This window comes from Ursus americanus, chromosome 30, assembly GCF_024610735.1.
Source record: "Ursus americanus isolate L20-20 chromosome 30, mUrsAme1.1.p, whole genome shotgun sequence".
NCBI lineage: Eukaryota > Metazoa > Chordata > Mammalia > Carnivora > Ursidae > Ursus > Ursus americanus.
The window spans coordinates 25,449,699-25,591,594 of NC_142156.1; the positions used below are offsets into that span (position 1 = coordinate 25,449,699).

At 46.2% G+C, this 141,896-nt stretch overlaps 3 protein-coding genes and 1 pseudogene across 18 annotated transcripts; 3 read left to right on the forward strand and 1 right to left on the reverse strand.

The window, feature by feature from the left end:
- Positions 1-11,295: 11,295 nt before the first annotated feature.
- Positions 11,296-19,231, reverse strand: ZNF891 (zinc finger protein 891; annotated as a pseudogene). Its single transcript, XR_015722363.1, has 3 exons — positions 19,021-19,231; positions 12,046-13,235; positions 11,296-11,848 (listed from the first exon to the last, which is right to left on the reverse strand). The product of XR_015722363.1 is annotated as a zinc finger protein 891 (transcript).
- A 279-nt stretch (positions 19,232-19,510) lies between these two features.
- ZNF10 (zinc finger protein 10) lies at positions 19,511-41,612 on the forward strand. 12 transcript variants are annotated; one of them, XM_087857469.1, is made up of 7 exons: positions 19,511-19,745; positions 20,546-20,644; positions 27,412-29,135; positions 29,907-29,995; positions 31,930-32,056; positions 32,420-32,515; positions 37,197-41,612. In XM_087857469.1, the coding sequence occupies exons 3-7, from the start codon at positions 29,069-29,071 to the stop codon at positions 38,657-38,659; spliced, it is 1,842 nt and encodes a 613-aa protein (XP_087713595.1). In that variant the 5' UTR covers positions 19,511-19,745; positions 20,546-20,644; positions 27,412-29,068; the 3' UTR covers positions 38,660-41,612. The 12 variants fall into 12 exon arrangements, with proteins under 12 accessions (XP_087713595.1, XP_087713592.1, XP_045671685.1 ...); XM_087857470.1 differs by lacking the exon at positions 19,511-19,745 and adding an exon at positions 19,747-19,839; XM_087857466.1 differs by having other exon boundaries at positions 20,546-29,135.
- A 5,591-nt stretch (positions 41,613-47,203) lies between these two features.
- Positions 47,204-90,085, forward strand: ZNF268 (zinc finger protein 268). Its single transcript, XM_045815660.2, has 5 exons — positions 47,204-47,830; positions 64,998-65,198; positions 77,330-77,456; positions 77,723-77,818; positions 82,223-90,085. Exons 1-5 carry the CDS (start codon positions 47,798-47,800, stop codon positions 84,658-84,660), a joined length of 2,895 nt encoding a protein of 964 aa, XP_045671616.2. The 5' UTR covers positions 47,204-47,797; the 3' UTR covers positions 84,661-90,085.
- A 5,914-nt stretch (positions 90,086-95,999) lies between these two features.
- On the forward strand, positions 96,000-113,104 carry ANHX (anomalous homeobox). Of its 4 annotated transcripts, XM_045815675.2 has the most exons (8): positions 96,000-96,248; positions 98,553-98,680; positions 100,480-100,603; positions 101,605-101,791; positions 102,266-102,386; positions 106,890-107,006; positions 108,647-108,728; positions 109,002-113,104. In XM_045815675.2, the coding sequence occupies exons 1-8, from the start codon at positions 96,000-96,002 to the stop codon at positions 109,086-109,088; spliced, it is 1,095 nt and encodes a 364-aa protein (XP_045671631.1). In that variant the 3' UTR covers positions 109,089-113,104. The 4 variants fall into 4 exon arrangements, with proteins under 4 accessions (XP_045671631.1, XP_087713603.1, XP_087713602.1 ...); XM_087857476.1 differs by lacking the exons at positions 96,000-96,248; positions 98,553-98,680; positions 100,480-100,603 and adding an exon at positions 103,801-104,093 and having other exon boundaries at positions 101,269-101,791; positions 102,269-102,386; positions 106,871-107,006; positions 108,647-108,746; XM_087857475.1 differs by lacking the exons at positions 96,000-96,248; positions 98,553-98,680; positions 100,480-100,603 and adding an exon at positions 103,801-104,093 and having other exon boundaries at positions 101,270-101,791; positions 106,871-107,006; positions 108,647-108,746.
- The last annotated feature ends 28,792 nt before the right edge of the window (positions 113,105-141,896 follow it).

The following is a 141,896-nucleotide window of genomic DNA, read 5'->3' on the forward strand; positions in this document are numbered from 1 at the left end:
TTTCTCATGCGTGGATTAGGCCTGTTCTTCTGTTGCTGTTCCAGCTTCTTGAGGTGAGAATATATAAACTGCATTTTAGATTTTTCTATTCTTTTGAGTGAGGCTTGGATGGCTATGTATTTTCCCCTTAGGACTGCCTTTGCAGTGTCCCATAGGTTTTGGACTGTTGTGTTTTCATTCTTGTTGGTCTCCATAAATTGTTTAAATTGATTTTTGATTTCCTGATTTATCGAGTCATTCCTGAGCAGGATGGTTCTTCGTCTCCATGTGTTTAAGTTTCTTCCAAATTTTTCCTTGTGGTTGAGTTCCAATTTCAAAGCATTGTGGTCTGAGAATATGCAGGGAATAATCTGTCTTTTGGTATTGGTTGAGACCTGTTTTGTGTCCCAGAACATGGTCTATTCTTGAGAATGTTCCATAGGCATTAGAATAGAATGAGTATTCTTTTGTTCTGGGGTGTAGTGTTCTATATATATTTATGAAGTCCAACTCGTCTAGTATGGCATCCAAAGCTCTTGTTTCTTTGTTGATTTTCTGCTTAGGTGATCTATCTATTGCTGATAGTGGAGTGTTGAGATCCCCTACTATTAACGTATTATTATCTATATGTCTTTTTATTCTGGTTAAGAGTTGGCTTGTGTATCTTGCTGCTCCCCTGTTGGGGGCATATATATTTATCATTGTCATATCCACTTGTTGGATACATCCTTTAAGAATAATATAGTGCCCTTCTGTATCTCTAACTATAGTCTTTAGTTTAAAATCCAATCTGTCTGATATGAGAATTGCTACCCCAGCTTTCTTTTGAGGTCCATTGGCATGAAAGATGGTATTCCATCCCTTTACTTTCATTCTGGATGTATCTTTAGGTTCAAAATGAGTCTCTTGTAGACAGCAAATGGATGGGTCATGTCTTTTTATCCAATCTGCAACCCTGTGGTATTTTATGGGAGCATTTAGGCCATTTACATTGAGACTGAGTATTGAGAGATATGATTTTAATGATGCCATGTTGCCTGTAAAGTCTTTGTTTCTCTAGACTGTGACTTTCTGTTCTGTATCACTCTTGGGGCCTTTTTACTTTTATAGAACCCCCCTTAATATCTCCTGTAGGGCTGGTTTCGTGGTTATGAAATTGGTCAGTGACTGGCGATTCTGGAAGGTCTTTATCTCGCCATCAATTCTGAATGACAACCTTGCTGGATAAAGGATCATTGGCTGCATGTTTTTCTCTGAAAGAGCTTAAAAATGCCCCCCCCAACCCTTTCTCTCATTCCAGGTCTGTGTAGACAGGTCTGACATAATTCTGATAACTTTGCCTTGGTACGTGAGAAATTTCTTTGCCCTGGCCACTTTCAATACTGTATCCTTGGATCTAATATTTGCGAATTGCACTATGACGTGACGTGGCGTAGGTTTGTCGTGGTTGAGCTTGGGAGGGGTCCTCTCTGCCTCTTGGACACGAATGTTTGTTTCCCTTGCTAGATTAGGGAAGTTTTCAGCTACAATTTGTTCAAATATCTCTTCTAGACTTCTGTTTTTCTCCACCCCTTCGGGGATGCTGATGATTCTGACATTGGAACATTTCATTGAGTCAGTAATCTCCCATAACCTACATCTTGAGATTGGATTTCTTTGAAAGAAGTTTCTGTTTTAGCTTTCTCTTCTACTAACCCATCCTCCAATTTGCCGATACGTTCTTCTGCCTCATTCACCCTGGCCGTCAGACCATCTAGTTTTGAGTGCATTTGATTCATAGTATTTTTAATTTCTGCAGATTCGCTCTCATTTCTGCCCTTAGAGATTCTATATTCTCCTTAATATTTTTGTTAATATTTTTTTCAAGTCTACACATCATCTTGACCATTGTTACTCTGAACTCCATTTCTGACAATTTGGTTATATCCATATCCATTGTCTTTTCTTTGCCGGGGGGCCACAGAGTCATTGTCTTTTCTTTGCCGGGGGGGATTTCTCCTTCTCGTCATTCTGATGAGGAGAGGTTGAGGGGTTGTCCAGAGCCCAAATTATTGACCAGGACCCAGGCAGTGTGCACTTGTTTTATACGGACCTTAGGGATGTGGGCTTCTTGATTTTTCAGCCTGCTTTCGGGGGAGGGGCCTGCTGCGCTGATACTCAGGTAACCCTGTTTGGGTAGAGTCTCCCTGTCTCCTGCGAGGGTGTATGGGGATGGGCACACTGTGAGCCAGTATTTCCAGGCTTTTGTTCTCTGGCGGCTTTCCCTAGTGGTTTGCTGTGGCTCTTCTGAGAGTCAGAGCAGCAGTAGCCGAATCCCAGCCTCTGTCTCAGAACAGAGGGATCACAGTCCTCTCTCCACTGGGCTCTTCTGGCCACTTTAACTCTGTTTCTGTTGGTGCCACTAAACCTTGCAGCGTCCTGGGATGTGCGCCCCTCAGCTGGCATCCCAGCCCTCACTTCCAGGGCCGGCACGTCTCTATCCTTTGTGTTTCTAACACCGCCAGCCGCCCCTGCGCGCTCCCGAGCTCCGTTTCAGTGTGGTTCGTGCACTCCGGAGCTCTGGTTTTCAGTCTCGTCTCGCGCATTCCCGGGCTCACGGTCTCAGTCTGCTCTCTCGCGGGTGCCGGTCCGCAAGTCCGCCTGCTCCTCAGTGCAGGTGGCTACTGCTTCCCGGCACCTGAACACGGTGGTTCCCTCCCCCTTCCGTTTATCTTCCAATATCTGTGTGTGGATTCATGGCTCCCCACTTCGTACCTCAATACTCGGTGATGGAGATGTTCATTTGTAGAGATCCAGATGTATCTTCTTGCATCTCAGGCTGATTCCATGGGTGTTCAGGATGGTCTGGTACCTATCCAGCTCGATTCAGGGGACCAGCTGAAAAAGGAGACCCCTACTCCTCCGCCATCTTAACTCCTCTCCCAGAATTCTCACGCTTTTAGATACACACAGTACGTTGCTTGTTTTTCACTTAAGGGGCGCCTGGGTGGCTCAGTTGCCAAGCGTCTGCCTTCGGCTCCGGGTGTGATCCCGGCATTCTGGGATCGAGCCCCACATCAGGCCATTCCACTGGAAGCCTGCCTCTTCCTCTCCCTAGGTTCTCATTTTTTTTTAAAAAAAAAAGGATTTATCCATTCATTTGAGAGAGAGAGAAAGAGTTTGCAAGCAGGGGGGAGGGGCAGAGGGAGAAGGAGAGTCCCAAGCAGACTCTGCACAAAGTGCTGAGCCTAACCCAGGGTTCGATCTCATGACCCAAGCTCACGACTTGAGCTGAAATGCAGGGTTGGTCACTCAACCAGCTGAACCACCCGGGTGCCCCTAGTTTCTCATTGTTTTGAAAATCTTTTGCCTTGACCAAGTCTCTCTTGCTACTACACTTTTTCTCATATTCAAACTTGTCTATATTCAGTCTTTACTTACTGGTCCTTTATTGATTACTAAACTCATGCCAACCTACCATCCATCCTCAACATTATTATTTCCAACTAAGGTCAACAATACTCCTCATGTTGCTCTATGATACATTCACTTTTTAAGACTCCATCGAATTTGACCTCTAAGTAGTATTTAAAAGAACCAACTTTATCTCCCTTCTTGAGACACTAGATGTCTTGGTTTATGTTTCTCCTCTTATCTATGAAGATGCCTTTTTAAAGCCTACCTTTAAATACAGCAGGTCTTCATGGTCAGTGGTAGACATTGTCTTTTTCCACCATCCATTTTCCCTATGCAATCTCAGTCACCTTCATAAGACCTACTCTGGTCTATCTACTGATGTTGCTAAAGTTGCATCTCCATCCTAGACAGCTCCTCAGGTCCAGAACTGCAACGTCCCAGCCAGTTCGTATGGATGCTTCACAACTCTATAAAGGTAGCACGACTAAAACTGCACTTACTGCCTCTGTCTTCTGTCATAGGTTCCTCTTTCTATGTTTTGTTTCTTAATAAATTAGAGCTAAGCTGCTCAGTATCTGTAAGACCAAGTAGCAAAATCTCCAGGGCTGTTTTCAGCAACTGAAACTGCTAACTTCCCCTCTCTGAAAACTCTCTGGATTTCTAATACTCAAATACTGGGATTTCCCTGCTTCTCTGATCACTTGGCTTTGGTGACCTTGGATCCATCGTTATTTCTAGCCTAAGGACAAAAGTTCTGCCAACATTCATCTTTCATTCCTCCCTTTTCTGTATTCCTATCCAAATACATGCATCTAACCCCAAAATATTTAACTCTACATACCTCTTTGGTTTTTTTCTTTTTAAAAAAACAAGGTTACTGTGTAGACTATAAGCATGTGCTTTTCAACGTCAATAAGCTTACTTTTCTCACATAAAAATATCCAGATACAAGCAGTACAGTTCTGGTACAGCTATTTAAAGAGGTCCCTGAGGAGCCAGGATCTCCTTCTATACCACCCTTAGGCCATGGGTGTCATTCTCATGGCCACCGATGGCTCCTTCAGCTCTAGGAGTGAAAACCTCAAAGAGAAAAGAATGGGAAGGCAGAAAGGTAAAGTGCAAAAAGGCAAAGAGAAAAAACCAGATAGGTCTGTTTCCAAGTGAGACTATTTTTGATTAATCAGGAATGAGGATTGTGGCTACACTTGGCTGCAAGGAGACTGAGAGGAGTTTTGTAACTGGACATATTGCTATTGTGAGCTAAAATAGGATTGTCAGTAGGGAAGGATGAGCTGGATGTCTGACTGCCTACTAACAATACTGGCCACAACAGGCCAGAAAGCAACTCCCAAGAAAATACCAGTAAAGTAATATCATATACCCCAGATACTCTAAACATAATGCAATTAATTTAGAAATCAATAATAGCAAGGGTGTCTGGGGGGCTCAGCCAGTCGGGCATCTGACTCTTGATTTCGGCTTGGGCTGTGATCTTGGGGTTGAGGGTCGAGACCTGCACTGGGCTCCACACTCAGCAGGGAGTCTGCTTGGGATTCTTTCTCTCCCTCTCCCCCTGCCCCCCCCCACTTAAAATGAATGTCTACTTAATTTTAATTTTTATTTATTTTTCTTTTTTTATTATATGTTAGTCACCATACTAACCATCATTAGCTTTTGATGTAGTGTTCCATGATTCATTATTTGCATATAACACCCAGTGCTCCATGCAATACGTGCCCTCCTTAATACCCATCACTGGGCTAGCCCATCCCCCTCCCCCCTCCCCTCTGAAGCCCTCAGTTTGTTTCCCAGAGTCTATAGTCTCTCATGGTTCATTCCCCCCTCTGTTTCCCCCCCTTCATTTTCCGTTCCTTCTCCTAACGATCTCCCTGCTATTTCTTAATGTTCCACAAATGAGTGAAATCATAATTGTCTTTCTCTGCTTGACTTATTTCACTTAGCATAATCTCCTCCAGTTGCATCCATGTTGATGCAAATGTTGGGTAGTTATTCTTTCTGATGGCTGAGTAATATTCCATTGTATATATGGACCACACCTTCTTTATCCATTCATCTGTTGAAGGGCATCTTGGCTCCTTCCACGTTTGGCTATTGTGGACAATTCTGCTATGAACATTGGGGTGCATATGGCCCTTCTTTTCACTACATCTGTACCTTTGGGGTAAATACCCAGTAGTGCAATTGCTGGGTCATAGGGTAGCTCTATTTTTAACTTTTTGAGGAACCTCCATACTGTTTTCCAAAGTGGCTGTACCAACTTGCATTCCCACCAACAGTGTAAGAGGGTTCCCCTTTCTCCACATCCTTTCCAACATTTGTTGTTTCTTGCTTTGTCCATTTTTGCCATTCTAACTGGCAGAAGGTATCTCAATATGGTTTTGATTTGAATTTCCCAGATGACTAATGATTTTGAACATTTTTTCATGTGTCTGTTAGCCATTTGTATGTCTTCATTGGAAAAGTGTCTGTTCATATCTTCTGCCCATTTTTTCATTTGATTATTTGTTTCTTGTGTATTGAGTTTGAGAAGTTCTTTATAGATCTTGAATACCAGCCTTTTATCTGTAGTTTCATTTTCAAATATCTTCTCCCATTTTGTGGGTTGCCTCTTTGTTTTGATGACTGTTTCCTTTGCTGTACAGAAACTTTTTATCTTGATGAAGTCCCACAAGTTCATTTTTTTCTTTTGTTTCTCTTGCCTGTGGAGATGTGTCATGAAAGAAGATGCTGTGGCCGATGTAGAAGAGGTTACAGCCTATGTTCTCCTCTATGATTTGGATGGATTCCTGTCTCACATCGAGGTCTTTCATCCATTTGGAGTTTATCTTTGTGTATGGTGAGAGAATAGTTGAGTTTCATTCTTCTGTATATAGCTGTCCAATTTTCCCAGCACCATTTATTGAAGAGACTGTCTTTTCCATTGGATGTTTTTTCCTGCTTTGTCAAAGATTCGTTGCCCAAAGAGCCGACGGTCCATTTCTGGAGTCTCTATTCTGTTCCATTGGTCTAAGTGTCTGCTTTTGTGCCAGTTCCATGCTGTCTTTGTGATCACAGCTTTGTAGTATAGCTTGAAATCAGGCAATGTGATGCCCCCAGATTTTTCTTTTTCAACATTTCCTTGGCGACTTGGGGTCTTTTCTGCTTCCACACAAATTTTAGGTTTGTTTGTGCCACCACTTTAAAAATGGCATTGGTGGGGCGCCTGGGTGGCACAGCGGTTAAGCGCCTGCCTTCAGCTCAGGGCGTGATCCCGGCGTTATGGGATCGAGCCCCACATCAGGCTCCTCAGCTGGGAGCCTGCTTCTTCCTCTCCCACTCCCCCTGCTTGTGTTCCCTCTCTCGCTGGCTGTCTCTGTCTCTGTCAAATAAATAAATAAAATCTTTAAAAAAAAAATAAAAATGGCATTGGTATTTTGATTGGGATGGCGCTGAAGGTGTAGATTGCTCTGGGTAGCATAGACATTTTAACTATGTTCATTCTTCCAATCCATGAGCATGGAATGTTTTTCCATCTTTTTGTGTCTTCTTCAATGTCTTTCATCAGTGTTCTGTACTTTCTAGAATATAGATCCTTTATCTCTTTGGTTAGGTTTATTCTGAGATATCTTATGGTTTTTGGTGCTATTATAAATGGAATTGATTCCCTGATTTCTCTTTCTTCAGTCTCATTGTTCGTGTATAGAAGTGCAACTGATTTCTGCGCATTGATTTTGTATCCCGCCACATTACTGAATTGCTGTATGAGTTCTAGTAATTTGGGGGTGGAGTCTTTTGGGTTTTCCACATAAAGTATCATGTCATCTCTGAAGAGAGAGAGAGTTTGACTTCTTTGCCAACTTGAATACCTTTTATTCTTTTTTGTTGTCGGATTGCTGTTGCTAGGACTTCTAGTACTATGTTGAACAATAATGGCGAGAGTGGGCATCCTTGTCATGTTCCTGATCTTAAGGGAAAGGCTCTCAGCTTTTCCCCATTGAGAATGATATTCGCTGTGGGCTTTTCATAGATGGTTTTTATGAAATTGAGGAATGTACCCTCTATCCCTACACTCTGAAGGGTTTTAATGAGGAAAGGATGCTATATTTTGTCAAATGCTTTTTCAGCATCAAGTGACAGGATCATATGATTCTTGTCTCTTCTCTTATTAATGTATTCTATCACACTGATTGATTTGTGAATGTTGAGCCATCTTGCATCCCAGGGATGAGTCCCACCTGGTCATAATGGATAATCCTTTTAATGCACTGTTGGATCCTATTAGCTAGGATCTTGTTGAGAATTTTGACATCCATATTCATCAGGGATATCGGTCTATAATTCTCCTTTTTGATGGGGTCTTTGCCTGGTTTGGGGATCAAGGTAATGCTGGCCTCATAGAATGAGTTTGGTTGTTTTCTTTCTGTTACTATTTTTGAAACAGCTTCAGGAGAATAGGTATTATTTCTTCTTTGAATGTTTGGTAGAATTCTCCAGGGAATCCATCAGGCTCTGGAGTCTTGCTTTTTGGGAGGTTTTTGATCACTGCTTCAATCTCGTTACTGCATATTGGCCTATTTAAGTTGTCAATCTCTTCCTGTTTCAGTCTTCGTAGTTTATAGGTTTCCAGGAAGGCATCCATTTCTTCCAGGTTGCTTAATTTATTGGCATATAGTTGTTGATAACAGTTTCTAATGATTGTTTCTATTTCCTTGGTGTTAGTCAAGATCTCTCCGCTTTCATTCATCATTTTATTAATTTGGGTCCTTTCCCTTTTCTTTCGGATAAGTCTGGCCATTGGTTTATCGATCTTATGAATTCTTTCAAAGAACCAGCTTGTAGTTTTGTTGATCTGCTCTACTGTATTTTTGGTTTCCAATTCATTGATCTCTGCTCTAATCTTAATCAGTTGTTTTTTCGTGTGTGGCTTAGGCCTGTTCTTTTATTCCATCTCCAGCTGTTTAAGGTGTGAGTATAGGGACTGTATTTTAGATTTTTTATTGTTTTGATTGAGGCTTCGATGGCTATGTATTTCCCCCTTAGGATCGACTTTGCAGTATCCCATAGGCTTTGGACTGATGTGTTTTCATTCTCATTGGTTTCCATAAATTGCTTAAGTTCTTCTTTAATTTCCTGGTTTACCCAAACATTCTTAAGCAGGACGGTCCTTAGCTTCCAAGTGTTTGAGTTTCTTTCAAGTTTTTTCTTGTGATTGAGTTCCAGTTTCAAAGCACTGTGGTCTGAGAATATGCAGGGAATCATCTCAATCTTTTGGTATCAGTTGAGACCTGTTTTGTGACCCAGGATAGGGTCTATTCTGTAGAAAGTTCCATGTGCGTTTGAAAAGAACGAGTATTCTGTTGTTTTAGGGTGGAGTGTTCTGTATATATCTATGACGTCCATCTGGTCCAGTGTGTCATTCAAAGCTCTTGTTTCTTTGTTGATTTTCTGCTTAGATGATCTGTCTATTGCTGAGAGTGGAGTATTGAGGTCCCCTACTATTAACGTATTATTATCTATATGTCTTTATTTTGGTTAACAGTTGGCTTATGTAGTTGGCTGCTCCCCTGTTGGGGGTATAGATATTTATAATTGTTAGATCCTCTTGTTGGATACATCCTTTAAGAATAATATAGTGTTCTTCTGTATCTCTAACTACAGTCTTTAGCTTAAAATGTAATCTGTCTGATATGAGAATTGCTACTCCAGCTTTCTTTTGAGGTCCGTTGGCATGAAAAAGTGATCTCCATCCCTTCACAGTCAGTCTGGATTCACTTTAGGTTCAAAGTGAGTCTCCTGTAGACAACATATGGGTGGGTTATATCTTTTTATCCAATCTGCAACCCTGTGTCATTTTATGGGAGCATTTAGGCCATTCACATTGAGAGTGATTATCGAGAGATATGATTTTAATGTCATCATGCTGCCTGTGAAGTCCTTGTTTCTATAAATTGTCTCTGTAAATTTGTTCTGTATCACTCTTGGGGTCTTTCTACTTTTACAGAACCCCCCTTAATATTTCTTGTAGGGGTGGCTTGGTGGTCACATATTCTTTCAGTTTCTGCCGGTCTTGGAAGCTCCTTGTTTCTCCAATCCATCTGAATGACAGCCTTGCTGGATACAGTATCCTTGGGTGCATGTTCCTTTCATTTAGTACCCTGAAGATGTCTTTCCAGCCCTTTCTGGCTTGCCATGTCTCTGTGGACAGGTCTGACATTATTCTGATGTTCCTCCCTCTGTGGTGAGGATTCTCTTCCCCCTCACCACTTTCAAGATTGTTTCTTTGGATCTAAGATTTGTGAATTGTACTATTATATGTCGTGGTGTTAGTCTGTTCTCATTGATCTTGGGATGAGTCCTCTCTGCCTCTTGGACACGAATGCTTGTTTTCTTCCCTAGATTATGGAAGTTCTCAGCTACAATTTGCTCAAATATCTCTTCTAGACCTCTCTCTTTCTCCACCCCCTGAGGGATCCCGGTAATTCTGACATTGGAATGTTTCATTGAGTCAGTAATCTCCTGCAGTTCATTTTCTTGAAACTGGATTCTTTTTTCCCATGCTACCTCTTTTTCCTTCTTTTCTATCATCTCATCCTCTAACTCACTAATTAACTCTTCTGCCTCATTTACCCTGGCCGACAGAGCATCTAGTTTAGACTGCATTTCATTCATAGCATTTTTAAGTTTCACCAGATTTGTTCTCATTTTAGCCCTTAGAGTTTCTATATTTTTGTTATTTTTCTCAAGCCTACACATCATCTTGATAATTGTTACTCTGAAACCCATTTCTGACATCTTGGTTATATCCGTATCCATTAGTTCTGTGTCAGAGGCCACAGCCTCTGTTTCTTTCCTTTGTTGGGGGTTCCTCCTCGTCATCCTGATGAGGTGTGGTTGCGGCGATGTACAGAGCCCAAATTATTGACCAGGGCCCAAGCAAGATGCACTTCTTTTATAGGGACCTTAGGGATGTGGGCTTCTTGTTCTTTCAGCCTGCCTTCTGGGGGAGGGGCCTGCCGTGCTGATATGCAGGCAACCCTGTTTGGGGAGAATTGATTGTCCCCTGTGGAGGGGGGGATGGGTTCAGTGAGAACCGATTTTGGGGGGCTTTTGTTCTCTGGTGGATTTCCCTGGCAGCTTTCTGTGTCTCTTCTCAGAGTCAGAGCAGCAGTGACTGTATCCAAACCTCTGTCTCAGAACAGAGAGATCACAGTCTGCTTTTCACTGAACTCTCCAGGCCACACTGACTCCGTTTCTGTCAGTGCTGCTAAAAACCCACACTGTCCTAGGTTGTGCGCCCCACAGCTGCTCTCCCAGTCCTTGCTCCCAGGGCTGGGCATGTCTCTGCCCTTTGTGCTTCTAAAACCACCAGCCACCCCTGGTTCACAAGCATGCTCCTGAGTTCCAGGTTTCAGTCTGGGGCATGGTGTCCTAAACATCTTTCCCCGCTGCTGCTGCTGGTCTACAAGTCCAGCCCACTCCCCAGCATGGGAGGCTTCTGCCTTCCCAGCGCATGAGCACAGAGGCTCCCTCCCCGTTCCATTTATCTTCCGATATCTGCCCGCAGACTCTTGGCTCCCACTTCATACCTCAAGACCAAGCACCAGAGATGTTCTGTTTGTAGAGATCCAGATGTATCTTCTTACATCTCAGGCTGATTTCGTGGGTGTTCAGGATGGTCTGGTAGATATCCAGCTGGATTCAGGGGAATGAGTGAAACAGGGTCCCCTACTCCTCTGCCATCTTTCCCTGCCCCTCAGCTGAATGTCTTTTTTAAAAAAGAAAATCAGTAAGAAAATAACTGCAAACTTTTAACTATTTTGAAAACATAGAATTCTAAACAGCTATAGACTCGTTAAGTCATAAATTTTATACAACATTTAGAATGAAAATAAACAGACCAAAATGTGTTACATTGTTAAAGAGGTATTTAGAGGACTATAGTATTAAATGCTTATTTTGGACAATAAAGCCAGAAATAATGATTTGGAGTCCACCTTAAGACAATGAATATAGCAATTCCACATTCATAACATTTATAGAGTTTCTCTCCCAGTATGAGCTCTTTTGTGAATAATAAGTGAAGAACTCCAACTGAAGGATTTTTCACATTGAATACATTCATACAGTTTTTCTCCAGTGTGAGTTCTCACATATCTCCTAAGGGAAGAGGAAACACTGAAGGTTTTCCTACATTCCTTACATGGATAGGGTTTCTCTCCAGTATGAGTTCTCACATGCATTCTAAGGGATGAGAGACCACTAAAAACTTTCCCACAGTCATTACATTTGTAGACATTCTCTCGAGCGTGTATTTTCTTGTGAACTTTAAGGTGTGAGCTTGTAGTAAAGGTTTTTCCACAATCACTGCAGTCATAGAGTTTCTTCCTAGTGTGTATTCTCTTGTGCACTATTAGGTAAGAACCAAAGGATTACACTCATAAGGTTTTTCTCCAGTGTGAGTTCTCACATGAATCTTCAGAGATTTTTTTTTTTTAAGATTTTATTTATTTATTTGACAGAGACAGCCAGTGAGAGAGGGAACACAAGGAGGGGAGTGGGAGAGGAAGAAGCAGGCTCCCAGCAGAGGAGCCTGATGTGGGGCTCGATCCCATAACGCCGGGATCACGCCGAGCCGAAGGCAGACGCTTAACGACTGCGCCACCCAGGCGCCCCCAGAGATGTTTTTTGACTGAAAGCTTTTCCACATTGATTACATTTGTAGTGTTTCTCACCAGTGTAAGTTCTTACATGTCTCCTTCGGGTTGAGGAATTGTTGGATACTTTCCCACATTCTTTGTATTCATATTGTTTTTCGCCCATGTGACTTTTCTTGTGCCAAATAAGATTACAAAGTCTTTTGAAGGCTTTCCCACATTGATTACATTTATGATATCCTCTCCATTAGGAGTTTGCTCCTGTTGCCTATGGGATGGATGAATGATGACAAAGTCTTGGTTTTATTACCTTCATAATTCTCCACCATATGAAAATTGTTATATAAAGGAAACATATTATGTTTGAAGTGTATAACATGTTTGAAGCATGCATATTTTTCTGCTGAATTTTTTCAAGATGCCACAGATCTCTATCATATTTATGACTTTCACAGAGCTTCCTACTTACAGTTTCTCTTTAATTGTTTACGACTGAATAATGTTTCAAACTCTCAATATTTAAGTAACATTTATGGCAACGTTTACTGGTTGAAACTCTCTTTGAAAAAACGCGTTTTGATCCAAGTTCAGAGTTTTCCTCTAATTCATGATGGTCATAGAATCTCTCCTGAGAGGTTGTTTTCTTTTGGGCCACTTTCCTCAAATTTCTCTCTGGGATCTTGTGCTGTTTTCTGATCTTATGGCATTCCTGGTCTTCACTTAATGTGGAGGACTAATTGCCCATTATGAATCTTATCATTTTCACTCCATTGGATGATTTTTTCCTACAAATATTCTGTTTAGGAGTTGATTCCTTGGTTTTAAGTTGTATCTCCCAGTCTGGATAGGTGCCTTGGAGAATTCTCCTTTTCATAGTTCTTATCTCTTCTTAAGCCAATGGGGAGATCACAGTAGGCTTCCATAATTGATATTCCACTGAGGTAAGACTCATATAGTTTTCCAATATCACATCTCTGCAAATTCTTCTCTGACCAGAATCAAGCATCATCCACTCCTCCTGGGTAAACTCCACAGCCACATCTTTAAAGGTCACTGGTACCTGTCACCAGGTTTGTGGAAATCCAGCCACCACCCTTTCTTCCTCATTATTTCTCATGTATAAACAGGCAGAATCCTGTGTTGGCAGAGCCCATATGAGGGATAGGTCAATGGCTGCCATCTTGAGAGTCTGAAAGTGATATCTACCTGTACAATAAGGCACAGAGATCAGGATATTTCTTTTCTTGTCCCTCTGATCCTATCAGGGCATGCATGCATTTCACTGGGTGTCCTCCCTGTAGCCAAAGAGGAAAGTTCAGGTAAATGAAGAAAGGTGGAAATAGGGCCCCACTGTTGACAAGGAAAAAGAAAAATTGTAGACTCTCCCCACTTCTCCCACCAAGGATTGGCCTGCTTAAAATCTTTACAGGGATTTGTAGTCACATACAATAGTGTCATCCTTGGCCCCCTTTTAGAACTGTCATCTTGGTTATTTATACTAGCTTCTCCTGGAGACTAGTGTTTAGCACTGTGTGAAAGAAGCATGCATTATTAAAAGAAAAACAATTAAAGCTAAAGAGAACCAGTTCAAAGAGGCATGGTTGATTAAATTTTGTGTGTACTCTGCAACTTTTTAAGTTATCTTTTGGAATGGGATAATAATTTCCCTGTGAAACATAATTATTCTACATATGCTTACTTTCCTATACATAACTTGGTGTTTACCTGAATAACCTCACACATAATTAAGAGCACTGAGGATTCAGCTGGTACTCAGGAATTTTATTGGAGTTGTTAAAGGTAGAATGTGACTTTGAAACAAACATTCATTTGATTACCTCCAATTCAATCTCTCTCCCCAGAGTCCATGTTTCCTCATGATAATTTATTCTGTCTAGAACTTGAATGGGATCAACAAAGATGCATGATCCAAACTTTGAGAGTGAGGCCTTAACGTTAATAAGATGACATAGTACTTTCCTATACATTTTTAACAAAGGCTTTAAAATAAATATTAAAAAGATACAGCATGACTACAAAAATATGAATGCTTAGAGACTTTGGATCACAACAAATCATGCAATAATTTGTTATGCTAATTTTTTTACAGGTGTTACTTCTTTAAGATGAGAGGATAACCTTCAAATGTGAGCCCTCTATCTCAATGCTACAATGGAGTTCAGTTTTAATGGACAAAATCACAGAATTGGCAATTTTATTTAGACAAATATCTTTTGACAGGTAAGAGTCTATGTTCTTTTTTTTTTTTTTTTTAAGTTTTTATTTATTTATTAACAGAGAGAGAGACAGCCAGCAAGAGAGGGAACACAGGCAGGTGGAGTGGGAGAGGAAGAAGCAGGCTCCCAGCGGAGGAGCCTGATGTGGGGTTCGAAACCAGGACTCTGGGATCATGCCCTGAGCCGAAGTCAGACGCTTAATGACTGAGCCACCCAGGCGTCCCAGATTCTATGTTCTTAAACCACAAGTGTATATAAGTCTGTAACTTTGGTGTAAACCTTACAGAAGTAGATTTCCATCTGATTTGTTCATTGCTGTATTCCAAGTACCTAGAACATTCCTAGCACATGGCAGACACTCAACAAATATTTATCAAATAAGCTGAGTGAGTCCATGGCAATTAAGGTTTTGTGAAGGAGCCCCGCCCCCATCCATACCCTTCTTTCAGAAGGAAAAAAAAAAATTAGAAAGTTATGCTTCCTCTTCAAAAAGGAACTTACTTTATCTTCTGGTTAAAGCTTTCTAAGCTAAGAATTGTATCCTGAACTTGTTCCTCAACTCCCCACGTTTTCTTTCTTTCCTAGTTACAGAACTAATTAGAAAAACGAAACACTTTAGGGACAAACAGGAAAAAGTATCTGAATAAATGGAGGGATTCATCATGATTATGAATGGAAAGATTCAATATTATAAAGATTTCAATTTTTCTCTAACTAGAATTGCATTGGATTTTCATTAATCTATTCAATAGGGATCTTGAAAGGACAATTTGATTTTAAGGTTTTATAGGAAAATGAAAGTACATGAATAACAAGGCAATTATTAAAATAGTGCTTTACTCTACTATATTTAAAAATGCATTATAAATCTCTAGTAACTTGGGGTGCCTGGGTGGCTTAGTTGGTTAAGCATCTGCCTTTGGCTTATGTTGTGATCCCAGGGTCCTGGGATCGAGCCCCACATCAGGCTCCCTGCTCAGTGGAGAGCCTGCTTCTCCCTCTACCTGCCACTCCTCCTGCTTGTGCTGTCAAATGAATAAAACTCTTTAAAAAAATCTCTAGTAACTCAAACAGATGATAATGGGGCAATAATAAAAAGTAAAACAACTTCAGGAGCAGATTGACGTGTAGCTAGACATTTAATATATGATAAAGGCAGCACTATGAATCACTGGGGGGAAAGGATGGAGTAGTTATTAAATGGTGTCAAGACAGCTGATGACTATCTGTTTGGGGCCAGAAGACCACAGAATATCTTCAAAGTGCTAAAGGAAAACAGTTTCAACCTAGAATTCCAATGGTGTCCTAAAAAGTGAGAAAAACACTGGTATATTTCAAAGTGACAGCAGCATCCTCAAAGATGCTCATAAGAGAAATGCAAGTTGAAACAAGATTGGGATATAATTTCTCTAAGGCACACCTTAAATTAAAAGAAACCTAAAACTTCATGAAACTTATTTAGACCATGAGTCAAATAAAATTAAAAGAAAAACCACACACTTATGAAATAACAGAAAAAAATTTTTTTTAAAGATTTTATTTATTTGACAGAGAGAGACAGCCAGCGAGAGAGGGAACACAGGCAAGGGAAGTGGGAGAGGGAGAAGCAGGCTCCCAGCAGAGGAGCCTGATGTGGGGCTCGATCCCAGAACGCTGGGATCACGCCCCGAGCCAAAGGCAGACGCTTAACGACTGAGCCACCCAGGCACCCCTGAAATAACAGAAAATTTTGAACACTGCCTATACATTTGATATTGGAGAAGTACTGCTAATTCTGTAGATGTGATAATAATATACTTTTGATGATTTTTAAAGGAGTTATAATTGGATACAGATTTTGAAATATTTACAATATATCATGTAAAAGATCTGCTTCAAACAATGATATATAAGGGGTGACTGTTATACTTTTTTGTGTTTTGGAATTTTCATAATATAAGTCTAAAAATCATCAGAGAGATATTTCATTCATAAAACATTAATAGGAATGTATGGTTGATTTTTTTTTACATATAAAATCACAAAATAAATAGTCTTAGGAAATTTAAAAGTATAATAACAAAAAAATTAAAAAGGTAAAAAGATTTAAAGATAAAGCTGAAGAACTCTTCCAGAAAGCAGAACTCCCAAAAGAGATAAGCAAAGAGAGGGAAAAGGTAAGAAAATTATATGATCAATTTCAAAGGTTCAACACCAGATTATTCAGAGTTCCAGAAAGAAAAAACAGAAGAGAGAATCAAACAAATACAGGAGAAATTCCTTAAAATAGTGAAATATGTAAGCACTGACCCATCAAAATGGGCAATTGTTTTTTTTTTAATTTTATTTATTTATTTGAGAGAGCGAGAGAGAGCATGGGGGGGGGCATCGTGAGATGAGAAGCAGGCAGCCCAGTGCAGGGCTCCATCCCAGGACCCTGAGATCATGACCTGAGTGGAAGGCAGACGCTTAACTGACTGAGCCACCCAGGCATCCCAAAACGGGCAATTTCTTAAAAGACTGGAACTAAGCATATCAACATGAAAGTTTTGGATACCAAAAATAAACTGATGAATCTAAACATGCCAAGAGATGATAAACAGGTTACATACAAAAGAACAGGAACAGGTGTGGAACAGGACTTCTCAATGGTAACACTGCTTCATTTCTATCTAGCTTTGCCCACTTTTAAAATTCCGAGGGAAGGTAAGTTCTTCCAGGGACCGCCTAAGAGCGGCGCTGTAAGAAGCAACCACCTCTTCTCTTCCTCTCTGCCATCTGCTCAGCAGCCACAAGGCAGCAACCATGTGCAAATTCATTTCCATCCAGGCTGGTGTTCAGATTGGCAATGCCTGCTGGGAGCTCTACTGCCTGGAACAGGGCATCCAGCCCAATGGTCAGATGCCAATTAACAAGACTACTGGGGGAGGAGATAACTCCTTCAACACCTTCTGCAGTGAGACAGCTGCTGGCACACATGGGCGCACGACAGTGTTTGTAGACCTGGAATCCACAGTCACTGATGAAGTTCACACTGGTACCTAACACCAGCTTTTCCACCCTGAGCAGCTCGTCACTGGGAGGGAAGATGCTGCCAATAACTGTGCTGGAGGGTACCACACCATCACAGGGAGATCAATGACCTTGTCTTGGACTTAAGCTCAAAAAAGAAAAAATGGCTACAATTATAGCAATGATTTTAAAATATCACTAAAAAGCCGTGATTTTTTAAATCTCCAAAAAATCACCATAGAAGATTAGTATGAACAACTTTGTGCCACGATACTTGAAAATTCACAGATGAACAATTCTCTATAAACTTTAAGTGTCCAAATTGACTAAGAACTATAAAACTTAAACCCATCAACAACCATTAAAAAAAAAAGAAGAAGAAAAAAAATCAGAAGTCAAATATCTACGCCTAGAGATTTTGAGCCCAAAACTTAGAATGGAAAAACTACTTTACAGAATAGGAGGGGAAAAAATCCGATGCTTCCCAAATTATTCATGAGACTTGTGAAATCTTCTTATGGTACAACAGACAGTACTGCAAAGATAGCACAGAGGCCGCTTTTAGGCGAAGAGGCTGGAATGATGGAATGTGGACAGGCCCTACAGCGATCCCCCTGGCTGAACACACACCTCAAAATACTTACAACCCGGTAGTTACCAAAAAAGCAAAATGCCATACATCTCCATACGTTCTCACCTTCTCTCTTAAAAAAACAGCCCCATCCACTGCCTTGCTGCAGACGGCCTCTCCTCTGCTGTCCAGCCGCCTCCCCTCCCACCCCTGCGGTGGGTTCAGAAAACGTCTATCGCCTTTGATCCGCCTGGGGAAATTCTTTTCACCGCCAGGGCCACCGGCTTCCACCCCATCGTGGCCCCACATAGGCGGGCCCCCCAGACAGTACAAGGGAAGAAGATTAAAATGCAATTTTATTTCTGAACACTGAAAAAGCCCTAAGTAAAATATTAACAACTTGAATAGGACTGTGTACTAAAGTAATAAAATAGCATCACATTCAGAACATTTGCAAGAATTACTGACAAGCAGAAAAACTGCTGTTCCTATAATGTAACAGCTAATGAACACTCTTGTACCCACTGTATTTTGAAGCAGATATGGGGATGCTCTATTATTTGTAAACATTTCATAATTTATCTCTGTACTAAGTGTTTTTACCCTTTTTTTAAAGTAAGCTCTACGCCCAACGTGGGGCTTGAACTACCCCCCCCGCCGCCCCCGCATCAAGAGTTGCGTGCTGTGTGTACTGAGCCAGCCAGGCGCCCCAGAATTTATCTCTGAAAAAAACCTCTTAAAAAATCAAAACCAGGATTTAGTCACAGCCACAAATTAGCAGGAATTGCTTAATATCAGATATTTGGCAGTGTTCAAACTTTTTTGTATCTCATTAGACTTTTCAAGCAATTTCTTTGACTTACGGTCGAAATAAGGTTCACATAATTTCAAGTCCCTATTAATTCCGGGCTTGCCTTAGAGAACGGAGATCTCGTTACTGTGGGGCAGCGCAGGCACGATCGAAGGGATTAACACGGATCCCGGAAAAGCCCCGCACGAAGGACCGGCCGCTGCGGGAAGCCCACCACCGACTGCCAGCAGCGCTCACCGAGGCCATCCCTCCCCGGTCGGCCTCCGCCCCCTCCCGGCCGGTCGCGGGGCCCGGGTGGGCACTGAGCACCGGAGCGACCGCTCCCCACGCCCCCGCTCACGGGCCCAGTCTCCGCAACTCTACACGCTCCCGCGCGCTCACCTGTCCCCGGGGTACCTGCCCCTCGGCGTCGGAACCACCGGGCCGCTGCGGGCTGGGAGAGGAGAGCGCGCGCTGGGCAGGCGGCGGTCGGCGGCCTCCGGAGCCCCCCAAGCGGAAGGAGGAAAGCAGCAACCACAATTCCCGCGCTCAGCCGCCCCAAAATCCGAGGGGCGGGGACTACATTTCCCAGGAGGCCCCGCGCCGCCCAGGCCCGCCCCGCGGAGGGATTCTGGGCTCGCGTCCCGGCGGCTCTCCTAGGTGGAGAGGCCACGGCGCGTGCGTGCGTAGACGGGGGTGGGGCGGGAGAAGCATGTGTGGGGCGGCCCCGGGCCGCGGCGCATGCGTGAAGGGACGGGGGGGCGGGGCATGGGGGGGCGGGCCGGGGCTCGGGCCGCGGCGCGTGCGTGGAGGGACGTGAGGGGGGGGCGTGTGGGGCGGGCCGGGGCCGCGGCGCGAGCGTGAGGGGACGCGGGGTTGAGGGGACGCTGGGTGGGCGTGTGTGGGACGGGTCGGGGCCGCGGCGCGTGCGTGAGGGGCCGCGGGCGGGCCGGCCGGGGGTGAGGAGGCCCGGGCCGAGAGCAGGCCGCCGCCGGGACGGACCCTACGCACGCCGGTGGCCGCGGCGCGCCTGCTCGCGGAGGCCCGGCTCGTCCTTGATTTGCCGTTGCCGCTGCCATTGTGACGGATCCCCTCCCCCTGCGCGCCTGCTGGGTGCGCGCTTGCAGGTACACACGCGCGCCGGGGGGTGTGTTCGCTGGGTCGTCGGTGTCGCGTCCCTGGGCTGGTAGCCTGGTCGTGCAGGCGGGCGCGAGTCCCTCGGTGAGAAGCGCTTCCTCCTGCTGTGGTGTCCAGCCCGTGCGTGAACGACGGTCTCGCCGTGGCCTTCACGCACGCGGTCCTGTTGGGCCGGAGCAGCGGCGACACCGAGGGTGTGCGTGTGCTCCGTGGGGATGCGGTGCGGGCAGGTCTGAGCCAGACGCTCGGTGGTTCAGGAGGAGGGTGCCCTCCCGCTGTCCCTCCCCCGCGGCGAGCGCTCGCTGCCCGTGGCTCTTGGAGCCTCTGCGGAGCGGGGTCGTGCTCCTTTCGTTGGAGTAGGACGTTTCCTGGCCGCGGCAGCCCTGCGTTCCCCGGCGGAGCCGGCGCGGCGCCCTGGACTCCGGCGCGCGCCGCGGGCTGTGGGTGGGGAGCGCGGGAGCCGCGTGCTGCCGCTTCCTGCAGGAGCGGGTCTGTCCGCCGGCGGCGGCGGGAGAAGGGGCCGAGCGGCTTCGCCTTCTGCTCTAGTCTAGAACTACCAAGTAAAGAACCCTCTTTACTTGTTGTTGACGTTGGATGGGCACTTACTTTCCTCAGCATCTCTGGTCCCATCGGTATTTTCGGTGTCTAAGGCCGGCCAGTTGGTGTGTGGTCTTTGCCAAAAACATTCTACCGCCCGTGTGTCCAGCTCCCACCTCCGTGATCTCAGCGTGCGTGTTTAAATCAGATGAGCGGGAGGTGGGAATGTGTCTAACCTAGTTTTATTTTTCAGAGACAGCTCAAGTGTAATGTGTTGTTGTTTTCCCTTGACACGAGCGTTGTCAAGCTATCCCATGATCCGTATCGTCTGGTACCTGGTTCGGTGCCACAGGTAAGGCCACCAGCGACTCACGTAGAGCCCGCCCAAAGTCTGGAGAAGGTGAAGCGTTTCGGTTTTGTCCCGCAGGGGCAGAGTATATTGTTGTTTACGAAGCAGGAAAGGGAGGACGGGATGTCCTCCAGAAGGCTCGCTGAGAAACGTGTCGGGGTGGCGATGTGGGCTGGACTTCACTGTCTAGACAGCGAAACAGCACAACTCCTCCTCCGCCCTTTTTAAACCACCTCAGCACTACACTAACTTTCTCTCTGACCCAAGTCCTGTGTGTCATCAGAACTGTCTCCTTCTTGCAAAGCCTCCTGCACAGTGACTTTCACACATTCCTGCCTGTTCTGGAAGATTGTTCCCTTGTTCTCTCATTTCTTCTCTCAACACACGTTTGCTGAGCTGTTAGCATGTGCCCGCCACAGGGCAGGGATTTGAGATTCAGATAAATCACAGAAGGAAGTCTGTTTTTCAGTATTTCATATTAACATTGTCTCCACATTCCCCTTAGGACAATACAGTATTGACATAGATACAAAGCAAACCTCTGGAAAAGAGACTGCGAAATTACTCTTATTAATTCATTAACTGTACCCCCCCCCCACGTGGAAGAGATTCAGTTAACATCAATGAGTTTTTAGTGAAGTGACTGGAAAGAAAATATGTAAGTGAACAGATTGCGTTACTGTCCTCAGTAACAAGCTAACGCATCTCTTTGTAGAAGAAACTCTACTGACCACAGTAATAGAATACCTAATATTAATTTTAACTAGAAATATGCCTGAACTATATGAGAAAACTTTAAAACCTTACTAGGGGATAGAAGAAGAAAGGATGAATTGGAATGAGAACACTTCTGTTTTTGATTAAATTCAGTTGTCAAGGAAATATAAATGGATTTTTTTCAAGAACCCCCATGCACTGTGTTCTTTATGTCTTCATCTTCTTAATGTTATGGAAGTGGTTTGTTGCTTTTCATAATTTGGTGAGAAAATGTTTCTGTTAAAGAGAAATACTAGAAATGATGGGTTTCCTTGCTTTACAGGACATAAATTCAAACATTGAAGGCTTAGTAACATAGTTTAAAAAACCTTTTACGTTTTAAGAATTTTTATTTTAAGGAGAAGGAAGTTCATATTATAATACCTCTGTTTTGCTTATAATACTCTTTGACCAGCAGTACTCCTTCTCGCATATCTCCTATCAGAGTTGTTGTCTCCTGTCACATCAGCATGTCTTCATCTTCTGGCTACAAAGCAGGGTCAGGACTGGATGTGGCATAGGCTGTATATGTATCTCTGATACAGTACAAACACCCAAAGCATCATTTTTGCCTCTTTCACACATTCTTACCTTTTCATTGCTATCTCATTTTTATCTTTTCTCATATTTCATTATGAAAACTTGAGCATACAGCTCCATTAAAAGAATACTTGTAAACCCCTCGCCTAGACTCTGCCATTAACATTTTACTCTACTTATTTTAACATAGATCTATTTCTCCATCAGACCATCTTTTTTGTGTGTGTATCGAGTAAATTGCATACATCAATATACTTCTCCTAAATACTTGAAAGTGTATTTGTGTTATTAACTAGAATTCAGTATTTGTTCAGCTTTTTCTTTTGATGTAAAATTTACATAAAATGAAATGCACAAAGTGAAAGTATACATTTGCTGAGTTTTTGCAGATGCATGGTCTTTGCCTTTTGTATCATCAGTTATGTCTTTGGCATCTCTCCTGACCCCAGAGTTCTAACTCTGTGGCTGCTGGGCCCTTTTGCTAATCATTCCTTGCCCTCTGCACATGCTAAATACTAATGAACTTACTAAAAATCTAAAGAGATCCTGTTCTCTTTTATTAAGAAACATATACTCCAGGGGCGTCTGGATGGCTCAGTCGGTTGAGCATCCAACTCTCGATTTTGGCTCAGGTCATGACCTCAGGGTCCTGGAATATAGCCCCAAGTCAGGCTCTACACTCAGAGAGGAGTCTGCTTGAGACTCTCTCTCCCTCTTCCTGTGCCCCTCTCCTTGCTTCCTCGTTCTTTCTAAAATAAATAAACAAATCTTAAAAAGAAAAGAAAAGAAAAGAAAAGAAGCATATTCTTCATACGCCTGAATGAAATGTTGTCCCTGACAAGGTCTTGCCTGTCTCCGGGCACTGGTGCCTCAGTACTGGGTCTTTAAATGGAGACTGGAGGGCAGACACCTTAGGAAACAGATACGTTATCTTTTTGGGTGTTCATTAAGTATTGGACAAATGCCAGTGGAACAAATACAAAGTTCAAAGCACTATGCTAGTCTTTTTCTGAAATTTAGAATGAGATTATCCCAGTTCTCAAGTGGTTCCTTATCTTACAAGGGAGGTGGACGATAAGTAGTGTGATGAAGTGCTAGAAGCATGTACAAAGTGCTCCATGATTACTGCCCAGGGAACAGTTATTCTCCCTGGGACAACAGGAAGGCTTGTTAGAAAAGGTGGCATTTAAATGAGGCCCAGAGAGCATGGGGCGAGTACAGCAGGAATTAAGGTTGAAATGTTGTCAAGGCTATGAAAGTCGATGGTTCTGAAGCCTGTATACTCAGTGACTTGGTCAGAGCCGTGCTGCAGAACCTCTTATGCCCTGGATAGTCTCTTTCATAACCTCGTGGTTCATACTGGAAGCTTCTTGCAGCCCATCTCTGCCCTGGTGTTAGGCAGAATAATCACTCCCCCAAGAACCAGAACCTGTGGATATATTACAATATTATATGGCAAAAGGGACATTGCAGATGTGAGTCAACCAAAGACCTTAAGATGGGAGATTACCCTGGATTGTTTAGCTGGGCCCAGTATAATCACAGAGGTCCATCAGAGTGGAATAGGGAGGCAGAAGGTGAGCATGGGGGGAGAGGTGACTATAGAAGAAAGGCTTAGAGAAAGGTGGTGTTCCTAGCTTCCTGCCTTACAGGCCTCCAACTGATGCCTCCATCTGAGCTTCTGACTCTATCCCTTGCCCTCTTCTCTCCTCTGGCTCCCACCTGCTTGTCTGTTACTTCCTTCCTCTCAGTCTCCAGACACTCTCCAGTCCCCAGCACCTCTTGCAGCTGTGCCCTTTCTCTTCTTATTTCACGTCCAAACTTTTCATTCCTTTTGTGGAATTTGTCTGCTGTTCCCAGTGGTATATTGAGACCAGTCTCCCCTAATCACTAGTGAACCCTTGTCTAACCAATCCTGTACCTTATGCTCCTTAACTTACCTGAACTCTTAAGTCTCCCTTGAAGTTCTCTCTTCTGGCTTTCAATACACCTCTCTTCCAGATCTTCTCATTCTCTAGTGGGTCTTTCTTTGCCTCCTTCATGGGCTTTTCTTTCTCTTCTGTTTCCTTCTTAAATGTTGATTTTCTCCATAATCTAATCCTGGTCTTACAGTTCATTGTACTCTTCACATTATCTTTGGTTGACTTTACAGTCATGGTGTCATCTGATAATACCCTTAGCTAGCTTTATCAAATCTTACTGTTTCTTAGTGGGCTTTCTAGGAATTAAGTCATAGGGTTGTTGATAGGAATGTATGATCTCACTTAGATTCTTGTCCATCTGCCCACTTCACCTTTATCTCATATTGGAAGAACGTAGTCACTCTCAAATCTGTGACAAAAGACCATCCCCTACCCTCCAAGTCTTGGAGAATATAGCTGACTAGTTTGGATAGATAAAGATAGAACAGAAATGTGCAAGGCAGATGATACAGCTGGATAATCCTCACATATACATATGTCTCCTAAATGTCATTTCTCTGGCCTACTTTCTGAGTTTAAAACCAACCCCATCAGGATGTGAGGACGATCTGGCTGCGACATCTGTCACCCCATTGATCACCAGGGTTGGTTCAGCTGATCTGGCCGGCTAGGTGGGTGTCCCCTTCCTCCTTCACGGCTCCATGTGTATCCCTCCAGAAGCTGCAGGTTCAGTCAAAGAGGACCGCCTTCCCCAACAGAGGAGGGCCATTCTTTGCTCAAGGGCATAGGAGAAGCTGTGCTCCCTGCTAGAACCTCCAGGCAAGCTCTCAAGGCCCATTTGTAGGAGAACGTAGGGCAGTCAGGTTTCCAAGACTCCAGACACATGAGGCGCTGCATGCGGCAGTCTGCTTTTCTTTAAAAACAAAACAAAACAGCCCAGTCCCATCAGTCCTCTAGTGCCTACTCCTGATACATTGTTGTCTTATCAGTCACCCAGGAAACTGGAAGTCATCTTTAACCCCTAAGCCATCTTCACATTCATAGCTATTTGATTTCCAGGATATACCAATCTTTTCAAAGTCTGCCTGCTCTGCATTTCCACCATTAACAGTCCTAATTTGTGTTCCTGTCCTCTGGATTATGGTATTAGCCTCCTTCCTTGTTCCTTTCCTGCTGTTATATCTTCCTCCAGTCCATCAAACCACTGCCCCAAATGCAGAGGAAGCGTTTTTAAGGAGCAAATCTAGTATAATTTCTGGGCTTATAACATGTAGGAGAGAGTCTGAAAATGGCATTTTTCTGAAAATGGCTCTTTTGTCCTTTTGTGACCTAGGTCTGGTCATGTGTGTCCTTGGGCTCCCTTCTGGCTGTCCCTGCCCTTCACAGTATGCACCAGCTGCAGCGAGCTCCCTGCCCTATACATCATTGATTTAGGCTCTGCCTTTGTTTACACACGTCCCTACCCTCCTCTGTCTGCCTGATTAGCTCTAGGACCCAACCTTGAAACCACCAAATGGTGCTGTGTGCTGTTGTCTGTGCTCCATGCTGTTATCAGAGCAGTAGTCATCGTGGACTCTAGGTGTCCATTTTCAGTGTCTTCAGCTAGACTCAGCTGCTTGATGTCAGAAATAAGTACTTTATTCATGTTTTTATCTCCTGGGCCTTGTACAGAGCCAGGTACATAGTAAGTGTCCACTAATTATTTATTAAAATGACAGAAGAAGATCTAAATCTATAACATCAAGATAATAATCAACTTACCAGCTGTTTCCCTAAACACAAGTAAAACTCATCCCAGTATCCCCACCATGGCAGTGGCAATTGTTACTTTAGAGAAATCCGTTTGACCAGTTGCACAGAAAGATTCTTTGTGAATCTGGTGACTGATAAAAGAATCTGATTAAAACAGGGCGCCAGGGTGGCTCAGTCAGTTAAGCATCCGACGGTTGGTTTCAGCTTAGGTCATGATCTCAGGGTCTCGGGATTGAACTCCACATCGGGCTCTGCACTCCGTGTGGAGTCTGCTGGAGATTATCTCCCTCCTCCTCTCTCTCTGCTCCTCTCCTGCTTGTGCATGCATGCGTGCTTTCTCTCTAAAATAAATAAATAAAACCTTAAAAAAAAAGAATTTGATTATCCCTAAGAAGTGGTAGGATTTAATTAACTGATTAGTTCAAATAGATTTGAATAGTTGCGTAGATTAGATAACGGCTTAGATCAGTGATTCTCAAACTTGGCTGCACATTTGAGTCACCCAGGGAACTATTTAAAAGAAACAAAAGCCTGGTGCATCCCCATAAAATTAAGTCAGAAACTCTCAAAGAAGGATGGTATGGGACCCAAGTGTCCTAATTTATAAATATACCTGGCATTTCCAGTGTTCAGTTAGGGCTGAAAACCACTGGTTTAGATAAAGGTTTGAGTGAGTTATCACAAGTGGAGGTTAAGGGAAATTAGCATGACATGAAACTAATTGCAGGCTTTTTTTGTATTTTATATAATCCTAAAATGGAAGAGTTATTGGACTGGACCTTAGACACCTATGTAAAGCAGAGGCTGTACTGTAGTTGTTTTTTTAATAAGACCTGATTGAAAATTTATTGGTGGCCAGAATTTCCTGCTTTCTTAGGCAACCTGATGTATTTCCAGGTGTCATGTGATTGTAATATTGATTTGTAATTGGTTTCTTTGTGACTGCATACATTACTCCTAATTCTGCCCTCTAGAGCAAATCAAAATAAATATTCCTGTTCCACAGGACCTGTAAACATGTGAAAACCATTCTCTTTCTTCCATAAAGTAATTTCTTTTATAGTTTATCATCCCTTATTTCAACCTTTATTCATGTGACATTGAAAAGTAAGTTCCAGGAAAGGTTAAGAAACCTCCTAAGTATTGGAGCGGGGCCTTGAACCTGGGCGGTCTGGCTGCAGAACCCGTGCTGTTAGCTGCAGTTGGAAATGTGCCCTTGAGGTTGATGAACAAGGTTGGAATAGAAGACAGAGTGGTCTATTCACCCTAGCTGAAACACAGTTCTGTTGTTTGCCTGGCAGGGGGATAGACATTGGGGATAAAACAAGTAGGTACACTGTGTGTCCTGAAAGTGCCCAGGGGGGCATTGAAAGTGGAGACCGAGAGACGCAGCAAGGGGAAACCTACTTTAAAGTTTATCATTGTGTAAATTATTAGAGAAGACTGAGAACCAGGATATACAGAGGGAAGCTAGGTGAGGAAGGAAACTTAAAGAGTTTAAAGAACAAATCAAAAGGCCACCAAGTGTCCTCTGTAATAGATGTGAATGGTGAGAACCGTTTTAGTGGTGTGGCAGGGCAGAAGCCATACTGCTTTTATTTGTGTAAATTTGCATAGAACTGAGATGGAAATCCGTAAGATCTCCAGAAGACAAAGATTCGAAAGAACTGTAAATACAAACATGGGAAATATTCAAGCCCAGTATTCAAAAGGTGGAAATTAAAAATACAATCTAAATTTGAAACAACTTAAAAATGAAATGTTTATAGACTTCTGTTTCTGGCCAACATGGAATAACAGGGACAACGGCAACAACAACAAGAGCAAACAGACAGACAAAATACATGAGACAAAGCACATGAAACAGTCGTTCTAAGACCCCATATCACATGACAAAGGACAGTCATCCCTGGGAGATGGAAAATCAATGAGGTAAGCCCCAGTTTATTGCCTTGAGAGGGTTTCCAGTTTACAGCAGAGGAAGGAAAAACTGAGGTGGAGCCCAGCAGACTTCCTAAGTCAAGGATGGAGCTGAGAATCTAGGGAGAGCAAAGCAGCTGGAGTTCATAGGACAGATCACCAGAGAGGAGAGGTCTGCAGAGGGTTTCCCACGAGTACTCAAGAGCACAGAGCAGCGCATGTGTGTGAAGAAACTCCACAGGGCCAGGGAAGGAATCCGCTATAGGGTTGGAGGGAATAGTCCTGATATTTGCATGGGGAATACGGCCTGTTACTGCTAGCCAGACTGGAAAACTCTTGTAATTCCTGGAGCACTGGGAGTGGAACTATTTAAACCACTGAAAGGAAAAATAACTCTACTTAGAATTCCTGAATTTAGCAAAAATATATTTCAACAACAAAGACAAGACAGTCAACAGAATGGGAGAAGATATTAGGAAATTATTTATCTGATAAGGGTTTAATGTATATAGGATATATATATGCTCGTATGTAGAGTATGTAAAGAACTACAACTCAGTAACACAAACTATCCAATTTAAAAATGGGCAAAGGACTTGAACAGACATTTCTCCAAGGAGGATATGCAAATGGCCACTAAGTACATGAAAATAATGCAAATGAAAACTACAATGAGATATCACTTCACACCAACTAGAGTGGCTATAATAATTCGAAAAAATGGAGTAACAAGTTTTGGCAAGCATGTGGGGAAATTGGAACTCAGCATCACAACTCACAGTAACACTGCCACTGTGGAAAACAGTTTTGTGGGTCCTCAAAAAGCTAAACATGCAATTACCACGTGACCCAGCACTTCCACTTGTAGGTATAGACTGGAAGGGATTGAAAGCAGAGACTCGAGCAGATACCTGTATGCCCGTGTTCTACAGCAGCACTGTGCACAAGAGCCAATAGATGGAAGCAACCCAGGGCTCTGTCGACAGATGAAGGGACAAACACAATATGGTCTCTCCATACCATGGAATTTTATTTGGCCATTAGAAGGAGTGAAGTTCTGATCCATGCTACAGCATGGGTGAGCCTTGAAGACATGATGTGGAGTCACATCAGCTAGACATTGGCAAAGTAGATGAGAGACTGGAGTCTGAGGGGATGCAGGAATAGGGAGTTGGGTTAGGGTTTCACAGTTTCTGTTGGGGTGTTGAGAAAGTTTTGAAATTCCTAGTGATGGTTGTACAATATTGTGAATGTGATTAATGCCGCTGAATTGTACACTTAATGATAATTAAGATAGCAAATTTTGTTCATTTTTTTTACTACAATTTTAAAGATTGATAATGTAATTGCCAAAAACCATTGGATTGTATACTTTGAGTGGATGAATTGTATGGTATGTGAATTATATCTTAGTAAAGCTGTTTAAAAAAAAAAGGCAAAATGAAGACATTGTCAGACTTAAAAAGCTGAAAGAATTCATTACCAGCAGACCCACATTGCAGGAAATTTTAAGAGATGGCCTTCAGGGAGAAAGGAAATGAAACCAAGTGGAAATCTGGATCTACAGGAAAGAATGAAAAGCAGTGGCAATGGTAACTACGTAGGTAAATATATGATATTTTTCCTTATTATTAAAGTATCTTGAACAGATAATTGGTCATGTATTGGTTTCCTATTGCTGTGTAACAAACCATCACAAACTTAGTAGCTTCAGACAGCACCCACTTCCTAGCTCACTGTTCTGTAGGTGGAAGTCTGACCCACTCTGGCTGGGTTTTCTGCTCAGATATCCAACAGCTTCTTTCAAGGTATTGGCTAGCCTGGGTTCTCATTTGGAGGCTCCGATTGTTGGCAGAATTCAGTTACTTGTGGCTATAGGACTGTGATAGGACTGGCTGTCAGTTGGGTGTTGCTCTTAGCTCCCAGAGACTGCCCCCATTCCTTGCCGTGTGACACCGTCCACATCCGGTAATGGCATATCCAATGTTTCTTGTGCTTCCAATCTCTGACTTCCCTTCTCTGATCAGCTGGAGAAAATACTTGTTTTCTTGTCTGTAAAGTAAGGGTGTTAGATCAAGGCAGGTTTTGTGTCTTGTTTTCCTCAAAAAAGAGGATTTGTAGCAGCAGAACCATTAAATTGCAAATGAAATTTTGCATGGAACTGTGGAGACTAAGGGGAAAATGGCCACCTGCGTAGTTCTTCCTACTTCTGGGAATTTCAGACATTGTAGATGTATTTTTGGACGATCTCTGATGTTCCTCTTTGTGTGGTGGGTGTTGGCATTACACCCATCCAGGTGTGAGGGAGTCTAGTAGCTGATTTATGAAACGTCCCTCTCACAGAGACTTTCCTCATGTTTCTTTCTTTTCTCCAGCTTCATCTTCTCAGGATCTCCATTACTCAAAAAAGTATCGTCAAGAACAGGAGGGCATGGAAGCCAAGTCGCTAACTGCCGGGTCGCATGTAAGTTGGGCTGCCTTCTTTGTTTTCCAACTGAGAATCCCTTTTTGCTTAAGTTCTGGGTTTCCTTTGCCTAGGACCTTCGGAAATTACATCTTGGACACTCTCCTCCGGGAGACTAGCGCCATTTTGTTTGCTTTATTTGTGGCTGTAGTTTTATTCATATACTCTACACTGTTCATATGCCTTTTATATAAAAGAAATGCAGGGGTAACGGTGACGTGGGCAGGAGTCAAGTGGGGTAATATTGAGCACTCTGATAAAATGCTTTGATCCACACTAGGGAATAAAGTCTACAACACACTTCTCCCTCAAAACTGATGCGGGAACTGGGAATGTTGTGCCTTGAGGGTGTCTCTGGTGCCTGGTTGTCCTAGATGTGGAGCTGGCTGTGTGCTGCCTCCATGGGGAGCTCCGGCACACGTGATGTCTTGTTTAGGGGTTGCTGCCGCCCAGGCATGAGGAGCTTGGAGGAGGGTGGAACCTCTGGGAGCATCCAGGGTGGGAGACTGGGTCCCTTGTGGGCCCAGCTTCCCCTGGAGCATCCTGCATGTATTACCTCTGGTATATTGAAAATCCCACCAGAGTGTTGTGGTTTTTGCTTTCAGCTGTGCTACATATGTTGAAGGACTTAGGAAAACTCGTCTATTATATTTACCCAGATATTTACTGTTTTTGTTGCTCATCTTTGATTACTGAGATTTAAAGTTTCTCTTTGGTAACATTTCCCTTTTGCTTGAATAACTACTTTTAGTATGTGTTTTAGAGCAGGTTTGCTGGTAACAAAGTCTTCTACTTTCTTCGAGAGTATGTTTTGCATTGTTCCTGAAATAGTTTTCACTGGATATAGAAATGGCTTGACAGTTCTTTTTTTCAGTATTAAAAAACCATTATTCCATTGTTATTTGACCTTCATGGTCTCTGAAGAAAAATCCTCCTTCAAGTAAGTGTTTCTGTGTGTAATCAGCATTTCTTTTTGATGTAGCTAACGAAGGCCTTACGGCTGTATCTGTTGTTTCTTTGTCAAATTACTTTGTTACTATTAAAATATAATCTCCATTTTAAAAAAAATGCCACTCTAGGAAAAATGTCTTGGATAATCATTTTAGATCAGAAAACATGGTGAGGTTGGTCTCTCTCTTTTTTTAAAAGGATTTATTTATTTTAGAGAGTGTGAGTGCGAGTGGGGGGAGGGCAGAGGGAGGAGAGAAGCAGATGCCCCACTGAGTGTGGAGCCTGACATGGGGCTCGATCTCACGACCCTGAGATCATGACCTGAGCCAAAACCAAGAGTTGGATGCTTGATCTACTGAGCCACCGAGGCGCCCTGAGGTTAGTCTCTTAAGCATTAAGTTGTACTTGAACTGAAGACTGTTTTGTCTCTCTTTTTTCCTGCCTTGAATTGGGTTCTTTATTTCACAGAATGTAAGTGTAGATTAACTTTGGTGTCTGATACTCCTTGCTATAGCTTTTTATAACAAACTTCATTTAAATAAAAGTTCTTTTGGGGCGCCTGGGTGGCTCAGTCAGTTGGGTGTCCGACTCTCGGTTTCAGCTCAGGTCATGATCTCAGGGTCCTGGGATTGAGCCCCACATTGGGCTCTGCGCTCAGTGGGGAGTCTGCTTGAGGATTCTTTCTCCCTCTCCCTCTGCCTCTCCCCCCTAATAAATAAATAAGCAAACAAATAAATGTTCTTCTAACAGTTTCTAAACCCAGAGCGTAACGTGGAACTGGTTTTTGGACAGGTATCTAGTAGCCATTCCTTTTAGGACCTGACCAGAACCCAAATAGGAACTACTCACTTTTGGAATAAATACTGGTCCATTCTCTTTCCCTACCCCAATGCTGTCTGCCTAATCTGTCTTTCGGTCAGTACTCAAGAAGGGGAGGGCAGAGTTATACATCTGGCTTATTACAGATTTGTTCCACGTTGTAGACACTGGTGACCTTCGAGGATGTACTTGTGGACTTCACCAGGGAGGAGTGGGAGCTGCTGGACGCTGCTCAGCAGGTCACGTACAAGGATGTGATGCTGGAGAATTACAAGAACCTGGTTTCCTTGGGTAAGACTAGCTTGTGTTCTCAGAGATATCTCCCCGTGATGATTTTGGTTCTTCCTTGATCACAGGGTATGGGGACTGAAGCACCTGTATCAGAGTGTGAGCTGGGTTAGGGACCTGATTTCTTTGGGGCATAGAAGAGGGTTTGGTACTCACTTCTGATTTTGTGGAAAAAAATTTGTTTTGATTTGTTGAATTTTAAAAAATACATATTTTGCTGCCTCTGTAGCCTCCTCTTGTCTACTCTTCAGAGTCCCCCCAGGACTAAGAAGGGGTTGGGGGTTGGGGCTGAATCTGGGATGCTCTTCGTGTCCAGCCCAGAGCTCCCCAACCCCTGCCCATTTCTTTACCTTTTGCTGTGCACAGGGCATCAGCTTCCCAAGCCAGATGTGATCCTCCAGTTGGAGAAAGGGGAAGAGCCATGGCTGGTGGAGAGAGGGATTCACCGGGAGACCCATCCAGGTGAGCACCAGGCAAGAGACGCTGTAGGCTGTAGCCCAGAAGAGCTGTTTGGGGCTGGAGTCCTTGGACATAGTGGTCACTAGTTCTCATTTCTGCAGAGAAGACTGGGTTTATTTACCTTCTATTTTCCTATGACCAGTCTTTCTACAGTCTTGTCACACATCATTTACATTCGGAGACAAAGGTGTGTTCCTCATGAAAATTATCTTTCTGTTGATGCGCTTGGTTTCAGCTCTGTTGGTCTTGCTTTCCTGATTCTTACACTGGTTCCAGCGTCCCCATCCTCTCTTTCCTTCTTGCCTGCCTTTTCCCTTTCCTGTGGCCCCTTCCCATGGCCTCGTGCCGCTTCTCCACGTAAGCCATGCAGTGGGGTTCAGTCACCGGCCGCTCTTCTGAGTTTGCAGAAGGCTTGCCAGTTCCTGCTGGCTGAACTCCTTTCTCTCCGGAACTGCTGCTCCCAAAACACCTCTTTCTTACTGTATTCTAGCTCTTTATTTCATGTTCTCTCAGTTTACTCATATTTTATTTTCGTGTTAATATCTAAAATGCAAATCATTATGTGGATTCCGAACATCACTCCTTTCCCCAGCTTCCCTGTGCATTGAAAATCTGCTTTCTAGGTTAAGAAATAGAAGGTTGAAGGGGCACCTGGGTGGCTCAGTTGGTAGAGCATCTGAGTTCAGCTCAGGTCATGATCTTGGTGTTCTGGGATCAAGCCCAGTATCGGGCTCCCTGCTCATCGGGGAGTCTGCTCTTCCCTCTCCCTCTGCCCTTCCCCCCGCCCCCGGTCTGTCTCTTTCTCAAATAAATAAATAAAATCTCGTAAAAAACAAAAGAAATAGAAAGTTGTTGTTGTTGTTCTTCCATTATTCTCTAGAAGCAGTCTTTTCCCTGACCTGTGCTTGTAAGTGCAATCCTCTGGGATCTTCCTCCTCAGCCATCTTGGGTGCTGCTGAGTCATACCGCAGATAGCATCCTTGGCATGTGATGAGGCATGTGACTCCAGTGTGGCCTAGTCACGCTGTGAGGACCTGTGTTGCCTCCGTCTGATCCCCAGTGTCACACGTATCAGGTGCTTCCCTGCATCTTGAGCTTTGAGTGTGATGTGAATAAAGTCTGTCAGCCTTAGTTGTCCTCTCTGAAACCTCTTACGACCCTCGTCAAGTACAGGTCCCTTCCTTTTCTGAGCTTCCACTTTGAGTGTATTGTAAATACCGTAAACTGTTTTTTACTTGTTTTACATTTGGTCTTGTAGGTGATTGAGCTTGATCAGCCAGCTGCTGTGGGGCCTTGGGAGGAAAGATTGTTCTCTGTTTTCTTTCATTTCTGCATAACTTCCTTTATTTTTTTCATTCCTGTGTTCATTCATTTAGGACGCTTTCCTGGATGTCTCTTGACAACTATCTAAAACCAACTAGATGAGCAGTTTAGATTTCTATTGGGAATTTGCTGTCAAAAGAAATAGAGAAGCTCCCTGTGCTGAAACACACGGCTATGTGAGCTTCATGGTCAAAGTGGAAAGTATGGTGGGTGCTGGCTCTAAAAATGCAAATGGGGGTCACCTGCCTGGCTTGGTTGGTGGAATGTGTGACTCTTAATCTTGGGGTTGTAGGTTCAAGCCTCACATTGGGTGTAGAGGTTACTTAAATAAAATCTCTAAATAAATGCAGGTAATGAGTTGACAAATGGATGTTATATGTTTTAAGTATAACTCACTTAAGTGTTGTGTTACATAATACGTGGACAAATTTTAGGATTTTGATGAAGACGGCACCCTATTCATATGTTGAAACACACCACTCAGGGTTGTTCTCCTTGGTACCCAGCCCTCACTCTTCCTCACACATGTTCATTTTAGAATTTTCCATTTGGCATTTGTGGTTTGAAACACTTTTCATGAGATTTTGATGCCTCGGGCAGAGGAGAGGGAAAGGATGGTGATTTCCTATCAGAGATCATGATGGCAGTACACACACACACACACACACACACTCTGGGCTGGTGTTCAGCCTTAAAAAGGAAGGAAGTTCTGCCATCTGCTACAACATGGATCAACATTGAGGATACTGTTTAGTGAAATAAGCCAGACACAAAAGACAAGTACTGTATGATTCCTGTACATGAAGGTACTTAAAGTTGTCAAAACCATAAAGACAAAGCATAATGGTGCTTGGGAGGTGCTGGCGGGAGGGGAGGATGGGACCTTACTTTCTAAGAGGTACAAGGTTCAGTTCTACAGATGAGAAGAGGTTCACAGACGGCTGCACAGCCATGTGAATGTTCAGAGTGCCTGAGGTGTGCCCTCAAAAGTGGTTAAGATGGTGAATGTTATGGTATGCCTACTCTACCACAATTTAAAACAGAGAAAAGGGTCGCCTGGGTGGCTCCGTTGGTTGAGTGTCCAACTCTCGATTTCGGCTCAAGTGATGATCTCAGGATTGTGGGATTGACCCGTGTCCATCTCTGTGCTCAGCAGGGAGTCTGCTTGGGATTCTCTCTCTGCCTCTCCATCTGCCCACCTCCCCCAAATTAATAAATCTTTGAAAAACACATTTAAAATTAAAACAGAATAAGAGATCAGTAGTGAAAGAAGATAGGGAACGGTGGGGTTCCCACAATGAAGGTAGTAGTCAGGAGCCTGGCACGGGGATCACTGTCAGATGAATCACTTTCCTGGTGCTGCTGAGATAAGGTTCCACAACCTGAGTGACATCAGTGTGTCCTCTTAAAACTCCAGAGGTCACAAGTCTTAGATCAGGTGTCAGCAGGGCCACATGCCCTCTGCAGCCCCTAGGAGAGGATCCTTCCTTGCCTCTCATGGCTCTGGTAGTCCCATGTGTTCTGTGGCTTGTGAGCACATCATTCCAGTCAGCCCCACCTTCACATGATGTCTTCCTGGTGTGTCTTTGTGTCTCTTCTGCTCTTGTAAGGACAGCAGTCATATTGGATTGGGGGCCCAGTCTGCACCAGTACTACTTCATTTAACTAACGACATCTACAATGATCCTGTTTCCAAGGAAGCTTGCATTTTGAGGTTAGGACCTCAATGTATCTTATTTGGGGCACGCAATTCAACCAATACACCAGGTAAGAATAGGATATCACCCCACTTGGGTAGGGAGAGGTGGTACTTTGTAAATAGTGTTTTTTGGGGGTCCCTGGCTGGCTTAGTTGATAGAGCATGGAGCTCTTGATGTCAGGGTTATGAATTCAAGCCCCCACACTAGGCATAGAGATCACTTTTAAAAAAATAGTGTGGGGTTTTGTTTTGTTTTGTTTTGTTTTGTTTTGTTTTTCTAGGCTAAGAACCTAACATTTTGAGCACCTGGGTGACTCAGTTAAGTGTCTGCTGTCAGTCAGGTCATGATCCCAGGGTCCTGGGATTGAGTCCTGCATCAGGCCCCCTGCTCAGTGGAGATCCTACTTCTCCCTCTCCCTCTGCCTGCCACTCCCCCTGCTTGTGGCTTGTGTGCATGCGCTCTGTCTGTGAAATAAATAAAATGTTAACAAAACAAAACAAAACACCTAACATTTTACCTAAAAGGCATTGAGAGACAAACAGGCTTTTAACCAGGGGAAATAATGTGCAGTAATACACACAGATATAAGCAAAGGGGCAAAAAAAGTCCAGGAGAATAAGAGTTAGGGGCTAGGGTGCGAGTTAGTGTCCTGTGGTATGAATCCTATCAGTGGTTAAGTCCTTTTTTTTTTTTTTTTTTAAGATTTTATTTATTTGGGACAGAGAAAGAGAGAACATGAGTAGAGGGGAGGGGCAGAGGGAGAAACAGGCCCCCCGCTGAGCAGGGATTCCCAATGCAGCACTTGGTCTCAGGACTCTGAGTTCATGATCTGAGCTGAAGGCAGACGCTTAACTGACTGAGCCACCCAGGCGTCCCAGTTGTTAAGTCTTGATGTCTCAGAACAAAGGGATCAAAATACAAGACCAGGAGAATGTTAATAATGATTACTGTGCATTGCTTTGACTGTACATGTGTCAGAGTCTGTGACGAGCTCACACCTTACAATACTTAACAATAATTTTACACCACAAATACTGTTGTCTTTTGGATTACAGATACACAAAGTGATATTTGAAAAGTTTAACAACTTGTCTAAATTCACCACTAGTAGCATTAAAGCTTCGATTTAGAACTTGTGTCCAGTTGGCTTTTCCAGCCTGTCAATGGCCTTTCTGAGAGGTTGCTGTACCACTTATCTGGGCATTACTCTGTAGTGCTTTGGTTGTGTCAGGAACAGGCCCTGCCTCGGCATATGGTTGGACTCATGGTTTAGGAATGTGAAATTGGCTGTAGTGGGAAGAACGTATGTCAGGAGAAGGGCCTGACAACAAGTAGACATGTCAGGTTCTTGTGTCATTAGTAGATTAGATCATGGGAGTGCAGACCTTTCTGTGGGATTTCCCTTACTGCCCCCCAGGACTGAATATCCGATCCCATGTGTCCTACCGAGTCCTGTGTCTCCTTGCCCTCATTGCTTCTCTCACCTACTGCACAGCCCAGTGCCTTTCCCGTTTGCTGCTCTTCTCTGCCCTTTCTCACTGTCCGTGAAGGCAGCCATACGAGCGGCTCTATACAGCCTACATACTTGTTTCTGCATCCCACCACTCAGACCTTAGTATGTTTTTTTGACTTACACAAAGGTTTCTTTTTTTTTTTTCCAGATTTGGAGACTACAGTTGAAATTAAATCATCAATTTCCAGTAAGAGCATTTCTAAAAATAAACAATCCTATGGCATTAAAATGGAAGGAATTGCAAAGAATGATCTCTGGTATTTGTCATTAGAAGAAGTCTGGAAATGTGAAGACCAGTTGGACAAGTATCAGGAAAACCAGGAGAGACATTTGAGGCAAGTGGCATTCACCCAAAAGAAAGTACTTACTCAGGAGAGAGTCTGTGAAAATGGTAAATATGGGGGAAACTGTCTTCTTCCTACTCAGCTGGTACTGAGAGAGTATTTCCATAAACATGACTCACATACTAAAAGTTTAAAACATAACTTAGTGTTTAGTGGTCATCAGCAAAGTTATGCAAGTAGCAGTGAATGTGGTCCAACCTTCTGTCAAAACATTCATCTTATTCAGTTTGCAAGAACCCAGCCAGGAGATAAGTCCTACAAATGCCCTGATCCTGTTAACTCTCTCACCAGTGGTGCATCCCTTGGTATGTCTAAGGGTTTACATAGGGAGAAACCCTATGAATGTAAGGAGTGTGGGAAATTCTTCAGCTGGCGCTCTAATCTTACCAGGCACCGGCTTATTCATACTGGAGAAAAACCCTATGAGTGTAAAGAATGTGGAAAATCTTTCAGCCGGAGTTCTCACCTCATTGGACATCAGAAGACTCATACTGGTGAAGAACCCTATGAATGTAAAGAGTGTGGAAAGTCCTTCAGCTGGTTCTCTCACCTTGTCACCCATCAGAGAACTCACACAGGAGACAAACTGTATACATGTAGCCAGTGTGGGAAATCTTTTGTTCACAGCTCCAGGCTTATTAGGCACCAGAGAACTCATACTGGAGAGAAACCCTATGAATGTCCTGAGTGTGGGAAGTCTTTCAGACAGAGCACACATCTCATTCTGCATCAGAGAACTCACGTGAGAGTGAGGCCCTACGAATGTAATGAGTGTGGGAAGTCTTATAGCCAGAGATCTCACCTTGTGGTGCACCACAGAACTCACACCGGACTGAAGCCCTTTGAGTGTAAAGACTGTGGAAAATGCTTCAGTCGAAGCTCTCACCTGTTCTCCCATCAGAGAACCCACACTGGAGAGAAACCTTACGAATGCCACGATTGCGGGAAATCCTTCAGCCAGAGTTCTGCCCTCATTGTGCATCAGAGAATTCATACTGGAGAGAAGCCATATGAATGTTGCCAGTGTGGAAAAGCCTTCATCCGGAAGAATGACCTTATTAAGCATCAGAGGGTTCATGTTGGGGAAGAGACCTATAAGTGTAGTCGGTGTGGGATTATCTTCAGCCAGAACTCTCCACTGATTGTACATCAAATAGCCCACACTGGAGAGCAGTTCTCAACATGTAACCAGTGTGGGACCGCACTTGTCAGTAGCCCTAACTTTATTCGATACCAGACTAATCATATTAGAGGAAATACTTATTAATATACTGAATGTGGAGAGTTCTGTACAAAGAGCAATAACTTCATTTTGCATTGGAAACTCCTCCTGGAGAGAAGCTCTGTAGATGTTATTTGTGCAGAAATGCTTTCAGTCTTGCTACTACCCTTTTGTGCAGTAGGGAACTGGTCCTAGAAGGGGAAATAACCCACAGACTTCATTGTAGGATACAAATACATCAGCTTTTCTTTCCACAAATTTCTACAAAAGTAGTCGTCCTTGGAGCATTCTTGACTAACCCTTAAAATGCTAAAATCTGAGAAGGAAACATTAAGTAGGGGAGTTGTTGAGAGATTATCCAACTTTGTTACCTTCTTCAAAAAGACAAATCAATGAGAGTTGCTACTGCAAAGAATAAAGAATTGATACAGTTATTGTAAGAAAAGTGGAAAATAGTATTCTAGTGAATTAATATGCCTTTTTTTTTAAGTTAATTGTTCTCTTCTGGGACATTTAGTAGTTTTTACTCTGTTTTGTGTGTCTGATTTAAACCACATTTTGGTTAGCAGCAGGGAAAATGCTTATAATGTAAAGCAGAAAAAGAACAAATTTACTAATAATGGTACTTATTTTAAATATATTTGCATGTGGGCAAGAATTGGAAAAGTATCTATGGATAAATGACCAGAAATGATTTGTTAGGTAATGGGATTGAGTGAGTTTTATAGTTTATTCCCTGTTACTCGGATATCCAGCCTCTCTGTTTTATCATCAGTGTTGCTCACGAACCGTCTAGTAGCAGACTTTCCCATTCTGTGTTGTTTTGGGTCGTAGTTAGAATTGCACTGTTTGAGACAGGGTGCTGGAGGCTCCTGGGAATTTAGAAACAGTGATTCTTGGACATTGGGATCCAGAGGAAGATTAGGTGTCTGAGCACACCAGGGAGGGTCCCCATTTGAGTGGGTGCAGGTACTTGGGCCATACTTAGAGCAACTATGCTCATGAAATGAACAGCACTGCCCAAAGCCACCCTCCTTCCAAGGTAGTCCTTTATCTTTATATGTAGTGGTTAAATGCATAAGCTTGAGCTAGTGGTTAAATGCATAAGCTTGAGCTAGACTACCCGAGTTGAAATTCCACCTCTGTCCTTAACTTGCTGAGCGAACCTGGGCACACTGCCTAACCTCTCAGTGCCTAACTTGCAGACATCCGCTTCTGTTAATTAGGGGTATTACTTACCTTGTAGGACTGTGGTGGGTATTAAGTGAGTAAACACATAAACAGCTTAGAATAGTGCCTGATGTATATTAAGTGCTTTATCATTGCTAGCTGTGGTGATTGGTGTTACTGTTGTTGCCCACCTTGGTGTGTGTCATTGAATTTAAACCTGCCTGAGTGTGAGGAAGAGCTCGTGGGGCTCTTGCTTCCCTCCCAGCCACATTTCCCTCTTACCTCCTTCAGCACTTAGCCTGAGGAAATCACTGCCCGTAGTGGGTGTATAGACTCATTTCTGAGGATCACTAAACAACTTGTAGTATTGTATGTGAAATCATCTTGTTTGTACAGAGGTTCTCTTCTAGGGAGAGGAGCCTAATCTTCAGATTCTGTGGTGAGTTCATGCCCCCAAAAAGATTTAGCAGGAGAACCTGTTTTAATTCTCTCTCTCTCATTCTGTAAACTGATCTCCTGTGTGTAGGGATATGTCCTGTGTGCTAGCCGTTATCTGCCATTTGCTAGCAAACAAGATACATGTTAGACACTTAACGATTGATGGTTGAATGATAAACATTTTGGAGACCAAGAGGACAAAGATCTTGATGTGTGTCTCACAGGACAAATCTAGAAATGATTGCTTGTGTCATGAGACTTGGGAGCCGCAGGGAACATAAGACCATCTAACTCGTACTCTTCATCATACAGTTGAGATTGGCTCAGGTCTCACATTGCCAGTGAAGTCAGACCCAGAACTAGATCTCCTGTCCCTCGTTACTGCTGCTCTCCTCGGTGCATATATACCAGTGACACGTATAACATACTCCTGTCAGAGGTAGTTTTCATGGTAAGCAGCAGTTCTCTGTGGAGTGGAAGAGTAGCCCCTTACCTTGGCCTCTTAGAGTTTCTGATAACCTACGGCTCAAATTTTCCTCAACTGTATAATGGAGATACTTCTAGGATCTACCTCAGGGGGTTGTGGTGTGGATAAGGGAGATAATGTGTATAAAGTATTTAAAACAGTGCCTGGCACACTATGTGTGTTAGCTACTACTAATATGGCTAATACTAACACACTAAGGAATGTAGGAAGAGAGAAATGTCTATAGATGATCACTAAACATTACTTATAATGGTGCAGAATTTTCAGTGTAAAATGTATAATAGCAAAGTGGTTATAGCATATCCATGTCATGGAATATTATGCAGACATTAAAATGATGCAAACAGAGTTTGTTAACAAGAAAAATGTTGATGCTGTCATGTGTTGAAGAAAGCATGATAAATAATTGTTAATATGGAGTAAACTCAGATATATAAAAATAAATTAATTGTAAATGAATGAAATGGATCTTCCTCAAAACTCTTAAGGAAATTTGTCAAAAGATTAATAACAGGTAACCTGCTTTCTTTTCTCTTTCTTCTTTCTTTTTTGTCCTTTTCTACGTTTTCCAAGCTCTCCTCAACAAATATATATTACTTTTAGGACCCGTCTCTTCAGTAAGGGAATATTTTCTCTCCCAGAGATTTCATATACAAGGAAACTACTAGAATCTCAATAAGGGAACTTGACAGCAGGTAACTCAGCAGTTGCCGGTGGTTCGCGATGGGAGAGCAACTGACAGCAAAAGGGGCCACAAGGGAACCGTTGAGGGTGGTCTGTGTCTAGATTGTTGGTGGTTCCATGACTGTGCTTGTCTGTTAAACTCATTAGACTATACATGTGAAGTGGATCCATTTTGTTGTGTGTAAGTTTTACCTCAATAAAATTGATTTTTTAAAAATATTCAGAAAATCAAGAATTCCTGGGAAATCTGAGAAAATCTGCAGCTTCACATGAAAGCTAATAACAGTAGTATTTGCTGATTTTATAATTCATCTTCATTTATAGACAGCTTAATACAAGGTAGCCAATCTGCTAAGCCCTTTAATACAATAGATTATTTCTACCTATAGCCCTGTGGGGAACATATTCTCGCCCCTATGTTTAAGGGAACTAGAGTTTGGAAATTTTAGGTAATTTGCCCCAATTTACATAGCTAGTGAAGCTTCATATGAAAAGTAACTAGCAAGTGTGTGGTACATCTCAAGCAAGGTGATATCTGGGATTTTGTAGAGGGTCTTATGGACCCTTTATATAAAAAATACACACTACCGTTGTTACTTATTTTCTCCAGAGACAAATTCACTCAGATCTCCCTTGAGTAATGTCGTCTGTCTCCCTCTATATTATCATGTGTCCTATCTTAAAATGATGTAGGTACTAAGTAGAAATTATGATCTGAAGGTAAGGAAGTAAATTACTGTGAAAAAGAGTAGTGGCATGTAAGTTATATGCACTGTCTTATTCCGTTTTCACATTAATGCTGTTCATGCGTATTCCTTACTTCTGAGTTCACAGTGACGTCCCTCCAGGTTGCACAGTAAGAAGTGGAAGAGCCAGGGTTCAAACCCACATCACTTTGGCTCCAGCACATGCAGTGTTTCCACTACTACTTGCTGGCTCCACATCTGGCTAAGGATCTTGGTGCTATCCTGAGGGTCATGGGAAACCACAGGGATTTTAAAGGCCCCAGTATCCTCAGTCACCACTGTTAGAGGGTCAAAGGGGATTCGGAAAACATGTTCTTTCTCTTTCCTTCCTTCCTTCCTTCCTTCCTTCCTTCCTTCCTTCCTTCCTTCCTTCCTTCCTTCCTTCCCTCTTTTCTTTTTTCTTTTCTTTTCTTTCCTATTCTTTCTTAAGATTTTATTTATTGAGAGAGAGCACGTGGGGGGTGGTGGCAGAGGGGGAGGAAGAGAGAAAGGGAGAGAATCTCAAGCAGACTCCCTGACACAGGGTTTGATCCCATGACCCCAAGACTGTGATCTGAGCTGAAACCAAGAGTCAGACGCTTAACCAACTGAGCCATCCAGGTGCCCCAGAAAGTATTTTCTTAACATTCATCCCTGAATTAAGCATACACTGATTAGTCTCTGAATTACCTTTCCTGTTAGATGGTAAGAAAGTGAGAATTTTTTATTTCATTAAGTTTGCCATTAAATAAATTGCAAGCTGACCATGTGCACAGCATCGTAGCAGCTGTACCGGGACTGGTTGAAATAAAGGGTGTGTGTATAGGTATTGGTTGGGGATGGTAAGATGTCCCAGCAATGAGATAAATTTAGGAGGTTGATGGCAAGCGTCCATAGATTTGCGGCTTCAGGGAATTGGAAAGGCCAACTGCTTTTTACTCTACACATTAGAAATTCAGCTATCTATCTATCTATCTATCTATCTATCTATTAATGACAAAGTTCTCATGTCACACAGCCCTATGGAAAAAGATTAGATTTAGGGTGTATTACCTTACAAACAAGTTCTACCCTACCTGTTAAGGATAGAATTTTGTGCTCCCAAATTTCATGTGTTGAAGCCATCCCCCATTATGAGGGTGTGATCTTACTCGGAGAGTCTTCATAGAGGTAATTAAGTTATTAGTGCAAGTTATAATCCAATATCAGTGGTGTACTTATATTTTAAAAAAGGGGGAACATGCGGATACAGAGATGCACATAGAGGGAAGATGGTGTGGGGAGACACAGGTAGAAGATGGGTCTACAAGTTAACGACGGAAGCCTGTAACGGATCCTTCCCTCACAGCCCTCAGAAGGAACCAGTCCTACCAACAACTTGATTTTGGACCTCTAGCCTCCAGAACCGTAAAGACAAATTTCTGTTGCTGAAGCCCACACTCTGTGGTACTTTGTTACAGGTGGCCTAGGAAACTGAGACATTGCTTTATTTAAAACTGCAGCCACCCCACTGGTACTGCTAATCCCCTTTATCCTATTCTTTTCATTTTTTCAACAGTACTCATTACCGATCTATCAACCAATCAATCATCTGTCTTCCTTTGCCAAAATAAATGCTTCACAAAGGATCCTGGTGGGTTTTGTTTTTTTTTTTGAAAGATTTATTTATTTTAGAGTGAGCAGGGGAGAGGGGTGGGGGGGGAGAGTCTTTTTTTTTTTAATTTTTATTTTTTGATGTAAAGTTTGATGATTCATTAGTTGTGTATAACACCCAGTGCACCATGCAATACGTGCCCTCCTTACAACCCATCGCCAGCCTATCCCATTCCCCCACGGGTGGGGGGACAGTCTTAAGCAGTCTCCTTGCAGAGTGTGGAGCCTGACGCAGGGCTAGAGCTCACCACCCTGAGATGACCTGAGCTGAATTCAAGGGTTGGATACTTAGCCGATTGAGCCACCCACGTGCCTCAAGGATCCTAGTTTGTTTGTTGTAAAGATTTATTTATTCATCTATTTTAGAGCATTAGCAGGAGAGGGAGAGAGAATCTCAAGCAGACTCCATGCTGGGCATGGAGCCTGACCCAGGGCTCAATCTCACGACACTGAAATCATGACCTGAGCTGAAATCGTAAGTCGGACGCTCAGCCGACTGCCACCAAGGCTCCCCCCGAGGATTTTAGTTTTAATGACTGATGTATCCTCTGTGCCTAATACAGTGGCCAGCTCATAGGCATTCAACAAATATTAGTTGAATGAATTGAAGAACTCAACATTCATTCACTGACTCTAGAAAGGGGAATGCCATAAACTTATGGCCAACTAACACCTAAACATACATAGTAGTTCTAGCAAAAAGGAAGGGGCGGGGATAGTTATTGGATAGTGGAGCAACCGTGTGTGCCACATGGAGACAACACCCTAATAGACACATCATAATTTATTATAAAGGGTTTTACATGAAACTTGGTAATTGAAGCCTAAAATGTGCATGCAAGACCAAAGGAATGAAAATAGCTGAGACCGTTTTAAAGAAAAACAATTTAAAAAGGCTTTGTCCTACTACTTATCAAGGCTTACTATAATACCAAGACTGGTACACTGGCATAGTGTGGACCAGGAGTCAGCAAACAACGGACACAGGCCAAGTCTGGCCGCCTGTCTACTTTTGTAATTAAAGTTTTACTGGAACGCAGCCATGCTCATTCAGGTATGTATTATCTGTGGCTGCTTTTGTGCTGCAGTGGCAAGGGTCAGTAACTGGTGTACAATACCTAAAATATTTACTAATTTATTGTTATAGGATGAATTATCTCCTTCCCCCAAATTCCTATGTTGTATGTTGAAGTCCTAATCCCCAGTAACTCAGAATGTTGACTGTTTGGGGTCTTTCAAATTTAAGCATTTTAAGTTAATGATATCAGAGTGGGTCCTAATCCAATCTGACTGGTGTCCTCATAAGGGTTAGGACACAGACACACAGAGGGACAACCGTGTGGGGACACAGGGAGATGAAGAAAGAGCCATTGGAAGAAACCAACTCTGTCGATACCTTGATCTCTGACTTCCAGCATCCAGAACTGTGAGAAAATAAATGTGTTCTTTAAGCCCCAGTCTGTGGTCCTTTATCATGGCAGCCCTAGCACACGAATACCCTGGACTTCTACAGAAAGATTTGCAGACCTCAGTGTAGGCACATATCAGTGGAACGAAATAAAAAGACTAGAGACAGACTCACATATACATGGTAAGCAAGATCATGCCTCCTGAAAGATGTCCGCATCCTAATCCTGGAATCTCTGAATATGTTACATGCAAAGGAGAATGAAGTTTGCTAATCCTGCATTATCCAAGTGTGCCCACTGTAATCCATACACCCTTAAAAGTGGAAGAGGGAGATAGAGGAGGTGGCCAGAGGGATGTGAACAGAACTCTTTGCTGGTTTTGAATGCGGAGGAAATGGGCCATGATCCAAGACCCCTAAAATCTGGAAAAGGCAAGGGGAAGGATCATTTCCCAGGAGCCTCCAGAAATGAATGGATCCCTGCCAACACTTTGATTTAGCCCAGTAAGACTTGTGAGGAACATTTGACCTATGGAACTATAAGATACATTTGTACTGTTTTAAGACACCAAGTTTGTGGTAACTTGTTACACGAGCATAGAAAATTAATGGAATATGAGGAACTTAGTATATGATTGAAATGATTTAACAAATCCGTGCGCAAAGAATGCTAAGTCTACATTTCAGTGTAAAACTGTGAGCCTTCCTTTCTACATTAATATTTATCTAGGATTTATTTCACTTTATGATGTCCTTGAGAGAGCAGTAAAAGTATTTATTAAATCAAGTCGAGTACATATCTTTTTAGTATCTGTGCAATAAATACCCTGTACTGCATACTGAAATTCCATAGTTACCTCTAGAAAAAGCAGCTGTGTGATGATTTGATTTGAGAGCTTAACCTTGCTAAAAAAGGACTGAAGACAAGGCACTCGTGAATGTGGCATTTTTTCAGAAATCAACCAAGTGAGCTTGTCACTTCAAGGGAAACAAATGACAGTATTTATTTATTTATTGCCAACATAAAATTCGAGTTTTCTAGGTGGGGAGTCCAGGGCAGGGCTTGAAATCACGACCCTGAGATGAAAACCTGAGTTGAGATCAAGAGCCTACTGGAGTGAGCCACCCAGGCGCCCCCCAAAATTGGAATTTTCAAATGAATAGTACAATTTTGGAAAACTTGTATCTGCCACTGTGAATTTCACAGCTTCCCAATACTTAAGACCGATGATGATATTATTAAATACGATTTTTCATATCGTAAAGTGAAATGTGTCAACAAGTCAGGGAACCAATATTACACATGACTAATCCATGATGTTACAGAAGCACGCATAATAAAACTATCCACTCAAAGTGCAAGACAGACAGATTCTAATGTCATGGAGAAGTTCGCCTAGCCGGTGTCAGATTGTGCACTGCAACTAAAGTGTCCCTTGCTCAGCCTGTGCTACCCAAGGATAGCCACAATTATCTGACAAGCGTATTAAAATACCCGGTGCCTTCCCAGCGCACACCTGCGTGAGGCCGGATTTGCTCTAAAAACTTCCGCGGAGACATACGCGGTAGATTGAATGCAGAAGCAAACGTGAGAATCCAGCTGTTTTCTGTTAAGCCAGACATTGAAAAGATGTTTCGCCCAAGGAAAATGTCAAATGCCACTGTTCACTAATTTTTTAATTAATATTCATTAAAGTGTCATTTATGTTAACGTTATTACGAATTTCTGAGTCTTTAAAGCGTAAATCTGGACAGTCCCCATTTCGGAAAAGCAGAGAACCTGCAACATTTCCACCTCAGTTGATACCACTCCCGCCTCTGCGCTATTGCTGGTGGCGTCCGTGACTCCGCGGTACTGAGACCCCCCGCGCGGGCGCGCACGGTCCGGACGCCAGAACCCGAGCTTCCCGCCGCAGCACGCCCCCCGCCGGTGGCCCTCGGAGGGCGCCCGCCCTGCCCCGCGCCGGAGGAACTCCCGCAGGGGCTTCTGGGACTTGTAGTTCTCTCCGCCCTGAGGTCGCACCGACGCGTTTCCTATGCGTCCCTGACAGGCGCCATTGGCTGGGCCCGGCCTAGAGAACCTTGGTTCGTGGTGTGTATCAGTTTCCCGTCGCAGTGACTTGAGCTGAAGACTGCGACCACGTCTGCGTCGAGACCGTGGCCGAAGCACCCGCGGCGGGCGCCGCAAACTCAAAAGGGAGGTCAGAGCCGATGTGACGGCAGATCCGGGAGGTAGAGGCAGCCCGTCTCCCCCGAGCCCCCGGCTGCCGGCTGAGGGGTTAGTGGAGCCTCACGCGCCCAGTCCCTTCAGCTTCAAGGCGGCGGGACGGTCGAGGCTCTTGTAACCTCGCTCCTTCCGGCCCAGACTTGGAGCAGCGTCCTGACCGGATCGCGCGTGTTGGGAAGGCGGGGCGTGGGAGACGCGAGCCCGGGGCTCCGTGAGGGAAGGAGTCTCGGCGGGTGCTGCGGCCCCGGACCCTCCCTCCGTGGGGGGCGGGAGGTTCTCCCCCGCGTGGCGGTGGGAGCGGCGGGAAGACCGCTTCCTTCACGTTCCTTTCCCGTCCGGCAGCCCTCGGGTCCTGCCTCCACCCGCGGGACGCACAGAACCGACCGTGGGGATGGCCACCAGGGTCCGGACGGCGGCCATCTGGGTGAGTAGCGGTTTTTCTCTCCTTTCCGAAAAGCTCTCCCTGAGCCCCGAGATGTCCACATTCCATCTTTGCAGGGTGGGAGTCGGTCGTGACTCCCGCTCCCCCCTCCACCTCCGAGACACTCCTTTAGAGGGTGTTAGACCGTCCAGAAATACTTGTTGTCGTCAGACTTTCAATTTACAACTTTCAGTCTCTTTTCTGCCAATTTCGTACCCTAAACTTTGAGCTCAGCAAAGGTTTACCATTTCTCACCGTCTGTTTCTAAGCTCTTTGGACCTCATTTGGGAAATTAGGGCCTCGTTTATTCCCTTATTCAACAGTTTTTACTGTCTTTGTTTGCTGGACCCTGCGGTAGGTGCTAAGAGTGCAAAGAAAAGTTGTTCCTATCCCTGTTTTGTGAGAGCAGAGACAAGAAACCCTATAGGGACAGTGACAACTTAATAGGTACTCAGAATAGGCTGCAGAAGTGATGAGGTTGTGGAATACAGGTGAGGTTCGGTGGGGTGGAGTCCGGGGCGAGGATCACGAAGGAATTTTTGAGGCGTTTTTGGTGCAAAATGGTGGTTTATTAAAGCAGGGGATCAGGACTCGTGGGCAGAAAGAGCTGCTGCCCCAGGTTGTGAGGGGTGGCTGATTATATACCATGGGATTGGGGGAGGTAAGGAAAAGGGAGGTTTCAAAGGGATTTTCATGTTAAAGAAGATTCACAAGACACTGTAAGCCTTGGAGGCCTTGCCGTTGTCGAGTTGTTTTTTCCTTTTAGGTAGGCATTACCATGAAGATAGCTGGAAACTTCCTGGATTCCTAGAAGTATCTGTCTATGGGCTGCAGGTTAGAAAGACATTTAGTTGTATTTACATTCCCTTCTGGAAGCTAGGTTACTGATGGAAATGCTTCGTTCTGGTAGACTGCTAAGACATCTGTAAACTGAGGAAGACTCAAGTCTTGCAGGACTGTGGTGTCTATAGGTTAACTGTTCCTTTGTCCTTTAGGGCAGCCAGGTGTGCCTGAGGAATGTCGGCGTACATCCCATTGGGGGGGGTTGCGGGGTGTCAGCGTCTGCTTTGTCCTCAGCTTGCCTTCTGTTCCCTCATCAGAAGTACATGGGGACACACAGAACAGGGTCAGTTTTGGAGGTAAGGGTCCTCCAAGAAATGCTTGGGTGATTAATAAGACATTCTTCACTGAGGTTTGGAAAGTGAGTGTGAATACGGGACTGAAGGTCAGCCTGGGGAAAGGAAGCAACACGCAAATTTGAGAGGCTTGAAATGACCTAGTCTGTTGGTGAACTTTGATCACTTTAGGGTTGCTGAAATGTAGAGTTTGAAGGTTTGCAGGTGGTGGTGGAATGTATATTAGGAAGTAAGACCAGAGCCACGGGCAGAGACCAGATCATAGAGGGGTTTGAGGATTACCTTAAAAACTTGAATTTTATCCTCTAGGGAAGAGAGATTTATTGGAGTGATTTCCCAAAGGACTTTGGTTGGAATAGTCCACAGTAGGCCAGAAAAGACAAGGGTTTAAAGAAACTGTAGTAGCTTTGAGAAAAGAGAGATGGTAAAAGAGGCAGAAGCAAGTCACTGGGATGAAAGGTACAGCATAGGGAATGTCTCAGTGGTATTGTAAGAATGTGGTGTGGTGACAGGTGGTAGCTAGGCTTGTGGTGAGCATAGCATAACATATAGACCACTATGTTGTACTCCTAAAACTAATGTAACATTGTGTATCAACTATACCTTAATAAGATAAATAAGTTGGTTCAATATGTAGAAAACATTAATTTAAAAAAGGGTGGGGGGCAGAAGCAACTGGATTTGGTGACTAGTTGGGTGCTGGTTGTGAGGGAGACGAAAGAGCCAGGGATGACTGCTGGAATTCTGCTCTGTGGGCCTGGGTTGGGAGCGGTAGCATTCCCTGAGTCCGGGAAGACTGTCAGAGTTGTTTTTGAGGGGTGGGTGGAGATTTCTGTTTTCTATGAATTGGACCCACAGCTTGTTGGTGGGCAGATGAGTAAGCATGTGTCCCAAGAGAAAGATCTGGACAGGTCACACTGATGAGGTGCGGCCAGATTAGCTCAAGGAGAGTGTGCAGAATGAGAAGAGGACTGCGGATAGTGCTGAGGGAATTGGCAAGGGAGCAGAAAAGGGGCTGGAGACTGAGCCCAGTAGAGATGAGAGAAAAGAAGAGACTTGTGTTTCAGAGTTCAAGAAAAAGAAGCCTCAAAACTGGTTGGCATGTGAGATGTCCCCCAGAGCTCAAGTAACATTAGGTCATAAAAGTTTAAATTGGATTTGTGATGACAGTAGTGGTGGGTGTTGCTGGTAATATTTCCAGAACAGAATGTGAGTGTGTATGTGTGTTAGCAGGGAAAGAAGATGAAGGAGTGGAGTGATGGAAACAGCAGTTGGCTGCAGAAATGGGAATGAGGCAGGACAGTGATGGAGAATTAACGAAGTTGTTCTGTTGCAATGGGAAGAGTTTGAGGAGAATCCAGTAAGGTACCAAATCAGTCTAAAAATCAATAGCTTTCCTACTTATAAATAGTTATGTTTAGGAAATTCAGGGAAATAAATTATTCTATTTACAATGGCAATAAGATAGATAAAATTGCTATAAACCTAAAAAAATGCAGAGGACTTATATAAAGAGAGCTTTCCAGGGGCGCCTGGGCGGCTCAGTCTGGTAAGCATCTGCCTTTGGCTCAGGTCATGATCTTGGGGTCCTGGGATCTAGCCCCACGTTGGGCTCCGTGCTCAGCGGCCAGTCTGCTTTTCCCTGTCCCTCCATAATGTCTCTCACTCTCACTGTCTCTCAAATAAATAAATAAAAAATCTTAAAAAAAATATATAAAGAGAGCTTTCCAGCATCAGTAGTGCTGGTTGACATTTACAGAGTATTTACTATGCTCTAGCCATGGGTGATTGTGAGGGAGAACCAAAGTTCCAGCCACTTTACAAACCGGAATCCTCACAGCAGCCTCATGAGGAAGGCACTAATGTTAGCCCCTTTTGAAAGAAGAGGAAAGTGTGACAAAGGGGGGGTACGGTGTTCTACCAAAGTCACACAGCACATAAATAGAAGACAGAATTCAAACCCCTGCGAGTCGGGCTCCTGGCTCTGAGTTCTTAACATGACAGTATTCACCCTCCCAAGATTAAGAACATCCTAATAGATAGAAACAATACACTTCGGCTTTTGAAATGATTGCTCATTTTTTCATTCTCCAGATATTTATTGAGCACCCACTATGTACCAGGTCCCCTTCCAGGTCCTGGGCGTGTACTGTTGAACAAGACTGACAAACTCTGGGAGAGTTTGCATTCTGGTGAAGGGAGGCAGATGACAAATAATGATGAAGAAACTACTCAGGTAAAAATGAAATGTCAGAGTTGAGTTACACTTAGAATTAAAACTGGCAGGGGCGCCTGGGTGGCTCAGTCGTTAAGTGTCTGCCTTCGGCTCAGGGTGTGATCCTGGCATTCTGGGATCGAGCCCCGCATCAGGCTCCTCCGCTGGGAGTCTGCTTCTTCCTCTCCCACTCCCCCCGCTTGTGTTCCCGCTCTCGCTGGCTGTCTCTCTCTTTCAAATAAATAAATAAAACCTTAAAAAAAAAAAGGAATTAAAACTGGTAATGTTGAAGGTTGGGTGATTAGAGAAGGCCCCACTAAAGAGGTGACATTAAGCCAAGGTCTGACTTACAGGAGCAGGCCAGCCTTAGGAAGAGCAGGTGGAAGAATAGCAGGGTGGGAACAGCCAGTGCCAAGGTCATGAGGTGGAAGAGGGTTGGTGCTTTTGTGACAGTGGAGGGAAGGCCAGTGTGGCTGGGGTTGTGGGGTGGGGGGAGGGGAGCAGACACAAGGTGGCCAGAGGCCAGATCAGGCTGAGAAGCTGTAAAGAAGGGACAGCATGAAGTATGTACGTTTTCCAAAGACCCTTCTGGCTGCTGAGTAAAGAATGGGTTGTGACGGACAGTAGCAGACACAGGGAGTGGCAGAAAAGGGCTGGTCGATCAGGTCACCACAGTGGTGCAGACGGGGGGTGGTGGAGGTTTTTTTTCTAGGGCAGTAGAAATGGAGAAACTGGGCAGAACCAGGGCTGTTTGAAAGTAGAGTCTTATTTTCTGAGAACCACGGATCCTTTTCATTTAGCCAGTCGACGTTTTTCAGGGTGACTGAGGTTCTTTAAGTAGTCCTGTGTTTGTTACCATGCCAAGCAAATGTTAATAAGCATCGGCGACGTGTGAGGTTTTGTGCTAAGTCTGATATAGATATTAGTTAATGCCTTTAGTTAGGAGCCAGGTTACGCCACTGGTCAGGGAAGAGTCAGGATTGGAACCTGGGTGCCGTGGCCCTACACCCATTTCCCTGGTTTGAGTACCCTGCTGCCTCAGGATATAGTTTGGGAATTTCTCAGGACACAGATTCTAGCATCCTGGGCCCTAATGGTAGTTACTGGTGACCTGTGAAGGGTCGCTTTTCAGCTCTTTGGGCCCAGAAAATGAGAAAAGCAGGACCAGTTAAATATGTCGCGGTGCCATGGGCAGAGTAAGTGGGTGGGTGTGGCCCACTCTCTGGGGTATGATAGAGAAGCTGGGCTTCTGTCTGAACACAGATGACCCCACTCAGGGACGGGCTGTGAGCTGAAAGGATATAATGTACAATGTACACCAGAGGGGCCCCTGTCCCCTGACATACATACTGGGCCCGTATTCTGGCTGTCTCCTTACAGGTACCAAGGTGATACTTAGTAACTAGAAGACTGTTGGATGAGTATGAATTCGGAGTAAAAGGAGGTGAGCATCAGAAGGGACATTTCACTGAGGCCTTGTGTGCCCCTAGTTCCCTGTTTCCTCTGCTTATCAGCAGGTTTTGTTTTCTCACTTTCTTTTGTTGTTTGGCTACTTTCTGCCTTTGACACTCCTCCCCCACCCCACTTGTATATGTTACTATAAATTCACTTCCTGTGAATCTCCATTCCGAAGGGCTTGGAAAGACTTTCTATCTTCTCTCCTCCAATAGGAGTTGACCTGTTTGTATCAGCGGACTTCGTCTCCATTGTTCTCCAGTACATGGCAGGGCCTCTGCTCCCATGGACCACTGTCAAACACTGTCACCATCAAGACCTGCTAATACTCATAGTTTGTAGTGCGGGGAGCTGGGGATTCAAAACTGATGTGAGCTGGAGCGTGGGGGAGGGAAGGGAATTCTGCTAGAAAGAGGCCTTTCTGAGAAAGCTTGGCTGGTGTCCTGTGCATACCATATTGTATGTCTGTAGCTTTCCGCAAACTGATCCTCTTGGAGAATTAAAGGTTAAAATGTGGCAGTGTTCGTTCATTAATTACTTGTTCAAAACTAACATCCCGGGGCACCTGGGGGGCTCAGTCATTAAGCATCTGCCTTCGGCTCAGGTCATGGTCCTAGCGTTCTGGGATCGAGCCCTGCATCAGGCTCCCTGCTCAGCGGGAGGCCTGCTTCTCCCTCTCCCACTCCCCTTCCTGTGTTTCCTCTCTTGCTGCCTCTCTCTCTCTCTCTGTCAAATAAATAAATAAAATCTTTAAAAAAAAATTAACATCCTCACTAAACACTTGTTTATATATTCCAGGTACTGATTCGCACTGAGGGTACACAGGTCAGAGACAGCCCTGGCCCCAGCCTCTCATGTCTTCCAGGAGGTTCAGAGAAGGGAATAGAGTAGCAGTGCAGACAGCCATGGGATTGGAGCTGAGGCAGAAGGAAGCCCAGGGAATGATGTTTAACACCTTGTATTTTCAAAGGATCCGTAGACCTAGCTGTATGAAGGGAAGGGACAGTGAGGCTCTAGCCAGAAGGGGCTCCTTGTGCATGCAGGTGCTGCCAGCAGTGGGGAGAAAGGCAGTGTCGGGGAGGGCGTGGAATCCAGGAAGAGGGGACCCCAGCGGCTCTGCCCTTAGCTGTCAGCAGCTTGGAGAGGAGAGGAAATGTCATTTGGTGGCTAGTTTGCATTTCAGCCACCCCTCTGTGGCTGACTCTGAGCAGGCTACTTGTTCTCTCCAAACAAGTTTAAAATTTCATTTTCCTGATGAGTTGGGCCTTTAATGATTGTGGATTTTAATTATAGGGATTTTTTAAATTATAGGGATTCTTTTTTGCCCTAAAGTCTATTTTATGTTCATGTAGCTGTTGGAGCTTGCTTTTGGTTAATTGCTTGTTTTACCATTGTCTTTAGCTTTTGTATCTTTTCTGTCTTTATATTTTAACCTTTTTTTTTTTTAATTTGAGAGAGGTGAGAGAGAGCATGAGAGGGGGAAGGGTCAGAGGGAGAAGCAGACTCCCCACTGAGCAGGGAGCCCGATGTGGGACCTGATCCTGGGACTCCGGGATCATGACCTGAGCCGAAGGCAGTCTCTTAACCAACTGAGCCACCCAGCCGCCCCGTCTGTCTCTATATTTTAGATGTATCTTTTTTTTTTTTTTTTTAGAGATTTTATTTATTCATTTGACAGAGAGAGAGAGAGAGAGACAGCCAGCGAGAGAGGGAACACAAGCAGGGGGAGTGGGAGAGGAAGAAGCAGGCTCCCAGTGGAGGAGCCCGATGTGGAGCTTGATCCCAGAACGCCGGGATCACGCCCTGAGCCGAAGGCAGACGCTTAATGACTGCGCTACCCAGGCGCCCCTAGATGTATCTTTTTTAAACAGCTTAAGTTTGTTTTTAATCAGTCTGTCAATCCTTTTATTTTAAGTGGAACACTTTGTTTATGATTGATGTAATAATTACTGATACGTCTGGGTTTAAATCTGTCATCTTACTGTGTGCTTTCTGCTTACTTGATCTGGGGTTTTGTTTGTTTGTTTTTGTTTTTTCTTCTTTATTCTTTTTTCTCTCTACAGAGGTTTGGGAATTATACACACTGTTTATTATGTTAACATTTTTTTTTTAAGATTTTATTTATTTATTTGACAGAGAGACAGCCAGTGAGAGAGGGAACACAAGCAGGGGGAGTGGGAGAGGAAGAAGCAGGCTCCCAGCAGAGCAGGGAGCCCGATGTGGGGCTCGATCCCAGGACCCCGGGATCACGCCCTGAGCCAAAGGCAGACGCTTAATGACTGAGCCACCCAGGCGCCCCTTCCTTAACATTTTTTTTTAAAATTTAATGGCTGCTTTCTGGAAAATTTCCTATAATTTGTCTTTTAATTAACTAAATCTTTCTAATCTGCTATTAAAAATATTTTGGGTAAAAGTTTTTTCCATTTCTTTTTTTTTTTCCCCAGGATTTATTTATTTGAGAGAGAGAGCGAGTGCGCATGCACATGGGGGGGGAGGGACAGAGGGAGAGAGAGAGAATCTCCAGCACACTCCCCACTGAGCATGGAGCCCTGTGCACGGCTCGATCTCACCATCCTGAGATCATGACCTGAGCTGAAATCAGGGGACGTTTAAGTGCCTGAGCCACCCAGGCGCCCCATCCATTTCTATTAATTCTTTTCCTTTTTCAAATATGCTTTCTAAGTCATTTGTCTAATTCCTGGCCAAATTATAAAGTTTGCCTTATCTCCTTGAATTTAATAAGATGTTTGCTTTGTAATCAGTGGCCATTGATCCCAGTGTCTCTTGTCTTTGCAGGTTTCTTTCTGTTGTTGACTTTCATTAGTTTTATTTATGTGATCTTGTTTTCTGAAAGTTTCGTTATTTTGTGCGCTGATCACTCTACTTGGAAATTCTTTGAAGCGGGTTCCTGAGTGGCTCAGTCGGTTAAGCGACTGACTCTTGATTTCAGGTCAGGTCATGATCTCAGGGTCTTGAGATTGAGCCCCACGTGGGACCCTGTGCTGGGCGTGGAGTCTGCTTGGAATTCTCTCTGTCCCTCTCCTTCTGCCCCTCCCCCTGCTCATGCATGCATACATGCTCTCTCTTTCTCTTAAAAAAAAAAAAAGAAGAAGAAACAAATTCTTTGAAGGAAAAAGATAAGGCATAGGATGAAGGTATCTTACTCCAGATGCCTATAGTTTTGCTCTTTTCCCATCTGCTTTTGAGCATTGCCAAGGACAGATTTATTCCCATTTTATGGGCTGGAAGTAAGCCCCAGGCTGCAGGAGTACAAGAGGCTGGCTTACAGTTGTTTCACTCTTGTCCTGAATTTATATAGGAGTGGCAGGGTACATGCTTAATTCTTTCCCATTAAGTGCCAGGGTTCACTAAAGAGTTGATGCCATAGTTACCTCCATTGGTGACAGCAATGAGTTTTTTGTTTGATTTTTTTCTTTTTGTTAATTTGAATATGATTAAGAAATTCATAAATCTTAATGTGTGCAGTGAGTTTCTATCAGTTGCAGCCCTTATTTTAGAGGGTTGCATTGTCCCAGCTTTGGTCCGAGGGAGACTCTTTAGCTTGGTCCTGAGCTTTTTTTTTTAAAGATTTTATTTATTTATTTGACAGAGAGAGACAGGCAGTGAGAGAGGGAACACAAGCAGGGGGAGTGGGAGAGGAAGAAGCAGGCTCCCAGCGGAGGAGCCCGATGCGGGGCTCGATCCCAGAACGCCGGGATCACGCCCTGAGCCGAAGGCAGACGCTTAACGACTGAGCCACCCAGGCGCCCTGGTCCTGAGCTCTTTTGAAATGACTCTGTTAGTCTTCGCTGGCTTCCTGGCTTCCTTGCTTTTGGGCCCAACAAGATATTCTAGGTTCATCTGAGTATTTCCCATCCCAAACCTGAAATCAACCTTTCCTCCTGGAAACCTGATACCTTTTAGTAGGTTAATGTGCTCAGAGACCACAATTGAGACTGGAATGTCATTGCTTCTAGGCTGGTTCACTAGGCAGACCTAGGAATCTTTGGAAAGGAAGAAAAATATAGTTCATATTGGTATTTCCAATTCAAATTACAGAGTTTTTACTTTTCTAAAATTCCTAATTACTCTCTTTTTGGTGGAAGTAACCCAAGTGTTCACTGAAAGATGAATGGATAAACAAAATGTCTGTGTGTCTGTGCGCTCAGAGATGCACGAAATGTGATTCAGCCTTAAAAAGAAGTTCCGACACGTGACGCAGATGGATGAACCTTGAGGACATTATCTGTAGTGCAATGAGCTAGTCACAAAACTACTAATACGAGTTTCTCAGAGTTGTCAGAGTCCTAGACCGTAGAGTGACGGTTGTCAGAGATGGGGAGGGGAGGGGAGCGGAGGGGAGAGTGGGGGTTGCTGTTCAGAGGGTGCAGTTTCCATTTTACAGATGAAAAGGCTTCCGGAGATAGACGGTGGTTATGATGCTGTAATGCTGTGAATGTACTTAATTCCACTGAACTGTATATTTAAAAATGCTTAAGATAAGTTTTGTGTTATGTGTATTTTACCAAAATTAAAAATTTTTTAAAAAGATGAACTTTGACTCTTACCTCACACAGTATAAAAAATGAACTCAAAATGAAACATAGACTTAAACGTAAGAGCTAAAGCTATAACACTTCTGGAAGAAAACACACAGGAAGATATTTGTGACCTTGGCTTAGGCCAAAGGTCTTAGATACACCTCCAATACCACAGTCTCCAAAAAAGGAGAAAGCTTATATGTAGATTCTGCTTTTGAAGTTATAAATTGGACTATTACATCAAAATAAAACCTTTTTCACTTTGAAGTCATTTCATTCAGAAAATGAAAAGACAAGTCATAGACTTTGAGTAATATTTTCATTTTTTTTAAGTTTGTTTATTTTTTTAAATAATTTTTTTTATTATATTATGTTAGTCACCATACAGTACATCCCTGGTTTTTGATGTAAAGTTCCATGATTCATTATTTGCGTATAACACCCAGTGCACCATGCAATACGTGCCCTCCTTACTACCCATCACCAGCCTATCCCATTCCCCCACCCCCTCCCCTCTGAAGCCCTCGGTTTGTTTCCCAGAGTCCATGTTTTCAAATCCTGTATCTAATACAGGAATGTAGTCAGAACATGTAAAGAACACTTATAACTCGGTATGAAGACAACTCAGTTTAAAAATGGGCAAAGGACTGAGACAGACACTTCACCAGAGAAGACCTATAGGTGGCAAATAAGCACATGAAAGATGCTTACCATCGTTAGTCATTAGGGAAATACAGATTTCATCATAATGAGGTACCACTCTATACCCAATGGAATGGCTTTAAGCAGAAAGGCAGACAGTGAAAGTAGAGAAATGGGGCCCTTTAGAGACTGATGGTGGGACTATAAAGTGGTATAGTCATTTGAAAAGATTTTGGTAATTTCTTTTAAAAATGATATATAAATCTACCATACAGTGCAGCCATTTGACCTCTAGAAATTTATCCAAGATAGAGGAAAAGATGTTTACATAAAGGCTTGTATGTGTGTGTCCATGGCAGGATTATTCTTAGTAGCTCAAAGCTGTAAGTGCTGATTAACTGGTGAATATATAGCCCAAACGCAGTACTGCTCAGCAGCACGGGGACTCGAGTGGTCTGTGCTGTAACAAGAGTGACCCTCAAAGGCATTCTGCTAAGCGAAACAAGCCAGACACAGTACATGGTATGATCCCTTGCATAGGAGCCGTGCAGGAAGGGCAGTGGGTGGCCGGGAGTTGGAGGTGGCCTCCAAGGAGCACACGGAATATCTGAAGCAACAGAAATGTCAGCCCGGACGAAGGTGATTCCCGCAAGCAAGCTTCCACTCTGCGTCTCTGGGAGGTCACGAAACGTGTAGAAGCTGAAAGCAGGTGGAGGCCATAGCTTGTTGTTTGTGTAGGGCACTCAGTTTTGGCTTAGTGCAATTACTGAGTGAATGCCCCTTCCTTTTAGTCCTGTCAGTTCCCTTAGTGGTATGAATAACCATAAAATGTATATGAAGAAAGCCACCTAAGTATTTGGGGTGTGAAAGGTATCTGCCGGTACTTATTTTTAGTTCAAGTCTGTTGTGGTGATGGAATGTACTTTGTATTACTTCAGTTGTTTTAATTCATTTAGACTTTTTAAGGTTCAGGAAAAAAAATGATTCCCACAAAGCCATCAATTTAATAAAAGTCATTGAAGTTAAATACTCTTCTTTTATAAAAGTTTCATTGTGGCATAATTGATGTACCATAAAATTCACTCTTAAAATGTACGACTCAGTGGTCTTTAGTATTTAGAGTTGTACACATATCATCACTGATTCTAGAGCATTATCACTCCACTGAGAAACTGTCCCTATCTGCAGTCCCTGCTATTCCCTTTCCCCTTTTTCTTGGCAACCATTAATCTACTTTGTGTTTTTATGGATTTAGGTTATACCTAAATAGAGTTCTACCGTATGTGGTCTTTTATCTCTGGCGTCTTTTGGCGTGATATTTTGAAGGGTTGCTCTGCGTCGGTTTCTGCCTGTCAGTAGTGATGCTAGCGACTAGGAAGGCCTGGGGCACTCACCGGGGCCCGCGTGGTGAGCATCCAGACACTTCCCTGACGGCGGTCAGAGTTGTGGCTGGACTGGTGTTTGAGGTTCTTCCTAGGGCTGCAAGACACACTTAGGCAACAACCATCAGGGAACGTTGGAAAAACAAGGTCCATAACTCACAAGTCCCGGAGGCTACGTAGTCAGCCACACAGCAGGGTCATGGGGACGGAAAGTGTGCACTCAGCCCTGGGGTTCTGCCTGTATTGGGGTTGAGGGTGGAGTGCCTTGTGTTTTGCAGGTTCGCTGTTTATTGGTGAATTTAAAATATAAGGGCGGGAATTAGAGCACAGAAAGGCAGAACCAGCGTCACTCAAGCGGGCAGTTATCTCGGTCACCCAGGGCTTTCCAAAAGGGGGGCTTCATTGGCAGGGGCAGCCTGGTTCTTTGCCTGTTCCTGGAGCTGGCAATGTGTTGGTCCAAGGTCAATGTCTTCAAAATGGATGCTTTGACAATGAAAAGCTTGCTGTCAGGCACTTAAATTACAGTCAAAAGAAGCTAATTGTTGGGCACTTCTACTACGAAAGTTCATCCACATGGCAGCATTTATCAGGACTTAGTTCCTTTATACGGTTGAAGAGCCTTTCATGGATAGACCACATTTTGTTTATCCGTTCATCCACTGATGGACGTTTAGGTTGTTTCCAGTGATGAAATACCCTTACGCACGGTTGTGTACAAGTGCTTAACTTACCCTTGCATCTTTTTTGTCATGCGCTAGGTATTGTGTTTCTATCTTATGAAGTTGTTTATTTTAATTCCAGTGTAGTTAACATGCAGTGCTGTGTTAGTTTCGGGTGTGCAGTGTAATGAGTCAACACTTGCACACATCACTCCGTGCTCCTCGTGATAAGTGTAGGCCTGATCCCCTGCCCCAAGTTCACTCCTCCCCTCTGCTAACCATGAGTTTGTTCTCTGTAGTTAAGAGTCGCTTTCTTGGCTTGTCTCTTTTTTTTCTTCCTTTGTTTGTTTTGTTTCTCAAATTCCACATATGTGAGAAATCATATGGTATTTGTCTTTCTCTGACTGGCTTATTTCACTTAGTGTAATACTCTCGACCTCTGTCCGTGTTTTTGCAAATGGCAAGATTTCATTCTTTTTAATGGCTCAGTAATATTCCTCTGTGTGTGTGTGTGTGTACGTACGTGTACATACAACACATCTTTTTTTTTAAGATTTTATTTATTTGAGAGAGAGAGAGTGAGAGAAAGCATGAGCAGAGGAGAGAGGCAGATGGAGAGGGAGAGGCAGACTTCCTCAGTGAGCATGGAGCCTGATGCGGGCTTGATCCCAGGACTCTGGGATCATGACCTGAGCTGAAGGCAGACGCTCAACCGACTGAGCCACCCAGGTGCCCATACACCACATCTTTATCCATTCATCAATCGATGGACACTTGGGCTGTTTCCATACTTTGACCATTGTAGATAATGCTGCTATAAACTTAGCGATGCATGTGTCCTTTCAAATTAGTGTTTTTGTATTCTTTGGGTAGATACCTAGTAGTGTAATTACTGGATCATAGGGTAATTCTATTTTTCAGTTTTTGAGACCCTCCACACTGTTTTCCAGAGCGGCTGCACCCGTTTGCACTCCCACCAACAGTGCACGAGGGCTCCCCTTTCTGCACATCCTCACCAACACCTGCTGTTTCTTGTCTTGATGATGTGAGCTGTTCTGACTGGTGAGAGGTGCTATGTCATTGTGGTTTTCATCTGCGTTTCCCTGATGCTGAGTGACGTTGAGCATCTTTTCATGGTCTGTTCGCCATCCGGATGTCGTCTTTGGAGAAATGTCTGTTCATGTCTTCTGCCGCCCCCCCCCCCACCCCCTGTTTTGGTTTTTGGATTATTTGGTTTTTGGGTGTCGAGTTTTATCAGTTCTTTATATATTTTGGGTACTGACCCTTTACTGGCTATGTCATTTGCAAATATCTTGTCCCATTCCATAGGTTGTCTTTTAGTTTTGGTGATTGTTTCCTTCACTGTGCAGAAGCTTTTTATTTTGATAAAGTCCCAGTATTTTATTTTTGCTTTTGTTTTCCTTGCTTCGAGAGACATATTAGAAAAAAGTTGCTATGGCTGATGTTAGAGAAATTACTGCCTGTGTTCTCTTCTAGGATTTTTATGGTTTCAGGTCTCACATTTAGGTCTTTCATCCATTTTGAGTTTATTTTTGGTATGGTGTAAGGAAGTGGTCTAGTTTCATTCTTTTGCATGTTGCTGTCCAGTTTTCCCAACACCATTTATTGAAGAGTGCCTTTTTCCCCATTGCATATTCTTGCCTCTTTTGTTGGAGATTAATTGACCGTATAATCTTGGGTTTGCTTTTGGGCTTTCTATCCTTTTCTGTTGATCTCTGTGTCTGTTTTTTGTGCCAGTGCCACACATGGTGATTACTACAGCTTTGGAGTAGAACTCGAAATCTGGAATTGTGATACTTGCAGCTTTGTTTTTCTTTTTTAAGACTGTTTGGCTATTTGGAGTCTTTTGTGGTTCCGTACAAATTGTAGGATTATTTGTTCTAGGTCTGTGAAAAATGCTGTTGGTATGTTGATTGAGATTGCATTAGGTCTGTAGAGGGTTTTGGGTGGTACGGACATGTCAGCAGTATTTGCTTTTCCAGTCCATGAGCGTGGGATACGTTTTCAATTGTGTCATCTTCATTTCATCAGTGTTGTATGGTTTACAGAGCACAAGTTTTTCACCTCCTTTGTTAAGTTTATTCCTAGGTACTTTTTTATTATTTTTGGTGCAATTGTAAATGGTTCGTTTTCTTAATTTCTCTTTCTGCTGCTTTATTATTAGTGTGTAGAAATGCAACGGATTTCTGTACATTGATTTTGTCTGCTGCAACCTTGCTGAATTCATTTATCTGTTCTAGCAGTTTCTTGGTAGCTTCTTTAGAGTTTTCTGTATATTGTATCATGTCATCTGCAAATAGTGAAAGTTTTACTTTTTCCTTACCAATCTGGATGCCTTTTATCCCTTTTTCTTGCCTGTCTGCTGTGGGTAGGACTTTGGTGCTGTGTTGAATAAAAGAGGTGAGGGCGGGCACCCTTGTTCCTGATCTTAGGGGAAAGCTCTCAGTTTTTCCCCATTGAGGATGATGTTAGCTGTGGGTTTTTCAGGTATGGCTTTATTATGTTGAGGTATGTTCCCTCTAAGCCTACTTTGTGGATGGTTTTTTTATCATGAATGTATGTTTTACTCTATGGAATACTTTGTCTGCATCTGTGGAAATGATCATATGGTTTTTATTCTTTCTGTTGTTAGTGTGATCTATCATGCTGATTGAGGATTGATTTGTGAATATTGAACCACCCTTGCAACCCTGGAATAAATCCCACTTAATCATAGTGAATGATTTTTTTAAGGTATTGTTGGATTTGGTTTGCTGATATTTTGGTGAGGATTTTTGCATCTGTGTTCATCGGAGATACTGGCCTGTAGTTCCTGTTATTTGTAGTGTCTTTATTTGGTTTTGGGATCAGGGTAATGCAGGCCTCATAGAATGAATTTGGAAGTTTTCCTTCTTCATTTTTTGGAATAGTTTGAGAAGAGTAGATATTAACTCTTCTTTAAATGTTGGTTGAACTGACCTGTGAAGCTGTCTGGTCCTGGACTTTTGTTTGTTGGGAGTCTTTTGATACTGATTCACTGTCATCACTGGTAATCAGTCTGTTCAAATTCTCTGTTTCTTCCTGATTCAGTTTTGGGAGGTTATATGTCTCTAGGAATTTATCCATTTCTTCTAGGTTGTCCAATTTGTTGACGTATAATCTTTCATAATATTCTCTTATAATCCTTTGTATTTCTGTGGTATTGGTTATTTCTCCTTTCTTCTCTAATTTTGTTTATTTGAGTCCTCTCTCTCTGTCTCTCTTGATGAGTCTAGCTCAAAGTTTATCAATTTTGTTGATCTTTTCAAAGGACCAGCTCCTGGACTCATTGATCTGTTCTACTGTTTGTTTGTTTTAGTCTCTAGTTCATTTGTTTCAGTTCTAATCTTTATTAATTCTTTCCTTCTACTGGTTTTGGGTTTTGCTTGTTGTTTTTCTAGTTCTTTTAGGTGTATGGTTGGTTGTTTGAGACTTTTCTTGTTTCTTGAAGTGGCCTGTATTGCTATGATCGTCCCAGAGATTTTGGACTGTTGTGTTTTCATTTTCATTTTTCTCCATGTATTTTCTTGATTTTCTCTCTTGTTTCTTGGGTGACATATTCATTGTTTGGTAGTATGTTATTTAACCTCCATGTTTTTGTGTTTTTTCCAGATCTTTTTCTTGTGGTTGATTTTTCATAGCATTGTGGTCAGAAAAGATGCATGGAACGACTTCAGTCTTTTTGAATTGGTTGAAATTTGTTTTGTGGCCTAATATGTGTTCTATTCTGGAGAATGTTCCATGTGTATTTGAAAAGAATGTGTATTCTGCTGTTTTATGATGGAATGCTCTGATATATCTGTTAAATCCAGATATCTTGGTTCTTAATAGTAGTAATATAACTGTCCTCTCCTATGGTGTACATAAAATGGTTTTAAAATTGTAATTTGTTTTCACTAACGAGGATACTGAATGAAGTTCAGTATGTCTTTGTAGCTCATTTTATCCAAAGATCGGTTAGAAAAATTATTCTCTTGTAGTTTTGTTTCCACTTTGTTAAATGTATATATTTGCTGACATTTATTTGCAACTTTAGGGATTGCCCTTCCTCTTTTTGATCATGTAAGATATTTATACATGATTCAAACGTAGAAACTGACTTGCTTCCATCCCTTCTGCCCTGTTCTTTCCCTCCTGCAGAAGTCACCATTTATACTGTTCCTAGTTCATCATCTCAGTGATTCTTTTGGAGATGGAAGCAAACTCACAGCTAAGTGCTAAGCCTTGTCAGGAAGCCCTTGTTTCTGCCTCTAGCCCTGTGCTTCCTAGAGTTCAACATGCCTTGTCTCCTAATGTATTTCTCTCACTGGAATAAGATCTGAATGATTCCCTCTTACTGTCTAGTAGCCTTTCTCCCTTCTCTGTCCTTTCCCTCTAGTTGTCTGGATCTCTCCTCTCTTCTCCCCTCCTCTTCCCTTTTCTCTTTTTCTCTCCCCTCCCCTCCCCTCTCCTGTCTCTTTCTCTCTATCTCTCTCTCATTCCTCTCACTACCTTAATCTTCTGTGCTGAGCGATTTGGGCATTATTTTTAGCACTTTTCCGTCAGAGCAAAGATCTTTGTGTCTGGAAAGGACTGTTTGCGAGTTATTTTCTGATTCCCTGTTCTTAGGTGGCCACAGTGCTGTCAGGTCACTTAGTGACTTTGGGATTGTTCTCCCGTTGGGGGCACACATTATTGGTGACTTTGGGGATCTGCAGTGTGTGACCCATCAGAATCTTCCCTCATTGCTCACTCTTCTCTCCTGTGATCTGTCCCCTGCTCTGGGGTCACCTCTGCATATATCTTGATGTTTGTAAGGAGACCGTGTCACCTAGACTGTGTTGGTTTGGTGTAGATATCTGTGGGCTTTTTCTTGTACCATTGTGATTGGTGTGGTTTGCATTCATTGCGAGTTCTTGGAAGATTAAAAACTGCACTGCTACCTGATGCCACCCTACTCCCAATGTTCTCACCGCAGCAAAAAGTAAGACTCCGTGAAACTGAGTAAGTGAATTGTTGATGGACATCCAAATAGCGAGGGAAGAAATTCTAACTCAGTCTGGCTCATTTTAAATCTAGTGGAATTCTGGTCATTAAAGCAAATTTGCTCTTGTGTCCACAGGTTCCACCTCTCCAGGAACAAGAGAGTTCATGCAGCAGAGCCAGAGAGCCGCAAGGTCAGGAATCCATCCTGGGTCAAGGGACCCCTGACCACAGGCCTCTCCCCGGAGGACCCTGGCAAGGACACAAGAATCACAGGACAGAGCGGGTTCTAGAGTGGCTGTTTATTTCCCAGGAGCAGCCCAAAATGACCCAGTCTCGGGTGAGTTGTTTGCTTGTTTATTCCTGCTGCTTTTCTTCAGTACTTCTCTTTCTCTCTCTCTCTCTCTCTCTTTTGGTGGGGAGAGGGATGAGGATCCTTAGGTCAAAGGGTTAAGTTAATCACTTTTCAGTTCATAGTCTGTTTATCATTACTGGTCTGTATTAGGTCCCTATCTATCTTTATTTACATATTTTCTGATTTCCCTGTAGTCAATTTCAATATCCTTCCCCACCCCCCGAAAATTACTTTGTTCTTTATGGATTTCTTTTGTTTATATGTGTTCACAAAATATGTATTGTTATTGCTGTGTATGTATTTTTAATTTATGTTAATGGTGTGGCACATGTATCTTTTTTATTTTTTTTAAGATTTTCTTTGTTTATTTGTCAGAGAGAGAGAGAGAGAGAGAGAACACAAGCTGGGGGAGCAGGAGAGGGAAAAGCAGGCTCCCCACTGAGCAGGGAGCCTAGTCTGGGGCTCGATCCCAGGACCCTGGGATCATGACCTGAGCCAAAGGCAGACGCTTAACCAATTGAGCCCCCCAGGTGTGGCACATGTATCTTGCTATATTGTTTATATTTTTCAGTAAGCACTTGTTTCATTAAATACCCGTGCTCTTAAATTTATCAGCTCATGCCAGGAGAGCAGTGTTTGAGTGTTCCGGTTGCTTCACATTCTTGGCCAACAATTTCTGTTGTTAGTCTTTTGAATTTGAGTCATTCAAATGGTGGTATGGTGATGTCACTTTATGGGTTTAATTTGCATTTCCTGCTAGCTAAAGAGGATGAGAACCGGGGAGGTTGTGGAATACAGGTGAGGTTCAGTGGGGGTGGAGTCCGGAGCCAAAAACCAAGAAGGAATTCTTGAGGCGTCTTTGGTGCAAAATTGGTGCTTTATTAAAGCACAGGGACAGGACCCGTGGGCAGAAAGAGCTGCTGCCCCGGGGTTGTGAGGGGGGCTGATTATATACCATGGGGTTGGGGGAGGTGAGGAAAAGGGGAGGTTGAGAAAGCACTTTCATATGTTAAAGAAGACTCACAGGATACTGGATATCTGGTTATGGTCAAGCCAAGGCTGTCCTCCCTCTAATGAGGCACCAATGTGAAGACCGTTGGGAGTCTCCCGGAGGAATGATCACGTGTTCTTGTCAGTGGGCTGCAGGTTTAAAAGAAATTCCATTTTATTTACATTTCCTTCTGCCTCAGTCTCCCTCAATTTTATGGAGGGGATGGTAATGTTAGGGCTCCAGGAAACTGAATTATGTGTCTCTGGAAGTTAGGCTATTGATAAGAAAGCTTCTTCCTTATAGATTACTAGGACATGAGGGAGACTCAGGTCTTGCAGGACTGTCATCTCTGTCAGTTAGCCATTTGTTTTTCTTTTCCTTAGCTTTTGGGCAGCCAGGGGTGCCTGAGGAACGTCACGTACATCCCATGGGGGGGGGGCGTTGCAGGGCGTCAGTTTCTGCTTTGTCCTCAGCTTGCCTTCTGTTCCCTCATCAAGTACCTTTTGTCATGTTTATTTGATATTTTGTTTCCTTTGGTTTTTCTGTGTTTTTCTTATTGGTTTAAATGAATTTTTTTATGTTCTGGAAGCTTGTTAGAATGCAGAATATCATATCCCACCTTAATCCTGTTACAATCAACTCTTCGTTTTAACAAGATTCAGTGATTCATACACATGAAAGTTTAAAACTAACTTGATACCAAATCCATATTCAGATTTTATTTGGGGTCCTTCTTCTACTTCCAATACTGTGTTACAAAAATTTTCAAACAGAGGGCAAAGTTGAAAGGATTTTAGCGAACCTCTGTGTACCCATCACCCAGATTTTACCATTAACGTTTTACTATACTTGCTTTATCACATTATCCGTCTTTGTCTCTCTCTATGCATCCATTAACCCACCCTATTTTTGGTGTATTTCTTAATACATTTCAAATGTCATCATGCCTTCTCTAAATATTTCAGTATGAAGAGCGTTAACTAATTTTTTTTGCTTCCCTTTTCATTCTGTTAATGCTGTCTTTTGAACAGATATTTCTAATTTAACTTTATCTAATTCATAAATTTTTTTTATTGCATGTGCTTTTTGTGTCCAATTTAAGTACTTTTTTCTTACCTGAAGCTCATGAAGACATTTTTCTTTGTTATTATTTATCTTTCACATTTAGATTTATAATATATCTAGAATGAATTTTTATGTTTGGTGTGGGTAAGAGCCAAGATTTATTTTTTTCACAGAGCTGTCCAGTTGTCCCGGTCCCAGGGAAGTGCTTGATTTCTACCTCTGGCTCTGCAGTGCCCCGTTTGTCGTGGGTCAGGTGCCCATAAGTGTGGTTTGGTTTTCCTAACTCTTCATTCTGTTCCGTTGCTGTCATGAGCATACGATGAAGGTGTCAGCTTTATTCAGGTATAAAACACGCTTAACATAATTGTGAAGCAGGTTGAGCATTTCAGACTCAATGACGTTTCATTTAACGTGGCTTCAGACACATCACACAGAGCAAAGCATAGTACAAAGTCGCACAACAAACAGGATACAGCAAGGGGTAAGAAGCGAACAAACCAAATGCAGGTCCGTCTGTGAGTGCATGGTTGAGATGAGGACCCAGTCCGGTCCCGGTCACTTTTATTTATTTATTTATTTTTAAGTAATTTTTTATTATGTTATGTTAGTCACCATACAGTATATCCTTAGTTTTTGATGTAGTGTTCCATGATTCATTATTTGCGTGTAACACCCAGGGCTCCATGCAATACGTGCCCTCCTTACTACCCATCACCGGCCTATCCCAATCCCCCATGTCCCTCCCCTCTGAAGCCCTCAGTTTGTTTCCCAGAGTCCATAGTCTCTCATGGTTCATTCCCCCTTCTGTTTACCCCGACTTCATTCTTCCCTTCCTTCTCATACCGATCTTCCTTTTTCTTATGTTCCATAAATGAGTGAAACCATATGATAATTCTCTTTCTCTGCCTGACTTATTTCACTTAGCATAGTTTCCTCCAGTCCTGTCCATGTTGCTGCAAATGTTGAGAAATCGTTCTTTCTGATGGCTGAGTAATATTCCATTGTATATATGGGCCACAACTTCTTAATCCAGTCATCTGTTGAAGGGCATCTCGGCTCCTTCCACGATTTAGCTATTGTGGACAATGCTGCTATGAACATTGGGGTGCATATGGCCCTTCTCTTCACCACATCTGTATCTTTGGGGTAAATACCCAGTAGTGCAATGGCTGGGTCATAGGGTAGCCCAATTTTTAACTTTTTAAGGGACTTCCACATTGTTTTCCAGAGTGGCTGTACCAACTTGCATTCCCAACAACAATGTAAGAGGGATCCCCTTTCTCCGCATCCTCTCCAACATTTGTTGTTTCCTGCCTTGTTCATTTTTGCCTCTCTAACTGGTGTAAGGTGGTGTCTCAGTGTGGTTTTGATTTGAATTTCCCTGATGGCTAATGATTTTGAACATTTTTTCGTGTGTCTGTTAGCCATTTGTCTGTCTTCATTGGAAAAGTGTCTGTTCATATCTTCTGCCCATTTTATGATTTGATTATTTGTTTCTCATGTATTGAGTTTGAGAAGTTCTTTGTAGATCTTGGATACCAGTCTTTTATCTGTAGTGTCATTTGCAAATATCTTCTCCCATTCCGTGGGCTGCCTCTTAGTTTTTTGACTGTTTCCTTGGCTGTGCAGAAGCTTTTTATCTTGATGAGGTCCCACAAGTTCATTTTATCTTTTGTTTCTCTTGCCTTTGGAGATGTGTCATGTATTTTTCCTCTTTTCTGATTTTATTTGAGTCCTTTCTCTCTCTCTCTTTCACTTTTAATTTCTGTTTCATTTATTTCTGCTCTTATCTGTATTATTTTCTTCCTTCTACTGGTTTTGGATTTTGCTTGTTCTTCTTTTTCTACTTTTGTCCTGTGTAAGGTTTGGTTGTTTATTTGAGATTTCTCTTGCTTCTTGAGGGGGCTTCTTAGAACAGTGTTGGTACATCCCAAAGATTTTGGACCATTGTGTTTTCATTCTTCTCCAAGTATTTTTTGATTTTCTCTTTGATTTTTTGGATGACACATTCATTACATACTAGTATGTTATTTAACCTCCATGTATTTCTGTTTTTTCCAGATTTTTTTTTAATGGTTGATTTTTAGTTTTTTCATAGCATTGTGGTCAGAAAGGGTGCTTCATAGGGACTCCTGGGTGGCTCAGTCGGGTGAGCATCTGACTCTTGATTTTGGCTCAAGTCACGATCTCAGGGTTGTGAGATTGAGCCCCACATCAGGCTCTGTGTGCTGGGTGTGGAGCCTATTTAAGATTCTCTCTCTCCCTCTGCCCCTCCCTGCTCACGAACTTTCTTGTGTTATGTCTCTCTCAAAAAAATAAATAAAATGAATAAAAAAAAAGGAAAAAAAGGAAAGATGCATGGTATGACTTTGATCTTTTTGATTTTGTTGAGATTTGTTTTGTGGCCTAATATGTGATCTATTCTGGAGAATGTTCCATGTGTATTTGAAAAGACTGTGTGTTCTGCTGTTTTATGATGGAATGTTCTGAATACGTCTGTTAGATCCATGTGGTCCAGTGTGTCACTCAAAGCCGTTGTTTCCTTGTTGATTTTTCTGTTGGATAATCTACTGATAGAAGTAGTATTATTGTATTACTATTGATGACTTCCTCTGTGCTTGTCATTAGCTGCTTTATGTATTTGGGTGCTGCTCTGCTGTGTGCATAAATATTTACAGTTGTTATATCTTCTTGTTGAGTTGTTCCCTTTATGGTTATATACTGTCCTTCTTTTTCTCTTATTACAGTCTTTGTTTTAAAATCTATTTTGTCTGATATAAGTATTGCTACCCTGGCCTTTTCATATCCATTTGCCTGAGAAATGATTTTCCATCCCTTTACTTTCAATCTGCAGGTGTCTTTATTTATTTATTTTTAATAATAATATTTTTTATTATATTATGTTAGTCACCATACAGTACATCTCTGGTTTCTGATGTAAAGTTCGATGATTCATTAGTTGCATATAACACCCAGTGCACCATGCAATATGTGCCCTCCTTACTACCCATCACCAGCCTATCCCATTCCCCCGCCCCCCCTCCCCTCTGAAGCCCTCAGTTTGTTTCTCAGAGTCCATAGGCTCTCATGCTTCATTCCCCCTTCTGATTACCCCCCTTTCTTCTTCCCTTTCTTCTCCTACTGATCTTCCTAGTTCTTATGTTCCATAGATGAGAAAAACCATATGATAATTGTCTTTCTCTGCTTGACTTATTTCACTTAGCATTATCTCCTCCAGTGCCGTCCATGTTGCAGCAAATGTTGAGAAATCGTTCTTTCTGATGGCTGAGTAATATTCCATTGTATATATGGACCACATCTTCTTAATCCAGTCATCTGTTGAAGGGCATTTCGGCTCCTTCCACGATTTAGCTATTGTGGACAATGCTGCTATGAACATTGGGGAGCATATGGCCCTTCTCCTCACTACGTCTGTATCTTTGGGGTAAATACCCAGTACTGCAATGGCTGGGTCGTAGGGTAGCTCAGTTTTTAACTTTTTAAGGGACCTCCACACTGTTTTCCAGAGTGGCTGTACCAACTTGCATTCCCACCAACAATGTAAGAGGGATCCCCTTTCTCCACATCCTCTCCAACATTTGTTGTTTCCTGCCTTGTCCATTTTTGCCATTCTAACTGGCGTAAGGTGGTGTCTCAGTGTGGTTTTGATTTGAATTTCCCTGATGGCTAATGATTTTGAACATTTTTTCATTTGTATGTCTTGATTGGAAAAGTGTGTTCATATTTTCTGCCCATTGTATGATTTGTTTATTTGTTTCTCGTGTATTGAGTTTGAGAAGTTCTTTGTAGATCTTGGATACCAGCCTTTTATCTGTAGTGTCGTTTGCAAATATCTTCTCCCATTCCATGGGCTGCCTCTGTTTTTTGACTGTTTCCTTGGCTGTGCAGAAGCTTTTTATCTTGATGAAGTCCCGCAAGTTCATTTTTTCTTTTGTTTCTCTTGCCTTTGGAGATGTGTCATGAAAAAGGTTGCTGTGGCCGATGTCATAGAGGTTGCTGCCTGTGTTCTCCTCTAGGATTTTGATGGATTCCTGTCTCACATCAAGGTCTTTCATCCATTTGGAGTTTATCTTTGTGTATGGTGTGAGAGAGTGGTCCAGTTTCATTCTTTTTCATGTAGCTGTCCAATTTTCCCAGCACCATTTATTGAAGAGACTGTCTTTTTTCCACTGGATGTTTTCTCCTGCTTTGTCAAAGATTCGTTGCCCAAAGAGCCGAGGGTCCATTTCTGGGTTCTCTATTCTGTTCCATTGGTCTATGTGTCTGTTTTTGTGCCAGTACCATGCTGTCTTTGTGCTCACAGCTTTGTAGTACAGCTTGAAATCTGACAACGTGATGCCCCCAGCTTTGTTTTTCCTTTTCAACAATTCCTTGGCGATTCAGGGCCTTTTCTGGTTCCACACAAATTAAGGGCTGTTTGTTCCAGTTCTTTGAAAAATGTCATTGGTATTTTGATCGGGATGGCATTGAAAGTGTAGATTGCTCTGGGTAGCATAGACATTTTAACTATGTTAATTCTTCCAATCCATGAGCATGGAGTATTTTTCCATCTTTTTGTGTCTTCTTCAATGTCTTTCAAGAGTGATTTGTAGTTTCTAGAATATAGATCCTTTACGTCTCTGGGTAAGTTAATTCCAAGATAATGTATGATTTTTGGTGCTATTGTAAATGGAATGGATTCCCTATTTTCTCTTTCTTCAGTCTCATTGTTTATGTATAGAAATGCAACTGATTTCTGAGCATTGATTTTGTAATCTGCCATATTACTGAATTGCTCTGTAACTTCTAGTAGTATGGGGGTGGATTCTTTTGGGTTTTCCATATAGAGTATCATGTCATCAATCTGCAGGTGTCTTTAGGTCAAAAATGAGTCTCCTATAGGCAGCATATAGATGGGTCTTGCTTTTTTATCCGTTCCATCACCCTATATCTTTTGACGCAAACATTTAGTCTGTTTATATTGAAAGTAATTATTGATAGGTTTGTACTTATCATTTTGTTACTTGTTTTATGGCTGTTTTGTAGTTCTTTTCTGTTCCTTTCCTCTCTTGCTCTCTTCTCTCATGCTTTATTCGTTTTCTTTAGTGATATACTTGGATTCCTTTTTCTTTCTTTATTTATTTTTTTGTATTAGTGGTTTTTGATTTGTGGTTACCATTAGGTTTCAGTATAACATCTTGTGCATATGGCAGTCTGTATTAAGTTGATGGTCGCTTAAGTTTGAACCCATTCTTCCCTCCCTGCTGCCCCTGTCCACACATTTTAGATATATGATGTCATAGTTCACATCCTTGTAGTTCGTGAGCCTCTTGACTGATTTTTTTTTTTTAAGATTTTATTTATTTATTGGACAGAGAAAGACACAGCAAGAGAGGGAACACCAGCAGGGGGAGTGGGAGAGGGAGAAGCAGGCTTCCCGCTGAGCAGGGAGCCCGATGCGGGGCTTTATCCCAGGACCCTGGGATCATGACCTGAGCCGAAGGCAAACGCTTAACGACTGAGCCACCCAGGCACCCCATCACTTGACTGATTTTTACAGAGATACTTATTTTTACTGCTTTTGTGCTTCCTCCTTTCCAAAGTGTCCCCTTTAATATTTCTTGTAGGGTTGGTTTAGTGGTCATGAATTCCTTTAACTTTTGTTTGGAAAACTCTTTATCTTTCCTTCTCTGAATGATAGCCTTGCTGGATAGAGTATTCTTGGCTGCAGGTTTTTTTCTTTCAACATTTTGAATATATCATGGCACTCTCTTCTGGTCTGCAAAGTTTCTGCTGAAAAATAAACTCATAGTCTTATGGGTTTCCCTTGTATGTAACTGCTTTCTTTTCTCTTGCTGCTTTAAAATTCTTTCTTTATCACTACTTTTTTTTGCCGTTTTAAGTACTATGTGTCTTGGTGTGGAGCTCCTTGGGTTGATTTTGTTGGGGCTTTCTGTGCCTCCTGGGTCTGGATTTCTGTTCCTTTCTCCAGATTCAGGAAGTTTTCAGCTATTATTTCTTCAAATAAATTTTCTGCCCTTTTCTCTCTGTTCTCCTTCTAGGGTCCCTGTAATGCAAATGTTACTACTATTGATGGTGTTCCTGAATTCCCTAAGTCTTTTTTCTTTTTTCATTAATCTTTTTTCTCTCTTCTGTTCAGCTTGATTGATTTCCACTACTCTGTCCTCCAGATCACTGATCTTTTCTTTTGCTTCCTCTAGTGTACTGTTTATTCCATCTAGTAAATTTTCCCCTCAACACTGCTTTTGTTGCATCCTATGAATTTTGGTATGTTGTGTTTTGTTTTCATTCATCTCTGAGTATTTACTAATTTATCTTTTGACTTTTTTGATCCATTGGTTAAGATGTGTTGTTTAATTTCCCCAAATTTGTGAATTTTCAAATTTTTTCCTCTGTTATTGATTTCTAACTTTATACTGTGTGGTCAGAGAAAATACTTTGTATGAAATTTATCTTTTTTTAGAGAGAGAGTGAACGCATATGAGTGGTGGGGGAGGGGCAGAGGGAGAGGGAGAGAGAATCTTAAGCAGGCTCTGTGCCCAGCACAGACCCAACACAGAGCTCAATCTCACAACCCTGAGATCATGACCTAAACCAAAATCAAGTGTCGGATGCTTAACTGACTGAGCTACGTAGGAGCCCTGATCTTTATTTTTTAAAATCTATTGGGACTTAATTTGTGGGGTAACACATAGTCTATCTTGTACAATGTCCCCTGTGCACTTGAAAAGTATATGTATGCTCTTGTTGGGTAGAATATATTGCATATGTCTGTTAGATCTAGTTGCTTTGTTTAAGTATTTTGTTTTCTTGTCTTCTGTCTAGTTCTATCCATTATTGACAGTGAGATATTGACATTTCCAATTATCATTATAAAACTTTATCCCTTCAATTATGTCTTCTTTGCTTCATATAATTTGATGATCTGTTATTACATGTATAACTTTATAATATATTGTTATATCTTCTTGTGGTATTGAACCTTTAATAATATATAATGTTCCTTTTAGTCTCTTATAACCTTTTTTTTTTCTTAAAGATTTTATTTATTTATTTGAGAGAGTGAGGGCGTGAGAGAGAGAACACGAGTGGGGTGAGGGGAAGAGGGAGAAGCAGACTCCCCACTGAGCAGGGGTCCTGATGCAGGGCTCGATCCTGGGACTCCGGGATCATGATCTGACCTGAAGGCCAATGCTTAACAAGCTGAGCCACCCAGGCACCCCCTCTTATAACCTTTTTTCATTTGAAGTCTGTTGTGTCAGATACTGGTATTACCCTCCCTGCTGTCTTTTGGTTACTATTTGCATGGAATATCTTTATCCATTCTTTTGCTTTCAGTCTTTGTTTTTATCTTTGGATCTAAATTGAGCCTCTTTCATACAGCTTATAGTTGGGTCATGGTTTTTAAGACATTCTGCCAATCTCTGTATTTGATTGGAGAGTTTAATCAATTTACACTTAAAGTAATTACTGATAAAGAAATACTTACTTCTTTCATTCTATCTGGTTTCCATATATATTTTATAGCTTTTTTTGTCCCTCAATCCCTACATTACTGTCTTCTTTTGTGTTTAATTTTTTTTTGTTTAAATATCTAAATTTCTTTCTCATTTACTTTTGTATAAATTATATAGCCATTTTCTTTGTGGTTATCATAGGGATTATGTTTAACTTCTTAAAGTTATAGTATTCTTATTTGAAATTATACCAGCTTAATATTGTTACTATACAAAAGATTCTGCTCCTCTACAGCTCTGTCCCCACTTTTTGGTTATTGATGTCACAAAATCACATCTTTGTACATTTCGTGCCCCTAAACACAAACTAATAATAAGTTTTCTGTTAAAGATTTTACTTATTTATGAGAGAAAGAGAGTACAAGCCAGGTGGAGGGACAGAGGGAGAAGCAGACTCCCCGCTGAGCAGGGAGCTGATGCAGGGCTCGATCCCAGGACCATGGGATCATGACCTGAGCCGAAGGCAGATGCCTAATGGACTGAGCCACCCAGGCACCCCGAAACTAATAACTGTTTTAAATGCATGAGTCTCTTATAATTATGTAGAAGACAAAATGCAGAGTTTGAAACCAAAGTTAAAGTAATATTACCTTTTATCATTGTCCATATATCTACCTTTATTAAGATCTTTATTTCTTCATACAGCTTTGAATTATTTGACAGTGTCCTTTTATTTAAGCTGCAAGACTCCCTTGAGCATTTCTTTCAGGCAAGTCTAGTGGTAATAAACTCCCATTTGTTTTTCTGGGAATGTCTTAATCCCCCCCCCCCAACTTTTTGAAGGACAGTTTTGACAGATGCAGGAGTTTTGGTTGACAATTTTGTTTCTTTTTGAGTATATGGGTCCATTGCTTTCAGGCCTCCAAAGATTCTGATGAGAAGTGTGCTTAATATCTTACTGAGGATTCCTTGTGTGCGACAAATTGTTTCTCTTGGATGCTTTCAAGATTCTTTCTTTGTCTTTGTGGAAAATTTGATTATAATAGGTCTTGGTGTGGATTTCTTTGAGTTCATCTTTGTTGGATTCTGTTGAGCTTCTTGGATGTTTATTTTCACATCTTTCATGAAATTTGTGTTGTTATTACTATTTCTATGTTAGCCATTCTAGTAAGTGTGTAATGGTGTGTTATTAATTTGCAATTCTTTAATGATACATGATGTTGAGAATCTTTCATATGCTTATTTGCCATCTGTGTATCTTCTTATTCAGATCATTTGCTCAACAAATTGGGCACTACTTAGAGCTTTTGTGCTTTCATTCCACTTAAGTTTTAACATGTCTTCTCTCACAGTGGCTGCTCCCTCAGTACCCTTTTACAGATTCAACCTGACACTTCCAAGTAGTATGGCTAGCTTCCTTTTTGCCCCTGTTGTACTCTCTCTGTTTATTCATCTTATCTTCTTTAGTCTCCAATTGCATTTGCATGTTTTATTTAAACTTTGCTTTCTTCTGCAATGCTAAATGGTTCTCTCGGGCAGGAGTGTCTCTCATCCTTATTTATATCACCTGCACTTTTTGAATACCTGTCACCTGGAGGTAAGGAAGTATTGCAGAAGAAAGATGAACAACCATTCCTGTTCGCCTGTAGCTGTCCTGCCTTTAGCACTGAAGGTCCCATGTCTAGGGAAATCCCTTAGTCCTGGGTACACTGGGACAGTTGGTTACCCTGCGCTGATGGTTCCTAGGATAGTTTAAACAATGAAAGATGTATCTATAATGAGTAGCATTGCTGCTTCCGTCTTTGTGCCCTTGTTGTACTCTGTATGTTCTTTTGTCTTAGCTTCTTTGACTGCCAGTTGCATTTGCAGATGTTTAACTTTGCTTTCCTGTGCAGCAGTGAACACTTCTTGTGGACAGAATTGTGTTTCATTCAAGTTTTTTTTTTAAGATTTTATTTATTTGAGAGAGAGAGAGTGAGAAAGAGAGTGCACACGCGCACGAGTGGGGGGAGGGGCAGAGGGAGAAGCAGACTTTGGCTGAGCAGGAAGCCCGATGCGGGACTCGATCCTAGGACCCTGGGATCATGACCTGAGCTGAAGGCAGATAGTTAAACGACTAAGCCACCCAGGCACCCCTCATTCAAGCTTTTTTTTTTTTTATGGATTTATTTTATTTATTAGAGAGAGAGAAAGCATGAGCAGGGGGAGGGGCAGAGGGAGAGGGAGAGAGAATCTTCAAGCAGACTCCCCACTGAGCGTGGAGCCCAGCATGGGGCTTGATCCCAGAACTCCCGAGATCATGACCTGAGCTGAAATCAAGAGATGGACACTTACCTGACTGAACCACCCAGATGTCCCTTCATTCAAGTTTATATCACCTGCACCTCACTGAATATCTGGCACCTGGTATTCTCACATGTTGAGTGAAAGGCTGGCTGACTTACTGTACACGGATGGAGTGTTTTCAGTAAAGTTTTGCTTCTCTCACAAAGTAGAATGTAAACAGTGGACATCTAGGCAGCTTGTTGTTTCCCAGAAGCTCAGTAAAGAATTTGAGACTGACTAAGAGTATGTTCTTTCAGGGACCATTGTCGTTTGTGGACGTGTGTGTGGACTTCACTTGGGAGGAGTGGCGGCTGCTGGAGCCCGCGCAGAAGCACCTGTACAGGAGCGTGATGCTGGAGAACTACAGCCACCTGGTGTCCCTGGGTAGGAGCCCCTCCCCGACAGGAGTGCGTGGTCTCCAGGCTTCCCCCCCTTGGTTGCTGAAAGCTGGCTGGCTTTTGTAAAGTTCCTAGTGATTTTGGACTTATATTTAAGGGCCAGATTTTCTTAATCTCCCTGTGGCATCAGAATGTGCTGGTCTCCGCTTTGCCATGGGGTCGCGGGGCTGCGGGGAGCTTCATCGTGCTGTCTCTACGCCGACCTTCCCCCTTCTTCAGGGCTCGAGGTGGTTTATGATTTTCCGTTCTCAGGGTATCAAGACAGCAAACCCGACATCATCTTCAGGTTGGAACAAGGAGAAGAGCTGTGGATGATGCAGGCCCAGATCCCACGCCAAGCCCCTCCAGGTGAGCGATGAGCATAGTTAGATATTCTCCTCCGTATTCAGACTGATGTGAATTCTGGTGTGACATACACCTCGTGTTTGTACCTTTTGTCTCATTCATAACCATTCTGTCTTAGTTCATCTCTTTCTGTCTGGTATTCTCCTTTTCCTGCATACTTTCCCAGGAGAGTAGACTCATTCTGTTACACAGTTAAACAGGATTTTTCTCTGTGTCTCTCTTGATGTGAATTTCATTCTTCCTTCTACTTTCTTTTTTTTTTTTAATTATATTTTTAAATCTCCTACATTTATAGTCAACAACCATAGTCCCAACCTCCTTCCTTCTCCTTGAAATGTACCAGAAGTCATCACTGTCCCTTCTAAGCTCATTCCCATACCCCTGGATATTAGTCATCCTCTCTTGAGCCCTTCCCTTCCCCTCCCCCTTCCTCATGGGACACACCATGGAACTCACTCACACACTACATGACAGAGTGCTTATTCTTTTCATGCTTTACTGGCTTCTCTTGTTCTTCCCTCTGAATCCAAAAGGAGTTTTCATAATCACTACTTTTCTTATATATTGTAACCTTGAAACACATCCATTCTGAAGATTTAAGCTGATTTTCTCTTTTGGTAGTTGACAGCCCGTCCCTCTTTCATCTGCCTTTGCTACCAAGTTCAGTTGTCCGTCAGCATCTTCCCTGCATGTGCCACGCCTTTGTCTTATCTTCAGAAACTGGAATTGTTTGTCGCATTGCTCCATAGCTACATCGTGCTTTCTTTTCACCTTTCTGATTGATTATTCATTCTGCTCTGCTTCTAGGTCTTTCTCTTGGCACTGGAGAGTCAGCGTAAATCTCCCTTATATGCAGTTTCCTTCACTAGTGTTGCTGAAATCTGTTAATATTCTGGCTCCCTAAAAAGAAGTCTTTTAAGGCCTCCATATTCCCAGTTTCCACCCAAAACAAGGCCAATATCTCATTTCTTGATCATTCTGTTTGTTAACCAATTGTACACATCTTATTCCTTTTGTTCAACTTGATGTCAGATAAGTTTCCCTAATGTGCCAGGCATGGCAGAATGAATCCAGTTAGTCTTTGTATCATTAGGATCATTTCAGCTGTAATTTCTGATTAACCCTAAATCAACCTATTGAACAGAAGTTATTTAATTACCACACATCACAAAAAGTCCTGAAGTGGGGCAGCTGTAGAGTTGACTAAGTGATTGATTCAGTAAATCACCAAAGGTCCATCTCTACCCTGCCAGTCTACGTCCGTCAGCATTTCCTCAGGTTCACTGCCCTTGTGGCCATCAGATGGCTATTACAGTCCCAGCTGACACCTGCAGATACACTAGTGGCCAGTAGAACTAGAAAAGCTGCTTTTCCCACATGGCTCTTTCTATCAGGTGGTAAAGCCTGTTCCAGTAAGGAACTCAGCAAACTTATCTTGCCTGGTGGGCTAGGTGTTTATCACATACCCCTGTCTGAATAAAACTCTGGCCAGGGAAGTGGGCCCACCACTGTTGGCTCAGGTGAATGATGCTTCACCTTCTGGGGGTGGGGGTAGAGGTAGCAATGGAGATGGGTCCCCATTTCCCTGAGTGAAGCACATGGCCTTAAGGGTGGGTTTGGGGAATAAATCAGGTTTCTGCAGTCAGGAAAAGGGAGGAAGGATTGTTGGGTAGGCAGCGCTGTCTGCCTTCATCCACCTCTTTGGCTGGGCAGCTTCTAGTCCTACTCTTCTAATCCATCCATCTTCAGAAATATTCCACCACCCCTGTTCTCCTTGCACTGTATTGATGGAAGTCTTGGATCCTTGTTCCCAGTGGTAGTTCTTTATGGTCTGGTAAGCTACAGTTACTCACTACAACCAACCAGGCAAGTACAGAGTGTAGAGACGTGTGCAGCATCAGTATGACAGGAGTCCCCATTCTGGGAGAGCAGCCACAGTGAATGCCACATAGAGGTCTGCCCTGCAGTGCGCTGACACCCTGGTTGGGCAGGCTGTGCCAGGTCTCCCTGCTGTGGCAGTGGCCTAGTGAGCCCTTGGTTCTGCTCTCTGAGCATAATTCCCTTTTCCATTGTCTTCTGTGGCTGCACTTATGATGGTTGTTCAGGAGAGTGCTATTCTGTAGCCTCAGAATCTGAATTCTGTCGCTGCATGTGGAATTTCCAGGGATTACTTTTGAACCACAGCCAGTAATCGTCTTCAGTCACGTTTAAATTACATTTAAGCTTAGGAAATTCTGCCTTCTATTCATTGGCTTTGGTATTGTTTCCTGATTTCTGGAATGTATTGAAATTTCCCTTGAGATACCAACCATAATATCCTTTTTTGCCATTATTTTTGCAAAGAGAATGCTCAACAGAAAATGTTTTAGGTTTCCTGGGAAATCAAATGGAGGAAGTCAGAGCTGTGGCTAACTAGAGGAAGTAAGGACGGGTTATGGTTCCAGCTACAGAAGGGTTACGGGGTAGAGTATTAGGACAGGTTTAGTGTCCATGAACTCTGAAAGTCTACAGGGATAAGACTATTGGCCAAACACATGAGCAAATCTGATTCCCAGGCAAAGATTAATTACACTCTGGATGGAAACATTTCTGAGTTTAGAACCATGGAATAGCCAGTGACACTCCCTCCCAAGCCATCACAATAGTCAAAAGTTCCCAGAGTTCATTTCTCAGTGCATCCAGGAGGAGGTAACTCCTTCACTTGAGAATTGGTGCTTGGGAAAATACAATTTGGAGTCTCTTTACAAAATGAAGAGGGATCAGATTTGAGAGGTAGGAAAACCTGGAATGAAGTATTAAGGTCCTCTGATCTGCCATCTCCAACCCTGACTTGCTGCCATGTTCTCTTGAGGCTCTTTCCTGTTTGTCACCTTGGTCAGTGTATTACTTGAGGACATCTAGATCGGGTCTACCCATTCTCTCCTGGTCAGCCTCCAAATACTTGTCATTGTGCCTGAAGACGGAGTCCTGTGTCTTGTTCCCCTCTCTGCTTTCTATTTTTGGCTTTTGGGTTTTGTTGTCAGCAGCATTCTGTTCGCCCTGCCCCATCTCAGTGTTCTATTCCCCCCAGGTAAAACCACTTTCATCCCTTTTAGCTCTTTTTTATGGCATTTGCTTCCATGTTTCTAAATAACCAGCTTATTCTACTGCACCCTGATTTTCCCCCAGTGATGATTATTCAATATATCAGTGTGATGATTTAATTCTCTTTCACCGCACCTTCTTCCATACTCCCCATGATATACACACTGTCTCTTCTTATACCCCAGTCATTCTACTAAAAGTTATTTCATTTGGGTTTGATCAGTCTTCAGTTTTTACATCTTTATGTAATTTCTATTCACAGGTAAATCATGCAAATATGCAATGGCTAATTTTTGTTCATACATCATTTTTTCCTTTTGAGTTGTTTTATTTGCCTGCCTAGTTTTCTCTGTTCTTATCATTAGTGTATTTATCATTAACCCCAGACTTTTCTTCACGTGTCTAAATATTCCTGTGCTACATTCAGCCATATTAGTGATTCTGTCTGTCTCTTCCTGATGATGTCACTCCCTTGTCCTTTGACGTGCTCCAGTGTGACCCTAGTTAACCACATACCCTGGCTGTACTACAGTGTTTTATCCTGGAGTCTCCTTTCAGATTTTGTTTTCCATATTTATTCTGTGTCATCTTTTTTCTTGGTTTGTTTTGTTGGAACACCTCTTTGAGTAGCTTCCTGTGAAAGAGTGCATGTAACCTAAAATTTGAGACCTGTGCCTCTGAAAATGTTTATACTTTACTCCTGAATGCTCTGTGTTTTGTCCTCTAATGGTGCTAATGTCATTAAAATCAGATGCCATTCTCACTTTGATCCTTTATACAAAACAGTTTTTTTGGCTTCTCTGGAAACTTTACTACCTTCTTCTTGTCCTCCGTGTTGTGAAACATCACACTGATTTTTCTTGTGCGTTTGTTTTCATGTATTTTAGTATGCAGTAGAACTGCATTCCCAAGAGGACTGTAAACTGATTTGCAATGTTTTCTGAGTTTCTCCTGAATTCAGCAGTGTTTGGCACATAATAGGTATTCACCAATCATTTGCTGAAAGAATGTAATACTGAGATCCCTTCCAACTGCTTTATATTTTTCTTATTTTTACTTTTGTCTATTTTGCTTTCTTTACCCCTTATGCAACATTTTAAAACCTAAGACCATCTCCATTCATTGTCGATTTTCTTTGCCTATCTTCATTTTTAGTTTTGTTTGTTCTCCCCGGCCAGGAGTTTCAGTACATCTATACTTGAGATTTCAGGTCTGATACATGAAACTAAAAGTATACTCTCTTGACATGACATTTTTAAGGTAATTTTATGCTGTGCCAGATTTATGTCATTATTTTTAACATATAACTATTTTCATTGCTAGAAGAAGTCTGGGAAATTGATGATCATATGAAATGGCATCAGGAAAATCAAGGCAAGCTGGAAAGTATGGCAAAAGGCTATGAATGTACTACATTTGGAAAACTATGTCTTCTAAGTACAAATTATGTTTCTTCAGGACAAAATCTTCATAAATACATCACACGTGGAATGAGTTTTAAATATAATATAGATTTCAATAGTAATTATGCTGGAAAGAATCCTAATGAGTTTCATGTGTATGAGGAATCATTCTACCATTCTAAACATGAGCAGACTGTTATTGGAATAAAATACGGTGAAAGTAATGAATCTGGAAAAACTGTCAACAAGAAGTCACAACTCATATGCCAACAAATGTATATAGGAGGAAAGCCTTTTGAATGCAGTTTTTGTGGAAAGACCTTCAGCAGCAAGTCATACCTTGCAGTGCATCAACGAACTCACATAGAAGAGAAACCCTACAAATGTAAGGGATGTGGGAAAGACTTCAGCAGCAAGTCCTACCTCACTGTCCATCAGAGAACTCACACAGGAGAGAAACTCCATGAATGCAGTGAATGTGGGAAATCCTTCAGTTTCAATTCTCAACTTGTTATACATCAGAGAATCCACACAGGTGAGAGTCCCTATGAATGCTGCGAGTGTGGAAGAGTGTTCAGTAGGAAAGACCAGCTCGTTTCACACCAGAGAACTCATTCAGGACAGAAACCGTATGGTTGTAATGAATGTGGTAAGGCTTTTGGTTTGAAGTCACAACTCATTATACATCAAAGAATTCATACAGGGGAGAAACCCTTTGAATGTACTGAATGTCAGAAAGCTTTTAATACAAAGTCAAACCTTATGGTACATCAGAGAACCCATACAGGGGAGAAGCCGTATGGTTGTAGTGAATGCGGAAAAGCCTTTACTTTCAAGTCACAGCTCATTGTACATCAGGGCGTTCACACAGGAGTAAAGCCGTATGGGTGCATTCAGTGTGGGAAAGCCTTCAGTTTGAAGTCACAGCTCATTGTGCATCAGAGAAGTCACACAGGAATGAAACCTTATGTATGCACTGAATGTGGCAAAGCCTTCAGGAGCAAGTCCTACCTCATTATACATATGAGAACTCACACAGGAGAGAGACTCCATGAATGCAGTGACTGTGGGAAAGCCTTCAGTTTCAATTCTCAACTCATTATACATCAGAGAATCCACACAGGAGAGAGTCCATATGAATGCCATGAATGTGGGAAAGCCTTCAGTCGGAAATACCAGCTCATTTCACACCAGAGAACCCATGCTGGGGAGAAGCCCTATGAGTGCACTGACTGTGGGAAAACTTTTGGTTTGAAGTCACAGCTCATCATACATCAGAGAACTCATACAGGAGAGAAACCCTTTGAATGCAGTGACTGTAGCAAAGCCTTTAATACAAAGTCAAACCTTATTGTACATCAGAGAACTCATACGGGGGAGAAACCGTATGGTTGTAGTGAATGCGGAAAAGCCTTTACTTTCAAGTCGCAGCTCATTGTACATCAGGGAGCACACACTGGGGTAAAACCCTATGGATGTAATCAATGTGGAAAAGCCTTTAGTTTGAAGTCACAGCTCATTGTACATCAGAGAAGTCACACTGGAGTGAAACCCTACGGATGCAGTGAATGTGGAAAAGCCTTCAGGAGCAAGTCCTACCTCATTATACACATGAGAACTCATACAGGAGAGAAACCACATGAATGCAATGAATGTGGGAAATCCTTCAGTTTCAATTCACAACTCATTGTACATCAGAGAATTCACACAGGAGAAAATCCCTATGAATGTAGCGAATGTGGAAAAGCTTTTAATAGGAAAGATCAGCTCATTTCTCATCAGCGAACTCACGCAGGGGAAAAACCTTATGGATGCAGTGACTGTGGGAAAGCCTTTAGTAGCAAGTCCTATCTCATTATCCACATGAGAACTCATTCAGGAGAGAAACCATATGAATGTAACAAATGTGGGAAGGCCTTCATTTGGAAGTCACTACTCATTGTACATGAGCGAACTCATGCAGGGGAAAGCCCTTATAAATGTGGTCAATGTGAGAGATCCTTCAGTGGAAAATTACGGCTCATTGTACATCAGAGAATGCACACAAGAGAGAAACCCTATGAATGCAGTGAATGTGAGAAAGCTTTCATTAGGAAATCTCAGCTCATTGTACATCAGAGAACTCATTCAGGGGAGAAACCCTATGGATGCAGTGAATGTGGAAAAACCTTCTCTCAGAAATCAATCCTCAGTGCACATCAGAGGACTCACACAGGAGAGAAGCCCTGCAAATGCACTGAATGTGGGAAAGCCTTTTGTTGGAAGTCACAGCTCATTATGCATCAGAGAACTCATGGAGATGAAAAACATATTGATGAATTAAATGTAAGAAACTTTCTTCCAAAAGTCAATTCATAGGAAATGCTAGCAAATTCATATAGAAGAGAAACCCTATAAATGAAATCATCTCGTTGTACACCAGAAAACTAACACTGAATAGAAACCTGTGGATGCACAGCATGTGTGGGGGTGCCCACAGAAAGATGCTTTTTACACACACACAGAAACCCAGTAAAAGCACACAGGAATGTGATGAATTCAGTGAACGCTGTGAAAGTTTTCAGCAGCAAGTCATACCCTTTTCAAAGTTTGTACAGGTGAGGAACCATATCAATGATGTGAATGTTGGAGAGTTATTTTTTACTGTCATAAAATTTGCAAAGAGGAATTTTCATAAATCAAGTGAATATAGAACACACTCCTTTGAAATTCACACTAAACGATAGGATTTTTTTAACGGTAGGATTTTTTTTAACAGGATTTTAATGGGAGAAAATGGAAGCCAATGAATGGTAGAATTACTAAAATTACACATACTTTAGATATCAGAAGCTCATACCTCGGAGAAACTATACTATAAATTAGGGAAATTCTTGACTAGGAAAGACAGACTTCTATTAAAAATTAATAATGTATAAATGAAGATTTATGAATGTCAGATGGGGTAATAAACCTTCAGTAGAAAGATTCCCCTCACTGTTATTTTGATTAATTTGGAAAATAATTTCCTTTACAAAATATTGTGAGGGAAATTGTGTTCCATATGTTCCAAATAGTTAGGAAAGGATTGGAGAAAACATTCAGCTATAAATGATAGGCATGTCTGAAGTGGAATGTAAAGATTTTTTTTATTGTGTAAATAAATGCAGTCCGGGCAGCCGGAGGTACTTTGTAAGCCCGCAGGGTATTTAGATGTCATCTTCCTTTGTACTGTATGAGCTTCGTGTAGTTTGGCATTTTACCTGTGAGTGTCACATATGAGAAGTAAGTTAGATACGTGCCATCTCCAGGGACTTGTACTTTGCATAGCAACATGGTTTTTAACAAATACAACTTGTTACTAGAATAATATGATTCATTAAAAATACATTTCAATACTACACACCTTTTGTACTATTTCGATCCCTTTGTAAGTGGGCCTGGCAACTACGTCTCTAGTTATTTACCTCAGTATAGTGTAGAGTTCATGGGCTTGTGTAGCTGGAATGTGTCCTGCCTTCACCAGTTAGAACACCTTCATCTTCTTTAAGGTAGTTTCTCAGTGGGGGAGGTCATGATGGGATCGTCAGTCATGGTGCCCTGCCAAGGGGTCGGCATGATCATCAAAGTAGGCTGACCTATTTATTCCAGATTTCAGATTTCTAAGTGGACTCTTTAAGTACCAAAAAGCAAACTGAGCTTTTGTTTTCTGGTAACATTTTCTGGCGATTGTTAATTAGTTCCTTCTCGACAGACTCCCCAGGATAGCGTTAGTTATTGTCACTTTACAGTTGTAGTGTGCTTGTCTCTTCACTTGAGTTACCTGGTATGTGTTTAAGGGATACATGTAAGTGACGCTGCTGAAGGGTGTACAGGCCTGGCGCCTCATTTTCTTGTGCTTTGCAGGTAATGCTTCCCCCCCCCCCCCCCCAAATGGAAGGCTTGTGGCAACCCTGCATTGAGCCAGTGTGTTGGCTCCATTTTTCCAACAGCTTTGTTACTTCATATCTCTGTCACATCTTAGTAATTTTGGCAATATTTCACACTTTTCATTACTTCTTATGTTGATCTGCGATCACTGATGATGATTTGCTGAAAGCTCAGCATGTTTTAGCAACATTCTTAATTAAGGTGTGTGCATTGCTTTTCCTTAGACATAATGCTTGTGCACACTTAATAGACTACAGTGTAGTGTAAACATCATTTTTATATAACTTTTATATGCATTGAGAAACAAAAAAAACTCATTTGACGTGGTTTATTGCTACATCTGCTTCATCTTGGTGGTCTGGAGTGGAGCTGCCGTGTCTCCAGGGTAACGCCTATATGTGTGGCTGTAGAGTCAGGGTGCTAAAACGTCACTCTGCCACTTGCCTTCTTGCAAAGTCTGTTTTCCTCACCAGTTTCCTTACATGAAAGAGCATTTACCTGAAAAGATTTGGGACCGTGGCATTTAGGACTGTGTTGGAAGACCAAACTGCAAATATTTCTGAAACACCCTCCACTTTTACTCTCTACTTCAGGAGGGAGGGGATCCCCTCTTTTGACCAAAGAAACTGTTTCTTCTTGGAAGGAGGTGTTTAATGATTTCTGAATGCCTGGTCCTTAATTGTGTTCAGCTCATTGTACAAGATCCAATCTAAAGATATGTGGGGTGAAGAAGGATGGATCACAGAAGGGAAGAGAAAGCTTGCGTAAAGAAGGAATGCCAGATATTTGTAAAGTGTGTCCCCTAAATCTGGAAAATACGAATATGTGTTTTGTCATACACGTTCTGAGGAAGGTTCACACATAGTAAAGAACGAACACCTAAGAGAAGGTCTATGTTCGGCGTACTACTATGCCATGTCAGTTAGATTTTAAGGGTTTCTGTATTGTGTGAGGCAAATCCACATGAAACCTTGCCCAATAGAAGCCAGAAATGTTGACATAATGTTGAAGATAGAAATCAAATATTGTGGGAAAGGCTAATGTAACATTAAGGTCTTAATCTTAAATGAAAAAGAAAATTTAGGGCACCTGGCTGGCTCAGTCAGTGAAGTGTGCAACTCTTGATCTCAGGGTTGTGAGTTCGAGCCCCATGGTGGGTGTAGAGATTTTTTCAGAATAAAATCTTTTTTTTTTTTAAGATTTTATTTATTAGAGACAGCCAGTGAGAGAGGGAACACAAGCAGGGGGAGTGGGAGAGGAAGAAGCAGGCTCCCAGCGGAGGAGCCTGATGTGGGGCTCGATCCCACATGGGATCACGCCCTGAGCCGAAGGCAGACGCCCAACCGCTGTGCCACCCAGGCGCCCCCCAGAATAAAAACTTTAAAAAAAAAAGAAAAAAGAAAAAGAAAGTTTACCAGATAAATGAAATTTAACAGAATGAATAGATCTACAACTAGTAAACAGAAAGGAAAAGTAAAAATTTGAATCTCTGGCTTGAAAAATCTACCTAGTCCTTCTAACCCTGCCCCAGCCCCAGGACGGAAAGAAGTTCCAGAGACTTTTAGTAATAGTTGATAATTCTCAGGAAAATTCAAGGAACGATAACCCAGCATTTTACAAATTTTCCCAAAAATTGACACGTGGGGGATAAATGACTTGCAAAATATGTTTATGAATATAGTTGAAAATAAACTAAATGTTATTATAGCAAAATGAATCTAACAATGTGGAGGGTTTTTTTTTAAGTCATGACAATATTAAGTGTAGCAGACTTGTAGTCATGAGCCCAGTGTCCCTTCATTACCAACAGAATTACTGTACTTTTCATAATGACAAATGCGCCCAGCCAAAAAGCCACATTTCTCCACTGTCTTTGTAGCAAAGTACGAGCTTGCTGCTAAATTCTGAGTAATGAGATAGAGGTTGCCAATCGTGTCTAATGTGAAGGTTGTCAAGAAAACAGCTGAGGAAAGCTCCTCAGTGTCCTGTGATCATTCCTCACTTTAATACACGGCACACATGGTGCTTGGAGACGGAGCAGCCACTGCAGAGCCTGGATATATCTGGAAGACAGAAGCCGTCTGCCGCAGGGCTATCTGGTATACCAGCCCCACACCACCAGCTGGGAATCTTCTACATAAGGGGAAATGGACTGCCTTGTTTAAGCCACCTTTCTTTTTTGGGTAGGAAGAGAGTTGGTTCTGTGATATGCAGTGGAATGTGACCCTATAAAAATACATTATGATGTTTGGGAAATTTAATAATAGAAAATCTTTTCATAGAATTAACTACACTACCAGATAAAAGAATGGCCATATGATTATCTCAGTGTGTGTAGATAACACATTTGATGGAATTTAATACCATAGATTATTTTTAAATATTATTAAATTAGGAATGGAAATTAAGTCCTTTACTTTTGCAAGGAGTATGTTCCAAAAACTGACAAATGTTGCACTTAATGGTAGATGTATACCTTTATATTAAGAGAATTACACAGATGCTCATCACTCTTACTGACAGCGTATGACAGTTCTAGCCAATGTGTGAAAACTAAGGGATTGAGGGAGAGGGCAGAAAAAAAGGTCCGTTGTTTGGAGATGTGGTTGTCTCTTTAGGAAAGCCAAAATAAGTTTCAGGCAAATATTTAGACTTGCAAATAGAGTAGGACTTGTACGGGATATATAACCAGTTTTCAACAATCAGTTTTTCTGCTGGCTAAACAGGATAACGTACAGCATCTTGGAAAACAGAACCCGAGCCCAAGTGAACGTAGCAGTGGAAAGTAGAGAACACTTTATAGAAGAAAAGAGAGTTGCTGCTCTCATCTTTGGTGAAATGCAGCAGAGGAGAGGGTGGGCATGGCATATGGGGCTGAGACAAGCTAGAATCCCAAAGCCCCCGCCGTGAAGGAGTGTGCAGCCAACTCTTTGCCATGGGTCTTCATGGAACCCTTGGTAGGGGAAGCTTTAAAAAATCCTGTCAAGATGCCAGGTCCTCCTTTAAGTGCAAGGCAGATACTCTCTGAAGGCAGAAAGGTGGACAGGGCAACAATTGAGGGAAATCCTTTAGAAGCACTCCGGACTTTTGGGCTGAGGGAAGGGTAGAGAACTGAGAACACACTATCCCCTCCCGGCCTCCCCCCCCCCCCATATAAGAGAACCATCCCCAGGCACTTAAATCTTTCTATTAAAAAAGGTGGGAGATGGGTCAGGAGAACTGTACTTCCCAGAGGGCTGGGTACTGTCCTCAGAGGAGCCAGAGACGACAAGCTGCGCTGCAACGTCTCCGGCAGCTTGGAAATCATAAGAATTGGAAAGCAGAGAGACTTCACTAACCCAGGAATCCGTCAAGCTCAAGGCAAGGAGGCAGTTGACGCGGTTGTGAAAGCCGGCAGCTTCCTAGAACTCTGCTTTTCCTCCTCGCTGTTTACCCAAGAGCAGCAAACGCATGTGCTCGCTCCAAAACGTCCCAAGAATATGCATTTTCACTGATAATAGATGAACTGCCAACAGTTCAAAGTTCCAGCCGTTGAATGGATAAACAAGTTGTGATGTAATGGAACCTCAGAATTCGACACCACAGTGCAACACCCGCCCTACAGACTCGTGTGGAAGGTGCCGTCCACTCAGTAACTAGAAACGGCACTGACCCTGCCCCGCGCCCCACGGCCTGGAAGGTCTGTCGCCTCGCAGGTGACGGGGCCTCGTTGGAGCAGAGACCACTGCCTAACCACCCCTGAGCCTGAGGCACGAGAAAAACTGATTAATGCTCACCTCGTCTTTTTGAACAGTTTTGTCGTTTGTTCATTGTGGATTCTCTGGTGTTAATTTATATTTTTGAGCATCTTGCACTAAAATACTGTTTATCTTGATGACGGTGTTTGTGTATGCTTCGCTCGCCTCACCCCAGTCCTGGCCTTATTGGGAGGGTGCAGCACCTTCACACAGCCTGCGCCTCCATAGCTCTAGGCTGCAGGGGTGTGGGCGCCCCAGCTGCCGAGTCAACGTGGGGAGCTGGAAACGCGAGGAAGCAAGCTCGGAGGCATGCCCTGGTGTTGGGGCTGCCGGACCGTGACCCGGAACAGGACCCTGCAGCGCTCTGACCCACTGCCAGGTGTTCAGCTGGCAGTGCAGCTCATCAGATGCATCCAGCTTGTGCAAGAAAGGGGTTCAGCCCTCTAGCGGGGCTGTCAGTCTGAACTGCTGCTGTCACAGCAAAAACGGGAGCCACTCCTCATGGCCTCTGGGACAGTGCTTTAAATTGAAGGTCCTGTTTTCCTGTTCCCTGTCCCCACCCACACCTGCCTACTTCCAGGAGAGAAAGGCTGGCTGAACCACCTCAGGCTCTTGTTTGTGTTCCTTAGTCCTTCGCAGAACTTCACCCGGGACGTTAGATCCCGCCTGCCCTTCTCTGTCAGCGGCCTCTTTCCCAGGGTTTCCCGGGAGACTGGCTCCCGATAGTCCTGTGATTGAGCCAACCGGTCAGCACCAGGCAGTCCTCCCAAAGTGCTGTCTTCCTCATCGTCATCGTTTTGTTTCTTACGTACACTACCTTTTTAAATAGCACTGACAAAATGTTCTCAAATTTATTGTCACATTTACTCTTCAGAGCAGTCCCGTGAGGTTGACATCTACATTTTACAGAAGAGAACCCTGAAGCTTGGAATGCAACTAATGAATCGTTGAACACTACATCAAAAACTAATTTGTACACTATTTTTAACACATTTAAAATCTGGTAAGGTAGATTCCTTCATATTACGTTTACTTTTTAGAAAAACCTGGTGGGGGCGCCTCACCAGCTCAGTTGGAGGAACATGTGACTGTTGGTCTTGGGGTCATGGTTTTGATCCCCACATTGGATATAGGGATTACTAAAAATAAATAAACTTGGGTGGGGGAGTGTCTGATGATTCTTGTACTTTCCCCCAATTAGGTGAATACATTTTTAAAATCCCCGATCCACAGAAGGCTGGGAGGCAATCTAGATCAGCCTCCTAAGAACCACTGTTTTACCCTGAACCCCTCTTCCTTCCAGGGAATTACCTTCATCACCATGGGTTCCTCTGAGGGAATTCATGTCCATTCTCACTGCCCCCTGAACCGTCCTCGATGGCCCCAGGGTAAGAGCCTCTTGGGAGATTTGTCAGATTTGTGGCATGTCTGTTTGCGTAGTATGGCATTTTGTAGCTGTGGGAGGCCAGTCCTTTGGATCCCTTTTGAGCATTGACTAATTATCTCAATCCCATGAAAGGTTCTGTTATTATACCCTTATTACGAAAAATGAAAGAAGGTACAGAGAGAATAACTTGGCCAAGTTCATATAGTAGTCAAGGAATCGAACTGGGAGTCCACCCCAGGTAGTCTGGGTCCTGGAGAGAACAGAAAATCTGGAAGTAGCAGGTAAGTGTGCTTTAGAATGTATTATGTACTGATGATTGCATCCATATTCGAGAGTGTGGGAGAACAGGAAAGAGGAGCCTTTATTTACAACGAGCACGGGTCAGTTACCTTTTGTTGCAAGATCAAGCCTCTACTCAAAGTGAGGCTTATGAAGAGTTTGTCCCAATTTAGAAAACTTAGAAATAGTTATGTGCTGAAGTTAAGAACGTAGGCTTCCTTGTTTGTCAGGTAAAAGGCCAGAGGACCTCTGGAAACTGTTTTAAAACTCACTGGGAACAAGGAAACGTAATCTAAGCTCAGGTGTGGGGGCAGGAGATTCAAATAATAGCATCTTACTTGGGACATACTGAGTGTTCAGTAAATGGCAACTGAAAAAAATCAACTGATATATTAGTGAATTAGGATCATATAATTTGTTGAATTACATTTGAATTTAATAATGTAGATACTTTTACATTTTATATTTTTATTTTTTATAATAATTTTTTATTATGTTAGTCACCATACAGTACATCCCTGGTTTTTGATATAAAGTTCCATGATTCATGACTTGCGTATAACACCCAGTGCACCATGCAATACGTGCCCTCCTTACTACCCATCACCAGTACTTTTACATTGTAGGTTCCACTGAGTTTCTCAGTTCACCGGAGAGCAATCAGGAATATTCTGATTGAGCGTCTCGTGTGTCCTAGAGAAAGAGCCTACGACTGCATTAACAGATTTCGCTGTGAAGCAATTTCTCACTTCCCCTGTGTTCACCCATATTTGGGCTGCTTCAGCCTCACTCTACAGTCGACCCTTGAACATGCAGAAGTTAGGGATGCCAACCCCGTGCAGTTCAAAAGCCATGTATAATTTTTTGACTCCCCAAAATCTTAACTATTGATAGGCTACTGTTGACCAGAAGCCTCACTGATAACATAGTTAACATAGTTTACACGTTACATGTATTTTATATTGTATTCTTACAATAAATTAAGCTAGAGGGGAAAATGTTATTAAAATCGTAAGGAAGAGAAAATACATTTAAGGTACTGTATTTATTTTTAAAAATCCAGGTATAAGGGGACCCATGCAGTTCTTTTTTTTAGATTTTTATTTATCCATTTGACAGAGAGAGAATGAGAAAGAGCACGAGCAGGGAAAGCGGCAGGCAGAGGGAGAGGGAGAAGAGGGCTGCCTGCTCACGACCTGCGCGGAGGCAGACGCTTCAGGGACTGAGCCACCCAGGCACCTTGGACCCCATGCAGTTCTAAGCCACCTTGTTCAAGGGTCATCTGTACTTGGTCATTCAGGACTGCCCCCTACAACCCTGTTGTCTTCCCTTTCCACTCCTTGAAAAGAACCCTAAAAACAGAATCCTCTTTTTAGAAAAGGTAGAAAACATGGGTAGGCAAAAAGAAAATTAAAATGCCCAATAAAAGTAATGAAGTAAAACAATTCTATCACCCAGGTTCAACCGGGGTTTAACAATGTGGCATATATCATCTTACGTTTGTACTTTTCAAACAGGCTCAAATCAAACTGTCTTGTTATACAGCATTTTTATTGTACAATGTATCACGATCACGGGCAGTTCAGCATTCTTCCGAAGCATAATTATGAATAACCTTCCAGGAGCCCGTCCTCTTTGTGAAGTGTGATTTTTTATTTTTTTTAGCAAATCTTTCGCCAGACACTTAGATTGTTTCCATATTTGCACTTGGACAAACGCTGAAATGTTGATCTTTCTGCGCATGTGTTTTGCATAAGCTTAAATAGATAAGGTTTGGCGTCAGAGAATCTTTCCAGTAAGACCTTGACCACCTGTGAAAACCAGCTCGAAGTCATCCTGGACCTCATTCTGGAGCTTGTGTGAAAGAACCCACAGCTTAAAGACCCCCTGGGCAGAGGCTAGACCGTGTCCAAGCCAGGACCTGGGCAGTTTAGTGATTTCCACCCATCTTTTGACCCAGGTCTGGGAGAGCCTGGGACCCGCTCAGGGGCCATCGTAGCTCAGAAGATCTCTGGGTTGGACACGCGCTCAGGATGGCGTGGAGGTCGGCCCGAGCTGTCCCGGGTGGCCTCGCTGGTGTGTGTGTGTGTGTGTGTGTGTGTGTGTGTGCGCGTGCACCTCTGTTGCGACCCCGTCTGGGGGGGGGGGTCTGGATTTGAAAGGCGTCCTCCTCTCGCCGGGGCCAGGGTGGGGGTGTGCATCTCAGCGCAGGAGGGGGACGTCTGGCCCAGGAACTGCGGCCTCAGCTGGGCTCTGGCTCCCCTGTGCACCCTGGCTTGTGGCGTGGGGTCAGTCAAAGGTCACAGCTTTCTTCTGCCCCCGCGGGCACGAAGGTCGTGCCACTTTCTCCTCCAGACTCTCTCCGCAGCCCACGACCCCCCAGACCCTGGCCCCACTCCTTTCTGGGCCTGAGGACGCGCCGAGCCAGGCTCGACTGCGCCTCCGAACCCCCCGAAACTCCCGGTTACTCCGGGACCCCAACAACTTCTCGGCCTCCCCAGAACCCGCGCGAACCCAGGCGGACTTCCTCTGCACGGGGTACTCCGGGGCGCAGGCCCAGAGGCCCGGGTCGTCGGGCGGAGCCCTCGCCCCATTGGCCGTGGGCTCCATACTTTGTAGCGACTGCTCCTTCCGCAACGCCGGGCACCTCCTCCCCGGCTGTGCGGGCAGAGCACGTGCGGCCAGCGCGGAAGCGGGGCGCGGCGACCTGGCGGGCGGGGGCCGCTGGGCAGGAGTTTCGGCCTTTGCCGGGGAGCAGCGCGCCCCGAAAGGTACGGGAGGGAGGGCGGGCGGGCCAAGCCAGGCGGCGGGTGCCCAGGGCAGGGCGCCCGGCAGAGCCACCCTCCCCCAGGTCTCCTCCATCCGTGCCAGGGTCCTGGGCCCCTCCGTGTCCTGGGTACCCCCCCCGCCCCCAGAGGCCACTTCGTTCTTGAACTCCGAGGTCCGGCCTGTAGGAGCCCGGCCCGTAGCCTCCGACAGGCCTCTCGTCCTAGAGCCGGCGCTGGGGGCGGGGAGGGGTTTGCGCTGGAAGAGCCCGGGGTCCTCCGAGGAGCCCTGCCCCTCCCGCCCCCGCCGAAGCCCTGCCGCCTTGGCTCCCTCGAGGGACGCGGGGCCTGGGGCCTCCTGACCCACGCGATGGGGAGAAATTCTGGGCCCGGAGTCAGGATCTAGCGAAGGGCGCTAAAGGTCGGAAGCAGCGGCGCAGACGGGAGCGCTTCCCCCTGGTGGGCGGCCCCAGGCGCTGAGGAGGACCCGAGAGGCGGTGCGGGGCGGAAAGAACTAGAAACTGAGGCCAGACCGTCCTCCAGGGAGCGCGCACAGGCCTCCGCCCCGCAGCTGCGGGCGCGCGGATTCTTACGGCCTTCGTGGAAAGCAGTTGGTAGCCTCTGCGAAGCACAGTGCCGTGCGGCGCCGCCCTCCAAGCTCGCTCCCGCGGGTCCGCTCTCTGGAAGTAAGAGTAATCGGGACCCGAGGCGTTCGGGTTCTCTGCTCCCGCGTGTCGGGGGGGAGGGGCGGACGGCTGTTGCCGCTGGTCTGGCGCCTGCTGTCAGGGGCTCGCTGCAGGACCATTGCTCTGGGCTGGGGAATGCGCCTGCGTAGGGGCCGGACTGAGGAATGGCATAAGCAGCGTCTCTCTTGGTAAAAACTGCTGTAGATTTTTATAAAAAAAAAAAAAGAAAGAAAAATTCAATTCCAATTGCCATAGCTTACCTCTGTGTGTGTGCGCGTGGGGGGGGGGGGGGCAGTGCCCGGGCACAGGGAGGCCTCGCAAATGTTCATCCCTTTGTATATATTTTTTTAAAGCGTGGGATTAGGGCAATCCTTCCAATTTTGTGTTTTTTAAATGTTTGGCCTTTTTTTCCTTCAAAATCACAATAGTCAGAAGCAGGTCGTGCTAGTCCCCGGGCTCATGTCTGTAGGAATGTAAGCAGTGTCGGCCAAGCCCCTGCTGCTCTCAGAGGCCGTGGCATCCACGGGGCGGATGCTGGGGAAGTCTGATGACCCCGGCACACAGGGTCCCTGCCCTGACCGAGCCCTGAGAAGGAGTGAAGCACGACGAAGCTGCCTTGTGTGTGTACGACTGGGGAGGGAAATGGAGAGAGGAGACATGGAGGACCAGGGGGGGGCCTGTGGATGGGGCGCAGACGAAAGGGTGGCAGGACTGAGAAGAAGCAGTGCCGTGAGAGCACCCACCACACAAACGAGGACTGAAGGGGAAGTTGTGGAAGGCGTCGGTGTCCGCCGAGTGCCTACCACCATGTGACAAACACCTGTGGCGTGAGGGGCCTTGCAGAGTTGTGGACTGACGTGCAGTCAGCCAGTGGGCAGCGCTGGCCGTCGCCGTGACTGTTGTCCTGTTTGCAGGGGGCCGAGCCTGACACGGGATGCAGAGCTTCCTGAGGCTGCTGAGGGAGACTGGGGGCCGTGGGCCACCCTTGGCAGAGGTGGTGACTCTCGCAGGCAGGCTGTGCCGGGAACTGCAGGATGACCCAGCCTGGGTGCAGCCCTTGGTCGGCGCCGTGTTGGACAGCCCGCTCCGCCTGCACCTCCTGGACAACGCGGACGTGGCCCTCGTGTGTGCCCGAGTACTGGCCCAGCAGGAGCAGCACCAGGCTGCCTGCCGGCTGCTGGAGGTAGGACCAGTCTGTGAGGGGCGCAGAGAGCTACAGCCCCCACCATTGCAGACACACCAGAAACGCCCACAAGTCGGCAAGACCCCGGGGAGACGTTCTGTAAACCCACCAGGATGGTCCACTCTCCGGAGTTCTAACTACCTTAGTCGTCCGAGGCCAAACTACCCATTTATGAGATCTGTATTGACTGGTGGTCCTGGCTTGGAGAGTTGGGATCCCAGTCAGTAAGACAGGCAGACAGATGCAGGACCTCAGTCCCTTAGCTGCAGGTCTGTAACTGAGAATGCAAACCAAAATTATCTTTGTCCCTCATCTGGTAGTACTTGGATGCACAACTCATTTGGCACTGATGCGACCTGACCTGTGCTGACGTGAAGCCATTACGGTCTTTAGTCACCTACTGTGACCGTGGTGCATTCTGCTACTTAAATACTGGTATGTTTGATTACAGCATGCTGCCTGCCCCAGATGACACTGGGGCGGTGCACACTACATAGGACATGCCTGCATCACGTCCTAAAATCAGAGAAATTCTGAATTCCAAAATACGTCTGGCTCAAAGGATTTCAAATAAGGGATTTGAGGGCTTGTTTTTTCCTCTTTGACCCCATCATACAGTTCATGCATAATTCATGCTGAGTTTACCTTCGAGATACTTAGTTCTTTTTTTTTTTAAAGATTTATTTATTTATTTTTAAAGATTTTTATTTATTTATTTGAGAGACAGCATGAGCGGGGGGAGAAGCAGAGGGAGAGGGAGAAGCAGACACCCTAGCGAGCAGGGAGCCTGACGTGGGACTCGATCCCAGGACTCCAGGATCATGACCTGAGCCCTAGGTAGACACTTCACCGACTGAGCCACCCAGGCGCCCCGAAATACTCAGTTCTTTCAGTTTCCACTCCCTTCCCCACAGGCTGTGTAGTCCCGTCCTGTCCCCTTGATTTGTTCTTCATGGGGCAGCCAGAGTTGGCAAACAGCAGGTCGGCCACGGTGTGCCCCTGAGCCTGTCATCTGAGCTTGCCTCCTCTCTAGTCTCTCCGTCAGACTCTCCCTGCTCTCCTCACAGTCGCCCTGCAGCTTCCTTGCTGTTCCTACAACTCCCAAGATCTTTCCCCGTCTCAGGACCTCAGCACGTGCTGCTCCCTCTGCCAGAGGCCGGAGCCCAGCTCTCTGTGTGGCTGGTGCCTTTCTTCCTTCTCGGCTTCTGCTGTAAATGTCACCCTGTCTGGGCAGTGCCTCCTTTATTCTCCAGTGTAGAGTCTTGTTCACCCTGTGGCTCCTTCCTCAGTTCTTTTGCTGCACTGCAGGCCCTGTGAGGGAGGGGCCGCCTCGGTTGTGCTTAGGACAGGATCCACGACACCTAACATAACACCTGTGAGTCAGACGGGCTCAGTTTTTCAAATCTGTCAAAGTAAACACACAAGGGAAGACACGGAGTTGTAATCTCTGTTGAGGCACTCAGGGATGAAAAGCTCCCAGAAGAAGGATTATAAAGTCAATCTGGACAGTCGTAAGTGTCTCTGAGGAGCTGACGTGTAGGGGAGACCTGAGATGATGGGACACCACACCAAGAACGGGCACTGCCTGCCCAGGGCCACGCCCTGCAGCTGGCAAGGCTCCCTGTGGGTTCCCTGATGACTGTGCCTTAGGCTGATGCTGGCATCCTGGCAGCAGACTGCAAGTCCCAGCCTCGCAAAATGGGGGTCTTCTGTTACTGTGGAGAGAAGGCTGAATGATTGTTGGCACCTCGCTTGCCGAGTGATCCTGAGAATGTTGGAGTTGAATGTGGGACCCACACGCTGACCGCAGGGGCTGTGTCAGGGGGCGGCCAGCACCAGGCATCCTTGGCCATCTCCAGACTCTGGTTGTGTGGACAGGCTGCACTGGACTGGTGAACGTGGTGGGCACAGACTAGAACCCCTTCATCCCTCTTGGCTCAAAATGCACTCACTGAGCATCGAAGGGGGCAGCCCTGCTGGGTGGGAGAGAAAGGTCTTTCATGCAAGATGTGGGTCAGAACTTGAACCCTCAAATCCGTGGCTCTGTGGCTCTGCCTCTCGCGTGTTGTACAACCCCTGTCATTTACCTTCCCCTTGCCTCCTGCCCCTCTCCTGGAAGGAGTGACTGAGAGCTGCTTTGTGGGAGGGGTGAAGGGCTGACGGGACTGGGGTGCTGGCCCTGCGGCTCATGCCCTCACTGCCCGGCACCCCAGCCAGCAGCTCCTCCCGAGGGTCAGGTCGGGTTGGAGGGCAGCGCTGCAGAATGGGCAAGGGTGGCCGGGTCTCAGCAGGGTTTTCTCGCAGGGTTGCCAGGTGCCCGGAGGCAGCCAGGAGCTGGTGCAGCTCTGGAACGACATTCACTACCGTCTGGTCATGAAGCGGCTGGGCGTGGCCGTGCTAACCCCAGTCCAGAAGTTCCGCTGCAGAAAGAGGTACACCGCTTGCCTTTATTTGTGCGTGCTCCCTAGGACTCCTGAGGGATGTGCTGTCTCAATCCACAGAGGGGCTGCGGGGAAGCAGAGACGGGGGGATGAATGCAGGGAAAGTCAGAAGAACCAGTAACAATGAAAAGGTAACAGGCTGTGCATCAGCCAGGCTGTCGGGCACTGAGCCACAGCCTCCACCCACCCAGCCGGATGGGGTGCACGCCTGCCTAGCCTGCAGTGCGAGGAGGAGGGGCCTCGGCCTTCCAGTGAGGGCTCTACAGCGAAGGGGGCAGCAGGTGGACATCCTGACCTCCCTCTCTTCCTCTTGTCTTCTCCTCCCTTGGGAGATGCCCAGCACACGTGCCTTTGGTCCTCTGACTCCCATGGGCCTGGGTCTGCAGCACCACCCCGGGGCTGCGGGACCTTTTACAGAGAGGGCAAGATGGGAGTGATGTCAGCATGAGACGAGATGTATGTGGTGCTCAGAAGACTGCCTGGCACAGGAGAGAGGCTGGGTCCACATTAATAGTACTTACCACATGGCCATTATCAGCACGAAGGAAACAGTACAACTGCTAATTATTGTTTTTCCTTCATCACCACTTATGGATGAGGAAACTGAGGCACAGAAATGTCAGGACTTGCCCAGGGTTACGCAGGAGAGAGAGGTACAAAGCCAGGACTCCAGGCTAGACACGGGGACTGTCAGGCCTTTGTGCTCGACCTTGGGTGTTGCCCACTGACCGGGAAGGGCTGTAGATCTCGCTCTGGGCTCCTGGCAGCCCGAGGGGTGGGATTCTGGAGCCATGGGGCCTGGTTACTGGAAGAAGAGGTGGTTCCTTCCGGATCAGAGGGAATGTCTTTTCCTGGTGCCTGCCAAAGAACGAGATGTCCTCAGAGCCCAGCAGCTCGTCAGCCTTGGGGTCTTCAGGAGTGCAGTCATGTCCCTCCATCTAGTTGCTAATGGCCTGCAGAGGACAGTTCCGTAAGTGTGGGACTCGGGGACACGCAGCGTTTGTGAGCAGGCCCCTGACCGCTGGGTGCTGTGGGAGTTGCTGGGCATAGTCGCCTGGGCCCTGCTCTCCTGGCGCTGACACGGGGTGCGGACAAGGGACAGGAGAGAGGACACAGAGTAGATGTCGTAGTTCAGCGCGGGGGAGCTGGACCGAGGATGTGCGCAGTAGAGGACATGCCACCTTTGTTCTCTGTTTGCGTGGGGTGCCGCGGGCTCTTCGGAGCCGTGGCGGAGAGGCCTGCACGCGGGCAGGTGGAAGGTGTGCTGCCGGAGTTAGAGCCATGGCTGGTCCGGCACCTGAGGCGGCGGTGTCCCCTCGGGTGGCTGGTACGGGAGCAGAGGCAGGACGCTCTCGGGAGTCTGCGTGTGTCAGGGCGGGTGCGCACGGTGTGCCGACGGGCTGGACGTGTCGGAGGAGGTAATAACCTCAGCGAGAGGTTTCTCAGGGAGATGCACGGAACCGGGGCCTGCGGGGAGACTGGGGAGTGCAGCGTGAAGCTCCACGGAGGATGCTGTGTGACCCCCACGGCCATCTGTTCGGTTGGCGTCCGAGTGTCTCGGGCGTCCCTGCGGGTACCGTTTGTCCCTGTATCGCTGCTTCCTGTCGGGAACAGTCATGCCCGTGCCCGGGAACGTGAGTGGCACCGCCGACCTCGGTAGCCTCGTCGCCGCCTCCGGCAGCTGGGGCGGTCGGCTCTGGCGCCGCCCCGGGGGCGTGCGGGTGAAAACGCGCTTCAGAGGGTGGAGCCCGGGCGGCGTCTGCGACCGCGTCCTCGCTGCGCTTCCGCAGGAACCCGCCCCCGCGCTCGCTCTGCCCCGACGGCCTCAAGAGCCGGAACTTCCCCGGAGACGTCCGCCGGAAGCTGCACGACTTCGCCTCCTGCGTGAGCGCCAACCCCAGCAAGGCCGAGCGGGTAAGAGCCGAGCACACGGACGCCGGGCCGCGCTCCCGAGCTGCCCCCGCCCGCAGGCGACCCCCACCTGGCCCTCCCCGCCCCTCCCCTCCGCCAGGGCGCTGGCGGCTGCCGCCCGCCTGAGCTTCCCTGCGGGCAGCAGCCCCTGACCCTGCACACGCGGCGGGTCATCTGTCCCCACGCGGCCAGGCACGGGGTACCAGGGCGGGGGACGCCCTCCAGCGCTGCCCCGAGCGGGGTGAGGCTACGCGGGAACCCGCGAGACGCGAACCGAGGGGCTTGGTTTCCTCGCGTTCCTGAGTCGGGGCCCGTTCTCTACGCCCGCTTCTCTGTTCTGTCCCATCGGCAGAGCGCTCCCGTGTTAGCTCCGCCCACGTGTCGCCCTCATCCAGTCAGCAAGGCCTTCCCGGTGGTGGCTTGTCCAACCCAGAGGGAGCTCCTGGCGTCAGCTCCATCCGTCACGTTCCCTGTCCAATCGGCAGAGCGCTCCCGTGTTAGCTCCGCCCACGTGTCGCCCTCATCCAGTCAGCAAGGCTTTCCGGGGTGGTGGCTTGTCCAACCCAGAGGGAGCTCCTCGTGTCGGCTCCATCCGTCACGTTCTCTGTCCAATCGGCAGAGCGCTCCCGTGTTAGCTCCGCCCACGTGTCGCCCTCATCCAGTCAGCAAGGCTTTCCCGGGTGGGGGCTTGTGCAACCCAGATGGCGCTCCTGGCGTCAGCTCCCTCGCCACGTTCGCTGTCGGATCGGCAGCGCTTTGCCCGCGATCCCGGGCGGCTCTGCCCGCGGGATTCCGCCGCTCGCGGGTCCGCGGCCCTCGGAAGGCCGCCGCGCCGTGTCCCGTGCGTCGGTCGCAGGCCGTTGAGCTCCCGGGCCCTCCCGTGGGCGGGTTGCGTCGGCGGGGCCGCGGCGCCCGGGCCGAGCAGGGCTGGGCTGCAGGACGTGGCGGAGGCCGCCCCTTCGCGTCGCCCGGGCGGCGCTCGAGGCTGTGCTGTTTTGGGGCAGGAGAACCTGGCCTTGGAGACGAGCCTGAGCGCAGAGCAAGTGTACAACTGGTTCGCCAATTACCGGCGGCGCCAGAGGGCCCTTGAGCGCCGTCTGCTGGCCCCGGACTACACGGCAGAGGACCCCCCGCAGCCCGCCGGCCACCCCCGCCTCGGCCCTGGGGGTGTGCACAGGCCTCCGCGGCCAGGTGAGTGGCTGCGAGGGCCCCACCCTGCGTGCGACTTGGGATTCTTCCCGACGCCCGGCCCCTCGGGCGAGGCCGAGTTGGGGGCCCTGCCCTCCCAAGTCTGCACTCGCAGGACGTCCTCTTGGGAGCGAGATCCCTGCAGCACACGGCCGGGGGTGGCGGCTCGGGATGGGCCCCAGGGAGGCTGCGGCGGCTGTCTTGCGTTTAGAGGTTACTGTGTGTCCCGGGCAGGAGGCCGTGAGCAGACAGGGAGCGAGCCAGCCGCCAGGACTTAGAGGTTCCGACAAGACATTTAAAGGACAGACAAAGGATCTTGTAGTAGTAACTACAAGTACTACTAGTTACAAGTAGTAACTACAAGTAACTACAAGTAGTAACACCCTCTTCCAGCCAGCAGGGCTGCTGCTGACCTGCAGGGAAGCTGGCTGGGGCTCAGAGCGCCAGCAAGCCTACCCCCATCTGTTCGGCTTTCAGCAGGAAGGGAGGAAGATGGGCCTGCACAGTCCAGGGAGACCGCTCAGGGGCCGTGGGAGTCGCTGGCCCTGGCCCCAGACTTTTCTGGAGATGAGACTCTGCCGAAGCCACTGCCTGCCAGGTACTGCTGTCCCCGCAGCCTGTGGGACCATCACCCTATTCAGTTTCCCCATCCTGGGTGGGTGATCAGGCCCGGACCAGGCATGTGAATGTTGGAGCTGACAGTGGGACCAGGTCAGTGATTGCTGAGAACAGAGACCTCTGTGACTCTGGGGTGGGGAAGCCCCTGGTAAGGAGTCCACGTCAGGGACCCCACACTTGCTGCCCGGAGCCCGGCTCACAGCCTGACTTCATGGACATATTGGAGAATGGGGAAAACAGAGTTGGAAAGAAACACATGCAAGCTTACTTTCTAAAGGCAAACCCCAGCTATTCTTTCTTTTTTGTTTCTGGTATTTTGTATTGTTTCTATGTGATTGAGTCGGTAACAGCTAACATTTCTTGAGTTCCTGAGTATCCACTAGGCACTGTCCAAGGACATTCCCTCACCTGAAATGAGGCACGAATCTGATGTAAGGATAAGGAAAGTGCCGACCATCAGCAGGACTAGGTCTGAGGGAGGGGCCGGGTTCCCCCTTGTGTAACCATCAAGATGTGGACACTTTTTCCATTTACCACTGTGACCTCAGCATCTCTCATGACACTCCCTGTGCCTGGCCCTTCCCCTGCATGCCGGCACTGCCCAGGTGTGTGAACGTAGGCAGGTTGTCATGAGCTCCAAGTGCTGTGCGTTTCTCATCTTCGAGATGGGGAGGGCATACGACGCAGGTTGTTGCAGAAATGACAGGGGCGGGGGGGGGGGTCACAGAAGCCCAGGAGCACCATCTGAGACACAGCGAGGGTGGAATAACGAGTCTTTAAATTATTATTATTATTATTATTATTATTATTATTATTATTATTATTTTAAAGATTTTATTTATTCAACAGAGATAGAGACAGCCAGCGAGAGAGGGAACACAAGCAGGGGGAGTGGGAGAGGAAGAAGCAGGCTCATAGCAGAGGAGCCTGATGTGGGGCTCGATCCCAGATCGCCGGGATCACGCCCTGAGCCGAAGGCAGACGCTTAACCGCTGTGCCACCCAGGCGCCCCGAGTCTTTAAATTATTATCAGTTGTTGCCTAATATTCCTGTAAGGTCAGCCATCATCATTCACTCCACTGTTAAGGTCTTCCTAATCATTTCCTGCTTTTAGTGTTGGGGAACAATGCTTCATTGAAGGTCCTTTTAAATGAACTGCCCCTGTGTCTTAGGTTTCCAGTAATAGTATTTTTTTTTTTTAGTGTTCTGGAACCCTGGGAGCCACAGGTGAAAGCAATGTGGTTAGGGATGTGGTGGGCCCCACAGCCGTCAGTGGCTGAGTTGAGTCGGGAACCTGGATTCCCAAATGGGGCTTGAGTGTCCTCCCAGGCCCCTCTGCCCTGGCCTGAGGGAGTCTCTGCCCTCCAGGGGATGGTGTTTGCTGTCTTTCCCAGGTCTCTGCAGGGTGGTGAGATGTACCAGGAGGGGCCTGGCCACAGTCCTGCCACTCTCCCCCACATCTGCCCAGGCCCTGGCCTCTGTCCTCTGACTGCCGGCAGTGACATGCTGGACCCTTCTATGGCTGCCCCTGAGTCGTGGCTGATGTCCCTTGCACTGGCATCCTCCAAGGAAGTTTCCTTCCAGACTGGGCAGCTGGTCCGTGGCCACGGGCTGGACCTCATGATGCACCCTGCAGATGCCGCTGTGGCTGTGTCCATCACTGCCCTCGGTGAGCCCAGCTCCACAGGTGGGTCCATTCCAGACAGACCATGCTCTTCTGCACAAGATGCCACAGCTACTTGGGTCTCATTTGCAGTGTGGGAAGGGTCAGCACTCTCCTACTTTTCTAGTTTGCAAAGTAAAACGTGCGTACGACTAAAAGTACGACAGTGAGGAAGGAGTCGAAACAAGACCGCTGCCGCCCCTGCACTCACACTCCTGTCACCACTTGCTGCAACAGAGGACAGCTAAGCGCATCTCATGACTGAAGTATCATTTCCTCAGTTTCAGCTTCGTTATTGTGGGGGCTACAACTTCCTCTGAAGAATATGTATTTAGGTATATATTTGTCTACCAAGTACAAAAGCATCTTGTGACATGTTCCCTTGTAAGGACACTGGCAGCATCAATTCGCCTGTCACCTAAATTTCTTAGTTTTCTGCGGTTATATCTTTACTTTCTTGGGATTTCCAGTTGCCTTCCTTTTTTCTTATATTACCTGATTTTATCACATCTGTAACTTCTTCCAGTTTTCCAGGTGTCTCCTTTAAAGACTGGTGGCTGGGAGCCCTCCTTCCCATTTCCACCCAGGTGATGTTTTCCTAGACCAGGTGTGGAGTCAGCACCCCAGGATGGCTCCCGTCATTGGCTCTCTGGTCTGGGTCAGTGTTCCCTGAACTGCGGGTCTTGCACTGTCTTCATTGACTTCTTTGTTTTGTTTCAGAACGTCTTCACTTAACAGTGCAGGAAAGGGGGCTTGTGAGAGGAATTTTTTGAGTCCTTATGTGCTGTGAAATTGTCCTTAACCTGCCCTCACATTTGATGAACAATTTGGCAGGGACAGAAGTTTGAGTTTGAATATTCCTTAGATATTTGCAGATACATTCGTATCACTGTAGCATCTGATGTTGCTGGCATCCTGTTGGCTTCTCTGCAGGTCGCATATTGTTCCTTTCTTGGAGAATTTTTTTGTTTTGTTTGTCTGCTTTGAATCTGGGTGTTCTGAAATTTCACAGTAATGGTCCTAGGTGTGAGTCTCTTTAATTCACTTTTCTGTTAAGCCTTTCAATTTAAAGAAGATAACAATGTCTCCCCTAAGGTCTAGGTAGTTTTTGGATAATGGTCCTTGATAATTTCCCCCTCCATGTTCTTCGTTCTCTTCAGAGCACAAATCTTACGATGATCTTGGAAATCCTGGGCCGGTCTCCCCAAATGCTTACCTTTTTCTTATGTTTCTCTTCTTTTTCATTGTATGTGCTTTGGGGGTGTTAAAGTTTGTCTTTCAAAATTCCATTTTGACAGTTATGCTTTAAGAGAATTCCAAGCTGTTTTTTTCATTTGAATTTTCCTTTTGTTACAGATTGTGTTACTTTTTATAGATGCCATATCTTTTACTTTTGTTGAGTATTCTCAGTAGGAGTTTCAAACAGTATGCCTTGTTGTCTGAAGGCGGGAATATTGGGGCTGTGGACTCTGGCCCTTCCTTGAACAGAGAAGGGTGAGGGTCAGAAGGAGGGAGAGCCTATGAGACTCACTGCTCTGCAGGCAGCTTTTCAGTTTGATCATATTGGTCTTTCATTTGTCCATGTTTTTTTTCCACTGTCAGAGACCTACGTTTGCCTGTCCATATTTCCAACAAGGCTGGAGTGGGGCGGTCCCTGGCCAACTTCACACGGGGACAAGGGGAGCTGGTCTTCACACCAGGTCCAGCACATGTGAGGGGTGACGTTCTGTAGGAATTGGTGAGCCTCCCTGCTGACTGACTGCCTGAGCACCAGGATGTCACCCTCTGTCCCTTACTGCTCCCTCCCTCCCAGCCTCCCGCCTTAAGATTCTCAGGACCTGACCTATACCCCACCTTCCTTTCAGATGCCCTACCAACATAGGACTGTACTTGTGTCCTGGGTCTGCAGACCCAGGGACATCTCCCTCCCACTAATCACCCCTCCCCTGACTCTCCCTTTGTTCTGGGCTTTTGGCCTCTTGTCTTTCTCTTGAAGGAAGAAGATGTAACCCAGTGATCTTTTAAATTTGAACCAGAAATGCTCAAATTAGCACTAAAATTGTATTTAACGTATCTCAGAGTATTTATAGAGTTCTGCAGGAAAGAGGAAACAGCAGAAAGTGGAGTTAGAATCACATACCGAGTGGTCAGGAGAGTTCCTTTGGTCTAAGATTGGGCCGCTGGCTGGCAGACAGCGGGGAGGACAATGTGCGCCCAGCCCAGCTGGCCTGTTGCTTTGTCCGAAGTCAGGGATTCTGACGCCTGGTGGACGTCTTTCCTTCCTTCGCTCTGAAATGTTTGTCGACCCAGAACTGATCAGATCTACCATGGCTTATCTCTAAGAGTGAAAGGTATACAGAGATCTCCTCTGTAACATCTTCTGTAGAGAGAGGGGCAAGGGAAGGTAGCTATACCTTGGATCTCTGTGAAATCCTGGTGAAGCCTGAGGTGAAAGGTGAGAAGGGACATGGCCAAGGCTTTGATGAACCAGCAGCACGAGACAGACTGAGAACTTCTCACACTGCCGCGCTGCCTGGGGGGCTGGTCTGGGTGCTGAGTCTTTGGCACTGGGGGCGGGCATAAAGTCTGGGTGGATGAAACAAAATTTGAAGTCCTTAAAATTTGACTTAAAAAGGCTGTTGAGATGAACAGTTGTGACTCTGACTTCCTGAGCAAGGGAGGCTGAGACTTGGGGCTGGCCAGGCTGGATGCTGCTTCTCTCCGTGGAGGTCTCAGTTGTGCTCCGTGTGGGCCATGTTCTGTCCTCCCAGCACCGGGTTGTGGAATTTGTTTCTGTGTAGGATTCGCTGACCCACCTGTTGGCAACCCCCCGAGCATGTACCTGGAGGAAGGTCCAGGCACCAGCGGTGGCCAGGCAGCACAACAGGCGGGCGGCTTCCTGCTGACACAGCCTCCCGAATTCCTCCTAACCCAGAGGTGAGCCACGCAGAGCCATGGGTAGGATATTGCCTGGTTTATAGACTTGCACCTCACATGTGCAGATAGAGTCATTTTCTTATGGGTTTCTGGAAAATACATGATCACTCCCACCCTGCGTCTAGCAGAAGAGGCTGGTTTCCCGGAGACAGAAGAGCACCCAGCAATATCAGAGCAGACGGGGGTGTCTGTGTTGAGGACAGTGCTCACACTTTGCCTGTTCCCCAAGATCACCCTGGATCCCAGAAGCCGCTTTTTGGCATTTTGTTTCTCCCAGACAGAGGTTGTCTGAGTTTTTAAGCCGCATCAAGATCCTGATTTTATATTTCAGACTGTAGTTTGAAAGGTGCTTGAGAGGACTGTAAATAGCCCAGGTGCTGCCGACTCCAGCCGTGGGGGCCAGGACAACAGGCCAGGAGAGTCTGGAGGAGTGTGAGAAGTCGGGGGTCCTCTGGTGGACAGGGAATCTACGATAGGGGCCGCCAGGACCAGGTCCCCAGCACTCATAGTCTCCCCAGTCTGGGAGCTGAAGGCCAGGTGCCCATCGAGGGCAGAATTACAGGGCAACGTGTGAGAGAGAAGGGGAGTGGTCCAAGTCACATGTTCCGCTCGCTGAAAGAGCCAGAGGGCAGAAAACGTGGACTTTGCAGGTGGACTGACTTTTCCATTCACGACCGGGAACCTGGATGGAGCGAAGGCTACCGCCAGGTCCCCTCATGGCCGTCTCACCCTTGCATTGCAATGGCCCAGCCCATCCTTGCTCTGAGGACCTTGAGTCCTCCTCTAACAGTGATTCATTGGGCATTGTTGGCATTCAGTGAAGCACCGTGTTTAGACGGTACAAATGGTAGTTTCCTGGGTGCACCTTCCGTACCCTCCATGTGCTGAGCCACGTAGATCAGCCCCACCTGCCGCCACCCCCCGCCGCCCCCAGGACTGTAGATCTGCTTTCTTTAGCTGCATTTTCTAGAATTCCATGTGAATGAAATCCAAAAGTTTTGAATTTTGTGGAGGGGGGTGGGTCTAGTTTCTTTGGCTCTTTCTGAGTCCTTTGGGATTTTCCCCCGTTGCTGTGTGTTCCAGCAGTGCGTTCCTCTTTATTTGTGAGTTCTGTGCCTTGATGCGGTTGGACCACGGGGTTCTGATCCATCACCTGTTGGTAGGCATTCCTGAGCTCCCGGGTTGGGGTCGCTGTGAGCATTCCTGGATGCGTGCGGGTTTGTGTCTCTGGGGTGCGAACGCACCTAGGAGTGGAATGGCTGTAGGTGTGTGTTTGCCTTTTTAGGGAACTGCCAGTCTGCTGTCCCTGCTGCTGCCCCCGTTTGATCCTGATGGCCTCTTGTCTCCTCACACCCCGGGCCTGTCCCTTCTTGACCTCTTCAGGTTTCCGTCTGTCGGCCCCTCTCTGTGAGCCTCTTCAGGTGCTGTCTGCCTCGCCCAAGCCAGCTGCCTGAGGTGTCACACAGGTCCCTCCAGCACCTGCACACCGGAGGGCCCCGTGGGAGGACACTCCTTGAAGAGCCTCTCGCACCTGGAAGGGCTGCCTGTGTGCAGAGAGCGGTCAGGTCATGTTGCTCACAGGGCGGACAGTGACCTGGTGCCCCCTTGATGTGGAGCTTGTCCTGACGTCTCTTTTCCAGCCCCCTGGAGTTGGCACCGGGCCCCTCCTTCCCCAGCCCCGTTTCTGCTGTGGACCTGAGCCAGCCCTTGCCCTCCACCCACGTGAAACCCTACCACCAGGTACTGTGAGTGTCCCTCATCACTCTTGGGTCCTCGGGCCATACCTTTGGACTGAATAAACCAGGCAAAGGTAACAAGGGGCAGGGATGCCTCAAGGCTGGACATCAGTTGAACGGGACCTGGGAGGTGGGTGCCGTGGGCTCGTGTTTCTTACTGAGTCCAGAGAGGGTGGGTCCCGGGGTTAGGGGTGCCAGGGTGGGAAGGTGGAGTCAGGCAGAAGGTACTTCTGTGTGTAATGCTGTGTTGGCTTTCCAGGTGCAGTGGCCCGATGGCCCGGCCTCCAGCGATGCCTTCTGGGGAGCCAGGATGCTTCTTGAGCTGTCCGGGGGCAGCCTGGGTTGAGATGTCCCTTTGGGGTATCCAGCCAGTGCCCCTAGGGGAGCAGGTGTGGACATCTAGCCTTTCAACACATGTTACATAGAGCTTTATTCTGACTGAAGAGAGGATCCCAGAGTTCCTTGGGGGGTTCCAGAGAGAAGCATTGAGGCTACGTAGCCCCCTGCCGTGTATGAATAGTTTGGTTGGCAGCTCAGTTTATCAGAGGAAGCATTTGAGGAGCGCTCTTGAGCTCAGAAGCCCAAGGGGTCTGTTTCACTCAGGCAACAGGAGATTGTGGAGTCAAGCTCCTGGGCAGGTTCTGGGCTGGGAAGGCCTTTCTGGAGATAGCACTGCTGTCTACCCTCCCTGCCCTGTGACAAGGCCAGACTTCACCCAGTTAGGCTGATGAGTGGAGCATGGGCAGTGTTCTGACATTTTGGTGTCTTGGGGGTAGGGGGCTTCTACAGAAGCTGGTGTGGGTGGCATGGCTCAGGCAGGGTGGGACAGGGTGCATTTTCCCCTAAGATTGTAATTCATTGTGTTTGTAAAAGTTCTATCCAATTAAATTACAGTTCAATGTTCGGAACTTTCCACTTTTACTCACTTAACCACATCTTGCACACTTGTCCCTGTCGGTCCTTTGCCTTTGTGTCTCTGGCTGGCCGTTGACGGTGTGAGTGTGACTGGTCGATGCATTGGCACCATGTTGATGGGATTGTTTCTAATGAGTCTGTTTTATATGCAGTATTACAGTGGGCATCTCTGCCCTTTGCCCTTTACTGACTGTGTTGTGGGAAAAGAGTATTGCCCTGGTGCCAAGCTCACAGGGCCCCAGGGGCCGTGTGCAGTGTGACTTCTGATGTTTATGGCCCTCTCTGGCAGGGGTGACTTTGACGCTCAGGACGGTCGTGTCCAGGAGTAGGCCCCTGGTGCTTGCCTTTCCCACTGTGTCAGTTGGAAGTCGTGTGCTGAGTGGTGCGTGGGGTAGAGAGGAATGAGCAGGCCGGCGTGGTAGTTGCGGAGAGGTTGGAGTGACGTGAGAATCTAGGGTGTGGTGCTTGAATGGCAAGACGCTGGGAGCTGCCTGAGCGGGGCGCGTCTGAGCTGAGACAGTGGCTCCCCTCCCCTTGCTCTGTAGACCCGGACCACCGTATCCCTTCCTCATTGCCACAGTGGCGCTGCAGAAGCCCCGGCTGTGATAGGTGCTTCCTCGCAGGGGTGCTCACTCGCATCCCGTTCCCTAGAATCAGGAATCTTTTAGTTGTCAGATATTTCTTTATTGCGAAACAGTCGCAAACTTAAAAACGTTGCAAACAGAACATGTGTTTTCCTTTCACGCTTTTGAGAACAAGTTACTGAGCCGATGCCTGTACTCTGTGGATGTGTTTCCTTTAGAGAAGCAATTCTGCGTTTTCCTGGTGCGATCACCAGTCAGGGAGTTGGTGTGGTACTTCACCGCCTTCTTCCAGACCCTGTTACAGTCTCATCAGTTGTCCCAGCAATACCCTAAATGACATGAATCCCATCACGTAGCGTGTGCTGGGTCCCTGGACCGTCTTGTTGCCATTCAGCCCACAACAGGCCCCGTCTTCTCCTGGGCTTTAACGACTCTGACACTTTGGAAGAGTTCAGGCCAGTTATTCTGTAGAATGTCCCCCAGAATGGCCATGTTGGAGTCTCCTTGTCATTTAGGAAATGCCTTTTTGGCAGCAATATCCCGAAGCGACGTGAGGCTCTTACCCTGTCCCCAGACAGCACGTGACCGTGCTCGTCCTGGTCACTTCGTCAGGGTGTTTGGTGCCAACCTTCTCCACTGCAGAGTTACTGTGTTGGTGTACTTTGGGCGGTAGTGCTGTAAACCGTGTGAACAAGCCGTTCCTCGTCAAGCTTTCTATTGACTTGTGCGTTTCTCCGCTGTGCTCGCGTCTTCGTAACTCACGAACACGTTGCTAACCTAGTTCTGGCGTCTGAACGGCACCAGCACCACCAGGTGCACGGCCGTGAAGAGTCTCCTCAGCCTTGTGTACCAGTCAGCCGAGTGGTGATTTGTTTTAGTCGCGGAGGCACGTCACTCGGCGTGCTTTACCTGTCACCGTGGGAAGCACGTCCTGCCCTCAGTCATTCACAGTCTGCGTAAAATATCCCCACAGTTGGTAAACACCGTAGGGAGGGTTAGGGATTAACGCTGGGCCGTGATGGGAGGTGCTGCCCTCTGGCCTTCCCTGGAGATGTGCGGAGCTCTGGACCCATCCCAGGCTTGGCCTTTCCTGAGCCGCAGGGAGGTACTTATGTGTGAGCTGATCACGGCCTGAGACAAGAGCCTCCTGGCCAGCTGTGCAGCCACCTCCTGGGTAGCTTCCTTCCCCTCCCCTTTACAGACACCGGGCTCAATCCTGGAAGTTCCAGAGCATGGACTCAGCCAGCTGGATCGTGTCCGTTTTGTGGCAAATGGACGGAAGTCTCTGGAGCTGACCATCGACTGAGACTCAGGGCCACCTGTGTGGTGGTCAGACGTCCTGTGTGGCTGGAGGCCTGTGGGAGTGGCCTCACCTCTGTGTGCTGCCACCCAGCTCCCACCCTGAGGCCCACTTCCCTCCCAGGCCCCTCTGGGAGGAGGCGTGTTGGCCCTACAGACGGTTCTGCCCTCACCTCCTTACTGGGCCAGCCTGGGTCCAGTGGACATAGGTGAGGTGCTGTGACCAGGCTGAGGGTCCTCTTCCTGGGCTGAGACACTTCCCGTCCTGAGATGAAAAGGGATCTGGTGGCTGCTTCAAACGACTGACGGCTGACAGAGGACCCAGAAGAGGTGTCCAAGGCTTCCTAGGCTCCAGGAATGCAGGAGGATGTTCACTGACCAGCTCCGGGGAGGCCGACTTCTCTGCCTCTGCTTGTCTTCATGGTTGTGTGGGCCCCGGGAGGTTGAGAGCTGTGGCCAGACCGCCCAGACAGTCAGGGCCAGAAGTGACCACAGCAGTGCCCTTGGTCTGTGAAGGGCCCTGCCTTCACCCCCACCGTCGGTGATCTGGAGACTGCTGGACAGGGCAGAAGGTGCCTGTAGTGGTCTCTAAGGTCTGTGACACAGTCCCGCAAGCTACGTGGCCTAGAATAACAGATGTGCTGTGTCACAGGCCTAGAGGCCGGAAGTGTGAAATGTAGGTGATGTCATGGCCATGAAGGCTCAAGGGGAGCTTTCTCCAGGTTCCGGTACTTCCTTGGTTTGGGACCACAGAGCTCCAGTCTTCACATAGCACTTTTCCTGTGTGCGTGTGTCTCTGCCCAGTTCTTGTTTATGCCAACAAAATCTACCAACATAATCACGGTGGAGACTTGATCACCTCTGAAGACCGTATTTCCGTATCAGTCTCATTCTGGGGTGTTGGGGATTAGGGTTTTGACATAGGAACTTTTGTAGAACACAGTTCAACCCATAACAGTGTCCCTGCCTCTGCCAGTGATCACCTCCCAAGGGGCCCAAGGCACTGTGGTGTCTCCGGTGTACCCCCCGGGTGCCTCAGGCAGAAGACCGTATCCCGTCTGGCTGCTGGGGTTGCGGTGGTACTGGGATCGCCCACCCAGTGAGGGCTGGGATGAAATTGTTCTGGGCTTGGAGGTGCTGAAAGTTTGAAGGTAGGATGAAATGGAGGCCTGTCTCTGGGTGCGGAGTCAGAGGGGGCACCTCTCTGGGGGGTATCGTGCCCCCTGTGACCTGGGCACACGAAAACACTTGCAGCTCCAAGTTCCCAGATGCAAAAGCCCTTTTGGCTCAGGCAGACATCCTCCTCCCTCCAAGGTTTTGTGGGCCGCCAGATGCTGGTCAGTGGTCGAGGCGGGACCCAGAAGGTACCTTTAGCATCAAGAGCAGGAGAGCTGCGGACAGGAGTGAGGTGCAGGTGCCCCCTGCTGCAGCCAAGTATGAAAATACAGAAGCCTGAATACCCTCAATGGAATGTACTTCCTGGAGTCTCATCCCCGGGAGCCCCCGTTGGTGCGGAACAGCTTTGGTGTGGAACAGCATGGGCTGCTTTTTTTTTTCTAATAAAGATTTATTTATTTGAAGGGGACAGCGAGAGAGGGAACACAAGCAGGGGGAGTGGGAGAGAAAGAAGCAGGCTTCCCGCCGAGCAGGGAGCCCGACGCGGGGCTCGATCCCAGGACTCTGGGATCATGACCTGAGCCGGAGGCAGACGCTTAACGGCTGAGCCACCCAGGTGCCCCTTCTTTGTTTTTAAATGAGGTGAAATGCACATAAAATGAACTTGTTTAAAGAGTACGGTTCCTTGACAGTACATGCACGATACCGTGCAACCATCATCTCGTTTCCAATCACGCTCACCACTCCGAAAGGAAATCCCTCGACCCACGAGTTGCTGGCTTCCTGCTGCCCTCTGACCTCTGGCAACCACTAGTTTCTGTGTCTGTGTGTTTACCTCTTCTGGATATTTTATATAAATGGCATCGCATAATCTATGACTTTGTGTGTTCAGCTTTTTTCTCATAAAATATGTTTAAGATTTATAAACGTTGAACCTCAGTCCTCCTATCGCTGACTCTTACTCTGCTGTGTGGAGATGCCACAGTTTGTCCCTCAGCTGCTGGTGGGCATGTGCTTTGTTTTTCCCTTTTCGCCACTGTGAATACTGCTTCTGTGAACATCCGTGTACAGGTTTTGGGTTGAGTACCTGTGTTCGTGTGTGTGTATATTCCTAGGAGTGATATTGCTCAATCGTATGCTAATTCTGCGTTTAGCTTTTTGAGAAACTGCAAACTTTTCCATGTTGACGGCAGTAGTTTGTTATCATCATTAGTGTGCGAGGGTTCTAATTTATCCACGTCCTCACCAACTCATGTCAGTGTCTTTTTTTTTAAAACATATTTCCATGTGTCTATTGGATTTGGCAATCATTTCTTGGCTATGATTATCAAAAGCACAGGTAATAACAAAAAAAGACAAATGAGACTTCAACAAAATTGTAAACTTACAAGTATCAAAGGACACTATCAAGAAGCTAAAAAGATAACCTACAGAATGGGAGAGAATATTTGCAAATCATCCATGTGATATGGGTTCAGTCTGCAGAATATATGAAGAACTCGTACTGCTCAGCAGCAGTGCACAGGAGGGAGATTGGCTGTGGCTTCCCCAGAGACCGTTTGTCTCCGAGAGTGAGCATAATCCGCTTCTGACTTTTCAGTGGTTTGTCTGCACAATGTCTCCTACAAAATAGTTCCTTCCGTCAGGGCTTTGGCAGCTCACGGCACGGCACACCGGAAGAGTTCTCGCAGATGAGTGTTGTCTCTGGGCGGAGGCCCCAGCAGAGAAAGGAGAAACACCGAGACCGTCTTGGCTGCCAGTGCTTGGAGGGATGGGCCAGTCCCTTGGCTGCCCCACGGCCAGCTGTCCCCGTGTTCTTGCCCTCATGAGTATTGTGAAGGCCTTTTTGTTGTTTCAGTTAACACAGTTGAAAAAGTATATTGACAACTTGAAAACGTGTATGAAAACGTGAGTTTAAGTTTATGAGTACCCCAAACAAAATTTATTAAAAATTTAATTTTCGGGCTCTAAGGGAAGTAAGCTCATCGGTCATGGAGTTCTTTCGTTGAGAAGTCCGGTTTATGGGGCAGCGTATTTATTGTGGTACATCACATGATGTTTGTTTTGTAAACACTGACATCCTACATTGGATGAAATATGTCAATATATACCAAGCTTTGATATTAAAATCAGAATTTGAGGAGAGGGAAAAGATGGCGGAGGAGTAGGGGACCCCTTTTTCAGCCGGTCCCCCGAGTCGAGCAGGATAGGTACCAGACCATCCTGAACACCCACGGAATCAGCCTGAGACGCAGGAAGATGCATCTGGATCTCTACAAACGAACATCTCCAGCGCTGAGTATTGAGTACGAAGTGGGGAACCATGAAACTGTGCACAGATATCGGAAGATAAATGGAAGGGGGAGGGAGCCGCCGCAGACGGGCGCCGGAAAGCGGTAGCCACCTGCACGGGGAGCGGGCGGACTCGCGGACGGCACCCTCGAGAGAGCAGACTGAGACCGTGAGCCGGGAGCGCGCGCCATCAGACTGAAAACCAGTGCTCTGGAGTGTGTGTGTATCACACTGAGGGAGCTCCAGGAGCGCGCGGGAGCTGGGGGCGGCTGGAGGTGTTAGAAACACAAAGGACAGAGAAGTGCTGGCCCTGGAAGTGAGGGCTGAGATGCTGGCTGTGGGGCGCACATCCCGGGACGCTGCAGGGTTTTTGGCAGCACCGACAGAAACAGAGTTAAAGTGGCTAAGAGAGCTCAGTGGAGAGTGGACTGCAAACTCTCTGTTCTGAGACAGAGGCTGGGATACGGCCACTGCTGCTCTGACTCTCAGAAGAGCCACAGAAAACCACCAGGGAAAGCCGCCAGAGAACAAAAGCCTGGAAATACCAGCTCACATTTTGCCCATCCCCATCCCCCCTTGCAGGGCAGAGGGCAACTCTACCCAAACAGGGTTGCCTGACTATCGGCACGGCGGGCCCCTCTCCCAGAAGGCAGGCTGAAAAATCAAGAAGCCCACATCTCTGAGGTCCCTATAAAACAAGGGCACACGGCCTGGGTCCTGGTCAATAATTTGGGCTCTGGACAACCCTGCAACCTCTCCTCATCAGAATGATGAGAAGGAGAAGTCCCCCCCCCCCAGCAAAGAAAAGACAATGAGTCTGTGGCCTCTGCCACAGAACTAATGGATATGGATATAACCAAATTGTCAGAAATGGAGTTCAGAGTAACAATGGTCAAGATGATGTGTAGACTTGTAAAAAAATATTAACAAAAATATTAACGAGAATATAGAATCTCTAAGGGCGGAAATGAGAGCGAATCTGGCAGAAATTTAAAATGCTATGAATCAAATGCAGTCAAAACTACACACTCTGATGGCCAGGGTAAATGAGGCAGAAGAACAATTAGTGAATTGGAGGATGGGATGGTAGAAGACAAAGTTAAAACAGAAACTTGGCTCAAAAAAATCCAATCTCAAGAATGTAGATTACAGAAGATTACTGACACAATGAAACGTTCCAATGTCAGAATCATCAGCATCCCCGAGGGTGTGAGAAAGAGAGAGGTCTAGAAGAGATATTTGAACAAATTGTAGCTGAGAACTTCCCTAATCTGGCAAAGGAAACAAGCATTCGTGTCCAAGTGGCAGAGAGGACCCCTCCCAAGGTCAGCCATGGCAAACCTACGCCACATCACGTCATAGTGTAATTTGCAAATATTAGATCCGAGGATAGTATTGAAAGCGACAGGGTAAAGAAATTTCTCACGGACAGAGGCAAAAATATCAGAATAACGTCAGACCTGTCTACACTGACCTGGATGAGAGGAAGTGTTGGCAGGGTATTTTTAAAGCTCTATCCGAGAAAAACATGCAGCCAAGGATCCTTTATCCAGCAAGGCTTCATTCAGAATTGATAGAAAGATAAGGACCTTCCAGGATCACCAGACACTTACCAAATTTGTAAAAACAAAACCAGCCCTACAGGAGATATTAAGGCGGAGTCTGTAAAAGTAGAAAGACCCCAAGAGTGATACAGAACAGAAATTTACAATCTATAGGAACAAAGACTTTACAGGCAACATGACATCATTAAAATCATATCTCTCTTTTTTTTAAAGATTTTTATTTATTTATTTGACAGAGATAGAGACAGCCAGTGAGAAAGGGAACACAAGCAGGGGGAGCGGGAGAGGAAGAAGCAGGCTCATAGCGGAGGAGCCTGATATGGGGCTCGATCCCGTAACTCCGGGATCACGCCCTGAGCCAAAGGCAGGTGCTTAACCGCTGTGCCACCCAGGTGCCCCTAAAATCATATCTCTTAATAATCTTGTGGGACTTCATCAAGATAAAAAGCTTCTGCACAGCCAAGGAAACAGTCAAAAAACTAATAGGCAGCCCACAGAATGGGAGAAGATATTTGCAAATGACACTACAGATAAAAGACTGGTATCCAAGATCTACAAAGAACTTCTCAAACTCAATACACAAGAAACAAATAAACAAATCATAATATGGGCAGAAGATATGAACAGACACTTTTCTAATGAAGACAGACAAATGGCTAACAGACACATGAAAAAATGTTCAAAATCATTAGCCATCAGGGAAATTCAAATCAAAACTACACTAAGATACCACCTTACGCCAGTTAGAATGGCAAAAATTGACAAGGCAAGAAACAACAATTCCTGGAGAGGATGTGGAGAAAGGGGATCCCTCCTACATTGTTGGTGGGACTGCAAGTTGGTACAGCCACTTTAGAAAACAGTGTGGAGGTCCCTTAAAAAGTTAAAAACTGAGCTACCCTATGACCCAGCCATTGCAGTACTGGGTATTTACCCCAAAGATACAGACGTAGTGAAGAGAAGGGCCATATGCTCCCCAATGTTCATAGCAGCATTGTCCACGATAGCTAAATCGTGGAAGGAACCGAGATGCCCTTCAACAGATGACTGGATTAAGAAGCTGTGGTCCATATATACAATGGAATATTACTCAGCTATCAGAAAGAACGAGTTCTCAACATTTGCTGCAACATGGACGGCACTGGAGGAGATAATGCTAAGTGAAATAAGTCAAGCAGAGAAAGACAATTATCATATGGTTTCATTTATGGAACATAAGAAGTAGGAAGATCGGTAGGAGAAGAAAGGGAAGAAGAAAGGGGGGTAAACAGAAGGGGGAATGAACCACGAGAGACTATGGACTCTGGGAAACAAGTTGAGGGCTTGGGGCGGGGGGGAATGGGATAGGCCAGTGATGGGTATTAAGGAGGGCACATATTGTATGGTGCAGTGGGTGTTATACTCAAGTAATGAATCATGGAAGTTTACATCAAAAACTAAGGATGTACTGTATGGTGACTAACATAATAAAAAATTATTATTATTGTGACAGACAATTACTACAGGTTCCAAGAAGCCCAACGCTTGGCAGGTGTTTGTTTCCTCCTCAAAAATCTCAGATCTCCAGGGGAGGATGGTCAGCTGCAACATGATCACCTCAGGGAGGGGCTTCCAGGGGGGTGAAGGTGGGGACAGTGTGACACAGAGGGCCTCTCCTCAGGAGGGCTCTGGGGAGAGGGGAAGCACGCAGACTGGCTCCATTCGCTCCACTGGCCCTCACAGCGCAGCTCCTCCATCATGTCATCCTCCGGGGCGGATGGGGGGTCAGGACCCGCAGCCGGGCCTCACAGCGGGAACTGGGGTCCAGTTTGACAGCTTCGAGGGTGAGCCAGGTCCCCCCGACAATGTGATCCCCATGCCAGGCCTGCTGTGGGGTCCCGCGGGTGAGACAGGGTCTGTTGGCCCTCCAGATCTCACACACACACACACACACACACACGCGTGCGCGCGCACACACACACCCATACCCACGCACCTGGGCACAGGTACCCGTGCATGCCACAGGTCCGTGAGCACACACTTACACTCCTCTACCCCCTGCACACTGATGCAGGTGCACACACAAACATGCTCGCTGCACTCACACACTCCTCTACATGGGCATACCTTGTGCACACTCACATATACAAGCACACGTACTCGTGCATCACCGGCACACTCGCATACAAACACACGTGGGCACAGTCAAACCCTTGGCTCTGAGCACGCCCCTCCTCATTAGTCCAAGCTGACACCTTCCCCTGTGGGAGGACAGGTGGCTCTGAGCTGCTGCTCCCAGGAGAGAGAGGCCCCTGGAGGAGTCAGCCCAGCATGCCCTCCCAGGCCTCTTCTTGCTTCTTGAAGGCCGGCTCGCAGCTGAGGACGGAGGTCAGGGGCTCCAGGTCACGACATGACAGAACTGACATTGCTCTGTAAGCCAGAGGGAGGGGCCAACTTCAGGGAAACAGAGTGAGGCTACATATGGTGTGTGGTCAGCATGCCCAGGACTGGGGGGTCCAAAAGATGCTGGGGGGCAGGAGGGCATGGTCTAGGCCCTCCCAGGAGGTCTCTGTCTCCCCCCTGCGGACACAACCCCTGTGGCCGACGAGGAAATTTCCACTGTGGCCCGGGGCACTCCTGTGGGGCCTCGCCACGTGGATTTGGAAGAACGTCCTGGTGCCAGGGAGGCTCACAACCCTGGGCCCTTCCTGCCCACAGGCTCCCTGTTCTCACCTCCGGGGCAGCCCAACAGCAGCACCCTTGTGGCTGTGCCCCTCTTTCTGCTGCTGACCAGCCTGACCTACCTCGTGTTCAAGCTTTTGCCCGGGTCGGTAGCCAAGGGGCGCGTGTGCCTGTGTGTGAATGTGTTCGTGTGTGCGTGTGGGGGTGTGTGGTAGGTGGGGTATCCTGGGCCAAACCTGCCGTCCCTCCCCACCATCTGGTCCTGGATGGGGTGGGGGGGTTTGAAGCCTCTGCCCTGGACCTGTGGAGAGTTCCCCAGTTGTCAGGTGTGTTGGGGGCAGTAGGGCCCCAAAGAGGCTCAGGGCGATCCAGATTCTCCGGGACCGAGCCACCCAGGATCCTCATCTCCTGCCTCTGGAGGTGCTCTGTGCTTTGCTGATTTTTAAACACCTTCTGTGAAAATATAGTTTGGGGTCTCTGCTGTGCTCAGGACCCCGGTGAGCGCCACAGAGAACTAAACAGACACAGGGCCCATTTGGAGTAAATCGTCACCCGTGTCAGGTTGTAGGAGGGGGCCCAGAGGATACTGACCAGGTGTGGACTCGCAGCAGAAAGGACGAGAGGAAGTTGGACCGAGAGAGTGGGGTGGGGTGGGGGTGGGGATTTTGGAGGGTGGGGAAGTGAGGGAGGAGATGCTGGGCACACTTGACACGGAGCATGTGAATCAGGGTGCGACAAGGTCTGGTTTGTGTTTGGAAGATAGATTGTGGTGGTACGAGGGGATGGGGAGGACCCACCGGGAGACCAGTGGTGGTGTCCAGAGGGTGGCGATTTGGTTGGAGTGGGCGGGAGAATCAGAGAGGGAGCAAAGTGGAGGGAACTGCCAGGCCTTAGGACGAGAAGCCGAGGGGGCAGATGAGATAGGACCTGGGGACCTGGAGGGGCTGCTCCCTCCCCCTGGGAAGCTGGTGAGGCTGATGGGGACCCGTTGTGTTGGAGCCCTGGGCCACATCCTTTTGGGAGGGCCCTTGGGTCTGTTGCTCGGGGAGGAGTCAGGTGGGGCGGGGAGCTGCCTCCCGTCGCCAGTGGCGCAGGTGTGGTTCCCGGAGGCGCCAGCTCCCCCTGTGGGACAAGGACACAACGGCCACCCTGTAGCCTTAAACCCACCATCGCAGCTCACCCCATAAAGGACGCCTGTCTCAGTGGAAGTGAGTTCTATGGGATCATTAGCCCGGGAGGTCACAGGGCCAGGTGCTGGGTTTTGCCCCGAGAACAAGTTTGGATCCAACAAGAGGCGAGGAGGCAGGCAGCACAGATGAGGCAGGGCGGTCTCTGGCTGGAAGGGAGTGAGGCTCCCACAGGGACCTCATGCTTCCTGGAGCTGGGCCTCTGAGGACCCTCCTTGGGTGTGCAGAGGCCCCAGCTGTCCTCTCCTGGCCTCAGAGTGAGGAGAAGCTTCTCCCAGAACGTGCCCTCTCCAGTGGTGTTCTTCCCATCCCTCTACAGTGTGCACAACGGGGACTTCCAGGTGCGTGCACAGCCCGTGGCAGGGGTTGGGGGCGGGGCTGGGGTCACCCACCTGTCTGGCCTGCCCAGGATGTGGGCTTTGGGTTAGAGCTGGGGACTAGTATGGGGGCCTTCGTCAGTGCTTTGAGCTTTTTTGGTGTACGTAGTGGGTTTAATTTTACACACTGTGTCTCAAATGCGTCCAAACAAGTAGCTTTATTCGGTCTTGCAGGTTTCTTTTTGTTTTGGGGTAGCAGCCCCTGTGAGGTCAACGGTCATGTTACAGTGCAAACTACGGCAGTGTCCGCAGCTGCCGTGTGTCTCGTCCTGGCTTCTTCTCTGAGGGTGTCTGTGGGGAGGGTCTGGTGCTTGTGCTGTCCTCAGGGCCCTCTGTGGTCTGTGGGCTACTGCTCTGGTGGCCACTGTGGAGTGCCTGGCCCCTCCTCATTCCCATGGTGGCATGCTGGCGCCTATGGCCTCTGAGCCCAGTCCACAATTCCCCTTTGTGGTGCCCTGGTGAGCCCCACCTGGAGGGTCTTTACATCAGAGCCCCCCCCCCCTTCCCACTGGCCTGATGGCTCCTGCCCCCCGGGTGGGGAGAAGCTCCAGCGGGCGGTCTCGGGTTCTCCACTGCTGGCGGAGGATGGGACGGGATGCTTCCTGGGATCCTTCCCGGATCTCCCTGCCATTGCTGGGCTTCCCTCCGCCTCCCCCAGTGTCTCTCAAAAGGCAGCCCGGAAAAAACATTGGAAAAGGGAGCCCAGGCTTCAAGATTGTTGTCCAAAAGTATAACTCAAAGCTTAAAGCTGAGCATTTTGTCCTTGGTGGAGGCCACCTCCTTCTCCCAGGCAGTCACTGTCAGAACCCCTAGGCGATCGTCCTGGAGTGTGTCATCGGGGCCGCAGGCACCCAGCGCTCCTCTGTAGACCCAGGTCACCAGCCGGGTTATTTAGAGCCCCCGGGTGGTGGTCTGTTAGCCATGGGTCGGCTCTCCAGGGATCAGGGCAGACACGGAGGGTGAGGTACGTGTGGTCCACTGGGTGGTGGTTCCTGGTCCCACCTAGGAAATCCTTTCCTTTGGGAGGTGGGGACCTCCTGTGGCTCCACGGAGAGGTCCGGGTCCGCCGCCCTCAGCCCAAAGGTGCTGTTCCCAGCAGCGTCTCCTAGGGTGCGTGCGTGCATGTGTGTGTGTGTGCATGTTTGCCCAGTCTCTGTAGCCGATGGGAGTGTGTGAAGCAGCAACCAGGGATTTTCTCTGTCCTCGGCACCTGTCAGCACCTGTACCCTGTTTCAGGCTGCTGTGAGCACCGGGCAGGGAGGTGGGGGATTGCTGAGGTTCCTGAAAGGACTTGGGGTCCTGGGCTGAGGGTGGGCTGGCCCATGGGGGGAAAGATAGAAGAAGGTTGCAAGCACAGTCGTTGCTTGGACTCTGGGTGAGGACGTCAGGAGAGCTTCCTGGAGGAGGAAGGGAGGCTGCTTCCAGGGAGAGTCTTGAACATGCTGCCTGAGCCCTTCCCACCCCCTCCTGCCATGCTCTCTGTTCTAGACCTGGCTAGGGGCCCACCGAACCGGTCTGCTGCCGAGCCAGGACTGGGCCGGTTCCCCACGAGGAGCCTCGGAGTCTAGTGTCCGGGAGGCCATTGAGTGGCTGACCTAGGATCCAGTGGATCCCCGGCAGTCAGTTGTCCTGGAGGAAGAGCGGGAGGGCCCTGGCGCCGGCCTCCCAGAGGCTGTGCTGCTAGGGGCCATGTGGTCCAGGGAGGGCAGCCACCTGCCTACCTGCCACAGGAGATCTGGATCCCCGCGAGCCCCACCTGCCAGCTCCCCTACGCTCAGATTGCAGCAGTGGTGACTACTGGGCCCGGGGCTGTCCCAGGGGGTGGCACTCCTTCACCTTCCCAGGAAACACACGGAGCTCTGGGCCCAGCCCAGCTTTGGCCTGTGACCTTTCTTGGGACCAGCAGAGCCTGGATGCCTGGCAAGGAAGTGGGCCTGTGGGAGTCGGTCACAGTGAGAGGCAGGTCCCCGCTGCACGGATCCCATGAGAACCTCAGGGCCTTCTCTTCACTCCTACCCTTTGCAGTCACCGGGTTGGATCTAGAACCCTGACTTGGCCGGCTGCAGGTCCTCTGAGAATGGAGACCCTGCACAGACACCCTGACTGGATGGACGCAGGTAGGCAGGTGACCCCTCCTGCCTCCCCTGCCCTCCCCTCAGCAATCCACAGCTCAGCCCCCACTCCCTGGCCCACCACTTCCCTCCCTGCTCTCTGGCTCCATCCAGGCCCCTCAGAGAAGGGGGGTGTTAGCCCCACAACCTGAGCCACCCTCACCCCCCTTAAAGGGCCAGCCATCTCCCAGCGGACACAGATGAGGGGGTGCTGTGACCTCTTTCTGTGCCTTTCTGGGGTTACCTCTCCTACTGAGGTGACAAGAACTGGCTGCTGGCTGGCAGAGGGGCCCAGAGCAGGTGCAGGGGCCTGGGGTCTGTCTATTCTTGGGCTTTCGGAGGTGGGAGGTGTGGATGTTGGGTTTGAGCAGAGGCCAAATTTCCTCGTATGGCTCCGAGCTGCTGGTGACCCACCCTGCTCTCTCGGAAGCACGGAGGCAAAAGGCACATTTATTTATCTGTTGTTTGATTTCTCTCCTCTGTGTTCAGGTTTTGTGAATATTGTATGTGTCTTGTTAGATTTCTACTTAAGAACCTTCAGTTTTGTACGGTGGTTTTTATTTTTGTTTCGTATTCCGATTCCTGTACATCATTGCTGATCACCTCAGTCCAGCGAGGCTGCTGTCAAAATATCACACACCAGGTGGCTTATAAACAGTAGAAATCTATTTCTCACAGTTCGGAGGGTGCATGTCTGAGATGAGGGTGTCTCTGGCGGCAGACTGCTTGTTTTATCCTCTCTTGGAGGGAAGGCGCTGGGGTCTCACCCTCATGACCGAATCACCTGTTCTAACACCATCCCATTTCTCACGAGGATTCCAACACATGAATTTGGGGGGAACACAGACATTCACACCATCGTCCTGATATCCACTGACTTGTGTACATTTACATTCTAGTTTGCTTTTTGTCATCTTTCTCTTTTCCTGCCAAGGGACAGGAATGGTGGACTGCATTTCAGTTGGAATTTCCAAATGATGACACTAGATACGCAGAACTCTAAATGTCAGAGATTCCCCAGACCTTTCCTGAGCAGGTGAACTGGCCACAGCTAAACTGTGAATGGGTGGCGGGGATGCCCGAGGCTTCCAGACCATTTGGGGTTGTGCGAACAAAGTAGAGAGACGGTCCTCAGGCCGCAGGAGGGAGATCCATGGCAGGTTCCCCAGAGATGTGTCATCCGAGGCGAGCACAGAACCCTGGGTGTCCAGCTTTCTCACAGGTTTATTTTTGCTTTTTCCTGTAGCATTTCAGCAGGACGTATCTTACACAAGTGTCCCTTCGTCGGGGCTTTGGCCCTTCATAACCATGGCACGCCATAGTGCTTTTCACAGATTCTGCTTCTTGGAGAGGAGAAGCACCGAGAACATCTGGCTGTAAGTGTGCGTGGGGCTGGAGCAGGTGCGTGTGGGGCTGGTGGCCTGGCCACCCTGGGCCCAATGCGAGGTCCTCTGTGCTCCGTGTTGACAGTTGGATGCACGTGGAGAAGTAGGTGTGTTAAAACGGCAACGTGATTTATGTTTGATTAGATTATTTACACCAAACCTGAATTGTTTAAAAATTAACTTTTCTTTTTTGAATGGAAGGAAACTCATCAACCATTTTTTTTTCTTTTGTTCAGAAAGTCACGGTTGAATTGGCAGCAGATTTCACTGGGATCCTCCATTCGATGAAATCTATAAATACATCAAGCTTTGATAGGATCATCAGAACACTCAGGTGTTTACTATGAACCCATCCGTTTCTGGGGAGTTTTCCAATGGGACACTTCTAAGCCTTACCATGACCTTTTCATGCTCCTTGGTCTGTTTCTATCTTCCTTCTATCGGGGTCCATTTTGTGTATGTGCATTTTTATTTAGAAATTACCCATTTCCTCTAGGCTTCCAGTGTTCTCTTATTTGATTTTTAGAATTTTTAAAAATGTTATTTGAGGTAAAATTGGCAACGCAGGGCTTAAGCTCAGGACCCTCAGATCAAGACCTTAGCTGAGATCAAGAGTCCGACGCTTAAGCTGTTGGGCCACCCAGGCGCCCCGCTCTTATTGAACTTTGAATCTCTATTCTGTTTCTATTTTTTCCAGAATCATCACAGTTAATGAACCAAGGCTGATAACTTAGTACTATCTGAAGGTCAGATTGTGTCCGGTTTCCCTCTGTTCTGCCTTTGCTGCTCCAGGGTCCCATGTGGGGCAGCCCATGACAGGTGGTCCTCATGTTTCTTCAGGCTATTCGTGGCTCTGACAGTTTCTGAGATGTGCCTTGTTTCCGTGACCTTGACAGTGTCCAGGAGGAAAGGTCAGATGTTCTGTGGATCTAGCTCCACCTCTGTGATGGGCGGCTGAGTGTCTACATCAAGCAGTTGGAATTCTTGTGCATTGTTTTCTACTCATTACAAAAAAAAAAAAAGTCTGTGTAATAAGTTATTTTTACCACCGTGAACCCTGGGTGGTTATTATAGGCTTTGGTTTTATTCCAGCAGTAGGCTGTGTAGTGGATCGATATAGTCCCGCTGTGGCTCTTCATGTCGTCTCCTGTTTCCCTTGACATAATTCCAACTTGGTGGATTTCCATCATTGGTACTTCCTCATTTTCTGATATTTCGGGATTATCCTGGCTCCTGCAGTCACTGTTTCAGCTCCTAGAGCCAGCCATCCCTTCCAAGAGCCCTTTTTTAGAGAATGGCATAAAAAACTGATATACCATGGGAAGTAAATCTGCTCAGATTGAAGAGGAAAATGGACCAGAGCAGGCCCAGGCCAGGAGGCCCCGGAAGACAGAAAGTTACTAACAATAAGCTAGAGATAACCAGAAATCCTGCTGGGAGCAAGGGATCAGCAGCCCTTTCTGCCTCTGTAAAAGGGCTTCCAGCCACAGGCTCTCTGTGCTACGGTTCCCGCCTGAAGCAGCCCCCCCTCCCCCAGTTTCAACCCACCTACCAGCAGTCAGCATAGCCCTTGGAGCCTGACTGCCTGCACTCCCCTATAAGAGCCCTATAACCCCATTGCCCGGGGCCCAGAACTTGGAGCACGAGCTCATCTGGGTCCACCGGCACAAAATAAATCCGAGTTCTCCTACTTCTCTGAGTGTCACTTGGTCTCTCGCCGGCCTGGTTCTTATTTTTCCACAACAAAATGTTGGGGTCTGGGAGCAAACAGAATTCTTGAGACGTCTTTGGTGCAAAAGAGGTGGTTTTAGGGGCGCCTGGGTGGCACAGTCATTAGGCGTCTGCCTTCAGCTCAGGGCGTGATCCAAGGGTTCTGGGATCTAGCCCCACATTGGGGTCCTCTTCTGGGAGCCTGCTTCTTCCTCTCCCACTCCCCCTGCTTGTGCTCCCTCTCTCGCTGGCTGTCTCTCTCTCTGTCAAATAAATAAATAAAATCTTTTAAAAAAAAGGTGGTTTTATTAAAGCACAGGAACAGAACTCTTGGGCAGAAAGAGCTGCATTGAGATTGTGAGGAGTGACTGATTCTGTACTTTCAAGTCGGGGTGGGGTTAGGGATAGTGGAAGTCTCTTAGGAATTTGGAGGCAAGGTTTCAGGACCTTGAGGGGTCATTTACTACTGTCTAGTGAAACCTTAAGTCATGAGACCCTTCAGATGTGTATCAGTGGGCCATATGTTCAGAGGATGATTGCTAACATGTATCTTGGGGAGTGGTGGAGATAAATGAAGTTTCTAAAGGGATTTTTATATGTTGAAGAAGACTTACAGGATCCTGGTGGTCAGGCTCATGTCAAGCCAAGGTTGCCTTTTGCCCTTATCAAAGTATCAATATTGAGGCAGCTGAGTTCCTGGAGGAAGATCACCCTGCTTGTTTTAACTGTCAGTGGACAGAAGGAACAGATGAGGGAACAGAAGTCTGGCTGCACACAAGGCACAAGCTCGCACCCTGCAACCTCCCCCCACCCCCACTCTTGGGCGGACTTGTGTGGCTTTCTTCCAGGAAGCTCCCAACTATTTTAATGTTAATGCCTTGCTAGAGGAAAAACAGCTTGGACCCCCCCCACCCCCACCAAGGCTTCTTTAACATATGAAAGGTCTTTCTCAACCTCCCTTTTTCCTTACAAGCTCCCCCAACCCCATGGTATATAATCAGTCCCCCCTCACAACCCCCATGCAGCAGCTCTTTCTGCCCACAGGTCCTGTCCCCCGTGCTTTAATAAATCACCGATTTTGCACCAAAGAAGCCTCAAGAATTCTTTCTTGGTCGTCGGCCCCGGACTCCACCCCAGTGAACCTCACGTGTATTCCATGTCCTCATCATATGGTGCCCGAACGTGTGACTTTGAGTCTTTACATCCGGACTCTGAGCTCTGGTGCAAAATTGGTGAGTACTTTCCCTTCTCTCCTCTCCTCTCTGGGGACTCTTCAAGGAGTACGGTCTTATTGGAACCCTTTCATGTCGGTAGGTCAGGCTGCAATCCTCCGGCCCGTGGCTACTCTATGGGGAGGAAAAGGCCTGCCTTTTGGCTGGAAGTTAGTACCCTGGCCGGGATGGTAATAAGACCCAGAAACTTGATGCCCTCTCTTTACTGCTGTCCTTATACAAAGTCGTCTGTGTTGGGCACGGGACAGCCACCTAAGCGACTAGCACAGCTGCCAATCTTAAGACTCCCGTGTGAGGTTTCCTCCTGATGGATCTAATGGGATCGCCTCCACATCCCTGGTCTAGCCGCTTCTGGCCGCGGGACCTCCACTCGGAGCCAGCAGAAACCAGTACCCGAATGGCATGTACATCCCATGGTGGGGGGGGGTGCGGGGTGTCAGTTCCTGCTTTGTCCTCAGCTTGCCTTCTGCTCCCTCATCATTTGGTGCAAAAAGGTGGTTTATTAAAGCAGGGGGACAGGACCCATGGGCAGACAGAGCTGCCTGTGGTCATGAGGAGTGGCCCATTATATACCCTCAAGTTGGGAGGGGTTAGGAGAGCGTAAGACTCTAAGCAATTCTGGAAGCAAGGTTTCCAGGACCTTGAGAGGGCTAGCTGTTGTTGGGAAAAGGTCATTTATTACCATCTAATAAAACCTGAGTCATGAGACCCTTCAGATGTGTATCACTGGGCCATATGCTTGGGGGATGATTGCCAACATGTACTTGGGGGGGGGGTGTCCAGCTGTCCTTTCTGGTGGCCCTGAGTTAAGGGGGTCAACACAGCCATATGGAGATGGGAAGCTCCCCACTTTTAGTGATGATGGTGCTATTGCCCCCACCAGTCTAACAACACGATTTCTGAGAGAAATACTACACAATAGCAGCTTCTTGACCTTCCTCAAGGTTTGAAAATCATCTTGTGAGTCATCTTATAGAAAAACGGTTTCAACATGTGCTCTTTTTTCTGGAAAAGAAATAGACCCCATGGTAATTATGGCTTCCTGAGCACCTGCTCTTGGGAGACACCATCCTGGCTCTGTGTAGCATTCTCCCTCTTAAACTTCTAAACTAGGGTGTAGATAGAATGAGTCCTATTTTCTAGAAGGTTAGACGAGGGCTCAGAGACGATATGAAGGACAGAGGATTTTAGTGTAGAAACCTAAGTGGGATCTCCAAACTGACTCCAGATCCCTTGTTCTTCCTTACAGGGTACCATTTCCCTCTTACCTCTGGTCTTCTCGATCTGGAAACCTAGGAAGTATCAGGATTTTCTTGTCATGTGGCCAACTGGAACGAATTCGGCTGCCCTTTTCACCTCTGCCCTTCATGATCATGAAGATAATTATCTCAGTGGAGACCTTTGACTAAGACACTTAAGATCCCTAGGAATAGAGATACTATAATATTTTTCTGATATTAAAGTTACTGAAAGAACTATCCTTTTTTAATTGATGGAGGCTCTGGTCTGTTCAGAGTGTGCTGTAGGGTCAGAAATTGTATTTAAAAACACTCAGCCTCTTCTACAGAGTGAGACAATGCCTCTAAAGTCATACTGACTTGTACATACTGAAAAGATAAGAAAAGCCTGTCACTTTCTGGAATCTTCTTCCTCATCGTGATGTGTAACTCTGTACGTAACACAAAACAGAACAAATATATAACCCTGCCCCACCTATTCCTTCCCTGGAGCACTCCCTGCTTTGTGAAGATTGTGTCTCTCAGGCAGCTGTCCTGACTTGGGTTTGAATAAAACTCTCTTCCTGTCTCTCTAAAATGTTTTAAAAGATTCCTTCGTTTAGTGTCGACAATAACACTATGTTTCCTTTTTAAGTGTAAAATAAATGTTCCTGGTTCACAACAGCGACAGCACGGAAGGGCACTGTTCTCCATCCTCGACACTTCCCTGCAGAACCAAGCATGTGTACATAGATTCCAGCACAAATGGGCTCATCCTAGAAGGATGCTTTGAAGGTCTGAGAAGCACTATCCACTCCATGGGTGAGACCAGAAGGCGAAGCTATTCTCGCTTGGAGCATTCCTTTTTGGGCTTAAAATTGCCTTGGAAATGCATGAAAGCATTGCGTTTCCTAAAGCCCAAGGCTGGAACAGTCTGAGAGCAGCTGACCTTGCCAGGAACGAGGCACACCTCTGCAGGGAGGGTTGGTGCAGAAGGGAAGGGACAGGGCTCTGAGGGTGGTCTGCAGCTAGAGGGGTCCGCGGAAGGGGCCCTGCGCGCGTGTGTGTGTGGGGGGGGGGGGGGGCCCTGCCCACGATCCCACTCATGCCTGCGCAGGGCACTACGCCAAGGAGGCGCCTCCTGGACCCCCTGCGCTCCCAGAGTTGCGAGTCAGGGGGGGCGGGTTGCCCGGCATCCAAGGGGCTGGAAGCGCCACACTCCTCAACCAATCACCGCGTGGGGGTGGAGCCACGTCCCTGCGGGCACACCCGGAGCAGCCCGAGGATGCAGACCTGGAGCCAGAGACCTGGAGCTCTAAGAGAGTCGACCTGTGGAGTTCCTGGCTGAGTGAGTGCGTGCTGTGTGCCAGGGTGGGGGTCCGGGAGTAGAGGGCACCCCGGGTGGGAGGTGAGGTTCTGGAAGGGAGTGTGGAGAGAGTTCATCGTGGAGACTCAGGTGAGTTTTTTTTTCCCTTGCAAGTCTCTTCTGCCCAGTCTCCGTCACCTGGCCGTATGCCCCAGACCCAGGAACTCCAGGGCGCTCACTCAGCAGAGCTTTTGTGGGATGGGTCGCAGACATTCCAGGGTTTCCCGTGTTCCCCAGCAAGAGTGAGAGTAAGGACCGCACAGTCCCCAACTTCAGTGGGGTGCCCCCTGTCCCCTGACACAGTGCAGGTGATGGACCTTGAGCAGTTCCCCGAGTTCAGCAGGGTGTTCCCTGTTCCCTCAGGCACAGGTGTGGCAGTAAGAAGCCCCAGAGCTGTTTGGGGGCTTCAGCATTGTGTGCCCTGTCCCCCCAGGACAGAGGGAATGGTCTGTGAAGATAATTACTACTTAAAGACAAGCGTGTGTTTCCCCTTCCCCCAGAAACCGCAGCAGGTGTGCAGGCTTTAGGTCCGAGGAGCCGCCTTCTCCCCAGCTGACAGCACTTCTCTGCTCTGGCTCCGCGGGACCCGAGGTTTTGAACGTCTGCATCTGAGTCAGTGAGGCCACTTGACACGGGACACTAGCGTTCAGAGAAAGCGGCAGGTCCATTTGGCGAAATGTCATATCCACGTCAGGACTGGAGGTAACACCTCTCATTAACCCACCGTCTCCTGGGCTTTTCTCTTTGCTCTAGTTGAGCCATGAAGTAAAACTGAAGTAGTACTTGTCAGCGTTCTGGATTTGCTGAAAGAGGTACGTAGTTTCTGAGCAGGGAGAACATTGCAGGGCATCCCATTTTCCCTGTTTGTTTATTGCTTATGAATGTATTTTGAACAGCTCTTTCCCAGAAACACTCTTTATTAGGAAGGGAAGGTGAGATTTACTCTTTGTGTATTTTTAAGATACACTTTGTTCCTCCATCTCACAGTGTTTATTCCGTTGGGCCTAAGGTGTGGTTGAGTGGCCACCATTTAGAGTTAGGTGGCTTTTTGTCGTCAGATACACACTTGGATGATGCCTTGTCATTTGTCAAAGGTGATGTTTCATCCAAAGAGTTACAGTGCGGGTTGAGGGAAAATTCAAAATTATTCAAAGCAGCCTTTTCCTTTTTAAAAGTTGAGCTTGACTATCTAGCTTTCCTAGATGTGTCATCTCAATATTTTCAGGTGCCATATTCTCTCTGTCATTTCTTTGGTGGTGGAGTCAGAAGGAGAGTCTTTGGGAATTCCTTTGGACAGAGGCATGCTGGTGGCTTCAAGGGGCTTGGCGTCAGGAGCCCTGGGCTGAGTTCTGAAACTGCTTGTCTGACGCTGGGTGAGTCAGGTTATCCCACGGAGTTTGTTTCCTCCTTATGAGATTGCTGGAAGGTGAAATGTCAAGGAGAGAAAGACAATTATCATATGGTTCCACTCATTTATGGAACATAAGAAATAAGAGGGAGATCAGTAGGAGAAGGAAGGGAAGAATGAAGGGGGGGTAAGCAGAAGGGGGAATGAACCACGAAAGACTATGGACTTTGGGAAACAAAGTGAGGGCTTCAGAGGGGAGGGGGGTGGTTGATTGGGATAGGCTGGTGATGGGTATTAAGGAGGGTACATATTGCATGGAGCCCTGGGTGTTATACGCAAACAATGAATCATGGAACACTACATCAAAAACTAATGATGTACTGTATGGTGACTAACATAATAAAAAATTAAAAAAAAAAAAAAGTTGCTTGAAGGTCATCTCTATGGAAAGGCTTTTTACACAGAAATTGTCCTGCCTAATGAAGAGCAACTAAAAACGAGGTGATTTGGGCTGTATTTTTCTGTAAATAATAATTTTAAAACTCCCTGTCCTAGGGATACGGTATGTTATTGCACAAGGATGCCTGAGAAGGCCGCAATGAAAGATTAAGATCTCAGAGCGTGTTCATGTTCCATGGATACGTCACTTAACAGTTTGCACAGGTAGGAAGGTAAGTGGAGAGAAATGACAAGGGGAAAGAAGGTGTGAACCATTTATTAGGTAGCCTTCTCCCCTTCTCATGAAAGCCTTGAGCCAGTGTGATTTTGGAAGAAGGGGGAATCCTGGACCTTTGCAGCAGACAGGGCTGTTCCAGGTTTGGGTAGAGGTGACAGGGGTCCCAGAGGAGAGCTGAGTGCATTCTGTAGCACCGTGTGGGCAGGGCGGGCTCCAGCGGTGGCTGTAAGTCTCCCGTGTGACCGTTGTGACAGGTGAGGGCTGCAAGCAGGTTCCTGACTGAGGACAGGTGAGGCACAGGTGGAGAGCTGGCCAAGCCCCTTCTTCAGGGCAACCAGCCTCACCAAACACACACAGCCTCATCGTCTGTCCCTGTCACTCCAATTCAGACTGTCAGAGTTGCCAGGCTGAGATGTTTGGTGCTGCTTCCTTCCTTGCATGTGTGAGAAGTTTCAAACCTGAGGTGATGGACATGGTGGGTCCTCAGAACATCTGTTACTCTTTTATTTCCTGCTCTACTTTCCATCAGTGAAGTGAATTGGACCTGCTAGTGGAAGGGGCTATCTGTGCCTTTTATTTCCTGTTTTAATTAAACAATGGGAAAAGTCTTCTGAAATATTAAAGGAATCCTTTGTGGGTGTTCATGTTTTTCTCTTCTGTGAGCCACATTCCGATATTAGAAATTATTTGTTAAAACAGCCTCAGAGCTGTCACAGGGTTTGGTAGCCTTTGTGAGAGGGAGAAAGGGAGAAGGAGTGTGGGTTCTCTAGGACCTCGGGGAGTGCCACATTGTGCTCCCAAAGGAAATGGAGCCCCCCCATTAGCTTTCCCTGGGGGGGGGATGCTTACCTTGAGGCTCATCCTGGGCTCTGGAAGCTTGACCTGGTGAGGCACTTGCGACTTGAGCTGGGGAATTGATGAAGAAAACAGAATGAATGCTGGCGGTTGCCTGTATCCTTTGGATGCAGACAACTCCATGTAGCAAAGGAACTCTTCACCCATGAGGCGTGTTGGCATCCCTGAGGATGTGGGGTTTGCTTCATGGGCTGAGGTTGTGTCTTCATCCTTATCTGGACCAGAGCCATGTTGTCTGGCTATGGAGATCCAGACCCTTAGGTGACCATGTCATCATCATTATCATTATTATTACTTATTATCATCATTATTATTTATTATTATTATTTTAACAAAGCAATAGAGACATTGACTTCGAGGTAAAAATACTGAAAGGAACAACACAAGGTCAAATATATACGTGATGATTGAACTTGTGGTATCTCTCATTGGTGTGGGTCTTGTAGGGCTGCCCGAATGAGAAAGACCAAGGAATTCGATGTGGATAGAAGTGTGCTGTGCACAGGGAGTGTTTTATTCCACCATTTGACTTCTCTCTCTGAAGGGAAAATAGAGTGATGTCTGGAGCTGGGTTTCTGATTGGAAGGACTGGGAGGCCAGTGAATCAAAGAGCAGTGTTCATGCTGACATGGTGCTCAGTGCCCAGTGAGCGAAGGTTGGATGCTTGGACTCGGAAGACTTGGTGTTCAGGGAGGATGTTGTCTGAGTTTGCAGCACATCGAGTCACTTGGCTGGTCTGCCTAATTGGGCCAGTTTCTTCCTTTCTAAGGGCAGCTTGAAAGTGGCTTGCAACCCTAGGGCATTTGCGGTGTGGTCTGCACGGGACCCCTGTGTGGGCCAGTGTAGACACAACCCAGGGAATTCCAGAGCTAATGATGAGCACGTTTGTGAGGCTGGAGTTTACTTCTCTGTGACAAGGATTGAGCTGGAGTACAAAGAAGTCTCTGGGTCTTAGGACTCACTGAGCGGGTCTGAGCCTGGCAGGGTGGTCGGATCAGATGTCTGTTTCCCAGCACCTTGGCCAGAGGGAGATTTGGACCCTGGGAAGCATCTCTGCTCAGCTTTCTTGGGTGAGCACCTCAGGGAAGGGGAGGAAGCATGCGTGCTCACCTGTCATCGGGGAAGCTCCCTGGTTTCAGGTTTCGTGTGCAGGTGGATTCCTCGTATGGCTCCCTTGCCTGATGGTGTTCAGGGTGCAAGAGGTGGGTGGACCCCTTGTCCCGGGCATCCCAGCTGTGCAGGAGCCCCCGGGGCACCTTTTCCCCTAGGGATTTGGACTAGGAAACTGGGAGGAGTCGGTGGTGAAGCCATCAGTTTATGCCTCAGTTTCTCCCCTGCCGAGATGGAGTGGAGACTATAATAAGTGCTATGGAAATATAAAGCAGGAGACAGGGCTGGGGGAGCTGAAGGGGAGGTGGGGGTGGTGTTCGCTATTCACATAGGGGCCAGGTGGTACTTCACTAGGAGAGTGATACTTGAGACAAGATCTAAAGAAGGTCAGTGATATCACATCAAGAGCCCTCTAAATAGAAGGGGAAGCATGTGCAAAGGCCCCGGGGCGAGACCATACCAGGTGTATGCAGGAGCAGCAAGAAGGCCCTGTGGCCACAGCAGACAGCATAGGACATGACCTCACGGAGGTGACAGAGTGTGACAGAAAGTCATTGCAGGCCTGTGACCCCATGGGACCCTGTTTTGGTGGGCCATCCTGGCTGCAGTGTTGAGAACAGATGCCAGACGGTTGAGGATGGGCAAGGGAGGTCAATGATGACACTTTTCTAGGAATTCAGGCAAGAGATGGGCTCCAGCATGGACCAGACAGGGGGCCTTGGAAGGAGTGGTTAGTCCTACTCTGGGTACATCTTAATGATGGAGCTCACAGGGTTTATTGACAGCTTAGATATCGGGGATGGGAGAAAAGAGGAACTGGGGTAACTCCCAGCTGTTGTGGGTTGTCCTGAGCAAGGGGAAGGAGAAGGTTTCTGGGGGTAGGAGGTAGTCTGTGTTCCGCATGCTGAGGAAGGTGCCTTTCCCGGGGGATCTGCTGATGTTTGTATCCGGGAGAACCTTTCACATGTCCTCCCTCAGCAACGTTCAAGTACAGGTATCTCCCCCCACTTTTTAAAAGTTCATGGGAAGACACTTGGGTTTTTGGAAAGATCTCCGTTATTATCTGGTTTCACTAATGGGAAGAGACCTGAAGAGGATTTTCCTCTTATGAAAAGAGTCGAACGGTGAGCATCACGTTCAGCATCTGTTTTGGGGAGAAGCACGACAGAGGTGGCGTGCACCCCAACCAGCACCTTCCTGGGAACCGCTCTCTGCGTCCAGCCACCGGCACTTTGAATTGTGTTTGTGAGCGTCTGCTGTGCTTTATCTCCATGTATTTTCAGCATCCATTAGGAGTTGTGTCCCGAGGCCTAGGAAAAGCCAAAGAGAAGTCATTTTTGGAGTCTGAGCGTGCTCACTCATTTTTCCGTATAAATTAATGGTCATCCTTCTTTACATCCTTTCTGCTGTGAAAGATTTCCTAGGAGCACTGTACTTTCAAAGAGCAGGGGATCCTGTACCCCATCCTGCGGGGTTAGCTTTAGTCTCCATGCTGCACAGAACATTCCATGACTGTCGGATTTTCTCACTCAGACACGGCATCTTTGACCACCTTCACCTGTCCTCCCCCCCATTCCCCGAATCAGTGAAACACCCATCTGTTCTCAGTACCTATGTGTTCAGTATTTTCTTTCCATGTGGTATGTACATGAGAGCATCTGTAACTGCCTTTCTGTGTCTGAGTTCCTCAAGAGGGAGCCCCATCAGTCGCCTGACATAACACTTCCATGGATCCCCTGTGAGGCGAGGATGATGCCCTGCCCTGGAGGGGGGCCACAGGTCCCCCCTCAGGAGCCACGTCTTCCATTCCAGCCTTCTCAGAATGGACCTCTCACAACCAGAACTAGGGTTAGGGGTAAGGCGTAGGAGAATGGGAGTTCCGATAGGGGGGATGTGTGGAGAATTTCCACGCTGTGGGGGGTGTTGATGTTGTGGGTTGGGGTGAGTGTCAAGCAGTGGGTTTGAGGCCAGGGGACCAGTGAATGTGGGGGATCGAGGTAATTGAGTATGGTAGACATTAGGATTTCTCCCCCTCGACATCCTTTCTGGAGTCCCAAATGAAACGGTTTCTTTCTGGGTGGCATGCCGAGGCCTAAGGTATGACTCAGGTTTCTCCGATCTCCATGGCTTTGGAGCCAGACCTCTGGGAGTGGACAACTCAGAACCCAAACTATGATTCGTGTCATGAAGGGGAGGATGGAAAGCCCGATCAACTGGCTATGTCACCGACTCAGGGGCTGAGTGGCGGGTGTGGGTTGAAGAGAATGTTGGTGTCATGGATGAGGGACCAGGGTTCCCCTGAAAGTAGGGTTTCGCGGGGCTTAGGTCAGGTTTTCACCAAGGTCTCCTTGGAATCCTTTCTGGAGTCCCATATGGCACAGTTTAGTTCTGTGTTGCAGGCTACGTGTCCTGACACTGCTCAGCGGTCCCTGTTCCCTGGGCTTTGGAGCCAGGCGTATGGGACTACACCTCACAGACCCCAACCTAGAGTTAGGGCACAGGTCTAGGGACATGACTATATAGATCAGCCAGCCATTGTGAATTCCAGGGGCCTAAGAGGAGGGCATGGTTTGGGTTCAATGTCAGACACAGCAGTTGGGGGCAGGGGGGCTTGAAAGTGGGGGCTCACTGGGATTAGATCACATGGGCATTCTTATTTCTCTGGCTCTGCATTCCTTCAGCAGGTCCAAATGGCACGGTTTCCTTCTGTGTGGCATGCTGATTCTCAGGTATGGCTCAGGTTTCCCCAGTCAATATGTGTTTGGTGCATGGCACCTGGAATGAACTCTGGGAACCCAACCTCGACTTTGGTTAGAAACCATCTCGTGGTTTTGAGCGCACCATCCTGGGGGCCTGATTTGACTAGGCAGGTTGTGGAGAATGGAAAGCTCAGGGTTTCTGTCCAAGGATCCGCTGAATGCGGGAGTTGGCTGGGATTGACTCAGTGGGACATGCAGATTTCTACTGCTCTGAATAGCCTCTGGAGTCCCAGATGGCACGCTTTCTTCCTGTGTGGCATTCTGAGGCCTTAGAAATGGCTCAGGTTTCCCCATTCCTGATGTCTTTGACCCAGGTCTCTAGGAGTGCACCTCTGAGAACCCAACCTACAGTTACTGTCAGGCCCTAGGAGGCCGGAAAGCCCAATCGATTGGCCCTGCAACCCTCTCGGGGCTGAGGGGAGAGACAGGGTTGGGGAGATAGTCCGCACAGTGTTTAGGTGCCAGGGATCCGCTGGAAGTAGTTTTCTCTGGGCTTGGGTCTGGTGTTCACTTAGGTTTCTCCTCAAAATGCTTTCTGGAGTCCCAAATGGCACAGTTCTCTTCTATGGCAGGGTATGCGTCCTGACATGGCTCAGCGGTCCCCATTCCCTGGTTTTGGAAGCAGTCGTCTGGGAATGGTTCTCGCAGACCCCAGCTTAGAGTTAGGCTCGGGTCGAGGGGCAATGGCTGTTCCGATCAACAGCCTCTGCGCCCTTCCAGGGGCCTGAGAAAGGGCATGGTTTGGGTTGAATGTCAGACACAGGAGTTGCCAGTAGAGGGGGCTGTGAAAGTGGGGGCTCACAGGGATTGGATCAGGTGGGCACTCTTCTTTCTCTTGCTCTGCATTCCTTCTGCAGGTTCAAGCGGCACGGTTTCCTTCTGTGTGGCATGCTGATTCGTAGGTATGGTTCAGGTTTTCCCAGTGCTATGTGTTGGTTCTTGGACCCTGGAATGACCTCTTGGAACCCAACCTAGCATTTGGGGTAGGGCTTAGGAGCATGGGAAAGACCATCGCCCGGTTTTGAGCGAAGCATCCCGGTGGCCTGATTTGAGAAGGCGGGTTGTGTAGGTGGAAGGCTCAGGGTTTTGGTCCAAGGGTCTCCTGAATGCGGGAGTTGGCTGTTATTGAGTCAGTGGGATATGCAGATTATTCCTTCTCTGAATTGCCTCTGGAGTCCCAGATGGCACGCTTTCTTTTTGTGTGGCATGCTGAGGCCTCAGATATGGCTCAGGTTTCCCCATCCCTACATCTTTGTGCCATGTCTCTTTGAGTGCACCTCTGAGAACCCAATCTATGGTTAGTGTCAGACCCTACGAGGATGGAAAGCACAATCGACTGGCTCTTCGACACTCTCATGGCTGAGTGGAGAGAGTGAGTTGGGGAGACTGTCGGCACTGTGTACAGGTGCCAGGGATCTGCTGGAAGGGTTTTTTTCTGGGCTTGGGTCAGGTGTTCACTTAGGTTTCTCCTCAAAATGCTTTCTGGAGTCCCAAATAGCACAGTTATGTTTTGCAGAGATTGTATCCTGACATTGCTCAGCTGTCCCCATTCCCTGTCATATATGTCATAGACCCCAGCATGGAGTTAGCGCTCGGGTCCAGGGGCATGTCTGTTCGGATCACCAGGCTTTGGGACCTTCCATGGGCCTGAATGGAGGGTGTGGTGTAGGTTGAATGTTATACACAGGAGTTGCCGGTAGAGGGGGCTGTGAAAGTGGGAGTTCGCAGGGGTTGGATCAGGTGGGCATTCTTCTTTGTCTTGCTCTGCATTCCTTCTGCAGTTCAAATGGCATGCTTTCCTTCTGTGTGGCATGCTGATTCATAGGTATGGTTCAGGTTTCCCCAGTCACCTTGTGTTTTGTGCTCGGCCCCTGGAGTGTCCTCTGGGCACCCAACCTCGCATTTGGGTTAGGGATCAGAAGTATGGGAAGGACCATCGCCTGGTTTTGAGCGCAGCATCCCAGTTCCCTGATTTGAGCAGGCACGTTGTGGAGAATGGAAGGCTCAGGGTTTTGTTCCAAGGGTCCCCTGCTTGCGGGACTTGCCTGGGATTGACTCAGTGGGATATGCAGATTTCTCCTCCTCCGAATTGCCTCTGGAGTCCCAGATGGCATGCTTTCTTTCTGTGTAGCATGCTGAGGGCTGAGATACAGTGCAGGTTTCCCCAATCCCTATATCTTTCTGACATGTCTCTAGGAGTGCACCTCTGAAAACCTATGCTACGGTTAGTGCCAGGCCCTGGAGGGATGGAAAACCCCATCGACTTGCTCTGCAACCCTCTTGGGCTGAGTTTAGAGAGTGGGTTGGGGAGACTGTCGGCACAGTGTTTAGGTGCCAGGGATCCACTGGAAGTGGTTTTCTCTGGGCCTGGGTCATGTGCTCACTTAGGTTTCTTCTTTCAAAATGCTTTATTGATTCCCAAATGGCAGGGTTATCCTATGTGTGGCAGGGTTTGTGTCCTGACATTCCTCAGCTGTCCCCATTCCCTGGTTTTTGGTTCCAGGCGTCTGGGAATGGATCTCACAGACCCCAGTTTACAGTTAGGGCTCGGGTCTAGGGGCATGGTTGTTAGGATCACCATCCCTTGCGACCTTCCATGGGCCTGAGAAAGGGCGTGGTTGGGGTTGAATGTCAGACACAGGAGTTGCTGGCAGAGGGGCTGTGAAAGTGGCTGGCTTGCGCAGATTGGATCCGGTGGGCATTCTTTTTTTCTTTTCTTTTAATAATAATATTTTTTTTATTATGTTATTCACCATACAGTACATCCCTGGTTTTTGATGTAAAGTTCCATGATTCATTAGTTGCGTATAACACCCAGTGCACCACGCAATACGTGCCCTCCTTACTACCCATCACCGGCCTATCCCATTCCCCACCCCCCTCCCCTCTGAAGCCCTCAGTTTGTTTCCCAGAGTCCATAGTCTCTCATGTTTCATTCCCCCTTCTGATTACCCCCCCTTTCTGTATCTCTTTCTTCTCCTACCGATCTTCCTACTTCTTATGTTCCTTAGATGAGTGGAACCTTATGATAATTGTCTTTCTGTGCTTGACTTATTTCACTTAGCGTTATCTCTTCCAGTGCCGTCCATGTTGCAGCAATTTGAGAAATCATTCTTTTTGATAGCTGAGTAATATTCCATTATATATATGGACCAAATCTTCTTAATCCAGTCATCTGTTGAAGGGCATCTCAGCTCCTTCCACGATTTAGCTATTGTGGACATTGCTGCTATGAACATTGGGGTGCCTATGGCCCTTCTCTTTACTACATCTCTATCTTTTGCGTAAATACCTAGTAGTGCAATGGCTGAATCATAGAGTAGCTCAATTTTTAACTTTTTAAGGGACCTCCACACTGTTTTCCAGAGTGGCTGTACCAACTTGCATTCCCACCAACAATGTAGGAGGGATCCCCTTTCTCCACATCCTCTCCAACAATTGTTGTTTCCTGCCTTGTCAATTTTTGCCATTCTAACTGGCGTAAGGTGGTATCTCAGTGTGGTTTTGATTTGAATTTCCCTGATGGCTAATGATTTTGAACATTTTTTCATGTGTCTGTTAGCCATTTGTGTCTTCATTGGAAAAGTGTCTGTTCATATCTTCTGCCCATTTTATGATTTGTTTGTTTCTCGTGTATTGAGTTTGAGAAGTTCTTTGTCGATCTTGGATACCAATCTTTTATCTGTAGTGTCATTTGCAAATATTTTCTCCCATTCCGGGGGCTGCCTCTTAGTTTTTTGACTGTTTCCTTGGCTGTGCAGAAGCTTTTTATCTTGATGAAGTCCCACAAGTTCATTTTATCTTTTGTTTCTCTTGCCTTTGGAGATGTTTCATGAAAAAGATTGCTGTGGACGATGTCCTAGAGGTTGCTGCCTGTGTTCTCCTCTAGGATTTTGATGGATTCCTGTCTCACATCGAGGTCGTTCATCCATTTGGAGTTTATCTTTGTGTATGGTGTGAGAGAGTGGTCCAGTTTCATTCTTTTGCATGTAGCTGTCCAGTTTTCCCAGCACCATTTATTCAAGAGACTTTCTTTTTTCCACTGGATGTTTTTTCCTACTTTATCAAAGATGAGTTGCCCAAAGAGCCGAGGGTCCATTTCTGGATTCTCTATTCTGTTCCATTGGTCTATGTGTCTGATTTTGTGCCAGTACCATGCTGTCTTTGTGATCACAGCTTTGTAGTACAGCTCGAAATCCAGCATTGTGATGCCCCCAGCTTTGTTTTTCCTTTTCAACACTTCCTTGGCGATTCGGGGCCTTTTCTGGTTCCATACAAATTTAAGGGCTGTTTGTTCCAGTTCTGCGAAAAATGTCATTGGTATTTTGATCGGGATGGCATCGAAAGTGTAGATGGCTCTGGGTAGCATGGACATTTTAACTATGTTAATTCTTCCGATCCATGAGCATGGAATATTTTTCCATTTTTTGTGTCTTCTTCAATGTCTTTCAAGAGTGATTTGTAGTTTCTAGAATATAGGTCCTTTACGTGTCTGGTTAAGTTAATTCCAAGGTAACGTATGATTTTTGTGCTGTTGTAAATGGGATGGATTCCCTAATTTCTCTTTCTTCAGTCTCATTATTCGTGTATAGAAATGCAACTGATTTCTGAGCACTGATTTTGTATCCTGCCACATTACTGAATTGCTCTATAACTTCTAGTAGTTTGGGGGTGGAGTCTTTTGGGTTTTCCATATAGAGTATCATGTCATCTGCGAAGAGAGACAGTTTGACTTCTTCTTTGCCAATTTGGATACCTTTTATCCCCTTTTGTTGTCTGATTGCTTTTGCAAGGAATTCTAGTACTATGTCGAATAATAATGGCGAGAGTGGGCATCCTTGTCGTGTTCCTGATCTTAAGGGAAAGGCTTCCAGCTTTTCCCCATTGAGAATGATATTTGCTGTAGGCTTTTTATAGATAGTTTTTATGAGATTGAGGAATGTACTCTCTATCCCTACACTCTGAAGGGTTTTAATCAGGAAAGGATGCTGTATTTTGTCAAATGCTTTTTCTGCATCTATTGAGAGGATCATATGATTCTTGATTTTTTCTTGTTGATATAATCTATCACACTGATAGATTTGCGAATGATGAACCATGCTTGCATCCCAGGGATGAATCCCACTTGGTCATTGATGGATAATCCTTTTAATGTACTGTGGGATCCTATTAGCCAGGATCTTGTTGAGAATTTTGGCGTCCATATTCATCAGGGATATTGGTCTGTAATTCTCCTTTTTGATGGGGTCTTTGCCTGGTTTGGGGATCAAGGTAATATTGGCTTCATAGAATGAGTTTGGTAGTTTTCCTTCTGTTTCTATTTTTTGAAACAGCTTTATGAGAATAGGTATTATTTCTTCTTTGAATGTTTGGTAGAATTCCCCGGGGA

Coding starts and splice junctions, on each gene's coding strand:
- ZNF10 (XM_087857466.1), top strand. CDS start 29,069: ATGAAACCAAGTGGAAATCTGGATCTACAGGAAAGAATGAAAAGCAGT. Junction 29,136..29,906: donor TGGCAATGGTAACTACGTAG/GTAAATATATGA, acceptor TCTTTTCTCCAG/CTTCATCTTCTCAGGATCTC. Junction 29,996..31,929: donor CGCTAACTGCCGGGTCGCAT/GTAAGTTGGGCT, acceptor TCCACGTTGTAG/ACACTGGTGACCTTCGAGGA.
- ZNF268 (XM_045815660.2), top strand. CDS start 47,798: ATGGCCACCAGGGTCCGGACGGCGGCCATCTGG. Junction 47,831..64,997: donor TCCGGACGGCGGCCATCTGG/GTGAGTAGCGGT, acceptor TTGTGTCCACAG/GTTCCACCTCTCCAGGAACA. Junction 77,457..77,722: donor CAGCCACCTGGTGTCCCTGG/GTAGGAGCCCCT, acceptor TTCCGTTCTCAG/GGTATCAAGACAGCAAACCC.
- ANHX (XM_087857475.1), top strand. CDS start 101,302: ATGGCGCTCCTGGCGTCAGCTCCCTCGCCACGTTCGCTGTCGGATCGG. Junction 107,007..108,646: donor GAATTCCTCCTAACCCAGAG/GTGAGCCACGCA, acceptor TCTCTTTTCCAG/CCCCCTGGAGTTGGCACCGG. Junction 108,747..109,001: donor ACGTGAAACCCTACCACCAG/GTACTGTGAGTG, acceptor TTGGCTTTCCAG/GTGCAGTGGCCCGATGGCCC.